This window comes from Neofelis nebulosa, chromosome 5, assembly GCF_028018385.1.
Source record: "Neofelis nebulosa isolate mNeoNeb1 chromosome 5, mNeoNeb1.pri, whole genome shotgun sequence".
NCBI lineage: Eukaryota > Metazoa > Chordata > Mammalia > Carnivora > Felidae > Neofelis > Neofelis nebulosa.
The window spans coordinates 10439869-10583511 of record NC_080786.1 but is presented as its reverse complement, the minus strand read 5'-3'; the positions used below and the strand labels follow the sequence as shown (position 1 = coordinate 10583511).

Below are 143643 nucleotides of genomic sequence, written 5' to 3'. Positions count from 1 at the left end.
CCAGATCGTCTTTTTATTTTTTTTAACATTCATTTTTGAGAGAGAGAGAGAGAGCATGAAAAGGGGAGGGGCAGAGAGAGAGAGAGGGAGACACAGAATCCAAAGTAGGCTCCAGGCTCCAGCTGTCAGCACAGAGCCCGGATGCAGGGCTCCAACCCACGAACCATGAGATCATGACCTGGGCTGAAGTCAGATGCTTAATCAACTGGGCCACCCAGTTGACCCTCTTCTCATTCTTAAGACGAGTCAGGAATACAGATTTTGTGTATGTGTAAAATTTCCCAAATTTAAAAATAATGTGACCAATTCCCCATACAAAAAGCACACCATACAGAATCACATGCAGGTGGCCAGAATTTTCCTCCCATCTGGTGATGCAAGGAACCAGGATCCCTTTATCTTATGATGCTGCCAACTCAGTGTATGGTTTCCAAGGCCCCCACTGCAGGGGAAGGAGGAGATGAAGGTGCACACCAGCTCTTAGGTGCCTTGGCCAGGAAGTAACATACAGCATTTCATTTCGCAGGCCATTGATGAGGTGGGGTTGCTTGATTCCAAAGAAGGCAGGGAAATGAAAAGGAGAAGTCGGATATTTGATGACTACTAACTGCTCCTATCGTAGCAATTAGTTTAAAACAAACAAGCAGACAAACCAGCCAGATCTCTGGGCAGATCAAACAAAATATAAGACAGTCTAGATTCAATCTGGGAGCTGACATACTAGAGTCATTTTACACCTAGAAACAACTAGGGCTCAAAGAGGTAGAGGGTCTTGTCCAAGCTGTATGGCTAATGAATAGCAAAACTCATATTATTTTCCACACCATTCTACTACTGGGTATTTTTTTTTTATTGATTTTCTAGTATAGATGGGTATCCATGCTTCCTAAATATCCCTTAAAATTAGCCTATGTCTGATATTAAGTAAAATTTCACAATTAATGAGAACTTTATGAACTCTGGTTAATATTTGATTTATAGACTTTGGTGTAGTCCAGTGTCTCAAACCTGAGTGAGCATGAGAATCAGCTAGAGAGCATGCGTGTTCAGACACAGATCACGGAGCCCTTCCTCAGAGTTTCTGATTCAGTGGGTAGGAGTGAGGGGTAGATAAGAATTTACATTTCTAACTAGTTTTCATGTGATGTTGTCCTGCCCGTTTGGGGGAAGCACTTTAAGAACCACTGGACTGGAATTGGGTTCTAAGTTCTAGAATCAGCCCAGACAGCAAATTAATCACCTTGAGAGGATCACTTGGCTACTGAGTTTCCACTGTGTCATCAGTACTATAAGCATTTTGGATCAGTTCTGCCATTTTATGAGTCCATGGTTAGGAAATATCTTAAAAACAAACAAACCAACAAACAGTGAAATGTCTGGGGTTGGTTGAGGGAGTGCATATTGATTAGGAAGGAGCAAGAGGAAGATCCTGGGAATGTTCTAGTTCTTGATCTAGATGGTAGTTATGTGTGTGTACCTAGGTAAAAATTCATTAAGCTGTAAATTTAAGTTTAATGTACATTATACATACATATGCATGTTAACCTCATCAAAAAGATCAAGAATATTCTTGCCAAAAATAAAAAATTTAAAATATTTTTACACTGATTCTGATTTCTTGTATGAATTATTATTTTTATTTTTTTTTAATTAACTTATTTAAATTCAAGTTAACATACAGTGTAGTATTGGTTTCAGGAGTAGAACCCAGTGATTCATCACTTACATACAACACCCAGTGCTCATCCCAACAGTGCCCTCCTTATTGCCCATCTCCCACCTAGCCCATCCCCCACCACCACCACCCCCACCACCACCACCCCCACCACCACCACCCCCCCCCCGCCTCCAGCAACCCTCAGTTTGTTCTCTGTATATAAGAGTCTCTTATGGTTTGCCTCCCTCTCTGTTTTTATCTCATTTTTCCTTCCCTTCCCCTGTGTTCATCCGTTTCGTTTCTTAAATTCCACATATGAGTGAAATATGATATTTCTCTTTCTCTAACTAACTTATTTCGCTTAGCATAATACATTCTAGTTCCATCCACGTTGTTGTAAATAGCAAGCTTTCATTCTTTTTGATTGATAAGTAATATTCCAGTGTGTGTATGTGTGTGTGTATGCGTGTGTGTGTGTGTGTGTGTGTGTGTGTGTGTGTGTGTGTATACACCACATTTTCTTTATCCATTCATCCGTTGATGGACATTTGGGCTCTTTCCATAATTTGGCTATTGTTGACAGCAGTGCTATAAACATTGGGGATGCAATTGCTATCAAAATAACCTCAGTATTTTTCACAGGGCTAGAACAAATAATTCTAAAATTTGTATGGAGCCAGAAAAGACCCAAATAGCCAAAGCAATCCTGAAAAAGAAAACCAAAGCAGGAGGCATCACAATCCCAGAATTCAAGCTATACTACAAAGCTGTAATCATCAAGACAGTATGGTACTGGCACAAAAACAGACATTCACATCAATGGAACAGAATAGAGAACCCAGAAATGGACCCACAAATGTATGGCCAACTAATCTTTGACAAAGCAGGAAAGAATATTCAATGAAAAAAGACTGTCTTTTCAGCACATAGTGCTGGGAAAACTGGACAGCGACATGCAAAAGAATGAAACTGGACCACTTTCTTACACCACACACAAAAATAAACTCAAATAGATAAAAGACTTAAATTTAAGACAGGAAACCATCAAAGTCATATAGGAGAAAACAGGCAGCAACCTCTTTGACATTGGCTGCAACAGCTTCTTACTAGACATGTCTCTGGAGGCAAGGGAAACAGAGGCAAAAATGAACTATTGGGACCTCATCAAGATAAAAAGCTTCTGCCCAGCAAAGGAAACAACAAAACTAAAAGGCAACTGACAAAATGGGAGAAGGTATTTGCAAATGACATATTGGATAAAGGGTTAGTATCCAAAATCTATAATTCTGTTTTTTCTTTTTAGTGTGATACAGCTAACATTTCTTTATATATTGCCTTGCATAAATAATATCCACCAACATAGTAAAAATGATGGAAAATAAAGTTTTACCATCCACACATTTTGCAGGTTGGGGATATTAAAATTGCTGCCAGCATGAACCTGACTCCTCATTCTGTTTACCTGCAGGGACAAAGGTAATAAGGAATCTGGGAGTATGGCAGAGGCTGAGGTCGAGACAGGCAAGCATGTTCTTCTGTGTTTCTTAAGTTCAGCCTGGCCATCAGGGAACCTTTGGTCCCCAAGTGACCTGGGTGAATAGCATCCAAGTGGTCAACTTTGAGCATGAAAGTGTAAAGGATTTTGCCTGTTCCCAACTGAGGGAGAGAAAGATCAGAAGTACATTTCACTTGCATCTACTTGAATAAATGAATTTGGCCAAAAAACAAAGCACAAAAAAGAACAAAGATATTAAATAATGTAGCCAACTGTGCCTGATGATCTGGACAGGGAGCAGATGCCCTGGAATGAGAGAGAAGTGACTGATCTCCCAGTCAGTCTTGGTCCTTGTCTCTCAGAGTGCTGGAGCAAATGTGTGCACCTCTTCCCAACTCTGTGTTCGGTGACGATCACGTTGGTGGCCTGAAATTGGCTGTGCATCTGCACCATGGATATAAGCAAGTGCTACAAATGGGGATGCTCTGTTGCAGACAGTTGGTTTACCTGCCTAACCTGCCTCCTGTAGTGGGGACACCTGGACACACTGAAGGTGCTTCTGGCATCTAAAGGTATGGATTTTTTTTTTAATCTAATGTGAAGTCTTATGATAAGTCTGCTTCCTCCTCTGGTGCTCGGTTGAAGAAACAGCTGGATGTTTCTATACTGCAAGAGAAGTTGGCAGTTTCAGGATTACATAGGAAACTGTTTATTTATTATTTATATATTTTTTTAATGTTTATTTTTGAGAGAGTGAGAGACTGAGACCTAGGGCGAGCAGGGGAGGGGCAGAGAGAGAGAGAGAGAGAGAGAGAGAGAGAGAGAGAGAGAGAGAATCCGAAGCAGGCTCCAGGCTCCAAGCTGTCAGCACAGATGCTGGGCTCGAACTCATGAACTGTGAGATCATGACTTGAGCCAACATTGGACACTTAACCAACTGAGCCACCCAAGCACGCCTAAGAAACTGGTTTTGTGTCTACAGCTCTGTAGAGTAATATTTATGTCTAAAGCTATGTGGTGATTGATTTTAGACATTTTTCAAATATAAATTCAAGGTAGTTCAAATGTACTGACTTAAGACCATAGCTGCTGTGGCTTCTAAGTGGACTAATTCCCTTGCTAATACGTGTGTCCCAGAACAGCCAGTGATTCATTTTGGTGTTAAACGGTACAAGTCTGGGCCAGATTTAGCTAGCAACCAGAGTTGCATCTTGATATACTAAACCAAGGATACTTCTTTATTTTGGTCAAAACATTGCTGTGGTAACATGATCTCCTCAGAATTTACTGAGAATCATGGGGATATTTCTGGAGGAGAATTTGCTCTCCTGGAGGTAAGCAGTTTGGGGATATAGTCTAAGACCTGTATCTAACCCTAAGATCTTGGATAAATTATTTCATTTCTCTGGATCTTCATCTGAGGGACGAGTTGTATAATAGCAGGTAATCTCATGCTCCTTCCAGCTCCTTTCTTCCGAAAGGAAAAACTAAGCCAGCTTGCAGCCAGTGTATATAGGATACAGTGTATGTAAATATGCAAAGTCTATATGGCGTGATTAAAGAGGACGCTATCTGCCACTTGCCCAGTATATCCCCTCCACATATCCTCTGGCCCCATTAAGTGAATCCCTGCATAGGATTAGGGGAGTGTGGCACTGTGGCAAGGAGCCTGATGAAATAACTGCTACTTCCTAGCTGTGTGTCTTGGGCACATTACTTAACCTCTCTGAATCTTAGTTTCCTTGTATATAAATGGGTGGATCAAATACCTTCTTACAAAGCTATTGAAGATTAAATAAGACTGAGTATGTGAAAAGGCTTTGTAAGGTATAAAGCATAAAACAAATATCACTGTAGTTTGGAATTTAAGGTATCGAAATTGGGTGGCTTAGTCAGTTGAGCGTCTGACTCTCCATTTCGGCTCAGGTCATGATCCCAGGGTCATGGGATCAAGCCACATGTCACGCTCCACACTGAGCGCGGAGACTGCTTAATATTCTCTCTCTTTCCTCTTTCTGCCTCTGCCCCTCTCCCCCACTCACTCTCTCTCTCTTTTAAAAAAAGATTAGAACAATAGTTCTGTGTAGAACATTGACATATACACAAAAACCAGTTAACTCTTTATAACCTAGAAAACAGTTTATATATACATCGATTCTTAGAGGTTATTGAATAGTGGATTTTTCCGTCTGGAATTATTTAGGCCTTTTCTTTCTCTTTTTTCTCACCAAAAGTACATAGTAATGTTAGAAGAAAGTGAAAGGCAAGAGAGAGGGGTGCTGTCTGGAGAGGGATCCGCTGGCCACCCGGTGGTCCTCCTCAACCGTCACCCTTACTCCCCTGTGCCAACACACAGTCACCAGATCGTTTCTCAGGGACAAAGTCACATTGTCAGAGTTCAGAGAGACTGGTGTAGAAAGCAGAATCTCCTTTTATTCGTTTACAAGAAGAGATTTAACCGTTGAGGGGCTGAACGCTTGCCTTTTTTTTTTTTTTCTTTCGGTTTTTGGTCAGTAAGTTCTAGACACTTAAACGAGAACAGCAACCTACGACACAAAATCCCAAAGTACAGTGGCTTAACCCAGACAGAGTTTCTCTTTTCCATAGAAGAAGTCTGTACATGTTCAACTCCAGGCTGATACAGTAATTTCAGTGTATCATCTGGATATAAGCTTTTACCTTTTTTTTTTTTTTTTTTTAAATATTTATTTATTTTTGAGGCAGAGAGAGACAGAGCATGAACGGAGGAGGGGCAGAGAGAGAGGGAGACACAGAATCGGAAACAGGCTCCAGGCTCCGAGCCATCGGCCCAGAGCCTGACGCGGGGCTCGAACTCACGGACCGCGAGATCGTGACCTGGCTGAAGTCGGACGCTCGACCGACTGCGCCACCCAGGCGCCCCAGCTTTTACCTTTTTATTCTGCCATCCTCAGCCTGTGACTTCCATGCTCCAGGCCACTTCATGTTCCAAGATGACTGAGGAAGGCCAGTCATGATGTTCATGTGCCAGCAGCAGTTAGGAGGAAAGAAGAAAGAATGATACGCCACCTGTTTTGGGGGCTTTTCATTAGGCCCATCAACATTTCCACTTACATGCCATTGAAAATCTGGTCTCATAGCCTCCTCCAGCTGCAAGGGCAGTTGGATACTGTGGTCTTTTGGGAAGGCACACTGCTTCCCCAAATAAAATTGGGGTTCTGTTATTAAAGATGCAAGGAAAAGGATGTTGCGATAGGCATTTCCATTGCAGTAGCCAAATTATAATCATAAGGTGGCTGAATGAGCAGGGAAAGCTAGATTTATGATTTGTCATTTAAGGTGCTAACACTTAAAAAAATTTTTTTTAAATGTTCGTTTATTTTTGAGGGAGAGAGAGAGAGCGAGCAAGCCGGGAGGGGCAGAGAGAGAGACACACACACGCACAGAATCCAAACCAGGCCTCAGGCTGTGTGCTGACAGCTCAGAGTCTGATGCGGGGCTCAAACTCGAGAACTGCAAGATCATGACCTGAGTTGAAGTTGGACACAAGCAACTGAGCCACCCAGGTGCCTCAAGGTGCTAACATTTAAAGCTGGGCTTCTCAGATTTCACTGTGAACTTGGATCACCAGAGATCCTGCTAAAAATGCAGTTTCTTATTGAAAATATCAGAGGTCAGGGTGGAAATTCTGCACTTCTAATAAGCTCCCAGATGATGCTGGTCTATAGACCACACTTGGAGTAGAAAAACCCTAAAGCATCGCTCCTAAAATTATTGGCATTTTTCTCTAACAATTGGAGGACAACAGCTGATGCAACCAGCTTATCACACAGGGATCTGTGGGCTGGGGGTGACTTTGGTGTCTGGATTTGGAGTGAGTAGGAACCGGCTAAAGCTGAATGCACAGTTTGCTTTAACTAAACCTACTACAGCCACTTTCCGTTTAGAGCATCTGCCCTGCAAGCAGACAGACCGAAATTCCCTGTAGGAAAGAGCTGAGGAAGATGGAGGGGTGAGAGCTGTTGGGGGAAGGTGTCATAGTCTTGACTCACAACTCAGCTTATCGTTTATTGCCTGCCTGAGAGGACAGACCATGGCTAGACCGAAGCAGGAATTTAATTTTGCACTGCCATGGGAAGTGTTTATGGAAGTTCCTTGGATAGGGTCAAGGCCATCAAAATGGATATCCACCTTTCACCACCCATTGGAGAGACCAAAACTACAACATCAAACATCTCTTGCTCTTCCTTTCTCCTACTTAGCCCAACAGGCTTCTCCGGATCACATAGGGTAGTTCTTTCTGTTGTATGTGGGACCCCATATTTCCATCAACTGCCCATTATTACTAGTTAAGCCAGTGTAACAGAAATTACTAGTTAAGCCAATGCTCCCAGAAAATGGGAGACACTAGGGATAGTCCTATATTTTAAACTCCTGGAAACATTTTTTGTGTGCGAAGAAAAGTCAGAATTGTAAAAAAATTTACTCTTTATCTGAAATGTTTGTTTTTAGTTATTTTTATTTTTTAAATTTACATCCAAATTAGTTAGCATATAGTGCAACAATGATTTCAGGAGTAAATTCCTTAGTGCCCCTTACCCATTTAGCCTATCCCCCCCCCCCACAATCCCTCCTGTAACCCTCTGTTCTCCATATTTAAGAGTCTCTTATGTTTTGTCCCCCTCCCTAGTTTTATATTATTTTTGTTTCCCTTCCCTTATGTTCATCTGTTTTGTCTCTTAAAGTCCTCATATGAGTGAAGTCCTATGATTTTTGTCTTTCTCTAACAAATTTCACTTAGCATGATAACCCTCTAGTTCCATCCACATAGTTGCAAATGGCAAGATTTCATTCTTTTTGATTGTCGAGTCATACTCCATTGTATATATACACCACATCTTCTTTACCCATTCATCCGTCGATGGACATTTGGGCTCTTTCCATACTTTGGCTATTGTTGACAGTGCTGCTATAAACATTGGGGTGCATGTGTCCCTTCAAAACAGCACACCTGTATCCCTTGGATAAATACCTAGTAGTGCAATTGCAGGGTCGTAGGGTAGTTATATTTTTAATTTTTTGAGGAACTTCCATACGTTTTCCAGAGTGGCCGCACCAGTTTGCATTCCCACCAGCAATGCAAAAGAGATCCTCTTTCTCCACATCCTCACCAACATCTGTTGTTGCCTGAGTTGTTCATGTTAGCCATTCTGACAGGTGTGAGGTGGTATCTCATTGTGGTTTTGATTTGTATTTCCCTGATGATGAGTGATGTTGAGCATTTTTTCATGTGTCGGTTGGCCATCTGGATGTCTTTGAAGAAGTGTCCATTCATGTCTTTTGCCCATTTCTTCACTGGATTATTTGTTTTTTGTGTGTTGGGTTTTTGATAGGTTCTTTATAGATTTTGGATACTAGCCCTTTATCTGATATGTCATTTGCAAATATCTTCTCCTATTCTGTCGGTTGCCTTTTAGTTTTGCTGATTGTTTCCTTTGCTGTGCAGAAGCTTTTTATTTTGATGAGGTCCCAGTAGTTCATTTTTGCTTTTGTTTCCCTTGCCTCCAGAGACGTGTTGAGTAAGAAGTTGCCGAGGCCAAGATCAAAGAGGTTTTTGCCTGCTTTCTCCTTGAGGATTTTGATGGCTTCCTGTCTTACATTTAGGCCTTTCGTCCATCTTGAGTTTATTTTTGTATATGGTGTAAGAAAGTGGTCCAGGTTCATTCTTCTATATGTCGCTGTCCAGTTTTCCGAGCACCACTTGCTGAAGAGACTGTCTTTATTCCACTGGATATTCTTTCCTGCTTTGTCAAAGATGAGTTGGCCATACGTTTGTGGGTCCATTTCTGGGTTCTCTATTCTGTTCCATTGATGTGAGTGTCTGTTTTTGTGCCAGTACCATACTGTCTTGATGATTACAGCTTTGTAGTACAGCTTGAAGTCCATAATTATTATTTTAATGATAGAAAGGGGGAGACGCCTTTGGCATGTGGATTTTGCCCTTCTTGAACCCTGATGTGCTGCCTGGAGATGCAATAGCCATTTTGCCGTCAAGAGTATGGAAGTCAAATGCCAAGGATGGAAGGGAAGAGAGATGCAAGAGAGATGGGTTCTTAATGACATTGTGGATTTGTCATATTAGGCTTGAACTACCTGCCTTTGGACTTCCTGATATATGAGAAAAATAGTTCCTTACTTGGGACTTCTCTTTGAGGTCCACTTTTGCTTTGCCATTTTTTTACTCTTTCCCCCTCCACCTTCCAAATACTGTTATACTTCAAGATATGTCCTGATGCAAATGTATGACGAAGGCAGACATGACTGAGGAATGAGTAACCAGTAGGCCAGAGAGGAAGAGCCATGGATTCTAACAGTGGTGATAAGTCTTAGGCTGACGTCACTTATAAGAGTGGCTTGATGAGTAAACTCCAGATGCTTTGGGCAAGCAACCTTTTCAAACTTTAATATACAAACAAATCACCAAGGGATCTGGTTAAAATGCAGTGTTTGATTCAGTAGGTTGTTGGGAGAAGTCAAGTGCCAGGGGCCCCGAGTGACCCTGCATGTTCTTGCTGGCTATGCTAAGAATGCAAGGCCCTTGACTCCTTGTTACCTGGGCCATTTCTTAGGGTTGTTTTTGCTGTGAGTAACTTTGAGGGATGAGGCAAAATCCCTCTGCACCATGCCCACCCTCCCCGCCCCCTGCCCAAAAGTAAAAAGCATGCTTGCTTACTGCTCACTCTGAAAGCAGTGAGCTCCCTAAGCTAAGTGTTCCTCAGCTGTGATGCAATTAGTGTCACAGTCAGTGTCCTGGGCCTCTTCCCTGTGGAACTTGAAGGGGCAGGTGGACCCAGTGCAGACCAGCAGCATTGGCTGCTCATGCTGCTTGCTCTACTATGAGTAATAAAATCCTTTGTCTCGAACTTAGGAGTCCTGTGTCCTCTGTCAGTATCCATGAGAGTAACAGACTCATTTATTAGCTTGACAGTGGGGGTAAAGCTCCAGTCCTTCACAGAAGTTGATATGAGCTTTGGGTGGGACCTGAGATTCTGCGTATCTATAAGCTATCATGTACTTCTGTTGCCACTAGTGTGCTGACCACACTTGGAATAGTAATAATCTTGAGATTTCAAGTCAGCAAGCTACTTTATAGTTCTGACTGAGCTTCCTCACCTACAAAGTAAGAGGAGTGTGAAGGTCTCTTCCCATTTTAACACAGTGATTCCAGGCCGCAATTACCAGCAGCAAGTAGGGCCTCCTCCCATCCATTCATTCCTTCAACCAATGTCTTTATTTATCCATCATTTGTAAAGTACCACGGATAAGAAGGATGAGCAATTTCTGGATGTGCTCACAGATTTGGGCAATGAGCAGAAGTTACCCCAGAAATACATATATGGAAGGTACCAAATAAGTCATTTGCCTCTTTGAGCTGTCATTCTTAGGTTAAGTGTCCATATAATTTATTCCAGACCCGGGTACTTTTCAGAGTGAAAGGGGATGCTGTTAATAGTTACAATGGGGTGACAGACGTAAATCTGCTCAGTCCTGGGTCAACATATGCTCAGTGCCTTAGGAAGCTGTAGTTGTATCCAGACTTTCTTTTTCAATTCAAATGAACATTTATCAAGCCTGTATTAAATAGGGCATGGTTAAGAAGTGCCCCTTCCCCATCTGTGTACAATCCCCTCCATCCTGCTATTTCTCCTTAGTTGAGTCAATCCTATGTCCACTAGTTTTCTGCACGTATGCAACCTATAGTTACGCAGTGCTATACTGTAATGGCAGACTTATTCAGAAGTTCAGAATCTTTTTAGAAAGTGATGGATAGCAGAATGACGGTCACAGCTAATGGTGATGTGTTTCATTTTAAACAAGTTCTGAGAAGGACTTCCTGTGCAGGTGCTGCTCCGGTCTGGTGCTCCACAGTCACAATAAATAGCAGTGACATCTGGGGCATAATTGTCACTCAAAAAACTCATAGTATGAATTGAATTGGAATCAACTGTGGCTTCTGGCTTCTTCCACAAAGCTGATAGTGTTTGACTCCTTATCAGTAGACAACTCAAAAGCCTGTGTGTCCTCCAAATACCGTCCGTGGTGAACTCCAGGTCAGTGGTCAAGACTAGGGCAGCGGTCAATTCCAGATGTAGTGTGGGGAAACTCCCAGCTAGGAAGAACCAGGCAGAGAGGATCAGGGCCTTGTGGAGCATGGTGACAGTGGAGAGTGCAAGAGGCTCACCAAAGTGAGCAGGGAGGTATGCAGGCCCTTACTGTGATCCAGAATTTCTAATCCTCTCATCCCTCTTTACCCCTTCCCTTCCCTCCTTGCATAGATCCTCAAACATCCTGTTGCATTACCTTGAAAGCCCATCACAGAAGAGTGATTTGTTTTGCCCAGTTGGAGATAGCACCATGTCATTGCATAATCTGTCCCAACACTCAGAGCTCCTGAGCAGCTGCTCTGGAGGTGGATGGAAGTAACCTGCCATTTCAGTTTTTATAACCCATGCAGGAGTGAGAATGTTATTTTTAGGGTGCAGTAATTTAAAAGCTCTTGCTGGCCTCGGGAGAAATGTCTTCAGTGCTGTAGGGAAACGAAGTGGGTTCTGTCTTTTCTTTTGCAGTCAGTGTCCAGAATGAGTTCGTCTGCCTTTGTAGTAACAGGAAACAGTTCACTGCTTACTGGCACCTAGGGTTTTAACTGGTGCTAAACATAGCCAACTTAGAGACTTTCAAACTGTAGGAATTTAGGGCACCTTCCTGCTTTGTGGCCTATGCAGTAGATGGACATAATATCCTTAATTCCACCAAAAAAGAGGATGTCTTTTTTTTCCAAATGGCCCGGAGCATTGTCAGGTACACAAAATGTGAGTTTTCCTTAGTTTGGATTCTCCCAAAAGCAGACCCCAAGGCAAGGATTTTGATGCAAGTAGTTTATTCAGGATCATAGTGAGGAAATGGATAAGGGAAGAGGGAAGGGTGGAGAGCCAATAAGGCAGATATTAAACAGCAGATTTCTGTTGTCAGCAATTAGGGCTTAATCCACCCAGGCCTCTCTGAGAGTGTGCTGGGTGGGATGTGCCTCCAAACTGTCCCGCTGAGGGGGAGTTGCGATATTTATACACCAATTCTTATCCCTCAGTGTCTCAGGGTTGTTCCAGGGAATTAGCACTCTTACACTTCTGGCCTGTCCAAGAGTGGACCAACAACACCCACTTCTAAGGTCAGAGGGTGTCCTCCAACAGGGAGACATGGGCAGTCCTCCAGGGAGGCAAAGGACATAGGGGTGGGGTACTGACAGCCACTGCTACAAAAGTCAAAGTCAGATCCATAAATGAGCTGTGTGTTTCATATTTAAAATATGCAGTGTGGTCTTTTGAAAGACACATTTTTGCCTTGCAGAATCTGTTTGCCTTTAAGGAAAAGTAGCAGAAAATGTAGCTGTAGCTGTAGGCCGTGGCGCGTAAGCAAATTGGAATTGAAGCCTTCACCATTTGCAATTCCCAACCCCCTTCTATAACTGTACCCAGAATAAATGAGGTCACCCTCTCCCTGTAGAGTCAGCACAAGTCTGGGCAGAAGATGATGCCGTTGACACTCAACTGAAAACTGAGACAGCAGCATTTGCAAGACACAGGAAAGAACAGGGTATCAGACTCCATCATCTGTATGTAGACAATGCAGGTAGCAATGTTAACTACCCACGATGACCATGACAATTAAGTCCAGTGAGTTAAAGACGCCCAGCAGAGTGCCACTGCCCATATTAGAGCTCTTGCAGACAAATAAGAAGGCTCAAGTATGTTCTAATTCTTCTGAAAAGAGAAAATGCCTTTCTTTTCTTTTTGTTCATAAAAGTAATACGTACTTCTGGTAATTGTAAAAAACTTAGAAAATACAGGAAAATGTAAAGAGATCAACTGTAAGTCCACGTTCCAATCTTTTACAAGTATGTAAACAAAATAGATAAACCTATATAAATACAATCCCTATCTTTTATAATATAATCATATATTGGAACCAGTGGGATCCTTCTACATATATGATTTGGTGTCTGTTTTTCATATAGTGTATCATGTGCTGTGTGATTCTGTATGTCACTGACAGTTCTTCAAAATGTTTCTGTTACCTGAATTATATTCCATCACCTGGATATGCCATAAACCATTTGGCCATTCTTCTATGACTTTGTGGTAAGCCCGTCCGTGCTGACCACGTGACCTCTGGGTATTTCATTGGAATGTACTCTCAGGTGTGGGATTACAGAGTTAAAAGGGAATGAGACCAGAAGTCTGGGGACAGGGTTAAGGGGAAGCCTCCTACCGGCAGTCCCTGGTGGAAATCTGTGATATACGAAGATGACTGTCTTTAGCTGCCAACATACAGATCAGAGTCCCTGAACTTGCAGGAACCCTCAAGATAACCTCCTCCCACACCCTCTTTGTTGTTTTTCAGATAAGGAAACTGAGTTGCAAAGATTTGCCCGATTTGGCGAGGCCATCAGGCTCCAGACTTGGGTTGTTTTTAGAAATTAAATTACATCATGACACAGAAAATGGAATGGCTAGACGTCTGGTTGCCCAGCCAGGAGGGAGGCTATGTTCTTCTGCTGCTTTGGAGCTTGAAAGAGCACCTCCTTCCCCATCAGCTGACTACACATAATAGGATAAAATATCTCTTCCTACATTTGGAAGAGCCACAAGGTTTGGTGAAGTGCCTAGGAATAAAAATAAACCAGAAGGAACACAGTCCATTGAATCAGAGCAAGTCAATGAAACTCACACTAGGAAAGGCAAAGCACTTTCGAGAGGGCAGGTAGTTCTTTCCCTGTTTTTTGAATGGAGACTGGGGTTCCAGGTATAATGTATTTTGCAGACATTGTCAGAGTCCTGCTCATATTCCCTCAGCACGCACCATTCCCAGATATGTCAACCACTTCCTACTGCAAGCACCTGAGAAGTTTTGCCTGAGGGCTGGAGCCTTGCCCAGGCCCATCTGGACAGATGGGCCAGCAACCCTCAACCAATGACCAATGGGAGTCAGTGTTTAAATAACCCTGTTCCCCGGGCACTTGGGTGGCTCAATCGGTTAAGCATCCAACTTCAGCTCAGGTTATGATCTCGCAGTTCTTGGGTTTGAGCCCCACATCAGGCTTTGTGCTGTCAGCTCGGAGCCTGGAGCCTACTTCAGATTCTGTGTCTCCCTGTCTCTTGGCCCCTCGCCCACTCACATTCTGTCTCTCTCTCTCTCTCTCTCTCTCTCTCTCAAAAATAAATAAACATTAAAAAAAAATTAGGGGCGCCTGGGTGGCTCAGTCGGTTGAGTGTCCAACTTAGGCTCAGGTCATGATCTCACAGTCTGTGAGTTCGAGCCCCGTGTCAGGCTCTGTGCTGACAGCTCAGAGCCTGGGGCCTGCTTCGGATTCTGTGTCTCCCTCTGTCTCTGCCCATCATCTGCTCATGCTCTGTCTCTCTCTGTCAAAAATAAATAAACATTAAAAAAATTAAATATCCCTGTTCCCTTGCCCCTGGAGAGGACATTTTTGTTCTATACCATCTCACCAGTGCGAGTGGGTCCCAAATGCCCATGACAATAACCTGCTCTTATCACACCCTGTACTTCCCCTCCCTGTCTTACTTTCCTACTCCCCTCCTTGTTCTGGCATCACCCCCAACTCAAATCCTTATATCAGTGTCTGTTTCTAGGGGAGCCCAACCTAAGACATAATAGGGCCCTTTCAGAATTAATTGTAGGAAATCCCAAAAAGGGAAACCTCAGTTAGTGGAGTAGATACAAACTGATACAGATGTTAGAATTATCAGACAAGGATGTTAAAACCATTACTATAACTTTTTGAAAATTATTATTTCAGAAAGATAGGGGAAAGATTGAACCTATTAAGGTGATACGTGGAAGATACTTTAAAGCCCAATGGACCTTCTAAAAATAGAAAGAAGCAGCCCCAGATACACATGGCTGATGGATGCAGTGGAGGAAGATCCCAGGCTGACAGGCAGAAACCAAATTATTATAGTTAGGATTAGGTTCAGTACATAAAGCAGGGTGTGTGTGTGTGTGGAGGGGGGCATAAGTAATTAGCAGTACCTTAAACAAGAGAGAAGCTGATTCTTCTCTCATGTAAAAATCTGTGGAGGTAGGCAGTGCATAGCTGAAAGGGCAGCTCCACTGTGTCATCAGAGATTCAGTCTCCTCTTCAGCCCTACTACCCTTTGTGCATAACTTTCATCCTCAAAGTCATCTCATAGTCCAAAGTGGCAGCTCCAGCTCCAGCCATTACTTCCACATTCCAGGCAGCACAAAGAAGGAAGAATAGAAGAGCAAAAAGAGACTCTGCCTAGCAGATTAATTCCATTTAAGTAGACTGGAAATCCTACAGAACTCTTCCACTTTAGATCCTTTTTCATGTGGCAGCCCCTGGCTGCAAGGTTTAGAAATATACTGTCTTAGCTGGATGCATTGCTAAGATCAGAGTTGTGTTACTAAGTAGGGAGGAAAGAATGGCTGTTGGGTCAGGTGGCCAGCAATCTCTGACTTACCAAGGCTTATAAGATGTTTGGTGTGAGGGCTAGAATGAGAAGGATAGAAAACGTGTTAGTTGAATTTATGTTTTCAAAATAACTGAACCAATTAAATCTTCACTTAGCATCTATCTCACACATGTAGAACACAGGCAATCCAGACAAAAATAAAAACAAAATTTTAAAAGCTCTGTATCAGCCATCATGGCTGCATAACAAACCACTACAGAGTTTAGTGGCTGAAAATTTAAAAACAAATAATTATTTCTCACAATTTTATGGGTTGGCCAGGCTCTTGCCTAGAGTCATGTATGCAGCTGTAGTCATTTGGCAGCTCTGTTAGGTCTGGGGAGTCTGAGGTGGCCAGGGCCTTAGTTATGGCTGTCGTCTGAGTGCCTCTCCACATGGTGTCTCATCATTCAGTTATCCAGCTCAGGCCTTCTCACATTATGGCGGGAACATTCTAACACCAGGAAGGTGGAAGCTGCAAGGCCTCTTGAGACCAAGGCTCCAGAACTTGCATAATGTTACTTCTATTGCATCTCATTAGCCAAAGCAAGTCACAGGCCAGACCAGATTTAAGAGATGAGGAATAGACTTCAACTTGTGATGAGGATGCTGCAAAGCCATTGTTAAAGGGGCAGGGACAGAGGGAGATGTGATTCATTGGGAACCATACTGTTAACAATCTACCACAGACTCTCTAAAGAAAGTTTACTACCTAGAGGGCTCTAGGAATGAAGCCTTCCCCATTCTGGGATCTTTGGATCTTATAACCTCAAACCTACTCCCTTCTTGTTCATTCTAAAGCAACGTCTGCTAAGAAATAAGCCCTGGCCACCCAAACAGAACTCTCAGCTGAGGGAGAGACCAAAAGAAAGAGACAAAAACATACACTAGCAGAGGAAATCGGTATCAACTATCTTAAAAAAATCCAGCCCTTATTCTTAGGTATGTACAGTTAACAAATGACTATAACAAATATTTAAAAATTTTGAATAATGGAAAAGAAAGACAAAGTCAAAGGAACAATAATCCCAGAGGAAAGGGAGATAAATCAGAGAACAGAAAGAAGCATGATCAAATAAACAAACAAAAAACCTTAAATGACTTCAAAGAGATTTGAGAAGCTATTACGTTTATAAAACAAGAACCTGTGTGTGGGGGGGCGGGGGGCATGGGAACAGTTAGGAGCACAAGAAAAATCTTTGGAAGCATAATGGCAGTTATAAAAAAATCAATAGAGAACTTAGGGGGAAAAAGGAAATCACCTAGGAAATGGAACAAAATCAAAGAAATGGAAAATAGGAGAGATAATAAACATAGAAAACTACTCTATGAGGTTTAATCTCTAAATAATAGGAGGTCAGTGAAGAGAGAATTTGGAAACCACTGGAAGGAATTTGTTAAGGAAATATGGACAACGTTTTCTACAAAGATATAAGTCCTTGGTTTGAAAGAGACTTCTGAGTTCTTGCTATAACGTGTTTTAAAAAGAAGCAAGTCTAGAGGTACCAAAGTGAAACTTAGAACATCATGGAGGTTAAGAAATAGCAGGTCATCAATAAAGGAACAAGATTAAGTCATCAAACTTATTATCTGACATGAAATGCTTAGAAATTTCACCCCTCATGTATCCTTTCTGCAGAAAGAAGATGTGATATATATGACACAGTGGAATCCCCCAGGCATGCTGTAAAAAGAAACTAGCATATCAACTGCTCAACCAACCTAAACACAATCAGTTCACATTAGATCAAAAACTCAGTGGGCTTTCACAACAATGTTTTTAAGAAGCATGGAAAAATTTCAAACAATAGAAAAAAGGAATAAGAAGGTCAATAATAATAGTCACGTAGTGAAGAAAACATATGTTTCTTCTTTCAGTAACAAAAAAAGAACCAATTAGAAACACTAGAAAATAAATATACTAGTGAAGCAAAGGAAAACGTGGTATAATTTTGAGGCATTGATAATATAAGTGTAGCAGACTTAGTGACTTCATTAATGGCCCAGTTAAGGGCTGTCCTGTATCCATACTTTCTGTAGCCTCCCTACCAACACCCCAGCTCTGGGTCATAGGACTTGATTTAGCTAAGAGCACAGTAGCAAATGATCCAAGAAGGAAACGTGAAAAGGTACTTTCATGTTTCAGCTCTCTCTCTTGAAGCCCTGCCACCACCATGAGTACAAACACGGGTTCACCTGTTAGAAGGATATGAGAAACACTAAGTCATCAAAGCCAAGGCAATTCTAGACCAATCTGTCCTAGCCTAATCCAGCAGCCAAACACAACCATGGGAGTGAGTCCATGGGAGATCATCCAAGCCCAGTCAGATGAGCAGAACCACTCAGCTGACCTATAGTCTCATAAGAAATAATAGATCATTTTTGTTTTTAAAGGGTTAAGTTTAAGGGTGATTTATTATGCAGCAGTAGCTAACTGATACAGAAATAAAAGAGAATTGATTTGACTTAGATGCTAAGAATATTCTTTTTCAAATTATCAAGAGGGCATGGCATTGGCCCTGTTGTCAAGGACATGTCTTTCTGTCCATCCCACTTGACTCAACCAGGAATGATATGTACATCATCACAATAATGTAAACTTTGTTTCTTGGATTTCAACATTTAGGAATAACTTAAAACCCAGAAGACTTCATTATGGTTACAGACAGAACATAACTCTTATTGCTCTAAGGAATGTAAAGGACAGCTGAAAACAAGTGGGATGAGAAAGAGGCACTAAAGAAGAAGGGAGAGTAAGCATAGTAGCCCTAATATGTTCATTTTACTTGGTAGAAGCAAGAGCCATTGGCAGAAGTTGATGGAACAGAAACCAGAGATTAAAGTTGCAAAGGAAACCAGTGATGAGGAAGAGGTAGAAAAGCTGAACTAAATGAACACTACTTGTTTCTGTTCTTCTAGCAAAAGAAGTTGAATTTTTTTTAATTGAAATATAAAATACAGTGGTGTGTATGAAGTGCACTAATCTTAAGTGAACAGTTGGTGAATTTTTATATGTGTGTTGCAGTCATTACCCAGATTGAGATAGAGAACATTGCCAGCACCCCCAGGAAGTTCCCTCATGCTTCTTTCCAATCTACTCCCCAGAAATAGCCTCTCTTCTGATTTCTGTCACCATTCATCTGTTTTTCCTATCCTTGAACCTCAAATACATGAAAACATAGAGTATGTACTCTTGTGTTTGTTCTCTATTCAATATGAGATTCATTTATGTTGCTACATGCATCAGTTTATTCTTTTTATTGCAGTGTGGTATTCCATTGTATGATTATACCAGAGTATATCCTGTTTAGTTTCTAGTTTGGCCATTGGGAAAAAGTTGCTGTGAAAATTCTTCTATTTGTCTTTTGGTGTGGATCTCATTCCTTTTTTTTGTTTTGTTTTGTTTTTGTTTTTGAAGTATACTTCAAATAGTGTTATATTAGTTTCAGGTATACAATATAATTCAATAATTCTATACATTACTCAATGCTCATCACAGTAAATTTACTCTTAATCCCCTTGACCTATTTATTTTATTGTTTTTTAATGCTTATTTTATTTTTGAGAGAGAGAGAAAGAGAGGGAATGAGCAGGAGAGGGGCAGAGAGAGAGAGGGAGACAGAGGATCCAAAGTGGGCTCCATGCTGACCGCAGAGAGCCCAATTTGGGGCTTGAACTCATGAACTGGAAGATCATGACCTGAGCCAAAGTCGGACGCTTAACCGACTGAGCCACCCAGGCACCCCCCCCCTTCACCTATTTAAGCAATCCCCTCCACCCTACCTTCCCCTCTGGCAACCATCAGTTTTTTCTCTGTAGTTAATAGTGGTTTCTTTTGGTCTCTTTTTTCTTTGTTTGTTTGTTTTGTTTCTTAAGTTCCACATATGACTGAAATCATTCTGGCATTTGTCTTTTTCTGACTGATTTATTTCACTTAGCATTATACTCTCTAGCTCCATCCGTGTCATTGCAAATGGCAAGGTTTCATTCCTTTTTTATGGCTGAGTACTATTCCATTACTATTAATGGAATACACACACACACACACACACACACACACACACACACCACATCTTCTTTATCCATTCATCAGTGGATGGACACTTAGGCTCTTTTCATAGTTTGGCTATTGTAGATAATGCAGCTGTAAACATAGGGGTGCATGTACCAATCGAATTAGTATTTTTGTTTTCTTTGGGTAAATACCCAGTAGTGGAATTACTGGATCATATGTTAATTCTATTTTTAATTTTTTGAGGAAATGCCATACTGTTTTACACAGTGGCTGCCCCAGTTTGCATTCTCTCCAGTATTGCATGAGGATTCTTTTTCTCATCTTTACCAACACTTGTTATTTCTTGTCTTTTTGATTCTAACCAATAGCTCTCATTATTTTTATTTATTTATTTTTTTAAAGTAAGCTCTATGCCCAACGTGGGGCTTGAACTCATGACTGCAAGATCAGGAGGGGCTTGAACTTATGACCACAAGATCAGGAGTTGCATGTGCCACTGACTGAGCCAGCCAGGTGCCCGCAGTGACTTTCATTCTTAACTCAGGTCTTTTTTTACTTGCTGTTTCCTCTACATGTACTGTTTTGCCTCCTGACCTTTGCAAGGCTGGTTCTTTCACCATTCAAGACTCAGCTGTCAGATAAAGGTGAAGGGGGATAGGCGAGGGGCTGGAACACTTGGGAGCTGGCTGGGCATCTCTCTCTTCTTATAGTTTCAGGGTCTCTCCGTGTGGTTTTGTTTTGTGGGCTAGTTTGAGCTTCCTCACAGCATGTTACTTTCAGGGTAGCTGGATTCTTTCTATGGCAACTGAAAGTTTCAAGAGTATTCCAGCAAACTGAGGAAACTTTATCACTTTTTATGACCTAGACTTGGAAATCACACAGCACTGCTTTTACTATTTTCTACTGATTACAAGCAAGTCACTAATCCAGCCAAATTTGAAGGTAAGGAAAATATATACTACTTCTTGATAAGTGAGCGTTAAGTCTAGATGAGCATGTGGGGTGGAAAACATTGTTGTGGCCAGTTTTTGGAAAATATACTCAACCATTCTGCCTTATGTGGTTTTCTCCATAGTACTTTTTTTTTTTTTTAATTTTTTTAATGTTTATTTTTGACAGAGAGAGAGAGACAGAGCATGAGTGGGGGAGGGGCAGAGAGAGAGGGAGACACAGAATCTGAAACAGGCTCCAGGCTCTGAGCTGTCAGCACAGAGCCCGACGTGGGGCTTCGAACTCACGGACCGTGAGATCATGACCTGAGCCGAAGTCGGACGCTCAACCGACTAAGCCACCCAGGCGCCCCTCCATAGTACTTTTTATTACTGGATATTATTTCTTTGCTTTTGATCAGCCATCTCCCTTTACTAGAATATGTGCCAGAAAAGGACAGGAACCCTCTCTTTATTATTCTCTTCCTTGTCACTGGTACTTGAATGGTGCCAGCACATAGTAGGTGTTTAACATATTTGTTGAATGAAATAGTAAGCCTTTTGCAGCAGGGAACCAATGGATGCCTCAGGTTAATAAACCAAGTAACAGAAGTATAGGCACATTATTTAAGGATGTGGACCTAACCACTCAAAGTACTAAAAATAGTTAAAGGGGTTGCCTTTGGGGTACAAGATAGGGAGAGGAAATGGGGGATGGATGGTTAGTGCTTTTCTGAGCACTTGTTGGGGAGATTTTTTAAACCCATGTACTTTTTTTAATCTCTGACATGAAAATTTTGAAAAAAGTAAGAACTATCATTGTAGACAATATTGAAGAGCTGGAAGAGAGCAAAAAACTAACTTATCAAGGCTCTTTTTGTGGTATCATCACCCAGACAAAGCTGCTGTGAACATTTTGGTCTATTACCTTCTCGTTGCAAATAGACAGTTCTGAATCTTGCCTTTTTATTTTCCTTGCATTAACTATTGTGAGAATTGCTCTGGGCAGAAACGCTGCCTGGCAAAGGTATGTGACCTAAAGATTCTGTTACTTCTTGTTTCCCTTACTTAGAGGTCTGCATAATTATCCCCTTTGTCTTTTTTTCCTCTCCAGCCCAGACAACTGCATTTTACCTGCTCTTTCCCTGCCCATTTTTCTGTGTTGTTCAAGGACTTCATGCGTTCATCTCTGTCTCTGTCTCCTCGACCACAGGACAGAGTTGTGTCTTGATTAGCTATTGCTACATAACAAGCTAATCAAAAACTTAGTGACTTAAAATAACCATTTTTATCATTTTGCACAATTCTGTTGGTCAGGAATTTGGACAAGGCAAAGCCCTGTCATCTCTGCTCCACATGACGTCTGCTGAGGCGTAATGTCCATCATGTCTGATGCCTCAGCTGGGATCCCCGGCAAGGCAGGTGGGCATTGATGGGAATGGTTTAATTGTGATTGTATGCCTGGGGCTTCAGCTTAACTCGGCCGCTGGGGGCCTGGCTTCTCCATGTGGTCTCAGAGCTTTTCCCTCCCCACATGGTCTCGCCAGGGGCGTAGCCATCCTTCTTGCAAGGCAGCTCTGGGCTCCCAGGAACTTGGGCCTAAAACTCTACCTGCATTCTGTTGCCTAAAGCAAGCCACAGGCCCAGTCCACATTCCTCCGTGGGTCCAGATGCCTCCACCAGGAGGCATGGGTCACGGGGGCCACCAATGTAACAGATTACCACTGAGTCAGATGGAATTCAAATCCTGGCTCCTTGAGGGGCGCCTGGGTGGCTCAGTCGGTTAAGCGTCTGACTTCGGCTCAGGTCACGATCTCGCAGTCCGTGAGTTCGAGCCCCGCGTCAGGCTCTGGGCTGATGGCTCGGAGCCTGGAGCCTACTTCCGATTCTGTGTCTCCCTCTCTCTCTGCCCCTCCCCCGTTCATGCTCTGTCTCTCTCTGTCTCAAAAATAAATAAATGTTAAAAAAAAAAAAATTCAAATCCTGGCTCCTTGACTTCCTAACTGTATTTCCTTGGCCTGATTTCTTTCTTTCTTTCTTTCTTTCTTTCTTTCTTTCTTTCTTTCTTTCTTTCTTTCTTTCTTTCTTTCTTTCTTTCTTTCTTTCTTTTTAAAAAAATTTTTTTAAGGTTTATTTATTTTTGAGAGAGAGAGAGAGAACAAGAGGCAGAGGGGCAGAGAGAGAAGGAGACACAGAATCTGAAGCAGGCTCCAGGCTCTGAGCTGTCAGCACAGAGCCCGACATGGGGCTCGAACTCACAGAGTGCAAGATCATGACCTGAGCTGAAGTCAGAGGCTTAACTGACTAAGCCATCCAGATGCCCCCTCTTTCTTTCTTTTTTTTTTATTTTGGAGTGGAAAACATTTATTAAATGTAAACATTAAGTGTAAAGGCAAATGAGCATTACTCTTTAATATTATAAATTATAAAATAAACCAAGTCCAGGGGCGCCTGGGTGGCGCAGTCGGTTAAGCGTCCGACTTCAGCCAGGTCACGATCTCGCGGTCCGTGAGTTCGAGCCCCGCATCAGGCTCTGGGCTGATGGCTCGGAGCCTGGAGCCTGCTTCCGATTCTGTGTCTCCCTCTCTCTCTGCCCCTCCCCCGTTCATGCTCTGTCTCTCTCTGTCCCAAAAATAAAAAAATAAAAAATAAAAAAAAAAAAGTTGGAAAAAAAAAAAATAAACCAAGTCCAGTTACTTCAAGTTGACATAGAAGACAAGCTTCCCCTCCTCCCCTCTCCTAGGACTCATCACATTAATATACATACAGAAATAAAACCAACATCATCATTATGCATTTTTTTCTATTTTACCACTATGCTTTTTTTAGCATTAGCACCTCTCTTTGATTTTGAAATATAGAGGCATTGTAACAAATACCAAATGATGTACACACAAACACACTCACACGTGATAGTAGGTATGAAAACATTTCCATGGTTAAAGGGCTCTTGATATTTACCACTCAATAATTTCTAAGGCTACCTTTAGAAAAGCTTTTAGGTTAACTATTGTAAACCCAAGCAGTGCAGGCCTGTACCATCCATCTTCAGAATCCAGGAAACAGATCAATATTTGATCTATAGGCAGTCGAATCTATAAGCAGGTCTTCCAAAGGAGCTTACTATGAGCAAGTACAATTCTCAAAATTAACCACATAACATTTTGTTTATTATATACTTATTTTTTTGAAGTATAGTTAAAACACATTAGTATAGTAGTTTCAGGTATCCAGTATAGTGGTTTGAGAACTCTATATGTTATACTATGCTCACACAAGTGTAGCTACCATACCACACTATACCACAATAAAGAATATTACACAATATAGAATATACCACAGTATAGAATATTACAATATTCTATAAAATATACGCTATACAATATACTATACAATACACAACATACACAATACTTACAATATACTATATTCCCTATTTCATCCTCTTGACTTAATCTTTAAAAAAAAATTTTTTTAATGTTTATTTGTTTTGAGAAAGAGAGACAGAGTGCGAGCAGGGAAGGAGCAGAGAGAGAGGGAGACACGGAATCTGAAGCAGGCTCCAGGCTCTAAGCTGTCAGCACAGCAGAACTCATACCCCACAGGAGGTCACTTTAACTGTGAGGCCCCCCACTACAAGTACGGTTTGAGGTTCCCTTGAACTGAGGAGATTTGTGGGCAAATGACCTTTAACCCAGTGAGACTCTCCTCCTGCAAGCTCCACTAATCTTCTTAGGTGTTAATATTTAGCATCACCTTGTATTACCCAGGTGCCGAATGCAGCTGCCCACAGCCTTACCTGCAGAATCTGTTGAAATGCTTCCCTGCTTCTTTTCCCTGCTTGTTTCACGGAGATTTCTGTTCTGGCAAGGGGTCAGTAGAAGTGACATCCCCCCCCCCCCCCCCCCCCCCCCCCCCCCCCCGCTTTTCAGTAGAAGGAACACACTTTAAAAGTCAAAGGTTTGATGAAGGGCACAGAAACTGTTTCTCAGGGTTCCTCTCTGCCACAGAATCATTAGTCTGTTATTAAAGTGCCAGCGAGGAAGGCGATCAGTCCTCCAACTTTAGAGGGTGGATTCGGCTTTAGTAGGTCTGGAGTGGCACCCGAGTTTCTGCATATCTAGGATGCTTCCAGAAGATACTGAGGCTGGTATGCTGATCTGGGGACCACACTTAGCAAGGAAATGCTACTAAGTAACGAGGAAGGGAGGGACTGGCTATGGAAATCTTCGGGCAGCCTATTCCTGGTTTTTCCAGATATTTCCTTATAGCAAAGATCCTGGACTTTTGGAACAGACAAGGCTCTGTTGTAATCTTTGCTTTCCACCTACTGTGGTCACGGGCAAGTCAGTTACCTCAAAACCCAGTTTCCTCTTTTGTGAAACAGAGAGTGGAGGTAATATCTGCCTTCTGAGTGGTCCCAGAGATTTTGTGACACAGTATGTATGATGGCCTAGCAGAATGTCTGGCACATTTAGGCCCTCCGTAAATGGTGCTGTTTCTCACTGTTGCAAGGATGAAACCAAGAGATTGTGAGTAAGAGCCTGTTGTCTTCAGCTTTTCTATATTCAGGGTGAGGACTTGGCTTTGTTTTCGTGTGCCCAGAGTTAATAAACAGGAGTGTTAGTGGGTGTGCTCCCCATGTTCAGACAGTTTCTCCGCTTTGATGGGTACAGTGGAATCACCCTAGGGCAGAATGAGGTAATGCTTTGGAATCATGATGACAAGGCCTCTTTCTTATTAGCCGTCACACCCTCAGATATTGAGGTGTCTTTCATAAACTTTTCTATTCTTAAGTTCATGTGACACCTTTGTCACAGGTCTTTCTCAAATAGCAGAAAGGGAAAACATTTCCTAGTTCCTATGGGTTCAAGTCCATTTTCTTGTCCTGTACACACAAAAGCATTTTCTTTGGGTCCATATGCTCTATTCCTAAGCCTCTGGCTTGCCCAGACTTCCTGATTAAGTAGCAATACCTACAAATCCTTTAAAGGCTTATTCTGTTTGCTTGAAGTTTTAAATTACTTCAAAATAACTATAGACTGGGTCTGCTGACAAGCAGGAGATAGAACTCAACGTTTTCCCTCTGTGTGTTTCTGCCTGTTTTGACTGTTGCTGTTGACACGCACGTGTTGTCTGACTGTTACTGATGATTCAGCAGAAGCCACTGCAAACAAAACCAGTTTTGCACCAGAGAACACCCTCTTGCTGGCCTGATTCTCTGGCAACGATGATGACATCAACCTGATTTGTGGAGATGAAATTTCTGGTTTTCTCTCTCAACAGCATGTATGGTTAACCTGTTAACTTATATTCCCAAATTTACTCTTCCTTAAAGACCTAGTTCATTTTCTTTATTCTCTATTTATTTTTAAATTTTTTTAAATGTCTGTTGATTTTTGAGAGAGAGAGAGAGAGAGAGACAGAGTGTGAGAAGGGGACAGACAGAGAGAGAGAGGGACAGGACTAGTTCATTTTAGCAGAGTATAAAAGACGGTATCTTGAGCACAGTCATTTTCTCATCATTTAGGGAAAATTATTTTTTTTTTAATTTTTTAACATTTTTATTTATTTTTGAGAGACAGAGAGAGACAGAGCACACATGGGGGAGGGGCAGAGAGAGAATGAGACACAGAATCCGAAGCAGGTTCCAGGCTCTGAGCTGTCAGCACAGAGCCCGACGCGGGGCTCAAACTCACAAACTGTGAGACCATGACCCGAGCCGAAGTCAGATGCTTGACCAACTGAGCCACCCAGGTGCCCCTAGGGAAAATTGTTAACCTGCAGTTGCTACAATTTCTAACTTCGGAGATCAAAAATGAGTAGTGGGAGGTGTAGAATATAGAGTTAACAAAGAAAGAAAAGAAATGGAGTAAGTTTGAATAGCGACTTCAGAAAGTCAGAGATGGTGCCCGAATGGTTTACTTCAGCAACAGTGAGTACACATTCACCAACCTGAGAGTGATTTCAGAGACCTCCTAAATTCAGGTTAAGATTTTTTTTTTTTTTTAACGTTTATTTTTTGAGACAGAGAGAGACAGAACATGAATGGGGGAGGAGCAGAGAGAGAGGGAGACACAGAATCGGAAGCAGGCTCCAGGCTCTGGGCCATCAGCCCAGAGCCCGACGCGGGGCTGGAACTCACGGACCGTGAGATCGTGACCAGAGCCACCCAGGCGCCCCTAAGATTTTTAACCTTAGGGGCGCCTGGGTGGCTCAGTCGGTTGAGTGTCCGACTTCAGCTCTGGTCACGATCTCGTGGTTTGTGGGTTCAGGCCCCATGTTGGACTTTGCACTGACAGCACAGAGCCTGCTTGGGATTGTCTCTCTCCCTCTTTCTTTGCCTCTCTCTCTCAAAAATAAATAAACATTAAAAAAAAACTTTTAAAAAAAGATTTTTTTTTTTTTTTTAATTTTTTTTTTTTCAACGTTCTTTATTTATTTTTGGGACAGAGAGAGACAGAGCATGAACGGGGAAGGGGCAGAGAGAGAGGGAGACACAGAATCGGAAACAGGCTCCAGGCTCCGAGCCATCAACCCAGAGCCTGACGCGGGGCTCGAACTCACGGACCACGAGATCGTGACCTGGTTGAAGTCGGACGCTTAACCGACTGCGCCACCCAGGCGCCCCTAAAAAAAGATTTTTAACCTTAAAGCTTTTTAACACCAATTAGTATATTAACTATGTCACATTTAGGAAACAAAGCTAGGCCGTGAGATAGGCTAATTAGTTGAAGGAAACTCTGATGAAGAAAAAGTATGAACACAAGCAGGAGGCATTTAAATTTGTTTTTCCACCAGAGATCACACATACTCGAGTGATGTTGATGAAATTTTTCCATTTTCAAGCCTGTATATTTACATATATATAAAGTGCTCTTCTTCCTACAGAAACAATAACACGATAAATAAACAGAGAGCTGTTTACTGAGGCAGCAAATATTTATTAGGATACTGCCTAATCCATGCTGGCATCATGCTAAGTGCTGGAGGCTGCAAGCAAGACCAGTAAGTAGTGCTCATTCCAGATGTTATTATAGGATATTAGTTAAGAGTTTTCTGGTTACAGGAGACAGAAAGCTATTCTAGAAAATGTAAGCAAAAATGGTAATTTATTGGAAAGCTACTAATGGGAGAGTTCAACATTCAGGCCCTGGATAGGGCAAGCCCAGGTGTTCGTGAACCTTCCCCTTAGGGTGATGATGCCATTACAATGACTCAGCCCCAACAAATACCAGCCCTCTGTCCCTCAATTCAAGTATCAAGTTTCTGCGGAGAGAACCTGGTTGGCCCAGTTTGGGTGAGGTGTCTATCCCTGGTCCAATCAATCGTGGCCAGAATGGTAGGCTCATGTGGCTCAAACATGGCTAGGAGGACCTCCCCTATGTATTAAGTCTTCCTGAAAACTGGGAGATTTTATGAATGGAAGAGACCTTCTAGTTAGTTTTTCTATTATATAGCCTTTACACTTAAATAGGCCTAGGGTTGGTGTTCAAAATATTTAACAACTGCCATGGCCCAGGCAATGACTATGCAGAGCAAATTCTGGTCATAGCCCAGGAACAGGTTCCATGAGGACCCCTGCTAGATCAAGCATTAACCCTGTAGTTACTAGATCATGGGAAGATGTGGGGCATCCTATGGGAGGGGCCAGGGTAGCCTTGAAGAGGGGGAGATTTGGAGAATTGTCCTAGAAGGTTAGGTGCCCTAGAGTAGGCTCTGAGATGCATATTCATGTGGAAGTGATTTATTAAGGAAATGTTTCTAGGAAAAGCCACTTAGAAAGTGAATGAAGCAGGACGGGGAAGGAGAGGAAGCCAAGCAAGGATGCTGTATTAGTCAGGGTTCTCTAGAGACACAGAATCAATAGGAGATATATATATATACATATGTATATATATGTATATCTGAAGTTAGAAATTTATTATAAGGAATTGGTTCCCATGATTTTGGAGGCTGAAAAGTACCGTGATGTGCTGTCTGCAAGCTGGAGACCCAGAAAAGCCAGTGGTGTAGTTCCAGTCTAAGTCTGAAGACCTGAGTGAGACCCAGGAGAACTAGCTGGGTAACAGTAGAAACTGAGTCACCTAAGGCATAAGTTTCCTTAACTATAAAATAAAAGGTTTGAGGTAGATGATTTTACCTCCACTCTTCCATAGATACTTTCTCCCCTAATAACTAACAGTTATCTTTGTTGCGTCTAGACCATACCTAGATTTTGAGATTCAGTGGTAAATAATACATGTAGTGGACACTTGGCTTTCTTTCTTTGTTTCTAGAATTGAATCTTAATTTCCTATTCACTGATCACTCTTTGAGGAAATCCCCACAGGTGTGGTCTTGGTGAAAATAGTGGCAGCTTCCCAAAGGACCCAGGCCCCCTTGATTGGCCCCAACACAGGCAGAGGGCCTGAACATTCTGGATCACCTGGGTACTCTCTCCCAGTTTGGAATTTGGAGTGAGTGACACCTGGAGGTGGAGATAGTTTGGAGGTCATTCCTTGCAGGCAGCAGTGGCTTACTGAATACACTCTTCCGGATGTGATCTCTACCTGGGTTCCTGATGCCCAGCCCCCTGGAGCCCCTGAGGCACACCTTTCCCACACCTGGTCATGCTGACATGATTCCCCTGATATCCTTCTCCCATGTTCCTTTTCTGTTAAGTTACTTTCCACTGTTTGTAGCCGAGAACCTTGAGAAAGTACAACAGGCTCACACTAGAAATAATATATTTCATAACTTTGAAAGGCCTTAGGTAGCAGGCCACTGTAATGGCACAGACAGTAGGTCCTACTATTTTCACTCCTATATCATTGAGGTCAAGAGTTGTTGACATGTGTCTTTCCCTCTCTAGAAGGCACCTTGAAGGCTGGGACTGTGGACTCTTCCACTGGAGTAGACTCATGTCTAGCAGAAACCCTTGCACAAATTAGGACTTTAGTCATGAAAAAATGAGTAAAAAGTAAGATATTACAGTACAGTCAAAAAGAAAATGGAAAATTAGTATGCATTTTTCCCTAAAACTCTATTCTGAGATTTTATACACAACTACCTGAACAGACAGCTGTGTTCCTGGAAGGATTATTTTCTCCCAAATATTAATGAAAGCACTCTTCTATGTGCCTGTTTCTTTGTCTAGCTCTTTATCCAATAGCCATTTGTTTACCTATGTGCAGGGACACTGTTTCTAGGCATAAAGCTGAGTTTCCCATGACTGTTGTTTTAGGTGATGTTTATGTGCAATTTTTTCTTTGCTTCCTGTGGATAAAACATGTTACTGACCATAAGATCAGAATCTGAAGCAGCTAGAAATCAGTATCTTGAATGGTCTTCCATTCAGCCCTGCTCTCACCAGGATCCAACAAAAACATCCCAAACAGATGAAAATGTTTGCTTTGAAGACACACAACAAAGAAACTGTAGAGGAAAAAAACCAAAAAACAAACAGTGAAACATGTGTGCCAAGAAAGAGAGAGGTTTCTGCTTATACTTTTAAAAAATCATTAAAGATAAATTTATTATCCCAAGATTTCTTGAATTAGAAATTCAAGTACCCAATTATTCTATGAGATCAAAATGACAGCATCCTTCGAGAGGCAGTTGCCTGGTAACTCAGACCAGAGGGGTGTCTTTATATTCTTCTGGAATCATGTGTATCTATTTTGGTTTTTCTGTTGAGCTCATTTCCTTCCCTATAATCCAAAAACTGAACAATTCAGGGGGAAAATTCCACTCATAAGAAAAACTCTTTTCTTCCAGAAGATATTTTTATTAGGGAGTACAGCTGTCTTCATGCCTTTGAATTGTTCTATTTTCAGGATTGTTGTATGAACATATAAGAAAAGAAATGGAGGACAGGGGCACCTGGGTGGCTCAGTCAGTTAAGCGTCTGACTTCAGGTCATGATCTCACAGTTGGTGAGTTGGAACCCCGCTTCAGGCTCTATGCTGTCAGCTCAGAGCCTGGAGCCTGCTTTGGATTCTGTGTCTCCCTCTCTCTCTGCCCCACACCTGCTTACTCTCTGTTTCTCTCTCTCTCCATCTCCTTCTCTCAAAAGTAAATAAAAACATTGAAAAAAAAAAAAGAAATGGAGAGGTGCCTGGGTGGCTCAGTTGGTTGAGCTTCCTAGTTCAGCTCAGGTCATGATCTCACAGTTCTTTTTAAAAAAAAAAATTTTTTTTTAACGTTTTTACTTATTTTTGAGACAGAGAGAGACAGAGCATGAATGGGGGAGGGTCAGAGAGAGGGAGACACAGAATCTGAAACAGGCTCCGGGCTCTGAGCTGTCAGCACAGGGGCCCGATGCGGGGCTCGAACTCACGGACCGCGAGATCGTGACCTGAGCCGAAGTCGGCGCTCAACCGACTGAGCCACCCAGGCGCCCCTCATGGTTCTTGAGTTAAGGCCCTGCATCGGGCTCACTGCTGTCAGCATGAAGCTCGTTTCAGATCCTCTGTGCACCCCCCCGCCCCTCCCCCACTGGCACACTCTCTCAAAAATAAACAAACATTAAAAAAAGAAAAAAGAAAGGCATCAACATATGAGAAAAGGAAAAATGTCAACTGAGGGGAGGTTTCAGATTGAGGTGTATGTATATTTGGATGCTGAAAGCCAGACAGTAACTTTCTCAAAGAGAGTAATTCAGCATCTCACATGGGATCAAAGTATAATTTACCCAGTTGAGAAATGCTCTGTTTACTCCTGCATCTTCACTGAAGCCAGGAGACCTGTCCAGGTAGGCTGTTACTCACCAAGCTCAAGAGCCCTGTGTGTCTACCCTCTTCTGAATTAGTGGTCCTGTCCCAGATCTGTTTTCACCTTGCACTTAGGCAAAAGACCTTAGATAATCATGTTACTTACGATTCTTTTGGTGACAGTCTTTACACAAAAGGGAAATTACTGGAATGATTTGGAGTACTCACAAAAGGCTAACCAAATAGGTTGAAAATGGGCAGGAATGAAGGTTTTGGAAGCTAAAAGGCACAGAAAGACTGTGAAGGAGAAACAGGCTCGCAGAAGTCTGTAATGGAATAAATGAACCTCAAAGAGCCATTCTATCTTTGTATTACTCACTCAAGATTCATAATCCCAGGAGAGAACATCAAATTGGCTGAACTTAGATCACATGCCTGGGCCTGTTGTACCAAAGCAGTGAGAGGGAGGGTCTAATGGAAGGAACATCCACAAGCCCCCGCAGCTTCCACGATGGCAGAGCATGTACCTAGATTCATTCCTGTCAAGACTGCTCACAGTGGGGTGGGGGGCGGGGAGATCATCTCCCAAAAGGGAGCTCTGGTGCTATCAGGAAGGGAGAATTCATGCTAGGAAGCCCAAAAGTGTTCACCACCATCTTAGATTGGGTTTCCAGAAGGAGAGACTGAGGCAGGGTTCTTATTCAAGACACCCATTGAAGTTGTGCTTTCAGGGGAAACTTGGAAGAAGGCGAGGGAAGCAAATAGAGTGGGGGAAGTGGCTAAACAAAGATGAGGTTTCAGCTGAAGTCTGACTCACGCCTGATCTCATGGGGAGTTTTGGAGTGTGAATGATACCAGAGTTGTCCTCTTTGAGACAAGGGGGCTCAGCTTTTGTATCCCCGTATCAGTTAATCATTGGCTGCATGATGCCCGGAGGGAAGATATAGCCTCCCGGGAGTCTCCTCGTAAGGCGGCTCCCATTGGCCAAGAACAGTTCTGTTCTCCAGGGAAAGGCATATGTTTGAGCCATTAGCAGCAACACTTACAGTAGCTGAGGTTGGGGCAGCAGCACAATACAGGGGTTCAGGGCAGGGCACCAGCAGTGTCTACTACTACCACAGTAATACGGGCAAGACACTCGGACTTGATTTACTAAGTCCAGGGTTTCCCATCTGTAGACTGGCACAAGCATCCTGAGACTACCACTAATTCTGGGACAGGGACAGGTCAGATGAAAGAGAGTGATTATTTACTGTATGGCTGTCTCATTAGGGACAGTAGTATAATTAACAGATACCAACAGACAGAGTAAGAAGAGGTAAAGTTTCTCTAAAAGGACAATATATGGAAACTGAGGGATCTATTCAAAGGATATACCTAAGGGAAAGAGGATCACAGGAAGGAGATCACTGAAAAGAAAAAGAGAAATGGATAGACTCTCTAATGCATTTGAAGAAAGGTACCAAACAAAATATTAAGGGAGCCTTATAGACCTAAGGGGGAGTTTGTGACTAATTCATGATACATGCATAGAAAACTAAGCACACTGGGGCGCCTGGGTGGCGCAGTCGGTTAAGCGTCCGACTTCAGCCAGGTCACGATCTCGCGGTCCGTGAGTTCGAGCCCCGCGTCAGGCTCTGGGCTGATGGCTCGGAGCCTGGAGCCTGTTTCCGATTCTGTGTCTCCCTCTCTCTCTGCCCCTCCCCCGTTCATGCTCTGTCTCTCTCTGTCCCAAAAATAAATAAAAAACGTTGAAAAAAAAAAAATTAAAAAAAAAAAGAAAACTAAGCACACAAAAAAGAGACTATTTTAACTCTAGGTATCCTAAGAAAAACAAAAAACTGTAAAAAATGAAAGCATAACTGATTAATAAGATTTATAACATGAATAAACATTATCCACTACATTATGATTAACAATAATGAGTAAACAATATTTCTACATTCTTTTTTTTTTTTTAACGTTTATTTATTTTTGAGACAGAGAGAGACAGAGCATGAATGGGGGAGGGTCAGAGAGAGGGAGACACAGAATTGAAACAGGCTCCGGGCTCTGAGCTGTCAGCACAGGGGCCCGATGCGGGGCTCGAACTCACGGACCGCGAGATCGTGACCTGAGCCGAAGTCGGCGCTCAACCGACTGAGCCACCCAGGCGCCCCAATATTTCTACATGCTTAATGATCTAAATATAATATAAACTTAAATAAAAATTGTTAGAGATAGATATATCTCCACCCAGTTTGTGACAACAAACTGCCCTTCTCTCCCTCTCCCTCGTGTGCTTTCTTTCTCTCTCTTCCTCTCTCTCTCTCTCTCTCTCTCTCTCTCTATATATATATATATATATATATATATATATATATACAGAGAGGACGGTATTGAGGGAAGTGAGAGAGTATATAAGCATATACTCATATATATGTGTATGTACACATATATGTGTATATATATAAGTATATGTTAGTATTATATGGAGTACATACTTACATACTCTCCATATATATATGGAGAGAGACAGAGGAGGAGGGTAGCGAGGAAGTGACCATCAGAGCTTGATCACCATCTTCCATGATAGAAAGGTGTGCTGGGAATATGCCTATTTGCTCTCTAATTCATACTCTTTTGGGCTTCTATTGCAAAGGCTATTCCTGTGAGCTATGCTTCCCAGACCTTAATGACTGGCTTCCGGCTAAGTTCAACCCATGGAAGTGCCAGGAGATTGGAGGGCTCCCAGGGAGAAGCCAGGATATTTCTCTTTCCCATTCTCTCTGCTTTGGGCAACATCTCTGGTAGTAGCTGCTTCTCTTCTATGTCCTTATTTTCCTCTGAACATTCCCTGATACTGCCAGGCCATCCTACCCGGTTTGTTACTTCCTGTGATGGCTTTAGTTAGCACTGCCTTCTCCCACTGACCCACTGGCTCTGGCAGTGGTAGTGGCTTTCTGCGGTTGCTAATCTTAGTGTTGTCCCCCTCCCCCTGGCTCTTTACAGGTCTTCTAATCTACAGTTGCTTCTCAACCTTAACACTATTGATATTTTGGGCTGGATGATTCTTTGTTGCAGGGGCTGTCCTGCAACATCCATGATTAGCAGCATCCATAGACTCTATCCATTAGATACCAGTAACCTCTACCTACTTGTGACAACAGCATATCTCCAGACATCATCAGAACATTCCAAATGTTCCTTGGCGGGGGAGGGCAAAATCACCCCCCCCCCAAGAATTGAGGATGACAATTCCAACCCCTTTATAGCCATATCACATTTTCTATACTAAATAATCTGATGAGGGCTTTATTTTTCTAACTTGAAACTGCTTTATTCATAAAGCAATAAACAGTGTCTAAATATGATCAATCATGGGGTGCCTGGGTGGCTCAGTCAGTCAGTTAAGTGGCCAACTTCAGCTCAGGTCATGATCTCACGGTTTGTGAGTTCGAGCCCTGTGTGGGGCTCTGTGCTGACATCTCAGAGGCCGGAGCCTGCTTTGGATTCTGTGTGTCTCTCTCTCTATGCCCCTCCCTGGCTCATGCTCTCTCTCTCTCTCTCTCAAAAATGAATAAATGTTAAAAACATTTAAATATGATAAATCAAATATTAATGTAATAAACATATTGTTTAGAAATAGGCAACCAATAAAAAAATAAACAAAGGTATTGAAAGCAGTTGGCTCTAGAGAGTAGGACTGAGGGCAAGGAGGGATGATTTTGAACTTTTTTTTTTTTTTTTTAACGTTTATTTACTTTTGAGACAGAGAGAGACAGAGCATGAACGGGGGAGGCTCAGAGAGAGAGAGAGGGAGACACAGAATCCGAAACAGGCTCCAGGCTCTGAGCTGTCAGCACAGAGCCCGACACGGGGCTCAAACTCACGAACTGTGAGATCATGACCTGAGCCGAAGTCAGACGCTCAACCGACTGAGCCACCCAGGCGCCCCTGATTTTGAACTTTTTAATATTATTTTTAAAATTTATGTGTATTTGGCTGATTAAAAACAATACTAGGAAAAGAGAACACAAGAGACTCAGTCATTCTATTACTAGATAGTAAGTTTCAGAGAGAGGCTTAAATTCTTATTTTTCAAAAAAGATTAAAGAAGTGCTTATTCTGGTCTTTTGTTTCTAATCCCATCTAAACCATTTACTCTTATATTTTACCCAGCAGGTAAGTGTGGCAATCATGTAGCTTAAATCATGTATCTGTTTCTGTTTCAAGGTAACTCCAGGCTGCCTCCTCTGTGATGGTTCTGGGTAGAGAACTGGCTTACCTGGTTTTAATTATGTAGTAGTCAGCGAAGATGGGGAAAAACACTAAGCAAAGGTTATATGAACATTGAAATAACATTAGTCTTTAGGTCCTGAGGTTGTTTCCCTCCAAAAAACAGGAGGAGGGTGTGTTTCAGATCTTGCTTTGCTGATGTGTGTCAGTGCTCCTTATTTCACTAGTCTTTCCCCAGTCTCCATCCACCCTCCCACAGACTGTAATCTCATCCCCACCGCTCTAACTCGTCCTCATCTCTCCCCACCATAGCAACGGAACCAGAGTGCTGGGATTGAATTCTTGATTTACTTGATTGACTAGTTGTGATTGCATTCCAGTTGCTTTGGAAATGCATCAATCTGATACATGACCATGTAAAAGAAGACAATTTTCAACCCTCCAAGACATAAAAAGATGGACATGTATGTATGTGTATGTCCATATGTATATACATAGATATACACACACAAATGTGACATATATATTTTTATATCAATAATTATGTATTAAATTCATATACATATGTTTTAGCATATACATTAGTATCACTGTATATTTATTTACATGTAAATAGCTTTTTTCTCACATAAAATAATAAATGCTAATAAGGAAAAACCAGATAATATAAAAAATATTTTAAAAAAGTAAAAGCAGATAATATTCTTACAATCCAATGATAAGTACTCTAGGAGTCAGAATTAACTTCAGCCGCAATTATCAGGAGTAAGAATATTAAAAATAATAGTAACTGAAACAAAGTTATCTAAGTTACATATATATCTGGAAACAGGCTGGTGGCCTGTATCTGGTGGCTCTAAAATCATCATGCCACAGCTATTTATAGCTGTCCACTTCACCATTCTTAGGGTGTGGCCCTCATTCTCATGGTCCAAGATAGCTGCCAGGGCTCCAGCTTTATTTCATATTTCAGGTAGCAGATTGGAGAAAGGGAACAAGAAGGGAGCAAAGGGCACATGACAGCTGTCTTTCGAGTTGGTTTCCTCAGAAGCACGCACATTACTTTTTATAACTCAATGGCCAAAACTTAGTCACACAGTCACAATAGTTACAAGGAAAGATAGGGAATACAGAACTTTTAGCTAGGCACTAGAGTGACATCAGTGGGAATGGCAAAATAAAGATCTCTAAAAATCCATTTCTCCATAAAAGTAATGAGAACACAGGCAAAAATTGTCAAAATGTTTTTCAGAATGCTGGATATAAATCAAAGACTTGGAATAATCCAAGAAGCATTTATCCAAGACAAGTTGCTGAATCAAGGTAAGAACAATGAACTTTGGGGCATTTTATTTTACCCTATTTACATCTCCCTCTGAAATGCCCAGAGTCTAAGAGACCCCCAAAAATGAACCACCAGAGTCCAGAGTCAAAGCTAAGCAGCAAGGGTCATTTATTGCAGGTTCGAACCTGGACCTCTGTGCCCTCGTTGCCGGTGACGCCGAGAGGTCCTGAGAGAGGTTTTTACACCCCTTTTATAGACAGGTACAAACAAGTCATGGGGAAATCAGGAATTTTCCACAGTTACAGAGCTGCGATTGGTTGGTGTTTAAAGTTGGACACTTAACAGTATTCGATTGGTTCCTGCCTTTAGGTCAGACCACAACCGGGGGTACAGGTATCACAATGATTGATCAGCAATACACGGATGTGCCAGGCAACAATGATTGATCAGGAGTACACGGATGTGCCAAGTAACAATGGTTGATCAGGAATATACGGATGTGCCAGGCAACAATGATTGATCAGGAATACATGGGCGCGCCAAGCAATTGTACAGAAGCGGAACAAGCTGGTTAAGCTTGGTTAGGTTTCAGTTTCCCATAACTTAAGCTTTTAAGTTTTAATTTTCTCAGGCCTCTCACCTCTTCCTACATGAAGAAACAAAGATCCCACTGGCAAAGGTAACAACACATAGGTAAATATAAAAGACTGTATAAATGTAACTTTTGTTTGAAGCCCTTTTCTTCTGCCATCTAATTTAAAAGACAACTGCATAAAGCAATACTTATAAATACAGGTCATTGGGCATATAATGTAAAACAAGGTATTTGTATGTCAATAATAGCACAGGGGAGGTGGGAGAGAATGAACTTATATAGGAGAAACGTTTCTGTATACTATTGAAATTAAGTTGCTATTAGTACAAACTAGATTATTATGTTTAGATGTTACTTTTAGTCTTCAAGGCAACCACTGATAAAATGACTAAATGACTTCTTTGTTACTAGTAATTTTAATAAAATTAAATGTAAATGATTTAAATACTCCAATCAAAGGCAGAGATTGGCAGAATGGATTTTAAAAAAAGGATCTAACTATGTTGGATTGTATCTACAAGAGACACTTTAGATTCAAAGACTCAAATGGGTTGAAAGCAAAAGGATGGGAAAAAGATATACCATGCAAGGAGTAACCAAAAGAGAGCTGCAAAGGCTATACTAATATCAGAAAAAATTGACTTTAAGATAAAAATTGTTACTAGAAATGAGGAAGACCATTTTCTAATGATCAAAGAGTCAGTCCCTAAGAAGACCTAGTGATTATAAATATATATTCACCTTACAACATAGTCAAAAAGTAAATGAACCATGGCACAAAAACAGACACATAGACCAATGGAATAGAATAGAAACCCCAGAACTAGACCCACAAACGTATGGCCAACTCATCTTTGACAAAGCAGGAAAGAACATCCAATGGAAAAAAGACAGTCTCTTTAACAAATGGTGCTAGGAGAACTGGACAGCAACATGCAGAAGGTTGAAACTAGACCACTTTCTCACACCATTCACAAAAATAAACTCAAAATGGATAAAGGACCTGAATGTGAGACAGGAAACCATCAAAACCTTAGAGGAGAAAGCAGGAAAAGACCTCTCTGACCTCAGCCGTAGCAATCTCTTACTCGACACATCCCCAAGGGCAAGGGAATTAAAAGCAAAAGTGAATTACTGGGACCTTATGAAGATAAAAAGCTTCTGCACAACAAAGGAAACAACCAACAAAACTAAAAGGCAACCAACGGAATGGGAAAAGATATTTGCAAATGACATATCGGACAAAGGGCTAGTATCCAAAATCTATAAAGAGCTCACCAAACTCCACACCCGAAAAACAAATAACCCAGTGAAGAAATGGGCAGAAAACATGAATAGACACTTCTCTAAAGAAGACATCTGGATGGCCAACAGGCACATGAAAAGATGTTCAATGTCGCTCCTTATCAGGGAAATACAAATCAAAACCACACTGAGATATCACCTCACGCCAGTCAGAGTGGCCAAAATGAAGAAATCAGGAGACTATAGATGCTGGAGAGGATGTGGAGAAACGGGAACCCTCTTGCACTGTTGGTGGGAATGCAAATTGGTGCAGTCGCTCTGGAAAGCAGTGTGGAGGTTCCTCAGAAAATTAAAAATAGACCTACCCTATGACCCAGCAATAGCACTGCTAGGAATTTATCCAAGGGATACAGGAATACTGATGCATAGGGGCACTTGTACCCCAATGTTTATAGCAGCACTCTCAACAATAGCCAAATGATGGAAAGAGCCTAAATGTCCATCAACTGATGAATGGATAAAGAAATTGTGGTTTATATACACAATGGAATACTACATGGCAATGAGAAAAAATGAAATATGGCCTTTGGTAGCAACGTGGATGGAACTGGAGAGTGTGATGCTAAGTGAAATAAGCCATACAGAGAAAGACAGATACCATATGTTTTCACTCTTATGTGGATCCTGAGAAACTTAACAGAAGACCATGGGGGAGGGGAAGGAAAAAAAAAAAAAAAGAGGTTAGAGTGGGAGAGAGCAAAGCATATGGGACTCTTAAAAACTGAGAACAAACTGAGGGTTGATGGGGGGTGGGAGGGAGGGCAGGGTGGGTGATGGGTATTGAGGAGGGCACCTTTTGGGATGAGCACTGGGTGTTGTATGGAAACCAACTTGACAGTAAATTTCATATATTAAATAAATAAATAAATAAATAAATAAATAAATAAATAAATAAAGTAAATGAACCAAAAACTGGCAGAATTGAAGGGGAAAAATAAACAATAATAGTCAACAATAATAGTTGGAGACTTCGACACCTTACTTTCAATAATGGATAAAACAACTAGACAGAAGATCAATAAGAAAATAGAAGACTTAAGGTCGAAAAGAAAGGTAAAAGACTTAAGCAACACTATAAACCAACTAGGCCTAATAGACAACTATAGAACACTCCATCCAACAACAACAGGATAGAAATTCTTCTCTAGTGCACATGGACCATTCCCCAGGATAGAACATATGGTAGGCCATAAAACACATCTCAAAAAATTTTAAAGGATTGACCTCTTACAATGTATCTTCTCCAACTGCAATGGAATGAAATTAAATTCAACAGAAGAACTTTTGTGGAATTCACAAATATGTGGAAATTAACATGAGTAAAGAGTCAAAGAAATTGACTCACTAATTTCTAGTGAAATTGGAAAAGACTTTGAGATGAATGTAAATGAAAGCACAATATTCTAAAACATATGATTCAGATAAAGCAGTGCTTATAGTTGGAAACTTATAGCTGTAAGTTTTTATAGCCTACATTTTTAAACTTATAGCCTACATTTTTAAAACAGAAAAGTATCAAATCTATTTTCTATCCTTCTACCTTATGAAACTAGAAAAAGAAGAGCAAATTAAACCCAAAGCAAGCAGGGAGGGAAATAATAAGGATTAAAGCAGAAATACGTATAATACAGGATAGAAAAATAACACATAAAATCACCCAAACTAAAAGTTGGTTTTTTGAAAAGACAGACAAAATCAACAATTCTTCAGCTAGACTAAAAAAAGAAGACTCAGATTACTAAAATCAGGAATAAAAGAGAGGACATTACTACAGACCTAACATAAACAAAAAGTATTGGAAATTCTATGGACTATTGTATTGAACAAATTAGATAACCAAGATGAAATGGAAAAATTCCTAGAAAGACACAAACTATTGAAACTAGCTCTAGAAGAAATAGAAAATCTGAATAGAACTCTAATGATATAGTTCTGTTGGGGTTCAATTAGTAATTTGGACACCAATGTGCCAAGTTAAATATCAAAGTACCTATTACTAAGGAAGAAGAAGAAAAGAAAGATTGTAGGGGGCTCCTATGAATCTATGCCACAGCCACTGTTAACACTTGGGTGCCCTTCTCAGAATGAGATATATGTAATTTATCACATGGACAATTTGGTAGCTTAGGCAATTAGATTTATTGGAAATTAAAAATGTAAGAACATTTCAAAGAACATATGAGTCACTCACTAAGTTTACTACCTTGCCACATTGGTGAATTGTGTATCTAGAGACAATTGGATTTTTTTTTCTTCGCCTTTTTCAACAGGGCCATGTGAAGGCTTTCTCTGAAAAAGCTCGTCTAATCCCACAGCTCCAGTTACCAAATCTGTGCTGATTTTTCTAGAACTTAGTCTCCAGCCTAAGTCTTTCTCTGAAGCTCCAGTGCCTTATACCCAATGGCCTCCTGAACAACTCCCCTAGGATATTCTGCAGGTACAGTACTTCCAACCCAATGTGTCTAAAACTAAACTCACTAAGTGTGGACTTTCTGATTAAATGGTTGAATGCCTTCCTTAAGTATGACTAAGGCGAAGGTTCCACAGGTTGTAGATCAATGCTAATGCACGTAGTTGTTAGGTCTAACCATATGAAATGGCCAAATTTGTAGGGCAAAAATGTGAACATCTGCAGTTTTTCATGGTTCAACCTGATACATCACACCTTAGGTCACAGCATGTTAAAGTAATTTATAGACATCCTGACAGAATGTCTTAGGTAATATAGAATGCCATTATACTCATGCAATTTTACGTTTATACAAGATGTCATATTTATGAAGTTGTACTTATGAAACTTCATTCTGGGGTTCAGTTTGTCATTAAACTTATAGAATCACAGAGATTTTACTGATAATGTGGCCAGCAGTCAGTAATCCCCTTACCAAGAATTCTTTCCCCTCCTACTTTCCCTGGATTGTGTCCATAGTGATTCTAATCTCTCACAGAGACCTAGGAAGAACTGAAGTGGCATGAGGAGAAAAGACAATCAAGTTTATGAAATCAAAGAGTTTTTGACAATTCAGGCTAATAGGTTGTAGTCAGATACTGGCTCTAACGTTTCAGGATAAAATATGCAATATGTGATTTGTAATGGATATTTCCCTTTTTAAAAATATATATTGAGGGAAAATTTCCATTATATAAAATTAACTATTTTAAAGTGAAAAATTCAGTGGCATTTAGTACACTCATGATATTGCACAACCACTACCTCTGTCTACTGGTAATAAATTTCCTTCACTCTAAAGTAAAACCCTTTGTCCACCAAGTACTCTCCCCGGTCTCCTCTCCCCCCTGCCCTATCCCCAGTTCCTGGAAACCACCAATCTGCATTCTGTCTCTGTGAATTTATCTATTCTTGATATTTCCAAAAAAATAGAATCATATAATATATGACCATTTGTGTCTGGCTTCTTTCACTTAGTATAGTGTGTTGATGGTCATCCGTCCATGTTGTAGCATGTATCGGCACTCCATTTCTTTTTATGGCTGAGTGATATTTCATTGTATGTATACACTAAAATTTGTTTATCTGTTCATCTGTTGATGGGCATCTGGGCTGTTTCCACTTATTGGCTATCATGAATAGTGCTGTTATGAGTAGGTACATGTTTCATGTACCTGTTTTAGTGCCTGTTTTCAATTCTTTTGGGTCTATACCTAGGAGTAAAATTTCTGTATTTAACTTTTTTGAGGAACGGACAGTTTTCCACTAGGTCTGAGCTATTTTGCATTCCTACCACACAGTACAAGTACAAAGTTCCAACTTCTCTATATCCTTGCCAACACTTGTTATTTTCTGTTTATTTTTTGTTTGTTTGCTGTTGTTGTTGTTTCGTTAATAGCTATCCTAGTGGGTACGAAGTGGTACTTAATTGTGGTTTTGATTTGCATTTCCCTAATGGCTAATGATGTTGAACATCATTTTGCATGCTTGTTGATTGTTTGTACATATTCTTTGGAGAAATGTCTAGGTCCTTTGCCCATTTTAAGATTGGGTTGTCTCTAATTTTGGATCATAAGAGTTCTTTATATATTCTGGATACTAGCCCCTTATCACACAATATTTCCTCCCATTCTCTAGGTTGTCTTTTTATTTCTTGATAACATCCTTTGAGGCACAGAAGTTTTTGATTTTGGTAAAGTCCAAATTATCTAATTTGTTGTTGTTGCTGGTGCTTTTGGTGTCATATTTAAGAATCCATTGCGGGCGCCTGGGTGGCGCAGTCGGTTAAGCGTCCAACTTCAGCCAGGTCACGATCTCGCGGTCCGTGAGTTCGAGCCCCGCGTCAGGCTCTGGGCCGATGGCTCGGAGCCTGGAGCCTGTTTCCGATTCTGTGTCTCCCTCTCTCTCTGCCCCTCCCCCGTTCATGCTCTGTCTCTCTCTGTCCCAAAAATAAATAAAAAATGTTGAAAAAAAAAAAAATTAAAAAAAAAAAAAAAAAAAAAAGAATCCATTGCCAAATCCCAGGGTCCCAAAGATTTATCCCTTTTTCTCTTTTAAGGGTTTGTGGTTTTAGCTCTCGCATTTAGATCATAGATCCATTTGTAGTTAATTTTTTTTTAAGATTTAAAAACAAATTTTTTTAATGTTTATTTATTTTTGAGAGAGAGAGAGAGAGAGCAAGTAGGGGAAGGACAGAGAGAGAGACACACACAGAATTCAAATCAGGCTCTAGGCTCTGAGCTGTCAGTACAGAGCCCAACGTGGGGATTGAACTCATGAACTGAGAGATCATGACCTGAGCCGAAGTCAGATGCTTAACTGACGGAGCCACCCAGGTGCCCCTGGAGTCAATTTTTATATATGGTGTGAGATAGGGATCCATATTCATTCTTTTGCTTGTGGATATCCAGTCTGCAGAGGCTATCCTTTCCCCCATTGAATGGTCTTGACACCTTTGTTGAAAATCATTTGGCCACAAATATTTAGGTTTATTCATGGTCTGTTGTCTATCCTTATGCCAATACAACACTATTTTGATTACTGTAGCATTGTAATATGTTTTTAAATCAGGAAGTTTGAATTCTCCAACTTTGTACTTTTTCAAGATTGTTTAAGCTGTTTGGTATAGATGTATCCCTTTTGCTTCAAAGCCAGTTTCTGCTTTCATCCAGGTTTGTGACAGTTTCTAGACCATCATGGATGCCTGGACCTTTGGAAAATCACATTTATTTTATGAGGAAAAAAATGAGGTCAAACAAGATTTTTGTTTTTCTTTTCATATTATATAAGTGAAAACAATACATTTATGGACTGAAATATTTGTCTAGCTAAAAGACATAGAAATCTATTTTCTATAGATCTGATACAACTTTAGACACTATGGGATCCAGGCTCCATTAAGTCTATACACATTAAGTCTATCCACATCAAGTCTAATGTGATAGACACAAGTCAAGGTTTGAATAATATTCTTGCTGTGTGAGGGTCGTAAGGCGGGTCCATTTGAACAAAAACCTTTTTTCCCCACCCCTTCCATATCCCATCTTGCCTTTTCTTCCCAACTTCCTTCCTGGTCCTATTTTCAAATGTCCCCCTCTGAACATCTTTCTATCCTCCCTCTCATTTCCTGACCTCCTCTTGCCCTGCCTTCTTTTCCGTGCCCTTCAAAATTACCTTTCCCTCACTGAACCCCATCTCAATTTTAGGAAAATAGATTGTTAAACTGATCCTCAAAAAGTGGTGTAGGGGCGCCTGGGTGGCTCAGTTGGTTAAGCGTCTGACTTTGGCTCAGGTCATGATCTCACAGTTCATGGGTCCGAGCCCCGTGTCAGGATCTGTGCTGACAGCTCGGGGCCTGGAGCCTGTTTCGTATTCTGTGTCTCCCTCTCTCTCTGCTCCTCCCCCACTTGCACTCTGTCTCCCTCTGTCTCCAAAATAAATAAACATTAAAAAAAAAAAAAAAGAAAGTGGTGTCAACAACGAAATCACTACCAAAACACTTAGCCCTGAGTATTTGTTGGCCCAAGAAGTATCCAGCAGGTGGAAGAATTGCAGATTGTCTAAAAAAGGCATTTGAGTCCCTCTGGGTCTTCCATTAAAGTCTCCAGTGAGCCTGTGGTACATATATTTGAGACCACCTAGGATCCTGTCTCCAGTTTTTCTTTTTCTTTAGAGCAGAATCTGGTCCATCACACGTGGCAGGGAATATTTTAGAGGAGATCGATGGCTGGTTCCTTCTGGTCCCACCTTAGTCAAGTGCTGAGCCTTTCCTTTTACTTCATCAGTGGATCCTTGGGAACGTTCAAGGTTTCACTTTTTGCTCTGGGCTTTTGTGCTGCATGTCATCCGTCCAGAGTCATTCTTCCTGAATGATCAACCTGTTTCGTGTTGCCTGCTGCCAGTGATGGGCCCTTACTGACTCCCATAAGAAGGATCCAGAGAAGATTCCTTTTCCTGTGGCTCCCTAGCCATGAGAAGAACTTACTGCTGGAGGTTCTATTCATGCAACTTCCTTCCAAAAGCACTGGTGGTTCATAGCCAGCTGCCAGGCTGGTATGCAGCCACCACTCCTTTTCATTTCTCTGGGACAGGAAACTTCACCCACAGCTTATTGGATTCCTTTTTGTTTTTTCAGTTCACATATATTTCTAGTAGGTATATTGGATCTTGTGTTTCATTCAACATAACTCTTTCCAATTTTGAAACAGATAATTATCTGACCTCACCTTCTAAACATTGCTTAACTCCAATAAAAAAGTCTGTAGCTTGCCAGGAGGAGAATTTGACTGTAGAAGAAAAAACAACCCATGATTGTAATAAATATTGCAATAGCACAGCAGCAGGATTTAGGATTTAAAATTTTTTTTTAGGTTCTTTTGTGTTTGGCTATTTTACTTAGCATAAGGTCCTATATCCCTGCTGTAGGAGGTGTCAGAATTTCCTTCCTTCTTAAGGCAGAATAATATTCCATGGTATGTATATACTATATTTTTTGTTTATCCATTCATTAATCAGTGCACATTTGGGTTGTTTTTACTTTTTGGCTATTGTGAATAATGCTGCCATGAACATGGGTGTACAAATATTTACTCAATTCTTTTGGTTATATGCAGAGTGAAATTGTTAAATCATGTGATAATTCTATGGTTAACTTTTTGAGGAACCACCATCCTGTTTTCCACAGCAGCTGTACCATTTTACATTCTCACCAGCAATGTGCAGGGGTTACAATTTCTCTACATCCTCACCACTTGTTACTTTCTGTTTTTTAAAAATTTTGGATAATTGCCATCCTAATGGCTATGAAGTGTATGACATTGTAGTTTTGATTTGCATTTTCCTAATGATTAGTGCTATTGAGCGTTTTTTCATGTGCTTACTGGTCATATACCTTCTTTAGAGAAATGTCTATTTGAGTCCTTTGCCCATTTTTTTAAGTTTATTTATTTATTTTGAGGGAGAGAGAGAGCACACATGCATGTGCATGGTTGGGAGAGAGGCAGAGAGAGGGAAAGAGAGAATCCCAAGCAGGCTCTGTGCTGTCAGCGCAGGCCCCGATATGGGGCTCAAACTCAGGAACTGTGAGATCATGACCTGAGCTGATATCAAGACTCAGATGCTTAGCCAACTAAGCCACCCAGGCGCCCCCTTTGCCCATTTTTAAATCAGGATTTCATGTTGTTTAGTTTTAGGGGTTCATTATATATTCTGGGTATTAATCCTCTATCAGATATGATTTGCAAATATTTTCTCCCATTCATTGGGTTGCCTTTTCACTCTGCTGACAGTGTCCTTTGATGCATGAATATTGTCATTTTGATGAAGTCCAACTTATCTATTTCTTCCTTTTGTTGCTTGTGCTTTTGGTGTTATATCCAGTTGTCATGAAGCTTTTCCACTATATGTTTTTCTAAGAGTTTCATAGTTTTAACTCTTACATTTAGATCTTTCATCCATTTTGACTTAATTAAGGTAAGGACCACACTTCATTCTTTTGCTTGTGGATATCCAGTTTTCCCCTTCTACCTTTTTGTTTTAAAATTCTTAAATTTTATATATTTTTAATTTTTTTTAACGTTTATTTATTTTTGAGACAGAGAGAGATAGAGCATGAACGGGGGAGGGGCAGAGAGAGAGGGAGACACAGAATCGGAAGCAGGCTCCGGGCTCTGAGCCATCAGCCCAGAGCCCGACGTGGGGCTCCAACTCACGGACCGCGAGATCGTGACCTGAGCTGAAGTCGGACGTTTAACCGACTGAGCCACCCAGGCGCCCCTTAATTTTTAAAAATATTTATTTATTTTTGAGAGTGAGAGAGACAGAGCATGAGTGGGGGAGGGGCAGAGACGGAGAGAGGGAGACACAGAATCCACAGCAGGCTCCAGGCTCTGTGCTGACAGCATAGAGCTCAACATGGGGCTTGAAATCACAAACTGCAAGATCATGACCTGAGCCGAAGTCAGACGCTCAACTGACTGAGCCACCCAGGCGCCCCTTAATTTTATTTTTTTAATTAACCAATCAATTAATTTTTTAGAGAAAGAGAGAGAGAGAGAGAGAGAGAGAATCTCAAGCAGACTTCACACTCAGCATGGAGCCCAACATGGGCCTCGACCCCACGACCCTAGGATAATGACCTAAGCTGAAGTAAAGAGTTGGTCACTCAACCAACTGAGCCACCCAGGCACTCCATTGTTTTTCTTTAACTCTGGCTTGCTTGGAAATGATTTTAAGTTTAATACTGATTAAAGTCTAAGCTAATTTTATTTTCAAGTTGCTAATCCATTTTCCAAAGCAATATCCTTCCTTTTCCCAATTACTATTTTGCAATACCTTTATGGACATATAATTCACTTACCATACAAATCACATACTTCAAGTTTACAACTGATTGGTTTTTAGTACATTCACAGAGTTGTGCAACCATTACCACAATTTTAGACCATTTTCATTACCCACAAAGCAAACCCTGTTTCTTTAGAAGCCACTCCCCGCCCCCCCCCCTTTATTTCTCAACCACCCCAGACTTAGGCAACCACTAATCTACTTTCTATTTCTATAAATTTTTGTATTCTGGACATTTCATATAAGAGTCACATAATAAGTGGCTTTTGGTAACTGGCTTCTTTAACCAGCATAATGTTTTCAAGGTTCATCCAGGAAGTAGCATGTATTAGTACTTTATTTACTTTATTTCTTTTTATCACCAAAGAATACTCCATTGTGTAGATATGGTGCATTTTATTTATCTATTTATTAGTTGATATTTGGGTTGTTTTTACTTTTGCATTATTATGAATAATGCTGCTATGAACATTTGTGTACAAGTTTTTGTGTGGACATACGTTCTCATTTCTTTTGAGGATATACCCAGGAGTGGAATTGCTGGGTCAAGCAGTTATATTTTATCTTTTGAAGAACTACCAAACTGTTTTCTAAACAGGCTGCACCGTTTACATTCCCACCAACAGTGTTATGATTTCTCCACATCCTTGCCGATACTCATTATTTCCTTTTTTATTACAGACTTCCTAGTGGGTGTGGAGTGGTATCTCATTGTGGTTTTGATTTTCCTGATGGCCAGTGATGGTGAGCATCTTTGCGTGTACTTATTGGTTATTTGTATATCTTCTATTACACAGTTAATTGTATGTCTTTTTTGTAAACGTTTGTTTATTTTTGAGGTGGGAGGGAGGGGAGGGACCCAGAGAGAGGGAGACAGAACATCCAAAGCAGGCTCCACACTGATAGCAGAGCCCAATGCGAGGCTGGAACTCACAAAAGGTGAGATCATGACCTGAGCCAAAGTCGAGACGCTTAACAGACTGAGCCACCCAGGCGCCCTGATTGTATGTTTTTGTTTGTTTGTCTTTTTTTTAATCAGTATCCCTACCTATCCCATTCCACTTGGCTGTCTGTTCTTTCATCAGAACCACACGTTTCTCTCTTTATTTTTCATGTTTTAATATCTGATAGGACTACTCTCTGAACTCTGCCCTCCCTTCATTTCCTTTACTTCTTCTGAATGATCTTGGATATCCTCTCTTATCAATTTACTGGGAAGACCTTTCCACGTTGGCACATTGCCGACATGCTAACAAAATAGAGGCACCTTGTTTACAACCATTGGTTATCTCTTTCCTGTACTATTCTGATGCAGTTCATACGCATTCTAAACATCCAGTGGTGATTTATCCGGGAAATGGTACACATGTAATTTGTGATTTTAATGAAATATTTTTGCAGTACCTTTAGAAAAGCAGTTGACACACATGAAAGCATTAACTTGAGTCATTTGATGCCAGGGGATAATACTTCATTTGTGGGAAGAGGTTTTATCTAAATATTTCTCCTACCCTGGAGCATAGGTAATTGCTTACTAAGCTAGCCTCTGCATACATTTCAAATTCCCAGCATTTAATTAATCTTGACAATTGGGATTCTCCATGGAAACAGTGGAGCAAGATGCCATACCTTCCAAAACAAATATAAAAAGAATGCTGTTATTTGTTGCCTGGCAACAGTTCTCTTTGTTTTTATTCATAGGAAAATGTATTTTTTGCTGATTGGTACAACTTTGACAGGGAAAGACAAAGGAGAAAATACTTCTCTCTACATTCAGAAACTGATAGGGCAGTTTAATCTTTTTCTTTGTTAAAGACCCAAGTGCATAACTCTAAAGAGCATTAGAAGCATAGATAGAAGAGCATAGAGCATGTAAAACATAAAGGCAGAGTGAGTATGATCAGAGACGACTCTCATTATGGATCTCCAATGACAAAAGGTCTTTGATTAAGGAACATACTAGACAAAACTGTTGTGATTCTCAAGCAGTGTGGGTTCAAACTGCATTTATAAGGCTCAAGAGTAGGGACGTTTAGATGGCTCAGTTGGTTGAGGGTCCGACTTCAGCTCAGGTCATGATCTCATGGTCAGCGAGTTTGAGCCCTGCATTGGGCTCTCTGCTGTCAGCCTGGTTGGATCCTTTGTCCCCCACCTCTCTGCACCTACTCCGCTTACACTCTCTCTCAAAAATAAACGTTAAGGGGCGCCTGGGTGGCGCAGTCGGTTAAGCGTCCGACTTCAGCCAGGTCACGATCTCGCGTTCCGTGAGTTCGAGCCCCGCGTCAGGCTCTGGGCTGATGGCTCGGAGCCTGGAGCCTGTTTCTGATTCTGTGTCTCCCTCTCTCTCTGCCCCTCCCCCGTTCATGCTCTGTCTCTCTCTGTCCCAAAAATAAATAAAAAACGTTGAAAAAAAAATTAAAAAAAAAAAAATAATAAAAAAAATAAACGTTAAAAAAAAGTAAGGTTCAAGGTATGTCTTAATCTAAATTTCATTCCATCATGGTTAGTTCCTGTGACAGGTGGTATTTTTTTGTTCACAATTCTTTGTTCCTTTTCCACCTTTGCCATGGTATACTATAGATAAAGTACAGTTCTCTATGTCACTCACTTTGGACTCGGTCTATAGAGTGTGTGTGGATGTAACGTATGCCATATCTCACCAGAGGCTGTATGTGAATTTATGAAATTTGGCTTAACCTTGTGCATTTCTGCCAGGTAGCCATTGCGCCATCAGCCGGGCTCCTGGAAGGGAATCAAGTGGAGCAGACCAGAATCTAAGACCAACGCAAGCCTGGCCAACCCACGTGCAGCACACAGACCAGTGAGAGAAAAAAAAGTATCTGTCACTGTAAATCACTGATGGTTGAGGCTTGTTTGTTATAGAACATTTTTGCAGCAAAACCTGACCAATAGAATCATTGAGAAACTAACTGTTCCTATTCATGCCTACCATGAGCAATCATACAGACTTGACAATTTGCACTCTAGGTGCCAGGTAGGTGGGCCCCATCTTTCCAGTCACCAATCAGATGGAGCAAAGTCTGTTTAAGAGAACAACTAGTTAAGGGTCACCTGGGTGGCTCAGTTAGTTAAGTGTCTGACTCTTTACCTCTGCTCAGGTCTTGATCTCAAGGTCATGAGTTCAAGCCCTGTGTCATTGGGCTTGTTGCTGGGTGTGAAGCCTACTTAAAGAGAGAGAGAGAGAGAAAGAGACCAATTAGCTTATCTTGAGGTTGCTAAGGATGTTCTGGAAGGTGAGATATGTATTTTTAAAAATCTGTATTTATAAACTAGGGACAGATATTCTAGGAATACTATTAGTGGAAAAAACAGTTTACAGAACAACTTGGATGTTCTCCTTTAGGAAAATTTCAAACAAATTTTGAACTGTGGCAGCTCCAGAATTTTCATATAGAATTTCTACCTACGTGAGTGAGCTGAATAACAGTCTGATTGGAAGGGAGTTGGGGTGAACAAACAGGCTTAACGCTGCATTTGCATGGCACTTTAATATGATTGAAGAAACTCCCAATTGGCTGCATCATAGAATTGGTTGGAGGGAAACTGATGAAGGATTAAAGCCCCACTGATGAATGCGAAAGCCCCACACTCCCAGGCCTTCCTTGGCCCATCCAGTGCCTATGTTAAGTAGATCTATAAATACACAGGGAGAGGGCTGGAAGGATACCTACCAAAATGTAAATGGAAGTTATAAATGAAAGTGGAATTTGGGGGAATCTTTTTCCTCTTCTGTGTATTTGTCTGTATTGTTTGAATCTTTTGCACTGAACATATATTTTTCCCCCCAGATACAATGAGGTCATCTTTCACAAAGAAAAGAAGAAGAATCCAATGACCTCTACTTGTTCCCACACCTCATTTTAATCATCTCAGCAGTGCCCCCAAGTCTCCAAATTTCAGTTCTCCCAGTATGGCTTACATGTTTTTAGCTCCAGTCCTTCTCCAAACACAACCAAATGTAAAAGAAACAACACAAGGTATAAAAAAAAAGCGTCCTGGCCTGAGAGTAGGGATTCCAGTACCAAGCCTCGACTTCTCCCTAGGACTTCAGCCTCCACATCTGAAAAGGGAAGGATTGAACTAGTCAGAGGCTACAAACTCAGATGCCTGGAGGAACTAAGGGGAGACAGAGGAGAGAAGCAGGTGGGCTGGGGGGGTGGGGTGGGGTCTGCGCCCGACTGGCAGATAACCGCCCAGCCTGAAGGAGACACCACCACAGGCCTGGACTTTCCAGATCTTCCAATTTACTGAGAGGCCGGGAATCAGTTTTTTATAGGAAATCTGATTTTTGAATATTGGCAAACACATTTTGAAACATTCTGTGAATTCCTGAGAGGACACATTAACCTTCCGTGTGAATTCATGTGACAGCTAGTGCACCGCTTGCTGCTGGGTCAGATGCTCTGGAAGCGTCCTTGTTCCGCTGTCCTGGAGCCACTCAGGTGCCACCTAGTGACGGGGACTGTCATAGTCCCCAAGAAGGCCTTTGTGGAAAAGCAGTTTTTATTTTTTTTTAATTTTGTTATTTATTTATTTTTTAACGTTAATTTATTTTTGAGACAGGGAGAGACAGAGCATGAACAGGGGAGGGAGACACAGAATCTGAAACAGGCTCCAGGCTCCGAGCTGTCAGCACAGAGCCCGACGCAGGGCTCGAACTCACGGACCGCGAGATCATGACCTGAGCCAAAGTCGGCCGCTTAACCAACTGAGCCACCCAGGCACCCTGGAAAAGCACAGTTTTTAAAAATTAAGCAGATCGACTAAGAGGTCATTTATTTGTATGCCAAAATTTTATCTTACTAAATGTCCTCTCCAGTGTAACTAAAATACACCAAAACATGATTTACTCACCGCTCATTGGGAATACAGGATTACGAGGAGTAAAGAACTTTTATTAGTGACCACATCCAGGCACTGTTCTGTTTTAAAGTATTATTTTATTTAATCCTCATTATAATCCTATGGATGAAGTATGATTACTAACTTTTTTATCAATGGGGAAACTGAAGCCCAGAGAGATTGTGTAACTGACACAAAATGACACAGCTAATTCATGGGGGAGCTGGGACTCCAGCCCTGCCAACCTTAATCAAGAAGGTATGCTTTCACATTTTTTAAAATGTTTATTTATTTTTGAGAGACAGAGAGTGAGCGGGGAAGGGGCAGAGAGAGAGGGAGACATAGAATCTGAAGAAGCAGGCTTCAGGTTCTGAGCTGTCAGCACAGAGCCCGACGTGGGGCTGGAACTCACGGACAAAGAGATTATGGCCTGAGCCAAAGTCGGATGCTTAACCCCAGGTGTCCCAAGAAGGTTTGCTTTTAAAATAATTACTTTAAACTGAAATTAGTCTTTCCCCATAAATCCTCAGAAAAATGCAGAACTGGTCTTAATTTTGAAGCAAGGACTCATGGTTAGAGTTTTATAGGATTTGGCTTTTTGCCAAAAAAAAAAAAAAAAAAAAATCCCCCCAAACCCAATCTGGCTATCTGTACAAACTTGAAATTTGAAATACATAAGATTTCCTGGATTCTGACTTAGAATATCAAGGATATCTAAAATTTGTGGAGTTTCCCTAAGTATTTCATCTTTACTGTAATATAAGTTCATACAATGCCTTCAGGGCAGGGAGGGATAGAGCCCAGGTGCCCAATGGATGTGCTGTTATTTCTCCCATCTTGAAAATCCCTCTCAGGGACTCTTCCCCTTCACTGTTGTCCCAACTCACTGCTCCACTTTACAGAAGGGCATGGTATCAGTTCCTTTCCCCTCATTCTCTCTTAAACCCTCTTTAGATAAATTCTTGTTCCAATCACTGTCCAGAAATTGCCTTTGTCAAGGTCAACAATGATCTCCACATTGTCAGTCCAATGGCTATTGGACTCTATCTTTCTTGAACTATTGGCAAAATAGGACTTGCTCCTACCTCCTGGAAACACTTGTTTCACTTGGCTTCTGTGACTCCACAGTGCCCGGATTTGCCTCCTGTGTCCAGGGGTTCTCTCCCCGGTCCTTTTAGCTTGTAAATAATAGAGGCCTCCAGGGCCTGGACCTTGACCTGCTCCTCTTTTCTACACTCACTCTCTCATGGCAATCTCATCCACTCTCATAGCTTTCAATACCACTGCATGCTAATAACTCTCCAAGTATCTCTAGCTGAGACCTCTTCCCTGAGCTCCAGAACTTTGTGCCCAACCACCCACAGGACATCTGTATTTAAAACTGATATACATTTCAGTCTTATCAAATTCAAACTTAGCTCCTTACCTTCTATTCCAAACCTACCCAGCCTTCCATCTTTCACCTCTTAGTCTTTGGTTTGGCATCTTCCTTGACCCTTGTCTTTCTCTCATACAGCCTCCACCCCTATCCATTCTGTCACCAAATCCTGCTGGCTCTGCATTCAGAGTATGTTCAAGTACAACCATTTCTTACCACTTATGCTATCATCCTGACCTAAACCCCCATAAACTCTCACATGGATTATTTAATTAGGCTCTTTTCCAGTCTCACTACTTTCATTCTTGCCTCTTAAGGTCAGTTCTCATCATGGCAGCCAGAGGGATCATGTTAGAGTCATGTTAAAGTCCAATTCCTCCAATGACTTCCCATTTCTCTGAATGAAAGCTAATGGTGCCCAAGAGGCTTTGTATCATCTGGGCCCCCCTGTACTTCTTTACTTCATCTCCTAATACTCTCCCTTGCACACATGTCTCTCTAGACATTTGTCTTTGCTATTCCTAAAACATGCCAGTGTGGTTACATGTTAGGGCCTTTGCACCATCTGTGCCCTCTACCTGAAGTGATTTCCCCCCAGATATCCGTATGGCTCAGTCCTTTTCTTCTTCAAGATTTCACCCAACTGTCACCTTCCCAAGGAGGCCTAACCTGCCCACCCCATTAAAATTATAGTTCCATCCCACCCTCCCCCAAATATTTTTATCTCACTCTACGTTTTTGCTCATGGAAACTTTTCACCTCTACCGTACCGTGGAATTAGCTGTTTATTATATTTATTGTTTATTGTCTATCTCCTCCCACCTAGAAGGCAAGCTCTATGAGGGCAGAGATTTTTGTCTGTTCTGTTCTCTAATGTGTCTCTAATGTGCCCAGAATAGTACCTTCATCATTGGAAAAACCTACGTTAGGACTTGTTACATTATCTATAGTGAATTGCACCGTTACATTGTTTGGGATTATTTTGTGTTAGAATTATTAAATTGGTTAAGTGCAAAAACATAAAATACATTATAAAACATATCGTACAATATTTGTTACCCTGTTTGAGCATTTAAAAAATATATATGTGGGGGCGCCTGGGTGGCTTGGTCGGTTAAGTGTCCGACTTCGGCTCAGGTCATGATCTCACGGTCTGTGAGTTCGAGCCCCGCGTCGGGCTCTGTGCTGACAGCTCAGAGCCTGGAGCCTGTTTCAGATTCTGTGTCTCCCTCTCTCTCTGCTCCTCCCCTGTTCATGCTCTGTCTCTGTCTCAAAAATAAATAAACGTTAAAAAAAATTTAAAAAAAAAAAATAAAAAATATATATGTGTATATCTCCTCAAAAAAATGGTAGCCTGGGGGCGCCTGGGTGGCGCAGTCGGTTAGGCGTCCGACTTCAGCCAGGTCACGATCTCGCGGTCCGTGAGTTCGAGCCCCGCGTCAGGCTCTGGGCTGATGGCTCGGAGCCTGGAGCCTGTTTCTGATTCTGTGTCTCCCTCTCTCTCTGCCCCTCCCCCGTTCATGCTCTGTCTCTCTCTGTCCCAAAAATAAATAAAAAATGTTGAAAAAAAAAATTTAAAAAAAAAAAAAAAAAAAAAAAATGGTAGCCTGGGCCTTTCTTAATCTCTAAAGGACTCTTAAGAATTCTTGTGAGAAAGCGTTATTTTCTTGTGAGCCAAGTTTATGCCCATTGTAGTACTTGTAGTTTCCTAGACTTTACCTCAACCAGAATGGTTGTTATTGCTAGAGAACCCAGGATACTTTTAAAGTTATTTAACGCCCTTTTGACCATTTGAATTGGGTACCATGTGTCTGAATTATCTGATCAAAAAATAAATAGTAATTGTAAAAGTTTTACTTCCCCCTTTGAATTCTTAGTAATCTTCAAAGTCAACAAAGTAAGCATAGTTAATGCCAATAAATATTTGTCACTTGATCCCTGGTAGACTTATTAACAGTCCTGATGGCTTCTTTGGAAAAAAAAAAACACAACAGTCTTAGTGTAGAAATTAAATCTAGATATATTAGAGAAACCTCATGTCATAACCATGACTTAAAAAAATCTTTTAATCCAAAGTATAACAGACATAGGAGGGCATGTATTATAAGTGTAGAGTCTAGTGAATTTTTATAAACTAAACTCACCCACATAAACAACAACCAGATCAATAACCAAGATTTCCAGCACCCCAGAAAACCTTCCTCACATTCCCTTCCAGTCACTAACTCCCCCATGTGTACCCAGAACCAAGATTTCCAGCACCCCAGAAAACCTTCCTCACATTCCCTTCCAGTCACTGACTCCCCCATGTGTACCCATTCTCCTAACTTCTCACTGAATAGTTTTGCCTGGTTTTGTGTTTTATACAAATAGAATCATACAGTATATACTGTTTGTCTTTCATTTATTTTCCTCAGCATAATTCTTGTGAAATTCACCCATTTTGTTGTCTGTAGTTGTAGGCTGTGAATTTTCATTACTTTATGGTATTCCACTGCATGAATTTACCATGATTTATTTACTTGTTTGACTATTGATGAACAGTTGAATAGTTTTTAGTTCTACACTTTTACAAATAATACTTCTATGAATATTCTAGCTCACATATATTATGGATTGAATTGTGTCCTCCAAAAAGATATGTGAAATACTAACCCCATTCACGTTCCTGTGAATGTGACCCTATTTGGAAATAAAGTCTTTGTAGATGTAATCTGCAAAGTTAAGATGAGGCCATACTTGATTAGGGTGTAAGAAGAGTAGGAAAGATGCAGAGATGGAGAACACAGGGAGAAGATGGCCATGTGAAGACAAAGGCAGAGATTGGAGTAATGCATCTGCAAGTCAAGGAAAGCTAAGGATTGCAGGCCATGCCCAGCAACTAGGAGAAAGACAGGGGACAGATTCTCCCTCACAGCCCTGAGAAGGAACCAACCTGCCTGTACCTTGATTTCAGACTTCTAGCTTCCAGAACTGTGAGAGAATGGGTTTCTGTTCTTTTTAAAAAAATTTTTTTAATGTTTGTTTATTTTTGAGACAGAGAGACAGAACACAAGCAGGGGAGTGGCAGAGAGAGGGGGAAACACAGAATCTGAAGTAGGCTCCAGGCTCCGAACTGTCAGCACAGAGCCTGACACAGGGCTCAAACTCACAAGCGGTGAGATCATGACCTGAGCTGAAGTCCGACGCTTAACCGACTGAGCCACCCAGGCGCCCTGAGTGTTTTCTTATTATTAAGTTTTGAAAGTTCTTTATGTATTGGCTACAAGTCCTTTATCAAATAAGTGTTTTGCAAATATTTTCTTCTAGGCTATTGCTTGTGTTTTCTTTCTCTCAGTAGTGTCTTTCAAAGAGAGAAAAGTTTTAATTTTGAGATACTCTCACTTACCTATTTCTTGTTATGGATTAAGCTTTGTGGTTTGTATGTAAGAAATCTTTGCCTAGCCCAAAGATTTCTCCCCACTCTGTTTTCCCTGTGAACTTTTTCACTCTCAGTTTCTCAAAATCTTTTCCAATTATGTCAGAATGAAAACACATTTTTGACTGTATAATATTCTTCTACCCCAGGTTCAAAGAGAACAAAAGAATCCCAACTAAATGAACCACAGATTCAATTAATTGATACAACTAAGAATAAATTATGTTGACTGGAATTATTATCATTTGAATCTTAGCAATATATGAAATTAACTTCCAGATAGCAACTATATTAGGGCATCATGGTTGTACTAGACATTTCAGTTGCAATTGACAAAAACCCAAGCAAAAACAAAAATAGGAGATTTCTGGCTTTAAAAATATCTGGAGCTCAAACTGTGGCATCTCTCCCTGTCTCCAATCTCAGTTGGGCTTTCTTCTGGCTTATCCGTAGTCTCAAGAAGGCTCGGCCAAGTCATGACAAATATGGCATCTTTAGGCACCACACAGCAGTGGAGAAAGAGTGGTCTTAGAAAAACTGGCTTGCATTTTGGAGAGAAATAAAACCGGATCCCTACAGGGGCACCTGGGTGGCTCAGTCAGTTAAGCGGACTACTCTTGATTTCAGCTCAGATCAGTAACCTCAGGGTTCGTGCGTTCCAGCCCCACATCAGGCTCTGTGCAGACAGTGCAGAGCCTGCTTGGGTTTCTCTCTCTCTCCCTCCCTCTGCTTGTGTTAGCGCGCTTTCTCTCTCAATCTAAAGATGAATAAATGAACTTGAGAAAAAAAAGACTGGATCCCTACATAATACTGAGAAAGGGAAAGTGAAGGAACTCCATGAAGAAAAAAAAAGCTGTTTTTTTCTTTGCTCCTTTTCCTGCCTCTATTCCTGCTAGGACCTGCCTTACATATGTCTTCATGTATGTCCTCCTTGTAAAGGTCAAGGAGTTAATGATTTCTTTGGATCCTTCCAGAGCAATAGATACAGGACTGGGTGGAGTCCTCATGAACGTTGTCCGAGACCTCTGACTGCAAACACCTTGAACACCAAGACCCCCGGGCTCTAGGCATAAGTGACTTATGGAGGACACCTGAGCACTGGTCCTTGTTCGACCAGTTCCTGGATGCCAGAGAGGATACGTACACCAGACCACCATCTTCAGGGAACACTCTAGACCCCCAAGCAAAGATGAGACTCTCCTGCATTTGCTTTCTGAGTCTCTCAGATGCTCTGTCTGTATCTGCCCTCTCTGTGTCATCAATAAACTCTCACTTCCTGCTGGCTCGCATTTGATTTCCATCCTCAGGGATCTTCTTGGCTGGTTCTGGAGGATCCCCTCTGGGTCCTCGGACCTGGCCTGCCACATCAATGCCACATACACATGTGAGCTCCAGATGGATTAAAGACCTTAACATGAAAATGATATATAAAGTTAAAATAAATGTAGGAAACAGTCTGTATCATGAAGGACTTCAATGAAACTCGGAAGTACAAGCCATAGGAAAAAAAATGGATGAAACTAGGGGCGCCTGGGTGGCTCAGTCAGTTGGGCATCTGACTCTTGATTTCAGCTCGGGTCATAATCTCACCATTTGTGAGTTCAAGCCCCAAGTCAGGCTCTGTGCTGACAGCTCAGAACCTGCTTGGGATTCTTTGTCTCTCTCTCTCTCTGCTCCTCCCCTGCTCATGCAGGCTCTCTCTCTGTCTCTCTCCCTCTTAAAAATAAATAAATAGGGGCATCTGGGTGGCTCAGTCAGTTAAGTGTCCGACTCTTGATTTCAGCTCAGATCATGATCTCATAGTTTGTGAGTTTGAGCCCCACTCTGCATTGATGGAACAAAGCCTTCTGGGATTCTCTCTCTCCCTCTGTCTCTACCTGCCACCCACCACTTGTGTACTCTCTCTCTCTCTCTCAAAAGTAAATAGATAAACATTTTAAATAAATAAATAAACTTAAAAAACTGATTATGTTCAATGAAGAACAGTATGGAAAAAATTAACAGAAAAATAAAATGGGAAAATATAGTTGTAGTGTCTAAAACTGATAGTTGAATAATATCTAAAATGTACAATAGACTCTTTCAAATCAACAAGAAAAAGAGGAACCCCAGCAGGAAAATAAACAATTTCTAAGAGACAAAACCAAGCAGGCTAACAGACATATGCTGGGATGCTCAAATTCAGTAGGAATTAGAGAAATATAAAGTAAAACAGCACTGAGATTTCACTCTACACCTTTTAGGCAAAAATTAGAAAGATGCATAATGCCAAGTGTTGGTGGGAATTGGGGTATAGGATCTTACAGGCCCCGCTGGCAGGAGTGATACAGAAATTCTGGAGAGTGATCAGGCATTTCTTAGTAAAACTAAGAATATGCATACCCTGTACCACAACATTTATCCCTGGTTATGTGTCCCAAAGGAATCTTCCTTACTGGCCCATATGGGAACGTGGATGAGAGTGTTGATTATCATCTGATTTGTGTTGCCGGGTAACTAGAGACGGTCTGAGTGTGCACGCTGTGGGAGTGTGCAGGAGAAATGGCGGAGGACCAGGCACCTGCCCTGGGGCAGAAAGCGAGAGGGACCCGGTGGTAGTGTCAGGTTACACTTAACTGACAGCAGGTTTCTGCAGCAACTGCCCGGAAGAAAAGAGAGGACATGGGGCGGAAGAGCTGGACGGCCACTGCCTATGGTCGTCAGATTTAGCAAATTGTGGTGAATTTGTTTTCATCTGTGAGAATGTACTCAGAGCTGTGAACTTAAAAAAAAAAAGCACCAGGAGCTTGTTCTCCCGCTGCTTGCACAAGCCTTCACAGAAAGAGCAGCGATGGGTGATGCCTGCACAGAGGCTACAGCTTCCTCAAGCTCCATAAGCAGCCAGTGAATTCCCAGGATGCCAAGACCCTGTAGGAAGTTCCTGCTTCCATAAACCAAGACAGAAGTGCCTGCTGACTGTCGCCAAACAATGAAATTTCGAGTAAATTAAAAAAAAATTTTTAATGTTTATTTTTGAGACAGAGAATGAGAGAGAGAGAGAGAGAGAGAGAGAGAGAGAGCTCGAGTGGGGGAGGGGCAGAGAGAGAGGGAGACATAGAGTCTGAAGCAGGCTCCAGGCTCTGAGCTGTCAGCACAGAGCCTGACGAGGGGCTCAAACCCATAAACTGTGAGATCATGACCTGAGCAGAAGTCAGATGCTTAACAGACTGAACTGCCCAGGCGTCCCTCCACTGAGTACATTTTAAAGATCTAATAGGCTTTATTCAGTGATTCATGCATCAGGCGGCATCCCATCTAGAGAACAGGAGCTCCAAGGAGCTGAACGAAATGAAAAACTTTCATAGGCAGAAGGGGGTGAGACGAGGAAGTTACTAGTGAAGAGTGGATTGTTTGCTGCAAGGTCACCTTCCCTTGGGGGATCCTTGGGGGTGCATCAGGCTGATTGCCTCTCTAGTGCCGACCAGGTAATTCCAGATTGTCCGATTTAAGATTCTACTCCTGGAAGAGGCTGAAACTGTAACTAATTTGGGTAATAGGTCTCAATTTGGTGACATGGGCTTAGCACAAATGATGCCATATGGGGCCTGTTGTCTCTCTTTTTTTTTTTTTTAACACCATCTATGATGCTCTAACTAGTGATGTTGGGGTCTACCCTCCTTGTATTTCTGGATATTAAAAGCCAACCTGTTGATGAAAAGGGCGAACTTGCCTGAGTTTGAATCCACTCCACCTCTTACCAGCTGTGGCCTCTCTGTGCCTGAGACATCTCATCTGTAAAACAAAGATTAGAACACAACTGCATCAGAAGGCTTTTAGTGGAGAGTCACGAGTTAATTGTGTAAAGTATTTAACCCATGTCTGGCACTTAATAAGGGATAGAAAAAATACCGGCCACTATTATCAAGGCCACTTGGGATTTCTCCCTCTTGGTCCAGGTGAACCCAGATCTATTTTATATCTACTAACACCACCTACCTTTGGTAAGAGTCCCGTTTCATGCGTGCACATGGAGTCAAGTCCGGCTGCCATCCTTGGATGGGAGGAAAAACGAGTCCACTTCTAGCTCTTGAGGATTTAACAAAGCTAGAAGCTGTTGTCTTTCAAAAATTCCCCCAGGGCAACATATAAAAATGCTGTAATTAATATTGCTTTCAACAGCAACAACAATAACAACAACAAATGGAGAAGCTGAAGCACCAGAGTGATATAAATAATGAAACTGACACCACTGGCTCCTGGGAGGTGAGATTTATTTCATTTTTTCTTTTATTATTATTATTTATAAATGCTTATTCATTTTTGAGAGAGAGAGAGAGAAAGACAGAGAGAGAGAGAGGGACAGGGGATCCCAAGAGGACTCTGTACTGACAGCGGAAAGCCCGATGTGGGGCTCCTGACTCACCAACCAAGAGAGAATGACCTGAGCTGAAATCTCAAGACCTGACGTTCAACCGACTGAGCCACCCAGGCACCCCAAGGTAGGTGAGACTTCAACCCAGGCATTTTGGTGCCACTGTTTCTAGAACTGACGTTCTGCTGCCTGTGCCTCTGTCCTTCCCAGGGCCCTGCTGTCTAAGGCAGGGCAGGAGGGTGAACGTATCCTCAGGCTTTTGCCTTTTAATTGGCAACATGTGGAGCTATGAAGGCCTCCAAAGCCCAAAGGAATGAAGCTATATGGATATAAATAGTGGGCAGTGGTATTAAGATTTTAGGCTTAAGCACTCAACCTGGCAACATCTTCCTCCTAAAAACATTGTCCCAACAAGCATCCCCCTCCCTCCCAGTTAAGACTACTCAATAATAATGATAATAAGACCAAACATGACAGAGTGCTTACGAGATGCCAATCCTGTACTAAGTGCTTCACATGTGTTATCTCATTTAATCGGCTAAACAATCAGCAGGGTCCTGTTATTACCCACACTCCCATTTTTCAGATGAGGAAAATAAGGCTTGGAGAACAGACGTTAAGGTGGCTAGGAAGCTGCTGAGAGATCAGAGGAGCCGCATCACTAGCTCCTGTAACATTTTATTTTCCAGAATGCCTCCTGAGGCACTAGCTTCACCATAAATCTGCACCCAACTATCGCCAAGACCATAATAGTAGGAAGTCAAATGATGGCCTTAATAAAGACATCGAACACATAATTTTATGTTTCCAAAGCTGTATTTGCTCTAATCTGCACCAGAGTGGGAAGGAAGAAATAGTGTTAACCTTCATTAGTCAGTCCTCCCCCACCAGCCTGATTCAGCCCCACAAACAATAGATATAATTACACTGAACAATCGTGTGTTTATTTCCACGTCTAGACACAGAGCTCACATTTGAAAACAAAAGAGAACCGAAAAGAGAAAGCATCCTGCTGCTTTTTAATTCTCTGTGTCAAACTTTTTCTCAGCCTGGATGCTTCTCTTGTGATCAGGAGATATATATAGTTAGAGAATCAGGACTTTCCGAGAAAGTCTTTTTGGAGAGGAATTGGTGTTAGGAGTCAGACAATAATATATTTAAACAGCCTCTAGTCTGAGTAGAAACAAATCATTTTAAAGACCGTGAATGGATGCTAAAACTAGTGAGTGAAAGTTTGATGAAGAATAGGGTATTTACATAGTATCAGAGTTCTCCTCACAAATTATATAGTGATTATAAATGGAGAAGAGCAAAGTGACCATGGCAAAGCGTGGCAGACACTAACTCTATCAAGTGACCCAAGTTAACGTAACCAGTGTCGGGACAAACCAACATCGGGAAAACACATCAGGTGCCTCCCTGAGACAGAGACACCATTTCCTCCCAAATGCATAATCTGAATCTAATCCTGAAGAAACTTCACATAAACTCAGATTGAGGGACATTTTACAAAATAACTGGCCCGTATTCTTGAAAAGTGTCACTGTCATGAAAGACAAAGACTGAAGAACTGTTTTCAGACTAAAGACGTATGAACTACAACCGAGTGGTTTTTACTATATTCACAGAGGGTGCAACCATCACCACTCTCTGATTTCAGAACATCATTACCACCCTAGAAAGAAACTCCCAAACCCCTTGGCAATCACTCCGCATCTCCCCTCCCTCCCTCCCTGCCAGTGCCTGGCAACCACTGATCTACTTTCTGTATCTGTGGATTTGCTATTCTGGACATTTATGAACAGAATTCTACAACATGTGGTCTTTTATGCCTGGCTTCTTTCACTTCGCCTGTGCCCAAGGCTCATCCATGGTGTCACAATTATCAGGACTTTCTTCCTTTTTATGATCAAATGACGTTATGTTGTGTGGAGAAGCCATATTTGGTTCATCCGCTCATCACTTGACAGACGTTTATGTTGTTTCCATTTTTTGGCCGTTATGAATAATGCTGCTATGAACATTTATGTATAAGTATTTGCCGGAACATAGGTTTTCAGTTCTGTTGAGTATATATCTAGGAATGCAACTGTTAGGTCCTATAGTAACTCAGGTTTTGAGGAACTGCCAGGCTGCTTTTGAAAGTGGCTACACCATTTTACATTTCCTCCCCAAATGTACATTCCAGTTTCCCCACATTCTCACCAACATTTGCCTTGTCTGTCTTTTTATCACAGCCATCCTAGTGGGTGAGAAGCCGTATCTCTTTATGGTTTTGATTCGCCTCTCTCTAATGACTCATGTGCTTATTGGAGATTTGGATATCTTTGGAGAAGTTTCTGTTCATATCCTCTGTCCATTTAAAAATTTTTTAATGTTTATTCATTTTTGAGAGACAGAGCCCGAGCGCAGGAGGGGCAGAGAGAGAGGGAGACACAGAATCTGAAACAGGCTCCAGGCTCTGAGCTGTCAGCACAGAGCCTGACGCAGGGCCCGAACCCACAAACTGCGAGATTGTGGCCTGAAGTCAGACGATCAACTCGACTGAGCCATTCAGGCTCCCCTCCTCTGTCCATTTTTAAATTGTCTTTTTATTGTTCTTTTATTGTTGAATTGTAATAGTTCTTTTTATATTCTGAATACTAGACCTTTCCCAGATAAATGATTGCAAATATTTTCTCCCATTCTGTGCGTGGTCTTTTCGTTTTCTTGATAGTGTCTTTCCATGTACAACAGTTTTTAGTTTTGATGAAGTCACATTTATCATTCCCCCCCCCTTTTGCTGCTGTGCTTTAAGCGTCATATCTAAGAAATCATTGCCTAATCCAAGGCCCAGAAGATGTGTGTCTACGGTTTCTCTTAAGAGTTTTATAGTTTTATCTTCTTTGGATTTTGAAGGCAAAACTATACCATATCTGAGTGTGCTACTCCAACCCACTGGCTGTAAAGAAGTCAGTTTTGAGTGGGCTCTCCCAGCAATAAAACACTATGCAGCAAACCCAGGCTGTGGTATAAGCCATCCTGCCACTTGGTCCTTTTGTCATAACACTTGAATATTCTTTGCTAAGTAAAAGTACCAGACGGAGCCTCCAAGGTGGCCACAGTAGGAACATCATAGCATGGATGGTTACGGTTTTGGAGCAAAGCCATGCCCTCTTATGCTCTTAATTGTTCTTCTTTCCAGGAAAGGTTTCTCATTTGCTACTAAGCCCTGATAGAAGCTGAATGTTTGACTATGGGAAATCAAGTAAGCCTACGAACTGGATGCTCTGATCAGCCAAGGCATGAGGTCAGTCACATGCAGCATCAGTCCGTGGTCAGAGGGTGGTGGTCTACGTGAGGTCAGACTGAAGCGGGTCTAGAAGGCATAAACAAGATGTGTAAGCAGGTGGCTCACACCTGGTCGACACCTGTTCCTCCTTCGACACCTGCTCCTGCTGCATTGCTGCCCCTGGGTCAGTCCACACCCATTGCCTCATGGAGAGTTTCCTAGGAGCAGCTTTGGAGCAAGAAAAAGCTCATTCTTGGTTTACAGATTGGTCTGCACAAAATGTTGACTAACAGCTGCTGTACTGGACATTGCAAATATATCTGTCATTGCAGAAAGTGTATTAGTGCTGGCTAGATCTGGCTGATTGCATTCTTCATGGTGTATTTAACATTTTCCTTTGCCAACTCCTATAGTTGGGTCTAGAGGTTCAATTTGCTTTGTGTTTGGTTTTGTTTGTTTGGCCAGACTACTTCATGAATCGTATTGTCTTCTTCAACTAGCAGGCTCGTAATGACTGGTTGCCCCTCTTGTCATCAGCTGCTGTTAATCAATAATAGATCCATTATTCCATTACGCTCTGAAAATCAGTGATATTCTAAATTTGTCATTTCTTCTTGATGTATTGGCTGGAATACCTCTATACAGAACACTTCCTCTCATATACCTCACTTCCCCAAGTAGAGGTACTGGAAAGACAACATACATAGCTGATTCTTTACTTTTATTTTCAAGGTTTCCAAATGAATTTGTTTCCTAACGCTTTGCAACAGTCACCAAATAATATTTTGAGTGCCACTGTGGACTTGGGCATTTAATTTATTTTATGTGTTTTGATCCGTTGAATTTTTAGAGGCTCAGATTGTCTTTTGTTTGACCCGTGCCTCCTCTTTACTTTGGCTCCTGAACACTTTTGACATCAATCTCTTTGATAACTTCCTTACTAGCTCATCTGACAAGATGTTCCAGGCTTATTTTATACCTTGTATTTTTTATCCCAGAGTTGGAAGCAGCCATTTCCTTCAAAGAGCCTTTATTTCCCAGTGGGAAATGGTCTTTGAAAGCCACGCTCTGGGTCTAGGGGGTGCTCATTTGTTTCTAGACCCTTTGAATGGGCAGACCTAGGAAATACAGAATAGAAATACCAACAACCTCAGAAAAATGCACTAGAACTTTGGGAAGATGGTTGACAAGAGAAGGAAATGCAGGTGTCTTGTAAGCATATGAAAAGAGGCTCAATCTCATTTGTAATAATAGATTATTAAACTGATCCTGACATACAATTTCTCATCTCCCATATTAACAAAATTCAAAGGTTTGACAACACACTCTTGGCAAGGCTGTGCTGAAACAGGCACTCAGATCTTGCTCATGGAAATGCAAACTGGTAAAGTCCATATGGAGGGAAATTTGTTCAGTAAAATTACATAGGAGTTTACTTTGTGCCCCAGTAATCCAACTTGTGCGACTCTCAGAATACTCTGGCAAAAATATGAGCAGACATAGGCATGAAGCCACTCACTGCACACAAAAGATGAGAAACCACCCAATGTCTGTAAGAGAAGGCAGGATACATCTATATGATGGAGTGCTATGTGGCTATAAAAAGGAATGAGAAAGATTTCTGTAGGCGCTATGAAATGATATCTAAAACATATGATTCCACACAAAAAAGAGAAGGAAAGAAATGTGTAGAGTATGCAACATCATATCTATGTGGAGGGAGAGCCTCAAATATACATGTACAAAAATATACATATGTGTGACACACACAAAAATATTTGGTCTCTGCCTTCGGGTCCTGACACAGAGCTCTCTTAAAACTCCTGTAATTTTCTGAGTGATGGGGGTGACTGGAGTGTCTTTTACAGAGCTCCTAAATATCCTGGCATTTCCTGGTAGGAGAGCCTTTTGTTTTAATGAGGCAACTCTTGGTGGGCTCCCAGTCAGCTTTAGGATGGGGGCTGGTCAGACCAAGCCATGCCAGATCAAGACCAAGCCATGATCGGAAGCTTGGAACTTTCAGCCCCACCCCCTCCTATCCCCTCTGGAGGGTAGAGGGGCTGGAGACTGAGTTAATCGGGCCTCAGTGATGAGGCCTCCATAAAAATCCCTGAACTATGGGGTTTGAGAGCTTCTGGATTGCCGAATACATTCACCTGGGAGGAGGGTGGTATATCCCAAACTCCATGAGGACAGAAGTTCCTGCACTCAGGACCCTTCCAGATCTCATCCTTTGTATGTCTTCTTCTGGCTGTTCACCTATATACTTTGTAATATCTCTTACAATGAGCTGGTAAACGTACAAAATGTTTCCTTGTGTTTTGTGACCCATTGCAGCAAATTACCTAACCCGAGGGGTTGGGATCTGTAAACCCCTGACTTTGTAACCAAGTCAGACAGAAGGTGAATAGCCTGGGAACCCATTACTTGTGACCAATATTTGAAGAGAGTCTAACACTCTGGGTAGTAAGTGATAGGATAGAATGAAATTCTAAAACACCATGTTGGAGTCTGGAGACTTGGAAAATTTGTTGGCGTGGGGGGAAAACACTCACACATTTAGCGTCAGAAATGTAGCCGGTAGAGACACATTTTTTAAAATTTAAATTATTTTTTTAAATGTTTATTTTTGAGAGAGAGTGTGCGTGGGGGAGGGGCAAAGAGAGAAGGGGACAGAGGATCTGAAGTGATCTGCATCCACAGCATCGAGTCCCATGCGTAGTGCTGAAGTCGAACTCTTAACCTGAGCTGAAGTCGGAGTCCTAACGACTGAGCCTCCCAGGGGCCCCCAGTGTTTGTTTGTTTATTAATATGTCAGTACATACTCAAATACGTATGTCAGTATATAGTCAAATCTAGAAAAAACACAAGGCTCCCTCATTTCTGACTGCTGAAATTACTGAGAAATAGCGCCTCTCTGCTGGGGATACCTTGCTGATAGCAAAGAAACGTGAAGTAGATGTGGTCCATTTGGAGACAGTGGAGGAACAGACCGTATAGGAATGAAGCCATTTGGGAAGAAAAAGCGATCAAACGGAGAGATCATAACCCACATCTTCTGGAAAACTAAATCTGGTCAGTTCAACCTCTACACCTTTCTCGATCAAGTGAACCAATATCCCACAGCAAAATAAAGGTAAGTGTGACACAACAAACCACGCACGAATTCCCCTATGCAGGTAAAGGTGGAGGAGTGTGGACTGGCTTTGGCAGGACCTGCGTGGGGGGGCGGCTGGGGTGGCCTCCAGTAAGAGACACCTGGGAGCCTGGCTGACCAGTCAGCCTGGGAACCTATTCTGCAGTCAGTCCAAATGAGGACTGCCGGTCGCCAAGTTCAAGCTGCCGTCTCAGGAAAAGTTTCCCGACGTGGGCTTCGTCTTCCATGGCCGGGACATGCTGGGGGTTCTGGACCCACCGGAGCTCCGACGGCCGGAGGGGACTGGCTGTCCTTGGCAGGCTGAAGGGATGCCTACTGACTATGTGCCAGCCCCAGGGTTCAGGGGGGCCGGGGACCTGGAACAAGGCAAGGGTCTGGAAAGACCAGGTCACAGGGGGTCGTTGGGCGTACAGGGCACCCGTGTGATGCAGAGTGCCACTCGACACCAATGGGCACGGCCCCGCCCAGGGCAGAGGTGGAGAAATCTGAACTCTGGACTTCCCTGGCAGGGTGGGGCCACACACAATGATATTGGGGTTCCCTGGGATGCGAGACGCCCCGGAGGGCCTTGAGGGCTGGAGGAAACCTGGAGGCAATCGAGCAGCTAGTCCAAATGGGGACTGAAAGTCCCCAAAGGTCTGGAATATAAGCCCTGAGGTGTGTGGGCTCTGGATGCCCCGAGGCCATTTAGGCGTTTGGGGTCCTGCAAGTTCCACAGGGTGTCTGGGTTGGCCTTCCCTGAGACACGGGGAGCCTTGATGGCTGGGGGGAGCCCGGGACCCCATGAGGCAGACACTTGCTGGCTTGAGCTCCCTGCACCCTGAGACCACACGAAACAGGCGGTGGGTCAGTCCAGGAGTTTCCTGGGCCTGGGGCTCCCCCACCTTCCCCCGGGTAGCCCAAGGCCGGTCCCAAGGGCTGGTGAGTGGACTGCGCACGCGCCGCTGGCAGCCTGGGTCGCGTGAGCCCCGGGACCTGCAACAGGGCTGATGGAGGCAGAGGCAGGGGCACAGGAGACGGCTATCTGGATACCCGGTGTCTGCCTGGTGCCCTGCCTCCTTTGACAGCAAAGCCCACATTCGCCCCTGAAGGCAAGGCCGGAGGAAAGTGGGTCGCCTTGCCGGGGAGGGGGCCTGGACCACTGGCCAGGACTTCCAGCAATGGGAGACACCTGGAGCCTTGGTTGCTGAGAAGCCAGGCCCTATCACGTAGCTAGCCCGAGTGGAGCCTGAGTGTGGCCGGTTGAAGGCTGCCCGTGGCAGAAGGAACTTTAGAGTTGAGGTTTCTTCGCTGGGAGGCCATGTAGGTGTTTTGGGGCTCGCCCCAGCTCCGTGGGCCTGCAGGACCCAGGTTGCCCTGGTGGGGTCCTGGGGCCTTTACTGCGCAGGCGCAAGCGGCCTGCTTAAAGGGCATTGCGAGCGAGACCTGGGTCAGGGCAAGGGTGTGGAGAGGCCTTGGCCCATTTGGGGGGCTGTCCGGGCCTCAGCGCATTTGCCTACTTCCGCGTCCTCCATTACGCATGCGCCTCCCCCCTACACAGAGAGCTGGAGGAGGGTGCGTGCGTGGGTAGCCTTTGGCAGGACCTGCCTGAAGGGCCGCTTGGCTGGCCTCCGTCCAGAGACGACACCTGGGCCCTGGGCGACTGGTCAGCGTGGGACCCGGTCAGACAGCCTAGGAGGATGGGGTGTGCCCGCGGCCCATGTGAAGCTGCCACCCCCGCAAGACTTGGGGGCAGGGAGGCTGCCACGTCTCTGAGGGCGATGAGGCCGGTTGTGGACCCAGCCGAGCTCCGGTGGCCCGGACGTTCCCCGCTGGCCCGAGCAGGCTGATGGGGTGAGTGCTGCCTACCGACGGACGGGCCCGCGGGCACGGTTCAGGGGAGCCAGAGACCTGGAGCCAGAGGGCAGGAATGCGGGCAGACCCGGTCACGGGAGCGGGCTGTTGCTGGAACCAGTCACGTGCCTGAGTCCAAGCGCGACAGTTCAGCGGGGCCCACGTCGTCCCCGTCCCCAACGCCCCCCGCCCCCAACTCGCGCCCAGGGCGGAGCCGGGAGAGCCCGGGCTCCCTTCCCGCTGGCGGCTGGGGGCGGGGCGGAAGGGGCCCTGGAATGGCACACACCTGGGACCCCAGCGGTCGGCCAAGCCAAATGGAAACTGCCTGTTGTCCATGTCATCGTGCCGCCTCGGCCGCGCAAAGCGTTGGCCGCCGTGGGCTCCCTGCACCCCGAGTCCAAGCGAGCTGGTTGGAGCCCTGCGCCCCCTGCCGCGCCACACGCGTCCTGTCTGGCCCCTTGTTGGGAGGCCTGGCGCGCCCCCTGCCGCCCGAGGCCGGCGCGCCAGGTGTGGCCGGGGCACTGCCCTGGCGCTCGGAGGCACGTCAGGGGGGCCAGGGAGCCCTGGACCCGGAACAGGGCCGCCGTAGGGCGAGGCCAGGGTGCCAGGAGCCAGGCCTCCGCGGGGAAGCGGGATTCTGCCCGGCTCCAAACCGTGTTTGACCCCAGGGCGCCTGTACTGCCCCTGAAGGCCAGGCTGGAGGAAAGACGACTACCTTGGGAGAGCCGGGGTTGCGGGGGGAGGGGGGGCCTGGGCGAGTGGCCCGGGCTTCCCGCAGCAGGAGCCCCCGGGGGCCTCGGTTGCTCTGGGCGCCAGGGCCCCTATGGGGGAGGGAGCCAGTTCCCATGGAGGCCGACCGGGGCCCGCTGAGAGCTGTGGCCATGGCGGTGGCAAGAACTTGAGGGGCAGCTTTTGTCTGGCAAGAGGCTATGCAGGTGCTCTGGGAGCTGCCCCGGTTGTCCAGGTGCCCGAAGGGGGCTGCCGCGGTGCGGTGCGTGCAGCACTTGCTCAGGCCAGGCAGGTTCAGGGGAGTCGGGGACCCGGACCCTGGCGGGTGTGTGGAGAAGCCCTGGGGTGGCATCTGCCCTGGGTGGGTGGCAAAAGACACCTGCCGGCTTCCAAGGGCTGAGGGGCACAGCCGCCCTTCCCCCTCTAGGTAGAGCTGGAGTTAGTGTGGACTGCCCACGGCCCTACCTTCTCGGAGGGCTGCCAGGGTAGCCTCCAGAAAGAGCCTGGCTGACCAGTCAGCCTGGGAACCTATTCTGCAGTCAGTCCAAATGAGGACTGCCGGTCGCCAAGTTCAAGCTGCCGTCTCAGGAAGTTTCCCGACGTGGGCTTCGTCTTCCATGGCCGGGACATGCTGGGGGTTCTGGACCCACCGGAGCTCCGACGGCGGGAGGGGACTGGCTGTCCTCGGCAGGCTGAAGGGATGCCTACTGACTATGTGCCAGCCCCAGGGTTCAGGGGGGCCGGGGACCTGGAACAAGGCAAGGGTCTGGAAAGACCGGGTCACAGGGGGTCGTTGGGGGTACAGGGCACCCGTGTGATTCAGAGTGCCACTCGACACCAATGGGCACGGCCCCGCCCAGGGCAGAGGTGGAGAAATCTGAGCTCTGGACTGCCCCTGGCAGGATGGGGCCGCACACGATGATGTTGGGTTCTCTGGGATGAGAGACACCCTGGAAGGCCTTGAGGGCTGAAGGAAACCCGGACACCATCAGGCCAAATGCGGACTGAAAGTCTGTGTCCTTGTTACCTGATTCGCAGTTAATGTTAGGGATTAATGTGTTTGAGGAGCAATATTGGTATACCTTGTGAACGGCCCTAAACCAGATTTATCGGCTTCCTTTGTTATATTCTTAACGGGATTGAAGGTGCAATTTGGACACCTGTTAGTGGGTTTGGGACTCTGGATTTCATTTATGAACTTCACTCCTGAAGGACTCATCCAGAGGAGCAGGTGTTCCTATGAGGGAAGTATGAGCCCTAAGCCTCATCTCAGACTGCTCTGGGAAATCCCAATAATTAGTAAAATTCCATAGTTTTTGTATGTCTTCAGTAATACCACAAAAAAAGTTAGGCTGCGATGGTGTTGTTAGTGGGGGCAGAGGAAAGAAGACTAGAAAACTATCTCTATCAGCTGTTTTCCTACGTAGGAACAATGAGCTGGAGTGTTTATGGTGAATAACAGCAGAGGAAATGATTTCATCCACTCGAGGGGCTTTTGAATGGACAATAGGATTGAAGAAATAGAACAGCAGAGCTAGTGCAGAGTAAAATGGTTCCAGGACAGACGTGAGGACCCCTATTCGTCCCATGGGTGCCGCTGGGACAGAAGTGCCAGGTCAGCAAATGGCACCCGGGTGTGTTTGTATTTGTCATCTGGTGCTGGTGGCATCTCCTCCCGAGCCGCTGGTGCAGGTGCCATTTTTGCTCTGGAGTGGTGCATCCAAGGCACGACCTCTTCTAGTTTTAGAGAAGAAAGTGTGGTTGTTAGTACCAAGCGGAGCCCTGTCCATACTGGGTGTCGTTGGTCCTGTGGTGACCCACTCTTCCAAGTGTTGAGGTACACCCAATCCCCAGGTTGCTAGGAGAGAGGTTAATTTTAGTAGGTAGAGGGAGGCAAAAGTTTCCCTACGCGTTGAGCACCTCCACCATGCATTGGGGATTAGTTACATGTTTCATGGCCAGAGAAACCTGGGGGTCTGATGGTGAGGAAGAGACGGAGCTCTCAGGAAAGGGCCTCCCATAAGTCATCTCGAACAGGCTATGTTTTACTTTACCCTTTCGGGTGGCTCTTATCCTGGTGAGAGCTATCGGTAATGATTTTAACCATTTTTCCTGTTTCTTGGCATAACTTTGCCAGGGTCTTTTTTTGAGGGTTCTGTTAGCCCGTTCTGTGTTTCTAGAGGACTGAAGTCTCTAGGTGGAGTGTAAACTTCATTGAACGTGCATATCTTTTGCTGCCTTAGAAGTGAGTTTAGAACCCCAACCTGGGTAACGCAAGTCAGGAAATTCTCTTTTCAAAAGGCCTTGGTGATTTATTTGTCCTCTCTGTCTTGCAGGGAAAAGTTTCAACCCATCCAGTGAAGGTATCTACAAATACCAAGATGTATTTGAAACCCCAGGGACCGGGGACATGACAGCAAAAGGTATTTGCCAGTCTTCCCCAGGTAGTGTCCCACAAATCTGAGCTGCCCTGACTAGAGGGGCCTTGTTTGTCCTGCAGTAGATGCACTGGTTGCTATTTTCTCAGTAGTCTCTTTTATCCCTGGAGTGTTTATAACCTTTGCCAACCATGAGCATAAAGCTTCTTTGCCATAACAAATTGAGTCACTTGCACTCTGAAGAAACCCGTAAGCAGTTTGCTTAGGTATCCAGATTTGTCATTTACCATCCGTCCTCTGATTATTAGGGACTGCTGATAGCTCTTTATCTCCCTGCAAGAACGTATGGGAGTGAATTTATATAAAGGCACAGAGTGGGTGGTGCCTGCATCGACTGATTTATTTCCCTTTATTCCCTCTGAATTTCCTTTCCTGTGGCCCCTAAAGTGAATTCCTGCCACCTTTTTTTGGCTTGTGCACTGCTTCTAGTGGGGTGTGGTTTCTTTGCTGTGTTTGATTTCTTTCTTTCCACTGTGCAATAATCCTTCCTTTCCATATGGCTCCATGGGCCCAGATTGTGGAGAAGGCATAGTAGAATCAGTGTAGATAGTTAGCGTTGGTCTTCACCCAACTCCAAGGCTCTGGTTAGTGCAATCCTGCCTTTTGGGCCGAGGTGCCTGGGAGCAGGCTCTTTGCCTCTACGAAGGTGTTCAGGGACACCATTGCATAACCTGTCTTTCTTTGCCTGTTCTCTATAAAAGTATTGCCATCTATAAACCAGACTTCTGCACTGGACAGGTGTTCACTTTGGAGATCTTTGCAACTAGAGTAAACTTGGTCAGTTGCTTCTGGGCAACTATGGGTAGCTGGTTGATCAAGGTCAGGAAGTAGGGTGGGCTGGTGTCAAAGTATGACCCGGCTTCGGCTGCATCTGAGGGGTATCTATCAGCATGGCTTGATATTGCAATATTCTGTGTTGGGACAGCCACCGATGCCCCTTGGTTACCAGTAAACCAGAGATCTGATATGAGGTCCAAACTGTCATAGGCTGAGCCATGGTTAGCTTTTTCACCTTTCATCAGGAGGCATGTGGCTGTTATGGCTCTCAGGCAGGGAGGCCAACCCTTTGCCACTGTGTCCATCTGTTAAGAGAAAGAAACTATCATTCTTTTTGAGGGCCCAGCTTTGGGTTAACACCCCTGTAGCTATTCCTTGTCTTTCATGCACATTCAAATCAAACAGCCTGTCATAGTCTGGTAATGCTACGGCCGGGGCTTTCGTAAGTATGGCTTTCACTGTATCGAAGGCTTGATCACATGATTTATCCCACTCAGATCGTCTCAGCTTCCTGGAGTTTATCATCAAGGGATTTTGCAGTTAGCCCCAAATTAGGAATCCAGATACAGCAAAATCCAGCCATTCCCCAAAACCCATGCAGTTGTTGGAGGGTTTTTGGTGGGGCTAGCTAGCATATTGCCACTTTTCTTTCTTGGGGAAGGCCTCCTTGTCCCTTAGAAATGATAAACCCCAGGTCGTTTACAGCTTAGAAATGTGGGCCTTTTCTTTTGATACCTTCTATCCCTTTCTGGCCGAGAACTTTAACATAAACACAGTATTTTTGTCAGGAATGTGAGTGGGGCTGGCTGTTAAGATGTCATCCACATACACTAGCATGCTCTTTTCCAGAGTTAACTCTTTTGGATCTTGTCCTAAAGAGAGTGGGGAGATTTTGAATTCCTGGGGTAAAACAGTTCAGCAGTGTTGTCGTTTATGATGGGAGCCAGGGTCTTCCCACTCAAAGGCAAATAATTCCTGAGATGCAGATTTCATGGCATCCGGAAAAAGACATCTTTTAAGTCCAGCATAGTGTAATATTTATTGTTAATTGGCAAATTGGCCAATAGGATATACACATTGGGTACTATAGGATGTATGTCTTGAACACCCTCATTAACAGCTCAGAGGTCTTGAACAAATCTGTATTCCTCACTCCCTGGCTTTTTAACAGGCAAAATTGGGGTGTTGCATGGAGACCTACATGGCCTGACCAACCCTTGCCCTAAGGTCCTATTTATTACCAGGAGGATGCCTTTTATCGCTTCTGGTTTTAGGGGGTATTGCTTTCCCTGGGGCCAACGATCTATCTGCTTTAATTCTACCTTCACAAGCAAAGTGCTGATGGCCCCTCCCACTCATCCTGGCACCCAGTCCTCTAGATTAACTTGGCTTAAAATATTTTGTGGAATCTCATTTCCATTAGATGTTGACAGATCTTGTCGTGGAGCCATGAGGTCAGTTCCCCGATACCTGGGGACTTGGGTTTCTATAGTGTCCTGTTCCCAACTGATTGAGGTCCCTAATTTGGATAAAATGTCTCATCCTAAAAGAGGAACAGGGTACTCTAGTACCTAAAGAAAAGAGAGCTTTAGTAACTTTGACCCTCTTCCACAGGTCAAGGGCTCCAGAAATCTTTTGGTCTCTCCTTTTCCTGAGACTCCTTTTATGTTACATTATCCGTAGAAAGACTACCCTTTTGAGTGTTCAACACAGAGAAAGTGCCTCCAGGATCAAGCAAAAATTCAAACTGATTTCCTCCCACTGCTAAGGTTACCCAAGGCTCCACGTGGGAGATGAGGATCTGATTGTCCAAGACAAGTGAGGAGCCCCATGGCCCCGTCACATCTCATCTTAAGTGAGGGGCAACTGGAATGACTTGCTTGTGTTAGCCCCTTCCCCTTTGGGGGACAATTTGGACAACCCCGTTTCCAATGCCCCACTAGCTTACAGTATGCACATTGATTAGACCCTAACCTCGTTGACAGTCTCTTGGTACCATGGGGTGGGGGGGGGGTGGGCAGGGGCACTCATGGTGCCTTCTTTTCCTCCCCTGGGCTACCTCATGTGGATTGGAAAGCTATCACATCCCTGTTACTGAACACGCTGAAGGCCACCTCTGTAAGCTGAGTGGAGTTATTGTCAGGACCTATGGCCAATTTTTGAAGTTTCAGACGGATAGCTGGAGCACTTTGAGATAGGAGTTAGGTGTTGAGGACCACTTGCCTACCTTGGGCCTTGGGATCCCAACTTGTGTTCCATTTCAGGCAATCCTACAGCCTTTCTGAGGAAGCTGATAGGTTTTTATCTATCCTCTGCTAAATCTCCCTTAGTTTGGACCAGTTTATAGGATGTCTGTTTACTTCTTGCATAGCTTTCAAAAGAAGGCTCTGGAAATGCCCTTAGTTCTCCTTCCCTTCTACACAGTTAGGATCCCATTCAGGGTCAGCCCCTGGTACTGTCTCCTCACTTGGTTTTCTGGAACCCGGCCTGGGCTGATACTCCTAATCAGCCTCTTCTCTGGCTTTTGTTAACATGGCAGACTTTTCTTCTATCATTAGGAGGGTGGTTAGCAAAGCCTGGATGTCTGCCCAAGTTGGATCATGCGTAGAAAAGGTGTTCTGCTTTAGAGTCACAACCTCAACTGGGTCAGAACACAGCCCTTCGGTGTGTGTCTTCCAAGTGTATGAGTCTGAGGTTGTAAACTGGACATGCACATTAATGAAATGTCCATCACCATCAGTACTTGCCTTAATGGAAACATTCCAGTCCTAGGCTTAAAACTAGTCCCTAATCTAGTGGTGCTATCTGGAGGATATACCAGATGCTATCTGGAGGTGCTATAAGGAGGATAATAGGATACAGGAAAAATCAGAGGCTATCAAGGGTGGTGTTAATAAAGGATTAGGAGCTAGTGCAGATGGGGCCAGAGGAGTTGGGTCTGGATATCGGGGGAGTAAGGCAGGGGCCCCTGAGGACTTGTGGCTGATTTAGAGGTGGGGAAAGGGGTTTAGGCTTTTTTCTAGCTTAAAGAAGTTTTCTTCATCAGATGGACCCTTTAATGGGGGAAGCATTTTGGGGGTTTTGGGTTCAACCTTCATTTTATATATGTTACACTTCTGCAGTTGACCCTTATTCTGATATAGTGTCATAAAGCACTGAACATAAGAGATCACTTCCCATTTCCTTGCTCTTTTACAAAACAAGTCCAATTGCAATATGGTATTAAAATTTAAAGTTTCGTTCTCCAGCCATTTCTCTTTATCTTCTAAGGTATACCATGGCCAGGCTACATTGCAAAAGATTCTCTGCTTTCAAGTTAAGGGGAAAAGCCTTCCGGTTATGAAGGATACAGCCCAACAGGGTCTCCTTTGGTATGGAACTTGTCCTTACCCCCATATTCTGGATTCTTCCTTAAGATCTCCTTCCAACTGCCCCTCAACCCACCCCAAAGAGGTTTGCAGAAGTTCATTCTGTTCACTTCCAAAGCCAGGTTTGATTCCCAGTCAGGGAACAAGGCAGCTAGAATGGGGATTCAGACGGAGCAAAAATTCACACAGTCTAATGAACAAAAACATAGCACACAGTTAGATCAACTGGGTCGATGTCTTGCAATCTCCTAGGCCGTAACTACCAGATGCCAGAACTCGTGTCTGGCATCTCTGACAAATAGAACAATTCATCCTCTGATCAGTCTCAGATGGATGGCTCCCGTTTTGCTGGGCTAGAACATCCAAGCCCCTGAATGGCCAGGCATGCAATCTTTTGCTGCCTCCTTCACCCCGGGATTTCTTTGTTGCCTTGCCCACTTTGTGAGACAACTGTAATTAACCTCTACAGGCTGTACCTCAGACCTGGTGCTACTCACCTCAGCGGAGATCCTCACTTCCAAGAAAAACTCAGAGTGTAGCCACTGGATTCTGAGGTGAGGTCGGGACGCCAGGCAGGAGGTCTCAAGCACCAAGAAGGGAGAGTTCCCTGAGGAATCCGTCCCAACCCTAGTAGCCTGAACAGGTAGCCTGGGATGGCTTACTACTGCCCACTGCTCTGTGCTTTGGAAACCAGGTAACCAGAGGATGGAACCTCGGAAGGACTAGTGTCCCATCCTGTGACCGAATTAATGATGTACATTTGCTTCTTGGTAAGTTGCAGATATGGACTACACCAGATGGAGTTGTCACACAAAGGAAACTTTATTTGCAGCAACTAAGGAGATCAAGGGGAATAACTTCCAAAGCCATGACTCTCCAAGAAGGGTTGAACCAATTCTTTTAACTTGGGGGTTTGAGATGAATATTCAGAGGGGGAGTTTCATCACTGCGTATAAAAGGCGAACATAGGTTTGTGCATGTGCACTTAGAAAACATACCTGTATACGCACCATAGGTTATGTTAATGAAGCTTATGTTCCTGCCCCAGGGCAGAGATCCTAACGTTACAATGAAGTTGAGGTAACTGTCCAGCACTTTATGGCTCAGCTGTGCAGGCGTCCCCCTGGTGGTCGAGCTCGAATTTGTCTAGGCCAGTTGGAGTTTTATTTCTTTTCCTGTTCCAGAAATTTGTTAGTTTCAAAAAGATGAAATCGATAGTTCGGCCTAAGTGCAGGGGATCTTACCAGTGACATTATCTGCCTCAATTTAAGCCCTAAATTATAGAAATGTGCTTATTCTCTTCAAAGACAGGGCTGGTGGAGGCTGACCTGCTTTGCCTGGGCAGGGCTGGGTGGGTTGGCTGGTGTATAATCCAGTAAGAGAAACCTGGGAGTCCTGGTAACTGGTGAAGCCCAGGACCCCTTGAGCCAGCAAGTCTAAATGGGGATGAGATTGGCCAATTTTCAGCTGCCGCCTCAAGGTGGTTTTTAGGGGTGGACCCCCTCCACACCGTAGCCTATGCAGGAATTGGTGCCCGGCTCCGGTGCCAGCCCCCTGGACCGCCCGGCCCGCCTCCGGTCAGGTGAAGGGCATGAAGTGTATATGCACGTGTAGAGAAGCTCAGGGATCCAGGGACCTAGAGCAGGGCTGTCGTCCTTCGGAGGCTGGGTCTGAGAGGCTCTCAGGGATGTCAACCTTAAGAATAAAATGGCCAGTTATTTTACCAGCAGAATAAGTTTATTTGAGAATTGCAGAGAAATTGCAATATGGGAAAAACTATGGCAAACCACTGGCAAGTCTGAAAAGACAAAGGGGAGGTCAGCTTTTATTAGGTTTCAGGAAGAAATTAAGGAGGGTAATTTTGATTAGAAGTTCACTGCAGAAGAACAAGGGCTCCAGGTTTCGATGGTCTCTCAATGGCTGCAAGTGGCGATTAGCATGTTGCTGCTGGGGCCGGGAGAGATCTTCTTTTTCTTTTTCTTTTTTCTTTTTCCTTTTTTAATGTTTATTTATTTTGAGACAGAGAGACAGAGTGTGGGCAGGGGAGGGGCAGAGAGAGAGGGAGACACAGAATCTGAAGCAGGATCCAGGCTCTGAGCTGTCAGCACAGAGCCCGACACGGGGCTCAAACTCAGGAACCGTGAGATCATGACCTGAGCCAAAGTCAGACGCTTAACTGAGCCACCAGGCGCCCCTCTGTCTTTGTCTTAAAGGCAGGAGGTGGGGGAACCTTGGTATCAGGTCAGGCCATGACCTCAGGGTTTCAGGAGTTCAAGCTTAGATAGGTGGGCTCTGTGCTGACAGTGTAGAGACTGCTTGGGATTCTCTCTCCCTTTCTCCCTGCCCCTCACCCACTGTGCTGTCTCTATCTCTCTCTAAATAAATATATAAACTTAAAGAAGTTTTTTTCAAGGCAGGAGGTAAAATTCCTATGGGAAAAGGGTCCTTCCTTGTTCTTCCTGTAGGACATGCAGGCTGTAGTGAGGGCTACGTGCACCAGAGCTCCCCCCCACCTTCAGGGCTTCCCGACTTCATTTCTATGAGTGTTCCTTTACCCATTTTCACACTTCCCCCACTTGATCAAGAGCTTTCCTCAGAAGCATCTCTGATTAACAGTAAGGTTTTCTGCCTTTAGTGGTGTTGTCCCCCGGTGCCAGGAAGGACCCTTCCTGATTGTCATGTCCCGCAGTGGAAGGGAAGTGCTCTGACTGGAAACCACCGAGACCACATTGAGTAATGAGGAAGGGAAGGAAGGAGAACTCTCTCCGGCACCTTCCACCTAAAGCCTGTGTCTTACGGAGGTCATAAGTGGTGGAGATCATCTCGGAGCACTGAGCGAGCATCACCCTATTTGGTGCATCAGCTACACAGAGATTTGACAGGCAGCAGGTACAAAGGTTAAACTTGATTGAACAAAATAAGACAAAAAGCAGAATGATGACCCAGTTTGCGTAGTAGCCCTAAACCGAGAGCTCACACCTGAAGGTAGCCAGCTAAATAGATCTAAGGCTCATAGGTCATTAGGCAGAATTCTTTGCAGCCAAAGTGCTTATTCTCTGGTTTATGCAGGTAGGTATTTACTTCCCCAGAGGAATTTATCCACGTGTAGCAGGTGGTATTCACTCTTGTCCAGACTCCTCCTTGTTCAGCCAGTAGATAATCAAGGGCTGTGCCATTATCCATAATTACTGTAGCCAAAGAGTCCAGTGATCATTGTTGGGCTGTTAGTGCTTTGGTTGTGGGGCCAGCTAGCTCTCCTAATGTTTGGGAAAGATTCCCGATCTTGCATTGGTTGGCATTTCCTCCAATGTATGGGAGAAAGTCTCTGCCCAGGGAGGAAAACCAGAGTCATATATGTGTCCTGGAAGTTCCCATGTAGCAGCCATGGAGGCTCAATGGAGTGGACAGGACGGGAGGCTTCTCATTTGGTATGCATATTAACAGGGACAGTGAAATGTTCCAGTGAGCATTGACCTCCAAGTGGCCAGCTGCCAACTTTCATATGCCCTTGAGAAATGCTGTCCAGAACAAACACAAATGGAACCAGGTGGAGCCTCGGGGATGCCAGCTCAGGTCTGGTTATTGATAGATTCACTAGCCGAATGTCCTGACTGACCCTTTCAAGTTATAGCTCAGAAAGTTTGAGGTGACATTCTGTGAGAGATTATTCCCTCCTAAAGGGATTTTTTTTTCTAAAAACCTCACAGAGGAGTCTAGACCTGGTTTTTTCCCCCTGGGTGCAGGGAAACAGATTGTATTTAGGTAAGGAAAAGATGCGGGGAATGAGGGAAGGGGGGCTGACAGAGGCTGAGGTGTTTAGCTGAGCTGGCCCGGTTACAACTGGGGAAAGGCTGAAACAAGCATGGGAACACCTGGCCGTAACAACCTAACCCGACAGGTAACCTCCATGGGCTTATAGGTAAGTTAGCAGTGGGTCTGGGGGCTGAAGAGAAAATAATTACGGGTAAGGCCAAGGGGCCTCTGACATCATAAACAGATTGGAATTTCTGGCAACCGATCCAACATTCAGAGGTTTCTGCCTTTTGCACTAGACAGAGAAATGTGGAGAAGAGCATTGTGTTTTCAAGAGTAAGGGGGGTGGGGGGGGGAAATAACAAAGTAAGAAGCAGTGGGGAGAAAAAGGTATACTGGCTTGGCCTGGCCATCTTGGGAAAGCTGTCTCCTTCAGCTGTCATTGGCTTCAATTCCTAGAAATCTTTACGTTCAGGTCACCAGTTGGGGTACAGGTCCAGCCAGGGTTTGGTGCTGTCTTTAGATGTGACACATGAATCCAAGAGTCTGAAGTTTGGTGGCACAAGCATTGGTTGACAGTAGCTGCTATGGGTCTTCCCAGGGGAGTTGAAGAGTGTCTTTGCAGAGATGTCTTTTCCAGTAGATGAAGTCCCCAGGTTGCAAGGTGCGATGTTTAAGGTCCCCATCTCCTGGGAGCAGCAGTGTGATGACGACCAAAGTGCTGTCCTTTTAGTAGAAGCAATTAGGCCTTTCCAGTGTCGAAGTGTATCTCCTTTTATCGACTGCAGGTCAAAGAGCAGGGGCCTGGCAGGGGTGGGAGCTCTGTTACAAGGAGAAAAGATTCTTACTAAGTCTCTGCAAATACACGCATGGTCGTGAAACATGAGAACACTGGAGAAGAGTTTCAGAATCCGGAGGGATTGGGTAGGAAGAAAAAGATCCATGTTTCAACCTTTGTTGTAAAGGTACACTTTACCAAATTACCCTACGTTATAGAGAGCTTTAAAGGAGAGGAGAAAAGGGGACCTTTAGCTCTGGAAAGCAGAATATGAAAGCAGTCAGTTTTCCATGACAGTTTTAGAAATTCTTATCAGTGCAATGCTGTGATCTTCAGTTGATCAAAACCTGTGTTCCAGAGCATTTGTCAAAGTCTTCGTCATGAGTCGCTTTCAGGACGAAGCTCTTGAAACAATCATCTGTAGCTGACAAAACACGTACAAATAGCAATGGTTAGAGATCTGAGGAGAGTTCGTTAGATCACTGACAAAGCAATTTGGTTATTTCCGTGACAAACATCTCAAGAGAACCAGAATTATGATTGATAACATTGTAGCAAGACATTAGAAATTTCAGGATTTTATAGAATTTCTAGAACACTTACAATGTATGCATATACAAATACCACAAAAAGGAGGCTTAGTATTCTTATTTCACATTGCTGCCCATGTAATATAACATAACAAATAATGCTAATTAGCGTAACATCTCTCCTTTTATATTCTCCAAGTCACTTTTAGGTCAAAAGAACTTAATTTTAGAATTTGATTTGGGGAAGTTTGTCAAAAAGCATCAAAAGGTTTTGGACACTTGACCGGGTAGGATCACAGACCATTTTGAAACAATATTTACTTGCGTATTGGATCAAAGTGACAAATAAAGATTTCAGAGGCAAATACAATGGGTTGTTACATCATTGTTGCTAAAACTTAGCTCTCTTAATATCCAGAAGACTTAGTTTACTTGAGTAATCAAACACCTGATGGTAAAGATTAACATGAAGTACAAGAAATTATTTTGATAAAACACAAAATCTTTGCTTTCTAATTAGATTTCTTTAAAAGGTAAAACCTTTCACAATATTTTATCAAAAGCAGACCAATAGTCCAAGAAAACTTTGTCCTTTTAACAGATAAGAGATCATTTTTGTTTTACATAACTATGTTATTGGTAGTAAGGCTTAATTTTAAAACCCTTATAATAACAATTTAACTTTTAGCCAACTTGACCAGATATAAAAGTCCTTTCTCAAGATTCTTTTTCCACAAACCTTCTACACCTTTTTTCTTTTTCTTTTTCATTTTCTTTCTTTTTTTTTTTTTGAGACTGAGAAAGAGAGCATGAGTGCACATGAGCAGAGGAGAAGGGCAGAGGGGAGACAGAGACCTGAGCTGAAATCAAGAGTCAGACGCTCAACTGACTGGGGCACCCAGGTGCCCCTACAACTTTCTATATCTATTTAGATCTGTCCTATCTTTTTTCTCATTCTGGAACAATGTATTTACTTGAGGAAAAAATTACTTATTTTTCTACCCCCACTCCCACCCCAAAATGCACACACACAAGGATGTCCTTCATACCATTCCTTATCTAAAAAAAAAAAAAAAAAAATCCTGTTTTCTTTTTCATATATGCCCAGTTTCTTTCATGCTTATTATTTCTAGTGGTTTTGTTTAAAAACTTTTTTTTTTGGGGGCGCCTGGGTGGCGCAGTCGGTTAAGCGTCCGACTTCAGCCAGGTCACGATCTCGCGGTCTGTGAGTTCGAGCCCCGCGTCAGGCTCTGGGCTGATGGCTCGGAGCCTGGAGCCTGTTTCCGATTCTGTGTCTCTCTCTCTCTCTGCCCCTCCCCCGTTCATGCTCTGTCTCTCTCTGTCCCAAAAATAAATAAAAAAACGTTGAAAAAAAAAAAAAAAAACCTTTTTTTTTTTTGCTGACAATTTCAACTTTATTAGCTTCCAAATTTCAAAAACTTATATAGCTTATCTAGATATGATGTGCGATGGTTGTTACAGATTTACTCTCAGAGGATAGCTTAATTGCTTATGCATTACCCGAGGTTAATAGAAATTTCTATATAGTTTAAAAAACACACACCAAAACACACACAGGCTTTTCTTTGGAAATGGTAGTATGAGATTCATTGGCATCTGTGGGCTCATGCTGACAGTGCTCCGTTAGAGTGGGAGTGATAGGACAGGCCAGGGCAACAGGATCCCCACGTTACTGTGGAAGAGGCTTCTCTTAAGTCACGTGGGCAGAGTAAAGATTTGAAAAATGGAACCACTTCTAAACTGGTGACGGAGCTATAAGTAGCCGGGAAGCTATCAACAGAATTCCCGGCTCTGCAAACTGCTGTAAGAAAGGGGGGAAGTAAGGTCCTTTAAACAAAGATTGCTGCCTGGCTGCCAATCTGAAAAGACCAGGCAATAAAGTCTGAGCCTATCCCAGAGCGATGACAGCCTGGCCGTGAGGAGTTCCCACCGTGGGCGGACAGGACAGGTGGGTGGTGGTGTTCACTCTGGCCTCTTCAGCTGGCGCTCAGACACTTTTGTTCCTCAGCCAACTGTGATATAAGAGTGGGGGCTTTCAAACATATTGGATCATTCCAAAGTAAGAAATTAGTCTACTTTATGGTCCAGCATGTACCTGTATATAGAAAACCATCTAAATAACTGAAATAGAAGTTTAATAAACTGATGTGTATTTCCTATATTCAGTATATGCCATGAATATACTGTTCTGCATTTTATGAAATTATTTTTAATTTATAGATACATTAAAACCTTGGGTTGCGAGTAACTTGTTCTGTGAGTGTTCTGCAAGACAAGCAAACATTTCTAATAAATTTTAATTTGATAAACAAGCAATGTCTTTCCATACGAGTAGTATGTGATGCTGAATGTCACATGATCACAACTGAGCCAATGGATCTTCTCTCTCTCACTCTCTCTTTCTCTTTGCAGGATTGCGGGTGATCATCTCCCATGCTTGGATCCTTGGTCTCAGGCCACAGTGTTTGGCAGAAATCAGTAATTTTTCAGAACATTGGAAGGTGCCCACCACTGGCACTAGTGTATTTTTGTCACTTCAAAGCACCTGTGGGCAGTCCTTTGCTTTCCTTAGGGTCTGCTTTTCCACAGACGCTTTCCTCTGCTGCTTTATTGCCACTTACATTAAATACAGTATATGACAATAGTTTATTAATGCTGTACTGTAGTCAACATCTGTGTGAGCGTATACAATGGCCCCCATGCAGAAAAAGGTTGAAAAGAAAGGCAGTAAGAAGGAGATGATTACGGTGCAAGTTAAGAAGGAAATCATGGAGAAGTACGAACGAGGTATGCGCGTGGCCGAAATTGCGGGATTTTATAAGTCTACGTCTGCATTTCGTCTGCAGAGGGAGAGGAGAAAAAGATGGAGGAACCCCTCACTTCAGAGGAGATTAGGGAGATGTGTAAAATGTGGGGAACAGTGCAAAATTTTGTAGAAAGGCACCACCGCATAAGGCTGTCGCAGTGCGAGCGATGAATCTGTTTAATGCCAATGTCACATTTCCGCGAACTCCTCCAAAGGAGGCAAAAGCAGGCGTCGTTGGATAGGTTCCTTGTTAAAGCTGCATCAAGGGGCGCCTGGGTGGCGCAGTCGGTTAAGCGTCTGACTTCAGCCAGGTCACGATCTCGCGGTCCGTGAGTTCGAGCCCCGCGTCAGGCTCTGGGCCGATGGCTCGGAGCCTGGAGCCTGTTTCCGATTCTGTGTCTCCCTCTCTCTCTGCCCCTCCCCCGTTCATGCTCTGTCTCTCTCTGTCCCAAAAATAAATAAAAAACGTTGAAAAAAAAAAAATTTAAAAAAAAATAAAAAAAAAAAAGCTGCATCAAGAAAAGAGCTGAAATCAAGAAAAGAAAAGGATTCCACTGAGCCAACAGAGAGCAGCGATTCTCTTAGTGACAGTGAAAGTCCTGCACAACAACCCTCCTCTCTCTTGTCTCCCTCACACCAGCCACGAAGGTTTTCAAAGGCACGTTCAGGTTAATTTATTTTTCTTTATATTTTTTATTTTCTTTATTATTTTGTATTATATTACGGTATAGTAACCATTTTTATATGAGTATTTTTGGGTTGTGGAAGGAGTCATCTGAGTTTTGATTATTTTTTATGGGGAAATTTGCTTTGATATACAAGTTCTTTGGATTACAAGCATGTTTCTGGAATGAATTATGCTTGCAAATCAAGGTTTTACTGTAATCTACAATATTTATAAAGTGTAGGTAAAACCGAAAGTATATTATCCATTATTTATGTGGATATACATAATACAGGTATTTTCTACATAGCTGTTAATCATAATTCATCAATGCTCTGTTTGAAAAACAGGAAGTTGTAGTCGACCCTTCCAGAGGAGGAGAAAGGTCTCATGGGAGCACGTGGTTTCTCATCTTCCAAGGGACGCCTGCTGCATTGCCTGAATTCAGCAGTAAATGTGCAGTTTGTGCAGAGTTTATAATTTATGGTAATTATTCTGTGTTCTTTTTCTCGTTGTTCATTATGTGTTCTCAGCTCTTCTTCCAGTATTTTACAGTATTTGTAATCTTGGGGGTTTTTCAGTGAAAACTAGGAAGCAGGCAATCATATGCCATCATAAGTTAGCACCCTGCAGTAGGATTAGCAAACTTGTAAATGTATTTCAGTCTTTTCAAGGTTAAACATGTTTATTGATAGATCCAAATATTTTTTGTGTCTCTGTGAAAATTAAAAAGCCAAGAGTATAGGCACTTATGTTTAGCATTTAATGTTTATGTTATTTGGAAATGGTTTGGGTATTCAATAAATATCCATCATTTAGTTTAACCTAGTATAAAATTTGGTCTTATTAACATTTATTAACATTATTTGCTTTCAGCAAATATACTCGGGATTAGGCACTAAACAGCTAACCATCATCTTACTTCTCCTGTTGACTAATTTTGTATTACAAAGATAGTATGGATTTATTTGATTAGTAACCCAGGTAGAAAAAGCTGTTTCTCTGCATTATATTTAATGTTGAACTCTAAAGACAGGCCTATTTTTCTTAAACCAACAAGTTTAAATTAGTGTTTATCAGAGATTCAGATCCTATGAACTGAAAAAACCATTTAGGTTCACTGCTATTTTTTTGGGACTATATTTGACTTATATAAACACTTAATTTTCTTTAAGACCATTAAATAGAGGTCCTGACAACTTAATTTTGGCAATACCAATTCCAAGGTCGACTAGAAAGTAGTGAGCTAGCCCAGTGGGCTCTGTGGGTACCCACGCCTGTTTGCTCACAGGCCTTTGAGTTGCTGGGGATCTTCTCTGGATCCGCTTCTCCGACATCATTTAATATAAACCTTAAAGATACAACAGGCAATTATTTTACTAGCAAAATGAATTTATTTGGGAATAACAGAGGCACTATAATTCGGGACAGGCAAATTATGGCAAGCCATAGGCAAGTCTGAAGAGGCAAAGGGAAGGTCAGATTTCATTAGGTTTTTATATTATTATTATTTTTTAATTTTTTTCTTTTTAAACGTTTATTTATTTTTGAGACAGGGAGAGACACAGCATGAACAGGGGAGGGTCAGAGAGAGGGAGACACAGAATCCGAAGCAGGCTCCAGGCTCTGAGCTGTCAGCACAGAGCCTGATGCAGGGCTCGAACTCATGGACCGCGAGATCATGACCTGAGCTGAGGTCGGCCACTTAACCGACTGAGCCACCCAGTCACCCCGTTTTTATATTATTTTTAATGTTTATTTTATTTTTGAGAGAGAGAGACAGAGTGTGAGGGGGCAGGGGCAGAGAGAGGAGACAGAATCGTAGGCAGGCTCCAGGCTCTGAGCTGTCAGCACAAAGCCTCATGTGTGGCTCCGCTTCACGAACCATGAGATCATGACCTGAGCTGAAATCAAGAGTTAGACGATTAACCGACTGAGCCACCCAGGCGCCCCAGGCTTGATTAGGTTTTAGGAGGAAACTGGGGAGGATTGCTTGAACACAAGTTCACTGAAGAAGCTTAGATCGCGACAGTTTTTCATTGGCTGCAAATGGTGGATAGTGCATTATTGCCGGGGCTCTGAGAGATTTTCCTTTTTCTTAAAATCCTATGATAAAAGTGCCCTCCCTTTTCAAGAATTGGCTGCCTGGGTGGCTAGGTCAGTTGAGCATCTGACTCTTGATTTTGCCTCAGGTCATGATCTCACGGTTGGTGAGCTCCAGTTCAGGGTTGTCCCCTCCACACTAAACCTGTGGTCGTCCCCGGTTACCTCAGGCTGGCTCAAGTGTTTTGAACTGGACATGCCTCGGCAGCACAGTTTAGGGTAGCCAGGAAATGAAATAAGCAAGAGTTGGGAAAGGCTAGGTCTCAGAAGCAGAATAATGGGGGTCCATAGCATTTGCCTAATTCCAACACTTAACCTACACAAATGTGTTTATTCCCTCTGAAGGCAAAGCTGGAGGAATCTGCATTTTGTTGCCTGGGACTGGGCTGGGTAGGCCGACTGACCAGGGTATATTCCAACAAAAGATACCTGGGAGCTTTAATTACTGGTAAGTCTGGGACCCCAGCAGGCAGCCAGTCTAAATGGAGACCGACTGTGGCCAGTTGAAAGCTGACCCCTCAGAAAGATATTCAGGGTGGACTTTCTACCCCCTGGAGATATTAATGGTGGTTGGGAATGGCCTGAGTTTCACAGACCTGCAGGGTCCTCGTAGCCAAGGGCTGGCTGAAAAATTGCAGTCTGTACATGGGTGAATCCACAGGTTAGGGTAGCCAGAGACCTGGAACAGGGCAAGTGTCAGGACAGGCTGGGTCATGGGTGGGACTACTGTAGGTCCAAAGGTATCTGCCTACTCCCAAGCCCAAATCTCCGCAAATGAACATGGAGGGGCCAAGGGTAGGTGACTGTAAATGGACCACATTGGCAAGTTGAGTGTTTTGAATTAAAAGTACTTAAGAAACAGCCCAGGCAAGACAACTCCCTGACCTGCCTTCTTTGTCTCCAGAAAGCAGGAAATAAATCTCCCATGTGAAATGCACCCTCCCTGTACCAAGAAGTAAGGAGTCATCCTTGTCACCAGAGATAACAGAATTCAGAGCCAAGAAAGCTATAGAAACCCATCTTGTTACTTTTACTAATTTACTTCCCCAGCCCAAATTCTGTTAGATTTCCTTACTAACTGAAGCTCCCAAACATTCATTTTCTTTGTTATGTCTATGTTATGTTAATTCCTCACAGATTGTTCCTTTGTCTAAAAAGTGGAAAAGCTGGGGCACCTGGGTGGTTTAGTCAATTGGGCGATTGGGCCTCTGACTTTGGCTCAGGTCATGAGCTCCCAGTCGGTGAGTTCGAGCCCCACGTTGGGCTCTGTGCTGACAGCTCAGAGCCTGGAGCCTGCTTCAGATTCTGGATCTCCCTCTGTCTCTGCCCCTCCACCCACCCCTCTTTCTCTTTCTTTCTCAAAAATAAACATAAAAACATTTTTTAATAAAAAATAATAATGATAAGTGAAAAAGCTGCTTGCCTTTTGTTCTCAAACTTAGCATTCGGCCTCCATTCACACATAGTTAAATTTTGTGGTTTTGTCTTCTATTAATCTGTTTCATATCACTTAAATTCTCAAACCAGCTAAGGGAACCTTGTTAAGTAGAGGTAAATTTTTTCTCCCCAGCAGTTGGAATAGACAATAGGACAAACTTTACTCGCTGGATGCTGCTACACCTGAGAAATCTTACAATCTCAGACAAAAGCTGGCAGAAGGTAATAATCCCCACCCTGTTAGCACCCCGTCTACTCCCAGCTCTCTACCTGTAGGTCTAATAGAAGCAAGAATGGTGAGAGGTGTTTTCACACTAAATTTATACTAGTAAAAGAAAATAACTGTGGAGCCAGTTCCTTGGGCTTAGCGACACTGGTAAATTCCATAGAGTACTCTTGGCTTGACTGATCCTGTTCTACCTAGAGATGGTCACATTTTCTTTGCCATTGTCTTCAGTGTCATTTCTCATGAAAAGGAATTAACCACACGGGAAGAACGCAGGCATAGGCCCTATTGACCTGAATATGGAGCTCGCCTCACAAACTGGTAAGTTCACAGTTCACATCAGGCTGGACTCCATATAGCATTTTACCACATGTCCTTTTTGTGAGGTTTTTCCTTTTATCTATTTACATGTCCTGTGAGCTTGGCTTTGCAAACAATAAAATCTTCTCTCTGGGGTCTACCATCTGGAGAATACACTGGCTCGAGTGCACCCTGGTGGCCAGGAAAGTACACGGACTATGGGTCAAGTACATGTAGTTGCAAGCAACACACTCTATCCAGCCGTGCCAGCTCTTAGGGATTTGTCATAAAAGATCCTAGACCAAAAGATAAATAATCTCTTAACCGTGATTATTAGTGCTGGAAAAGTCTTATCTCATGAGCTGGTATTGGTGTTGCAGGAGTCACAGATTAAAACTGGATGCACCTCACACTTTCTTGGGAGAACACAGACACTGTTCTCTAGAAGCCAACCTGACCACATGTTCACTGAAGACTGAAAAGGCTAAACTTTTCATACTACTTTGGTAAGAAATTTTGGAAACTGAGGGCTACAAAGCATACCTCCAAGATGCCATCTTCCGATCATTGTCTAGGCCAAAAAATGGCCGGGGTGGAAGCATGAAGTCTACCATGGGGACGCCCCATCTGCCTAGTCGGTCACTATGACTGAATCATACCCTGAGGAGTGGCCAAGGGTCCCAGATGTTGTCTCCTATTGGAGGCTAGTCCCACCAGGCATCCAGGCTATCCTGGCAAGGCAATCCACACTAGTGCCCCTCTGCCTAGCTGCTGAGGGAAGGGCGGCTGTGCCCCTCAGCCCTTGGAAGCCGGCAGGTGTCTTTTGCCACCCACCCAGGGCAGATGCCACCCCAGGGCTTCTCCACACACCCGCCAGGGTCCGGGTCCCCGGCTCCCCTGAACCTGCCTGGCCTGAGCAAGTGCTGCACGCACCGCACCGCGGCAGCCCCCTTCGGGCACCTGGACAACCGGGGCAGCTCCCAGAGCACCTGCATAGCCTCTTGCCAGACAAAAGCTGCCCCTCAAGTTCTTGCCACCGCCATGGCCACAGCTCTCAGCGGGCCCCGGTCGGCCTCCATGGGAACTGGCTCCCTCCCCCATAGGGGCCCTGGCGCCCAGAGCAACCGAGGCCCCCGGGGGCTCCTGCTGCGGGAAGCCCGGGCCACTCGCCCAGGCCCCCCCTCCCCCCGCAACCCCGGCTCTCCCAAGGTAGTCGTCTTTCCTCCAGCCTGGCCTTCAGGGGCAGTACAGGCGCCCTGGGGTCAAACACGGTTTGGAGCCGGGCAGAATCCCGCTTCCCCGCGGAGGCCTGGCTCCTGGCACCCTGGCCTCGCCCTACGGCGGCCCTGTTCCGGGTCCAGGGCTCCCTGGCCCCCCTGACGTGCCTCCGAGCGCCAGGGCAGTGCCCCGGCCACACCTGGCGCGCCGGCCTCGGGCGGCAGGGGGCGCGCCAGGCCTCCCAACAAGGGGCCAGACAGGACGCGTGTGGCGCGGCAGGGGGCGCAGGGCTCCAACCAGCTCGCTTGGACTCGGGGTGCAGGGAGCCCACGGCGGCCAACGCTTTGCGCGGCCGAGGCGGCACGATGACATGGACAACAGGCAGTTTCCATTTGGCTTGGCCGACCGCTGGGGTCCCAGGTGTGTGCCATTCCAGGGCCCCTTCCGCCCCGCCCCCAGCCGCCAGCGGGAAGGGAGCCCGGGCTCTCCCGGCTCCGCCCTGGGCGCGAGTTGGGGGCGGGGGGCGTTGGGGACGGGGACGACGTGGGCCCCGCTGAACTGTCGCGCTTGGACTCAGGCACGTGACTGGTTCCAGCAACAGCCCGCTCCCGTGACCGGGTCTGCCCGCATTCCTGCCCTCTGGCTCCAGGTCTCTGGCTCCCCTGAACCGTGCCCGCGGGCCCGTCCGTCGGTAGGCAGCACTCACCCCATCAGCCTGCTCGGGCCAGCGGGGAACGTCCGGGCCACCGGAGCTCGGCTGGGTCCACAACCGGCCTCATCGCCCTCAGAGACGTGGCAGCCTCCCTGCCCCCAAGTCTTGCGGGGGTGGCAGCTTCACATGGGCCGCGGGCACACCCCATCCTCCTAGGCTGTCTGACCGGGTCCCACGCTGACCAGTCGCCCAGGGCCCAGGTGTCGTCTCTGGACGGAGGCTTGTCCTGCCATCCACCCAAGCCTCCTGCCATCCACCCATTTTTATCTTGGCAAGGCATTCCATACTCCTCCATCTGTCGACTGCAGGATGAAAGGGTGTTTGTGTGGTATTTGTAATTAGTAAGTTGTTTAATTTCCTGGTTGTTTTCTGGTTAGTTATCCTCTCCAAACTTTGGTAGGTTGTCTCATGGCTTTGGTGTCCTTATATTTCAAGCTCATCCTTGGCAATAAATGCATTCCTTTTCTTTAGGGTTCTTTGATTCTGGGTTAACTTGTGACGTTAATGTAAAAGGCATATGTGAGGTCGAGTGAAGTTCATACCTGGCAATATACCTCCTTCCTGATATTTTGAGTTGCTTTATTTTATTTTATTTTATTTTATTTTATTTTATTTATTTATTTATTTATTAATGTTTACTTTTGAGAGAGAAGAGACAAGTAGGGGAGGGGTAGAGAGTGAGGGAGACAGAATCTGAAGCAGGCTCCAGGCTCTGAGCTGTCAGCACAGAGTCCAACGAGGGACTTGAACTCACGAACCATGAGACACGACCTGAGCTGAAGTCCCACACTAAACTGAGCCACCCAGGCGCCCCTTGAGTTGCTTTATATTGATCACAGCCAGTATGGTGTGAGGAAGCCCATGCCCATGTACATGTCATTTCTGTAAGCCCTGGTTCAGTGCCCGTTTAATAGCCGACATCAATCATCAGACTCGAAGTACCCAGTTCAACTGTTTTCTAAACCTGGACTTCTTGTTACCCTCAGTTTTCAAGACTTCCCATCTCAGGTGCTAGATATCATGAAGAGAGAAGCTGTTTTTGGTTTGTTGTTTCTGGTTTTCTGACACACTGATCCATGGTCATAGGAAAATGAACATTTTTTATGTCACTATGTTTGAGGTGGGTCATAAAGCAATGTAGCAGTTGGAGGCAATATTGACTGGCTGATTTGCTCATTTGATGCCTACTTGACCCTGGCGTTGCTCAGATTGTTTTTGTGGCCTGGTCCCTCTTTAGACAGCTATTTTGACACCTGTATGAACAGGAATTTTCCTCAGGGGAGGAAATTCCTCTCTTATTCCCCCTGCTCCTAGACTTTGATAAAGCATATTTAATTTTAGTTTTTGAGTCTAATAAGCTTCTACTTATACTGTAGATTAATAATCCATTCCTCTGGTTGAGAAATGACCAAAGCACACAGGAAACCAGGAATGGCAATGAAAGAAAAGGTAGCAACGTCATATTTATATTAAGTCTTGCAAACAAACTGGCACCTGGACATCTTCCCTGACATTTGTACATATCTCGGGACTGATACCTAGAGAGTGGTTATGCTCCTACTTCACTGAGTCACAATTTGTCAGAGAATCTGCGTCATGTTGGATTCTCCCAAACAGACCCCGAGACTAGGATTTGGGTATAAATAGTTTATTTGGAAAGCGATCCTAAAAAAAAGCATTGCAAGAGAGTCCAAGAAAGGAGGAAAGCCTACAGAGAATATGATGATGATCGGATTTGCAGGGGGTACTGGTGCTGTGCACAACGGAGGTCTGTCTTGCTGGGGACCCACCTCAGAAGTGTCCCATCAAGAGTCTGGGAAGCTCAGATATTTATGCACTAACTCCTTCTCCTTAGTAGTTGAAGTTTGCCTGGGGTCACGGACTCCCTGGAACTTCTGGCCTGCCCCCAACACAGGCCCACACACAGTCTAGCAATCAGAGAATGCCCGGGCAGCAAGTCCCAGGTGCTGTGGTGGGACTCTCTCAGTTTATCTTTGACTTTCCATTCTGTCAAGTCCAGTTGCAGCCCATTGCATTACTATTTTGTATCTAACTGTTCCATTTTTAGCCCGCGGGAGACCCTCAAGTTGACCTCTGGGTGTGTTTGATGAGATTCCATTAACATTTGCTATCTTCCTCCTCTTCTAGCAAATCTACCAGTCTCAGGGTCATCTGGTACCCTTTCTGCCTCGGGTGTGGAATCAGCCATTTGTCAAGAAGCCCTGATACCTTTGAGTGGGAAATGGCATTTAGAGACTAAAATTCAGACACGAAGGCCACTGCTACTAGACCTTTTCAGCAAATAGAGCTTGAAAAAACCGCTTTTTAGAAAGAAACAAAAGAAATAATGAGTTACTGACATTTCCTATTTAAATGTAAGATTACGGGGCTGCCTGGGTGGCTCAGTTGCTTGCGCGTAGGACTCTTGATTTTGGCTTAACTCATGATCCCAGGGTCATGGCTTGGAACCCTGCATCAAGCAAGCCCCACGTCACTGGGCTCCCCGATGAGAAGTGACCCTGCGTAAGATCCTCTCTCTCCTGTTCTCTCTCTGCCCCTCCCCCACTCACACAAGTGCACATGCATGTGCTCCCTCTAAAAAAAAATTGTTTAAATGTAAGATTATAGGGTTTTTCCATTATTTCTTTGATTTTATCTCCTTCTCATGCCCTCCTAGTTTTGTCTGCCCCCACCCTAATTTTGGTCGTATACACCCAAGGCCTAAACCCCTTGTAGGTTCCGATCTCTTCTTTACCTCCCTCATCTTACTTTCCCATCCAAGCACCTTCCAGCTCTGAAATGAGGAGTCTGATATTTCCCCCATTTGAACTAACAGTGGAAATGAGATGGACTTGTGGGGACATGGTGAAAAGCTTCCACCTAAGAACAGCTCAAGGTCATGTGAGCCATTAGATTCCTTAACACCAACCGTTTCCGGGCAAACACTCCCCCGTCTTCTTAGGAAGTTACTCCTGACAGAAATACCTCCCCAAGGAAATCACAAAGTAATTAAATGAATACAGTAGTTAAGAGCATATCACCAGAGATTCCATCTCCAGATAGTCTCCTGAGACAAAGCTGAGTGTTTTTCCGTTCTTTCTTTTTTTAAAAACAAATCGGATCCAGATTAAATTATGTTCTGTGGCAACTTGCGTCAATAGAGTTGCCATGGTTACAGGTGAACTTGAAAGTGGGCTGTGACAGCCTGGGCTCTGAGTTCCCTGAGATGCATGTCGTAAAGGTGCATCCATTTGTCTTCTTGTCTTGGCGAGAAACACAAGGAGAATTGATGAAATTTCCTGGCAAGGTGTAGCCTATGGACAGATGCAGGTCAAGGAAAGGTGGAGCCATGGGCCTCTTCAAATAAATGTTTCCCTCCATCAGCCAGAGTAGTGTCCCCGGACACATCACACCATTTCCCCATGATGCCTTCATCTGCCTATGAATGAGGGATGAGGAATCGGGGAGAATCACCATGCGCTTACAGCTCTCCAAATGGAGAAACCAAGAGCTACTCCCAGGAATGCTCCTTAGAAGAAAGGTAAGAAATAACATCTCCCTTCATTGGCAGTGCTGCCCAACAGAAATAGAACGCAAGCCACCAATGGGAGCCATGCATGTAATTTTACATTTTCTAGCAGCTGCATTTTAAAGGGATGAAAGGAAAAAAGAACGAAACATAAAAGGTTAAAAGCAACAGGTGAACTTAATTTTAGTGATTTATATCTAAACACAGTATATCATCCAACATACCATTTCAACATGTAACTAATGTAAGTATTAATGAGACATGGGGCACCTGGGTGGCTCGGTCGGTTGAGCGTCTGACTTCGGCTCAGGTCACGATCTCATGGTCCGTGAGTTCGAGCCCCGCGTCGGGCCCTGTGCTGACGGCTCAGAGCCCGGAGCCTGTTTCGGATTCTGTGTCTCCCTCTCTCTCTGCCCCTCCCCCGTTCATGCTCTGTCTCTCTCTGTCTCAAAAATAAATAAATGTTAAAAAAAAATTTAATGAGACATTTTACATTCTTTTTCATGCTGAATCTTTGAATTCTGGTGTGTACTTTGTACTTCAAGCCCTTCAAATTCAGATGCTACATGCTTATCGGACATACTTGATCTGTATTGAGAGGTCATAAAATTTACAGTTGAGATTGTTGAGTCACATGCTCAAGTGAATCCAAACACGCTTAAAAGTTTTTCAATAACAAATTGGGTATGTTTAGATCTTAAATTTAAGTGAAGTAAAATTAAATAATATAAAAAATCTGGCTCCTCAGACTCACTAGACACGTTTCACATGCTCAGTAGCCACATGTGGCTGGTGACTGCAGGGACCTAAGACTGCAACTCAAAGTGTGCCCCTCAGACCACAGCATCATATCATGTGGGAGTTTGTTAGGAACGTAGGTTCTTGGGCTCTGCTCACAGAGCCGCTGATTCAAAATCTGCATACTAAGAAGATCCCAGGTGATTCCTGCTAGAGGAATGAAGCCTGAAACTCTTTGTTTTAAATGTTTATTTATTATTTTTAGAGGGAGAAAGAGAGAGAGCAGGAAAGGGGCAGAGAGAGAGGAAGACAGAGGCTCTGAAGCAGGCTCTGTGCCGTCAGTGCGGAACCGGACGTGGGCCTCGGACTCACGAACTGTGAGATCATGGCCTGAGCTGAAGTTGGATGCTTAACTGACTGAACCACCCAGGCTCCCCTTGTTTATTTTTTTTTTGAATGTTTATTTATTTATTTTTGTGGGGGAGGGGCAGAAAGAGATGGAAAGAGAGAATCCCAAGCAGGCTCCATGCTGTCAGCATAGAGACGGACACGGGGCTCGATTTCATAAGCCATGAGATCATGACCTGAGCCGAAATCAAGAGTTGGACACCACTGACTGAGCCACCCAGGTGCCCCTCTTTGTTTGGTTTTTAAGGCTCTTTAAGAGCTGACCCCTGCTGCCCCAGACCTCAGGGATCCCATTCTGTCATCAGTTCCCATGACCAGAGTTTCCACTGGGGTTGTATGGCTTCCTGCAAAGGGAAGGTGACAGCTGGGGTGTCCTTTAATTGGATGTTCACATCAGGGGTGCTTATCTTGTCACAATGTCACAACGCCCTCAGATCTTTGTGGTTATACCATTCCCACAAGACGAAAGCATTTGAAAAATGTGCTAACCATGTCTGGGGTCTTAAGATGTGTCATCTTCCAGGCCTTAATAGCCAAATCCAATTCCATCTAGCTTGAACCTCAATTTTCTGACCCATAAAATAAGGGGGTTAGACTACATCACTGCTAAACTTTCTTTAACCTCTATAAAATAAACAATTTCTCTATGACCTGAGAATGACCAATGGGCTCCCTTTACTGGCATAATTAGAGTCACCCCAGTGGAATCCAATACATTAAGTAAAAACATGTACCCATGGAAACAAAGAAAATCACGGGCTTATTAAAAATAGAACATTTCAATTTAAAACTGTCTGCATTCATCTTTAAGGCACTTAAAGGAAAATGGTTTGGGCCAAGGCTCATGAGCCAGCAACCTCAGTGATTCCTGTGGGAATTGCTGTCATTTCCCGAAGACTCTTCTTACCAAGACACTCGTGACGCTGTTGGCGAGTGAAAAGGCGGTTACAAAACAGTGTGTACAGCGTGACTTCACTTTGCACGCTGGTGTACCCACACCGGGAAAGCAGTTTGGAAAGTGATACAGCAAAAGGCCAACGCTGGTGCCCTCTGGCTGGTGAAATTAAGGGTAATTTAAGTTGCGTTGTTGTAGCTTATAGTGGTTTTCAGTCTGCCCGCGGTGAACATGTCATTGCTTCAGTAAATATGAAAAGTTTCTCAAAGAAACTTTTATTTCCAGACTTGCACATCCCAAGGAGTATAAGCCGTGTGGACAGATGGTGTCACAGGCACCACTTGTCACAGTAGAGCTCCAGCGTGTCCAAGGTATTGTCCAAGGTATTGTTGACCGCCCACCCCTCCACCAACTGCATCCGAAGTCATCAGTTTGAAGCCTTTCTTTTTTTTTTAAATCTAGGCCTTTAGTGCTATAAATTTCCCTCTGAGTATTACGGTAGTGGCATCTACGAAATTTGGTATATTGAGATTTTGTTTTCATTCGGTTAATATTTTCTGTTTTCCTTTGTGATCCTTGGAGTTATTTGGAAGCATGTTAGTTTCCAAAAATTTGGGGACTTTCTAAGTATGTTTCCATCACTGATTTCTGGTTTAATTCCAGCGTGGTCAGAGAACCCACTTTTAATTCGAATCCTCTTAAGTTTACTGAGTCTTGTGTTATGGACCAGAACATTGTCTGTCTTGGTAAATGTTCCATGTGCACTTGGGAAAGTGAATATGCTGCTATAGTTGGGTAGTATATTCGATAAATATCAATTAGGTCAGGTTGGTAGGGTTATTCAAGTCTTCTGTATCTTTACTGATTTTCTGTCCGCTTGTCTTATTAATTATTCAGACAGAGGTTTTAGATCTCTCAGCCCTGTGTGAGCTCTGGGCACTCTCCCCTCAATCCTCTCAGGTGGTTCTTCCTTTGGCCTTTGAGAGATTCCTCATACACAGATCAATACTCAACTGAAAACTCCAGGGGGCCCCTAGGCAGAGCTCTAGAACCCTCTCTCTGTGTGTTTGAGATCCTTCCTTTCTGGTACTCTGTCCTTGGAACTCTAGATGCTCTGGCTTCCCAAGACTCCTGGCCCTGTCTTCCTGACTCTACTCTCTGCCCGATTTCCCTCTTCTTGCACCATGGGCTAGAAACTCTTCTCTCTGCAGTAAGCTGGGATCATTGTAAACTCTGTGGCTTTTGTTGACTCTCTCTCAGGGATCACTATGCTTTAATGACTTATGTTCAATGTCTTAAAAACCCTTATTCTGTATGCTCTGGCTGATTGTATTTCAGGCTGGAGAATAAACCAGGTTCCCGTTACTCTATTTTGGCTGGAGCAGAAGTGCCACCATCAACCCTTCTTCTACTCTTTCCCACTCTGACCCATTATCTGCCTAACAGCTATCTTTTCTTCTTAAAAAAAATCTATCTTTTAAAACTTTTAATTATATCACTTCCTAGCATAACAATCTTCAATGGCTTCCATTGCTCTTAGAAACCAAAACCTTGAGCACAGCTTACACAGAACTGCACACCGCTTCATGCTTACCTCTTTAATCCTATTTAGCCCCAAATCACCCTCTTGCTCTCTGATCTCCAAGTGCACGACTAAGGTCCCTGGTGTCCCAGGGCATTTGCACACGCTATTTCTTCTGTCTGAAATCCTCTTCCCATATCTTCCCCACCCCTACTTAGGTAACTTTCACATCTACCTCAAAGAAAGCCCTCCATGATTCCTCAAACTAGAATATGTTTTCCTGCCATCATCTCCCAGAGCTCTCAGTTCTTTTTCTTCACCTCACCTGTTCAACGATTTTTATTATATACTGGCATGCTTCTTTAATTAACATTGGACTTCTCTGCTAGATTTTAAGCTCCAGAAGCTCACAAATAGTATCTGTTATTCTCTATTGAAGTTACAGTATCTGGCACAGGGCTCCACACAGAGTGATGGACTGATGGTGGATAAAGGAGGGAAAATACAGCAGATGCTGTGATGCCTAACCACGTCCCCCTAGCCTTCCCTAATTCCTTTGTACAATGAAGGCTTCCTAGGGAAAGTACCTGAGATTCTCCATCTGAGAGCTTGCCCACATGTGTGGGGCAGAAGATGAGACTCTTAGAAACAGCTCCTGCCAAAATGGATAAGAGCTGGAGGGTGAAATCCTCCCTTCCTCCCCAACTTGTGGAAGATAACTCTGCTGAGTGTTCTATATAGTCCCCAGAGTTCTCCAGTGGGACTGAGCCACTGTTTCCCAGTTCACCCTATATTGGCTTCCTTCCCTTCCCTGTTTTACTTTTCCACTCCTTGGTGGGAGCTTCCTGGGACCACCTCTGAAATAATCTGTTTGCTCTCACATTCTTGTTTTGGGGAAACCCAATTTAAGAGAATGATACAATAAATGGAAGTCACAGATGGGTGAGAGGTCCCTGTAGGTGTGGATAATCTGAACAGTGTTTATGCGCCATCTAGTGTGTTAATCAGGCTTTGGAGGCCTGGAATCGGGGAAGGAATGTGGAGGAAGCTCTACGTGCAAACCTTCATAGGGCAGATGTGGAAAATGAGCAGCCTGTATTGGACTTCCTTCCCTGCCCTGGGGAAGGAATGACTTTTCTGCTCTAACAAGCTATTTTTGGTTTAAGAATCTCCTCCTTCAGAGAGAGAGAGAGAGAGAGAGAGAGAGAGGGAGAGAGAGAGAGAGAATAAGAGTTTTAATGATAAAGAACAAACTGAGGGTTGATGGAGGGAGGTGGGTGGGGGATGGGCTCGATGGGGGATGGGTATTAGGAGGGCACTTGTTGTGATGAGCACTACATGTTGTATGGAAGTGATGAATCACTGCATTCTACTCCAGAAACCAATATTGCACTGTATGTTAACTAACTAGAAATTAAATAAAAATAATTGGAAAAAGAAACTTCTCCCTCGTCTTCAGGAATAATCTTCCTCTTCTGAACTGGTGAATCTTAATGTGCCAGTGACATCATCTGCTCTTTAGGTCACATCGCCCAAATCAGCCTTATTACTGTTTCTGCTTTTACAAAATATCTCTTTCACAAGTCAGGATCAAAGAACCAAATATAGGCCACAGCAAGTTCCAGAGCATAGCTTCCTCCCACACCCCTCAAAGTCAGGCCAAGGGCTGGCAATTTTTCCTGTGAATTAGGGAAGGGGTGATGACAATATGATGAGAGCAGGACAAACAGGGGATGTCTCTTTCCTCTAGAATCATCTAGAATGTCTGTCAGATGATGGCCTCCATCCAGCTTGGCTATGAACCAGGTAGATTCAATCAGACAGGAAGAGCTTTTCCAAAATAAAGGAAGCAAAGCCAGCAGGCTTTCAGTCTTGTCTTTGATGATGTAATTTGGCCCAAATGCCTTCTCTGAGGTTATGTAGTCTGAAAATATACGTTGAAGATCTCCCAAGATACTGACAAATACCTGCAATGATATACTGCACAGTGTCTGCTGATGCAAGGAAGCTATTGAAAAGCAGCGTCTCCCGTGTGAAGTGGAAGCCCAGAGCTTCCCCTTGACTTGAGTGGGGAGATTTCTAGCAGTGGGCACTGCTGTTCTACACAGCATCTGGGGGAAAGTCAACGGGCCCACAGCCGGGCCTCTGCAAACTAATGCCCCAACCATCAGTTTTTTCTCTTGCTAGACTTCCCATGTGGTACACAGCAGATTGTTCAGGCTGTTAGAAAAAACAGAGTCTCATTGGGCAACTAGACAACTAGGCATTCACTAGTATCTTCCAAGCTCATCCAGGCATCGTGCAAGGCAGGGGCATCACCCATCTCGCTGACTCTCAGAGGGCCACCTGGATGTGGGGCATTCTCCAGCCGTGCCACCTCTGGCCAAGAGACTAAACATTGGTGAAGGCTCATGGAGATACGCAGCAGAAACCAAGTCAGGGATGACAGACAACCCTGGAGTCCTGTGAAGGGCTGGCTTGTTCAGAGGTTTCAACAGGTATAGCTGTACTAAGTGAAGACACTCTGGGAGGAGTGGGATGGACCACAGGGGGAAAATAAATGTAAAGGTCAACACTTTCATTAATGGATTCTACCCCTGTCCCGCCTTTTCACCTGCTCTCCTTAAGTGCCTTGAGTTGCAACTTCTCCCTAATCTTGAGGGGTCAACTGGAAGGTGGCGCCTTACTGGTTAGTAGTTAACATGTATTAAACACTTACTCCATGACACATATTGTGCTGATAGCTTCACAGCCTTATTCTGCTTCATTTTCATACTGCCATGTAATAGGATAGGAAAAACGGTCTTAAAAATCTGGCAGTAGAATTCCTCTCATGAAAGGGACTGTCTTTTGAAAAACAACTACGAGAGGTGCTTGGGGGAGGGGGTGGCAGATACCAAAGACCGCACTCGCCAACATCTCATTCAGTATCACTCTAACCCCTTCCTCCTATGTTGTCCGCAGGAGATGGAGAACTACAAACTCCATATCCCACACTCTTTGCAGCTAGGGATCCACGTGGGACCTGGGCTCCATCAAGCAGGTACACCCTACAGACCTTGCAAGAAGGAAGAGAACTCCATCAGGTAGTACCCCTGCATGGGGCAATGGTGGCAGAGGAGTGGTTCTCTATGGCTGGCAGGGGCAGTGGTAGCTTCTGTGTCACGGCGGGGCAGCATGGTCCTGGAGGTGGGGAGGCAGCAGTCCCCCTGGCAGTTCAGTTCTCAGACACCGTGGTGTGGGCATTGTTCCTAGGATCCCAGTTCAGAGTCTGCTCTTTCATCATCCGGGTGAATCTGTGAGTCACCTAATATCCCTTAATAAATCCCATTCTGCCTAAGCCAACCGGAGGGATTTCATAGTCTGCAACTAAGAATCTTTCTTTCTTAAGGTTTTTATTTTAATTTCAGTTAACATACAGTGTTATATTAGCTTCAGGTGTACAGACAGTGATTCGACAATTCCATACATCACCTGGTGCTCATCACAAGTGCCTTCCTTAATCCCTGACCTATTTCACCCATATTCTGTTCAAGGCATTGTTCCTGCATTCTGTTGGAGTCTTTCTAAATGTTCCCAGCCTTTCTCGGCAGAACTTTCCAGGTCGTGACTCTGCTAGGGACAAGCCGGGACTCGCTGGCCATACCTACTCAGTCCTGCCTCATTTTTATCCCCCGTGCTCAGCACAGTGTCTGGCACAGATACAGCATTTGGACAGTGTCTGTGGTACGAACGTGCTAGGGAAGTGGAGAGGGCAGCAAGTTCTTTTGCATAGATGGAGTGGACCCAGAACAACCTCATAGTGTTGTCCCGAGACCGCCAGGGGAAAGGCCCCCAGATTCCAGTCTGACAGAACCATCTGTGTTGGAATTTCACTCGGCTCTGCTTCTTTCAAGTTGTTGAAATTCCTCACCATAACACATGCCAAAAGATTTCCAAAGCATCCCTGCTTCCACCCTCAGCTGAAAAAGACCCCAGAGCCAGGATCTAGGAAAGGTGGGGAGAGAAGTCAGAGCGGGTTCTGTTTGAGAGTCAGATAGAAAGGAAAGGTGGAAAGATGTCTCAGGTGATGGTTCCCTCCCCCTACCTGCTGAGGCCTTCTGTGTTTTCACGGGGGGGAGAGGAGGGCGAGGGAGGCGCCAATCATTTTCAGTATATATGTTCCCTGCCACTAATGCATAGCACAGTATAAACGTAATCTTCACCAGGATGACTCTCAAATGAAAGTCTCCATCCTAAAGTGGCTATTCGAACAGGCAGGGCTACAAAAATGACCATTCCTGTCCTTCTGTCCTTCCTTGCCACTTTATAATATCACACTTTGAACCCCTCTTATCCAAATGCCTTATTAATTTAGAGAAGATACAAAGCTGTAGTTAGATGATAACTCAGGCCATCTTCCTCCTTATAGATGGAGCCGTTCCCATACAGATCTCCAACAATCCTTTCCAGGGGTCTCTTCAGGTTTTCACTTAGAAGGAGTCTTTGGTAAATGGAGCCACCAGGGAAGCCCTTTGCTTTGAGCTATTAGTTCTGTGACTTTATAGTAGGGCAGGGGCCCTTCAAGACTCAGCCCAAGTTTCTGGAGGGCTGGGCAGCCCCCATTCATGAAATGCCAATTTACTGCCACTGGCTGCCCTTCTGAATCAGGAGCATGACACTAAGGGACCTCAAAGTGTCTGAGAATCTATCATAAAGCAGACAATTCCCAATTCCCAACAGGCAGACCCAGAAAACTTCCATCACTGCTGCCCCTACACCTCTCTGGGTCTCAGCTTTTTCCTCTGAAGATGAAGAGTGGATTCGGCTGTCTTTCAAAGTCTTGGGTGTTAACAGCCATATGCTGAGCCTTGCCTCCCCTGCAACCTCTACCTGGGAAAGTACAAAAGGAACATAGTTATTTAGAGACTGAAGCAACCCTCTTTGGTCTCAGAGATGATCTGTCTACCTCTCACTCTATTGAGTGGTTATTTTGGGGCACTGCAGGGAAACACCTTTTCTCCCTATGCTTTTCTCCCTACTTTTGTTCTCTGGCTTTAAAGACCCCACCCACACCCACCTACTCCTTGGGAATCTGATGGGTCACAGTCTGACATTGACTGAGACACTGCACTCAGACACTGCATTTCCATGAATTCTCTCCTGCTGCAAGTAACAGCTTGTAGTGTGTAAGCATATGCACGGATGTGAGAACACATCTCCAGGGTTAATTCCTAGCAGGGGGATTTCTGAGTCAAGAGGTAAATTGCATTTAAATTGTTAAACTTTGAGGGGCACCTGAGTGGCTCAGTTGGTTAAGCATCTGACTCTTCATCTTGATCTCATGGTTGTAAGATCTTGTGCTCAGGTCTTGATCTCATGGTTGTGAGTTCGAGCCCTGGTTTGGGCTGCATGCTGGGTGTGAAGCCTACTTAAAAAAAAAAAAACAACAACAACAGTTTAAATTTTGATAGCTATATCTGAATTGTCCTTCAAAAAGGCTGCACTTCATGGCAGAGGGTGACAGTAATGTACCCAATATTCAGGATTCCCTTCCTCCCTTAATAATAAAAAAGCTTCATTTCTGCAACTGCCTTGCAGATAGGGATGGCCAATAAGATGCAAGCAGAAGTTTTGAAATTTCCTTTTCCTCCACTTCCTACATGGGTCTCTGTTGTGTGGCAAGAGCTGTGGCAGCCTTCTTGTGATCTTGAGGATGAAAGCCATGCACTAAAGATAGGGGGAAGCAAGAAGGCCAGCTAAGTCTGGGTCCTTGAAAGCCCTCTTAGAGGGCTCTGGGCTATTTCTCAGACACAAGCACACAAAGTCCTAACTGATCTAAGCTGCCTCAGGCAGCCCTCTGACGCCAACAGCTCCACACAGTTCTTTTTTTTTTTTTTTTTTTTTTTTTTAAGCGTTTATTTATTTTTGAGACAGAGAGAGACAGAGCATGAACAGGGGAGGGGCAGAGAGAGAGGGAGACACAGAATCTGAAACAGGCTCCAGGCTCTGAGCTGTCAGCACAGAGCCTGACGTGGGGCTCGAACTCACGGACCGCGAGATCATGACCTGAGCCGAAGTCGGACGCTTAACCGACTGAGCCATCCAGGCGCCCCTCCACACAGTTCTTGATTCACACTGGTTCACATTCTCACCTATGGTGTATGACGCACCTTTTCCCTCATATCCTCAAAAGCATTAGGTGTTATGATGTACCCTATGTTTTTTAGCAATTATTTTTCACTGAGGTATAATTGACATACAGCATTTCATGGGTACAACATGATTTGTATGTGTTTCATGTACCAGTGATACAAACATGATTTGATATTTGTATATATTGTGAAATAATCACCACAATAATTCTAGTTAATGCCCATCACTATGCATAGCTACAGAATTTTTTTCCTGTGATGAGAACTTTTAAGATCTGCTCTCTTAGCAACTTCCAATATGTGACACAGTATTATTAACTGTAGCTGTCATGCTGTACATTACATCCCCGTGACTTATTTATTTTATAACTGGAAGTTTGCACCTTTTGACTCCCTTTACCCATTTTGCCCACTCCCTACTTCCAGCCTCTGGCAACCACCAATCCATTCTCTTTATTTATGATTTTTTTTTTAAGATTCCACATATATGTAAGCTCATTCAGTATTTGTCTTTCTCTGGCTTATTTTACTTAGCCAATGTATTCTATTTTTGACCATCAAAGTTTCCAGTGAAATTATCCTCCAAGAAATTCAAGATGTGAGGCTGGAGAGAGTAACTTACTGAGTTGAGGGATTTAGAAGCGGCTGTATTCAAGGGGTGGCTGCATCTGTTTGAGCAAGTGAACCACCAGAGAGAGACAGGAAACTGACTCAGGACAGCCCTGTAGGGTGTGGGGAGGCCAGTTAATGGCGTCTTCAGTCATGTATTTCCCAGGTATGTAGACTAAATGGGCTATTTTTTCAATATAACTTGAGCATTTGCCACTAAGGCAAAAAGGATGTGTCTTGCTTTCTTCTCACATTTAGAATAAAATCTTCTTCCACAAACCTGCGCAGGCAGGACAAGTCAAATAGCAGTCACTTGCAGGAGCAAATGGAATAGAAGAGTGTTGGGGAAGAGGGAAAAGAGTATGGAGGTTCCTCAAAAAACGAAAAATAGAAGTACCCTCTGACCCAGCAATTGCACTACTAGGTATTTATCCAAGGGATATGTGTGTGCTGTTTCGAAGGGGCACATGCACCCCCATGTTTATAGCAGCACTATCCACAATAGCCAAAGTATGGAAAGATCCCAAGTGTCCATCGATGGATGAATGGATAAAGAAGGTGTGGTATATACACACAACGTATTACTCCATTACGGCAATCAAAAAGAATGAAATCTTGCCATTTGCAACTACGTGGATGGAACTGGAGGGTATTATGCTAAGTGAAATTAGTCAGTCAGAGAAAGACAAAAACCATATGACTTCACTCATATGAGGACTTGCAGAGACAAAACAGATGAACACAAGGGAAGGGAAGCAAAAATAATGCAAAAACAGGGAGGGGACAAAACATAAGAGACTCTTAAATATGGAGGACAAACTGAGGGCTACTGGAGGGGTTGTGGGAGGGGGGGTGGGCTAAATGGGTCAGGGGCACTAAGAAACCTACTCCTGGAATCACTGTTGCACTATATGCTAACTAATTTGGATGTAAATTTTAAAAAATAAAAAATAAAATTTAAAAAAATGTAAAATAGTAAATGATAAAAATGTAAAATAGTAAAAAAAATATTTTTTAAGAAATTTTAAAAAAGAAAGAACAGTGTTGGGGAAGAGGAGATCAGGAATGGGGTGATTTTGAATGACGCACATTTTACACCCTTCCTCCACAACTTAAAGTTTGTTAAAGGCAATGCGATTATTTCAGCTTTAGTTTCAGGAAATGAATGTGTCTTTTATAATTATGCTCTTCCCTAGGTAGCACTTAATTATCTATACAAGCCAATGTACAGCAGGGAGCCTTCGGAAAGCCCTATTTACACCTCCTGCTCAAGCTGGCTGGGAGTGCTCACCATGGGAGGCGAGCGGACTTGGTAAGCTCGAATGCTAGCATAACTGCCCATCATGCCAACAGTGAGATGGGCATATATAACCTAGAATTAAAAACATATAATAAATCTTACAGAAATTAAGTTTTTTTAAAGTAATTATTAAACTTTAGAAAGCATACTTTAAAGCCCTTCAAAACCTCTTTCTATTGGCCTATCCAGAGAAAGCAGCCCTGGATTAATGGTTGGCTGGAAGGACTTTTGTTCTCTGCCTCTTCTCTCAATTCAGCTCTCCCGGGTCCTGCCTCATTTTCTGGTCTGGCCACAGATTCCATTGAGATGATCTGGCTTCCTTTTTCTCCATTTGCTTTGAGTGTAAAGACTCCTTTTAAAGATGCTAACAGACGCATAGCTTTCAAACGGAGTAGAATTATAACACGTTTCTGGAGGACCACCCGGAATGAGGACAGCAGAAGCAAGGTTAGAAGAGGGTAGGGGGAGAGGGGATAAACATTGCAGGAATTTGTACAACTTGATGGTGAGGAAGAAGAGGGAGCAGAAGGGGTGAAAGTGGCCTGGGAGAGAATGGAGAGGCTGGGATGGAGTCACCTCAAGCTAGGTCTCATCTCCCTCCTCCATTTGCTACCTACATGGCCTTGGGCAAGATATTTAAGGACCCTTAGCCTCAATTTTCTCATCTATAAACTAGGGACAAACATAACCTACCGTATAAGGCTGTAGTGAGGATGAAGTGAGATCATTCCCATCTAAAGCCAAGCACATAATAGGTACTGAATAGACGACACATCATTATTGCGGTGGGTAGCCGGCCTCCAAGAAGATCTTCCAAGAGCCTTGTCTGTTCGTATTCACACCCTTGCACGGTCCCCTCCCGCACGGATTCAGTTCTGACCTATGTGAACAACAGACTACTTCAGAAGACACAGTGTGTGAGGCTTCTGCAGCCAGGTCACAAAAGGCATTCTTCTGCATTGGTCTCTCAGATCACTTGCTCTGGGGGGAGTAACCACTCCACCATGAGGCTGCTCAAGAGGTTACATAGAGAAGCCCACAGGTAGAGAAACTAACTTTCCAGCCATGTGAGCTAGCCCCCTGGGAGGCAGATCCTCCTGTCTCAGTCAGCTTTCAGCAACTTTATGAGACCCCGAGGCAGAACCAAACAGCTAAGTCACTTCAAAATTCTGGACCCAAAGAAACTGTGAGATACAATACACAATTACTGTTGTTTTAAACCGTGGGGCAGTTTGTTAGGCAGCAGTAGATAACTATTATAAAAAGTTATTAATTGGGGCGCCTGGGTGGCTCAGTTGGTTGAGCGTCCAACTTCGGCTCAGGTCATGATCTCACGGTTTGTGAGTTCGAGCCCCGCATCAGGCTCTGTGCTGACAGCTCAGAGCCTGGAGCCTGCTTCAGATTCTGTGTCTCCCTCTCTCTCTGCCCCTGCCCCACTCACGCTCTGTCTCCCTCTGTCTCAAAAATAAATAAACATTAAAAATTTTTTTAAAAAGTTATTAATTATCTGATGCTACTATATAACCACATTCTAGAACTTAGTGGCTTAAAAATAACAAAAATCATTTATTACTTATTGTGGTTTCCGTAGGTCAAAAATTTAAATGAGGGTATTATGCTAAGTGAAATAAGTCAGGAAGAGAAAGACAGATACCATGTGTTTTCACTCACATGTGGATCCTGAGGGGAAGGGGAAAAAGAAGTTATGATATGTGAAAGCGGGAGATGACTAACGGACCCATTACGGTGGAGTGAATAAATTGTGATACAGTCATACAACTGAATACTCTACAGAAATGAAAATAGACCCTTAGCAACATGAGGGAATCTCACAAAATATTGTTGAGTGACAGAAGCAAGTAAAAACAAAATACACAAGACTATGGTTCCATTACATGCAGTTCAAAAATCAACAGTATGTCATTAGAGACGCATATATAGGTTGTAAAACTATAAAACAAAGCAAGAGAACATTGATAAAAGTAAATATGGAGGTTACGTCTGGGGAGAGGGAAAAGGATATTTTCAGGCAAAAAGCACTAGGAGCCTCCAAGTATTGACAAAAGTGTTTTTTTTGTAACCTGAATAGTAGATACTCAATGTTTACTTTATTGTTTTTCTTTGAATTTTGTGTATACATTTTATACACTCTTATGTATACGTATTTAGCAATTAGTAAAAAAACATACTTTAAAATTTTTTTTAATAAAAAAACATACTTTAAAAAAATTTAAATGAGACACAGAAGGAACAGCTTATCTCTGCTTTATGGCCGCATGAGGACGCGGTGAGAAGGTGGCCACTGCAAGCCAAGGAGAGAGGCCTCAGAGAGACACGAAGCCTGCCATTACTTTGATCTTGGACTTGCAGTCCCTAGAACTGTGAGAGAATTAATTTCTGTTGTTCAGGCCACTCAGTCTGTAACATTTTATTATGGTGGCTCTAGAAAACTAATATTATGCCCATGCATATCCTTTCCATGTGGCCTGGGCTTCCTCACAACATTCACAACATAGTGGCTATGTTCCAAAGGCAGCTACACATGCACGAGCACACACACACACACACACACGGGGTCGGGGGAGAGATGTAGAAGCTGCATATTTATGACCTAATTTCAGAAGTCACAGAACATCACTTCTCATACATTCTATGTATTAGAAAGGAGTCGTCAAGTTATGCCACTGAGTTACTAAGTTTTCAAAGGAAGGGAAATCCAATTCCATCTTTTGAAAGGACAGTAAAATGATTTTCAGATATATTTAAAATCATTACCATCATCATGATGTTCATCACACAGATTTTAAGATAAGCTCCAGCCAGGTAGAGCTATGCCTGGAATGTGGGTCTGGAACTCAGGGCTACAGATATGGATCTGGGAGTCATCTAGAGCAAAAGAAAGGGACTGTGACCCCCAGAAAACGGGAGAGGTTTCAGCCTTGGGGGCAAACCCAGCTTAGTGCTGCATAAATGCTTGATTTATTGGAAGTATTGGGCCGGACCTCAAAAAGCCAGCTACCCGGTTCACCTTGAGAGTTTACTGCAAAGGAAAGTACTTTTTTTCCAGTCTATTAAAGCTTCGTATCAGCAAATAAAACACTATCTAACGCTCCACAGCCAGAATAGTTTTTAAAACCAGGATGGGCTCATAAAATGAGACACTGAACACCGGTTCCTAGGGGACCCGTAGGCCATGTCCTTTGGGATCCTAACCGTAAGACTCTGCTTTGACCAGAACCCCCCCGCCCCCTTCCCCTGTCTAGTAAACGGGTTGCTCTCGGGCTACTTGGTGCTTCTCTCCATCAGCTGACCATCGCTAGCTCTCTTGTAGAAAACACATTATAACAACTTAAATTAAAAATCGCAAAACAAGACATGTTCATTGCAGGGAAGAAGTATATCCCCAGGGGATAGGAGGTGGCAGAGAGGCCGGGCCCCCAGGGTGCACCGGGGCAGGCCAGTGGGGTCGTGGCCGCAGGGTACTCACGTGACGCGGACAGGTGCCTCCAACCTGGGGGATGTCACGCCCCTGCCGGTGGCTGCATAAGCCCTGGAGGCGGCGGGCGGAAATTCACCGCAGGTGCCGCAGGCCGTTGCAGGCCCCGCCGCAGGCCGTTGCAGGCCCCACCGCAGGCGGAAGGCGGAAGGTGTGCGGTACGCACCCTCCTCAGCGGGGGCAGAGCCCCCCTCAGACCCGAGAAGGAGCGCTTCCGAGACCCAGCAGAGGTTCCAGGCACGGGGCAAGGCGGGTTCTGTCAGTATGGGCCTTCCTTGTTTAAGGAGTTGGCCCTTATACCTCAAATCTGACAGCCCTCGGACACGAACGAGGTGACGGAGGCCAGCAGGGCACAGGGCGCGCATGCGCCCTCCACCAGCGGCCCACTTGAGCGGAAGTTCGTGGTACTTGAGTTTCTGGGAGCTCCCGGGGCTTCCCCCTGCTGGGTCTGCCTCGGTGTGTTCTCACCACACCGTAGGTTCCTGCTGCTCCCCATGCGGCCCATCGTGGACGTGCCGCAGTACACGCAGAATGATCTGGACGCGGCCGTGGAAGCCACACTAAGGGAGAACCTGTTGCTGGGGAGCAGGTTTGAGGCGCTTCACGTGAAACACCTGGAGATGGGGAAGATCATGGTCAGGTTTGAGGGGATCGTGTAGCATGCGATGGAGGAGGCTCAGAAACAGAAGGAACTTGGCCACGCCGAGATCCAGAAGGTTCTGAAAGAAAAAGACTGCAAACCAGAACACCACCTCGTCAAGCAGTTTTGATGTGGGAAACAAAGGCAAATGAAAAATTAAATTTCCGTACTGTCTGCAGCCCATTGACAAGTCCTTGAGACAGGCAGAGTGACATTCCTTTAGGAGCTCAGCTGCCCGGATGATGACACTTTGCTAAGGGCAAAAGGCAACCTTAGCCCGATCCCCCAGGATACTGTAAGTCTACTTTAATTTTTCTGTTTCAACATTACTTTGGCTATTAGGGGTCTTTTGTGGTTCCATATAAATTTTAGGATTGTTTCACAATAGACTCTTAAATACAGAGAACAAACTGGTGTGGCCAGAGAGGAGGGGGGGGGCAGGCAAAATAAAGGGGATTAAGAGGTTCAAACTTCCAGTTATAAACTAAGTCATGGGGATGAAACGTGTAGCATAGGGAATATAGTAACAACATTGTACGGTGACGGATACTGACTATACTTATGGTGAAAATAAAAATCACCTGTAATCTTACCATTCTCTGTGCTGATATCTTTTCTATGCACAAATACACTCTTTTAAAAAAGAGATTATAGGGGCGCCTGGGTGGCTCAGTCGGTTAAGCGTCCGACTTCGGCTCAGGTCATGATCTCGCGGTCTGTGAGTTCGAGCCCGCGTCAGGCTCTGGGCTGACAGCTCAGAGCCTGGAGCCTGTTTCAGATTCTGTGTCTCCCTCTCTCTGACCCTCCCCGGTTCATGCTCTGTCTCTCTCTGTCTCAAAAATAAATAAACGTTAAAAAAAAATTTTTTTTAAAAAGAGATTATATTGAATGCTTTGGTACTTTTTTCATTAAATATGATACAGTGTGAAATAGCTTTCACAGCATTAAGTAAATATTTTACAACATCCTTTTAACGGCTTTTTAGATGGTTCATGGCTTTATTTAAGCCATCCTGTATGGCTGAGGAATTAAGCAATTTCCATGCTTTTGTTTCTTCTTTTGAACATTTTTATTTTGAAATAATTATAGATTCACAAGAAGTTGCGAAGATAGTACAGAGAGTTTCTTTCCATGGAACGTCTCCATCCAGTTTCCCCTTATGGTACATCTTGTATGATTATAGCACAATAGCAAAACCCGGTATTTGACATTGGTGTAAAGTTGTACGTAGTTCTATGTCATTTTAACACATGTAGGTTCACGTAACCACCACCACCAAGAGATACAGAACTATTCCATCCTCTCAAAGACCTTCCTCTTGCTGTCCCTGTACAGTCATAGGCCACTTTCCCCTCTACCCCATCCCTAACTCCTGATAGTTGCTAATCTGTTCTCCATCTCCATAGTTTTGTCATTTCAAGAATGTTATATAACTGGAATTATAGCATAGAATCTTTTGTGACTTTTTTCATTTCTCAGAATGCCTTTGATATCCACACAAGTTGTTGAATGTATCATTCCTTTTTATTGCTGAATAGTATTCTATGGTATGGATACACTATTCATTCATTTATCTCGTTTAACCATTTATCTATTGAGTTTAACCATTTACCTATCTTTCAAGTTTTGGGGTATTACAAACACAACATCTGCGAACCATTGATACAAGGGTTTGTGTGGACGCGAGTTTTCATTTCTCTGGAATAAATGCCCAGGAGTGCAATTGAGTCATATGGCAAGCGCATGTTTAGTTTTTGAGAAACTACCGAACTATGTCCACCAGCAGTGTGGAACTGAGACCCAGTTCTTTGTATGCTCACCATGGTATTGCCACTATGTTTTAATTTAGCTGTTCTTCTCATAGGAGTGTAGTGATATCTCATTAAGTTGCACTTCCCTAATGGCTAGTGATGTTGAACGTCTCTTCATATGGTTATTTGCTATATGTATATGTTTTCAGTAAAATCTTTGTTTATGTGTTTTGCTAATTTTTAAATTTATGGCCTGGGATACCGTTTATTTTAACATATGTGCTGTGGGTGCTTAAAAAGAATGTGTGTTTTGTTGTTGTTTAGTGGAGTGTTATGTAAACGTCCATTAGTTTCCTTCTGGTTTTGGTGGGGTTGAGCTTTTTTCTATATCCTTGCTGACTTTCTGTCTTATTGTTCTGTCAGTTGTTGAGAGAGGGATGCTGAGGTCTCCGCCTATCATTGCAGACTTGTCTGTTTCTACTTTTCGTTCCATCAGTATTTGATTCATTTACTCTAAGGATCGGTTGCTAGGTGCATTCACATTTAGGGTTATCATGTCTTGTTGGTGAGTTGATTCTTTTGTCATTACACAGTATCCCTTTTTATTCCTAGTAACTTTCCTTGTTCTTGATGCTACTTTATCTGAAATTAATATAGCCAGCCCAGCTGTTTATTACTATTACACACAACACTGTTTTTAGCTTTTGTACTCATCCACAATCATGAGAATTTCTTGGTTGAAAGTCCGCATGTTTTTAAAGGATTTTGACTCTAGTGTCAAATTGCCCTGCATAAATCTATTAACTTTTACTGCCTCAGCACTTAAGCATTATCACTTAAAATAATTATCAATGACAGGGTTTAACCAGTTTGGTAGAAATGCTGTCTCATAAACTATAAATCACTGATGAAAGAAATTGATGATGATGCAAAGAAATGGAAAAGCATTCCACGCTCATGGAATAGAAGAACAAATATTGTTAAAATGTTGATACTACCCAAAGCAATCTACACAGTTCATGCAATCCCTATCAAAATACTACCTGCATTTTTCATAGAGCCAGAACCCTAAAATTTGTATGGAACCACAAAAGACCCCAAATAGGCAAAGCAATCTTGAAAATGAAAAGCGGAGCTGGAAGTATCACAATTGCAGACTTCAAGCTGTATTGCAAAGCTGTAGTGATCTCTTAAGACAGTATGATACTGTCACAAAAACAGACACATAGATCAATGGGAATAGAAAACCCAGAAATGAACCCACAACTCTGTGGTCAGTTCATCTTTGGGGTGCCTGGGTGGCTCAGTTAAGTGTCTGACTCTTGGTTTTGGCTCAGGTCATGATCTCACGGTTCGTGAGTTCAAGCCCCGCATCAGGCTCTGCACTGGCAGTGCAGGGCCTGCTTGGGATTCTTTCTCTCTCCCTCTCTCTCTGCCTCTCCCATTCACGTTCTCTCTCTCTCTCTCTCTCTCTTAAAATAAAGAAATAAACGTAAAAAGAATTAATCTTTGACAAAGCAGGAAAGGATAGCCAATGGTAAAAAGACAGTCTTTTCAACAAATGGTGTTGGGAAAACTGGACAGCAACATGTAAAAGAATGAAACTGGACCACTTTCATTAAAAAAAAATTTTTTTAGGGGCGCCTGGGTGGCTCAGTCGGCTAGGCGGCCGACTTTGGCTCAGGTCATGATCTCACGGTCCATGAGTTCGAGCCCCGCGTCAGGCTCTGTGCTGACAGCTTAGAGCCCGGAGCCTGTTTCAGATTCTGTGTCTCCCTCTCTCTCTCTGACCCTCCCCCGTTCATCCTCTGTCTCTCTCTGTCTCAAAAATAAATAAACGTTAAAAAAAAAATTAAAAAAAATTTTTTTTTAATGTTTATTCATTTTTTTTTTTGAGAAAGAGAGACACAGAGCGTGAGTGGGGGAGGGGCAGAGAGAAAGGGAGAGACAGAATCTGAAGCAGGCTCCAGGCTCTGAGCTGTCCACACAGAGCCCAGGGAGGGTCTCAAACTCAGGAACTGCAAGATCATGACCTGAGCCCAAGTCCGACGTTCGACTGACTGAGCCACCCAGGTGCCGCAAACTGGACCCCTTTCTTACAACATACACAAAAATAAATTCAAAATGGATGAAAGACCTAACTGTGAGATAGGAAACCATCAAAATCCTAGAGGAGAACACAGATGGTAAGCTCTTCATTGGGTGTAGCAACTTCTTACTAGACATGTCTTCTTAGACAAGGGAAACAAAAGCAAAAATAAACTATTGGGATTTCATTGAGATGAAAAAAGCTTCTGCACAGTGAAGGAAACAATCAACAAACTTAAAAGGCAACCTATGGAAAGGGAAAAGATATTTTCAAATGACTTATCTGATAAAGGGCTAGTATCCAAAATATATAAAGAACTTATAAAATGCAATATCCAAAAAACAAATAATCCAGTTAAAAAATGGGCAGGAGACATGAATAGACATTTTTCCAAAGAAGGCATCCAGATGGCTAACAGACACATGAAAAGATGCTCAACATCACACATCCTCAGCAAAATACAAGTCAAAACCACACTGAGATATCACCTCATACCTATCAGAATGGCTAACATTAACAACACAGGAAACAACAGATGTTGGCGAGGATGCAGAGAAAGGGGAACCCTCTTACGTTATTGGTGGGAATGGAAACTGGTGCAGCTATTCTGGAAGACAGTGTGGAGGTTCCTCAAAAAGTTAAAAAATAAAACTACCAGGATCCAGCAAATTCACTATTAGGTATTTACCCAAAGTATACAAAAATACTGATTCGAAGGCATACATGCACCCTGATGTTTATTTAGAGCAGCATTTTGAACAATAGGAAAATTATGGAAAGAGCCCAAATGTCCATCAACTGATGAATGGATAAAGAAGATGTGATATATATACGCAATGGAATATTACTCAGCCATAGCAAAAAATGAAATCTTGCCATTTGCAGTGATGTGAATGGAACTAGAAAGTATTCTGCTAAGTGAAATAGGTCAGTTGGAGAAAGACAAATATATGATGTCATTCATATGTGGAATTTAAGAAATAATTGAACATGGGGGAAAAAGGCAAACCAAGAAACAGACTTAACTATAAAGAGCAAACTGATAGTTACCAGGGGGGAGGTGGATGGAGGAATGGGTTAAATAGGTGATGGGTATCAAAAAGTACATTTGTGATGAGCACGGGGTGTTGTATGTAGGTGATGAATCACTGAATTCTACTCTTGAGACTAATATTGCACTGTATGTTAACTAACTGGAATTTAAATAAAAATGTGGAGAAAGAAAAAAAGAAATGTCTCATAACTCAGTGAAGGTAGTCATCGTTGGTGCACATATTTAAATGAATGAAATTCTCATCTATCCTAGTAAAAAGCCAAGAGATCTAAAATTAATAAATCAAGAAATAGGGCATATGTATATTTCGAGAGTGGGCAGTAAATGCCGGATGCAGCAGCCATGAGTTGGGAATGTTTGCCCTTGAGGAAGGTCCAATGGAATGGGCGTGGGGAATTGGAGTGGCGCCCCAGAGGAATAGTGCTTTTGTATTTATTTGTACTTGTAGTAATAGATATATTTTAAAATATGCGGAAGTTTTGATTACTTTGATTTTATATGTGACATCTAATTGTTGGTTTAACTTGCATTTACATTTATTACCAGGACTTCCATAATCGTACAAATCTAACACGAAGTAAAACTGCGCCTCTCCGGGGAGAAACTACAACTTCCAGGGTTCCGCGGATTGAAGGCTTGGGCTGTTCTTGGAGGCAAACTACAATTCCCAGAATTCCGTTAACCAAGGGGTGGTTCTGGCCTAGGGTCCGAGCAGCTGAGCTCGCGAGCCTGCGCACGTGCACTGGCTGCCGCGCCGGGCTCGCCAGCCAAGCAGGCGCAAGGCGGGCACCCGCGAGCCCCGGCGGCGGCGGCGGCGGCGGCGGGGTGGGTGCCGCGGGACCTGCCCTCCATGCCTGGTCGTCCCGGGCTCGGGGCGGGGTCAGGAGGCGGCAGCGGCGGCTGATTCAGCCAAAGCCGACTACGCGGAGGGCCCACCGGGACGCTTCAACGCCACGGAGCCTCGCCTGCGGGCTGCAGGTGAGACGCGCGCTCTGGGGGCTGGAGAGGGCTTCGCGATCCGGCTGGGCTTGGAGTTGAGGGATCGGCCCCGGACTTCCCTCGGGAGAGATCGACGAGAGCGTCGGGCCCTGGGGTGAAGGGAAGCCCGGAGAAGTTTGCAGAACCGAGTAGTGAGCGTGATGCGCACTGAAGGAGGCGCGCGATGGGGGCGGAGGTGAGGGGCGATGGACCCTTGGGGTCCAGACGCCGCCCGGCCCGGGGCGGCGCCCCCAGGCACGCCGGTTGAAGCCCTTAGCTCGCAGCTGGCGCTGGCAGCGGGTCCTCACGCCCCTTTGCTTGCGCGACGGTGAGGCGCGTTTGGCGGGGAGCCAGCGAGGTGCGCGGAGGGGACCTGGGCCTCCTGGGCTCCTTTGGAAGGCAGTACCTGGGCAGGCCTGCAGCTGATCCCCGGGCTCTTTGGGGCTTGGTAGGGTATCTTTTGTGTGCCTGGTGGTAAGAGCCCACCACGGCCTGCTTCACAGTACCCGGGTAGCTTATGGAGGGACCCAGTGAATTTCTGACCCATTCCATGTGTGTAGGACCCTGTCTCCTGGGCACTGACGAAAACCTGCTGAGATCTAGGGGTCCTTAGGCCAGAGCCTTGCACTTGGTATTGGGAGGCTAGGGTCTGCTTACTTTATGCCAACCAACTCTCAGAGCCTACTCTTGGAGGAAGCAAGGCCTGGAATGGGAAAGGTTATGGAGTGAGTTTGATAGGACTTAGAGGCTTGGAGCACCAATGTTCACTCACCAAATGTTTACTGTTACATGCGCTGGGCATTCAAATCCTGGCTCTCATTTACTAACTGTGTGCCCTTGAGCAAGTCATTTATCCTCTCTGAGCCTCTGTTTCTCTGCAAAGTGGAGATAAAAGTACCTTCGTCACAGTGTTGCTGGGGAAGGTTAAATGAGATGATGCCGTGCAAGTCTTCAGTCAGGATTGGTACACAGTGAATGTGCAGCAAATCTTAGCACTTGTGGTTGCTAAGATAAAACATGGTAGAGGTGAGATTGGAACCCAGTTCATCCTTTCCCATTACAGATGAGGAATCGGGAGTCCCAGTTAGTGGCAGAGCCAGAAAAGAATACAGGTCCCATTTTCCCCAGGGATGGCCAGCACATCAATTCCTGAGCCTTGGGCCTCAGGAGGGCGGGGAGAAGCAAAGAGTGGAGATCCTCAGCCAAGGGGCGGATGGGGTGCTGGTTACTGAGTTCCCCCACATGACACCGTGGCCATGTGAGCGTCCTGGTGGCCTTGATGTGTCAGAGTGCTAGAGCAGCTACACCAGGTTTTGAACTTTCCTTCTGATTGGTAAGTTCTCGCTCTGGGCCTGGCTTTAGAAAATATTTAGCAATGAAGAGAGGCTTCTAGTGAATATTGAGCTAACTGGAAAATTAAATTACCAAATGCACCATTCCCCAAGGGTCCGCGTCACTCTCGGGTTGGTTGTCAGTGGATACTCTCCCCCAGGACCTGCCTAACACCTGACGGGTTTTTTAAATTGGATAAAATAATGAACATGAAAGGCATAAGCAACAAATGTCATCATAGACTTTGGAGTTAGACTTGGGTTTGAATCCCAGCCCCACCACTTAATGGCTGTGTGCCACTGGGCAGTTCACTTAACAACTCTGCGCATACTTCTTCAAACGTGGGATGAAATCAATAGCACCTATTTTATATTTGTAGGAGGGAATAAATGAGATCGTTCCTCTAAAGCACTTAGCACTGTTTCGGGCATATGTCAGAGCCACTGAATGGGAGGTAAAGCATTATTGTGATAATAATAATACTATAAAAATAACTGTCAGGCATTGTGTTTTGCCCCTGTTGTCTCTTTGAATTCGCAAAACCACTTTGTGAAGTAGGTGTAATTATGTCCGTTTTTCAGACCAGGACACGAAGGCTTAAGAATTGGCCCAGGCAGACGCAGAAGGACAAATACTACATGATACCACATGTAGGTTGAATCTAAAATAGACTCACAGAAGCAGAGAGTGGAATGATGGTTGCCAGGGGTTGGGATGAGGGGTTACGGGGAGGCATTAGTCAAAGAGTATCAAGTTTCAGGTATACAAGATGACCAAGTCCTAGAGCTCTACTGTACAGCTTAATGCCTATAGTTAACAATATACTTTAAAATTTGCCAAGGAGGTAGATCTTATATTAAGTGTGTCTGTCACAAGAGGGTGGGAGGAAACTTTTGGAGGTGATGTATGGGTTTATGGCATAGATTATGGTGATGGTTTCACAAGTACATACCTATCTCTAAATATCAACTGATATATGTTAATTATGCACAACTTTTTGTCTGTTAAAAAAAAACAAAACGGAAGAATTGGTCTAGCATCATGCAGCTGCTAAATGACAGGACAGGAGCTCACTGTGGCATCTCAGCTCCAGAACTCGTGCCATTTACTTCTACTCTGCTGCCCGTGGTTCTTGCGGTTCTTGCGGTTCTTGAAGCCCCGTTGTGACCCAGGGCACAGCAGGGGTCTTCTCCGACCACGTGGAGAGGTGGTGGGACCCCACAGCCTGGCTGCTTGTGCTTTCTCTCCATGTGTGATGTTGGATGAGGCTGGAGGAGGCATCCACTGGGTGAGCCTGGGGGATGAGGAAGAGGCAGCCCCGTGGCCCCTAGTGGCTCTCATCCCCGGACCACACGGCTGGGGAAGGGTGCAATCAGGGTGAGGCCTCGAGAGCTTGATGAGGAGAAGAAGTGATCCTGTTTAGGGGCTGGGAAGAGTTCCAGAGCTCAACCTCTTCTCTGGGCCTGATCTCTGCTTTTGGGAGGAGGGCCACCCGAGAGCCCTGGGTTGCGAGGAGAGGAGCTCTGGACTGAGAACAACCGCCATTTTAATCTTGGCTGCCTGTGAGAGCTCACGCCGCCTCTCTTGACCTCTTTTATAAAGAGTTAGAGCAAATCATTTCTAAGGGCTCTTTTAGCTCTAAAATGCGGTGGTTTTGTAATTTTAAATTGGTGGATTAACCTTCTCAGCACAGCACCAGGGCAGGTGGGATAATTGTCACCGCCATGTGCAACACAGACTTTCATTGGGGCAAGAGAATGACCACAGCTCCCTTGAGCCACCTGCCGCTGCTGGGTGTCTCTGTTGGTGGGCACGGGGTGGGGGGTTGGAGGGGGGGGAGGAGAGTAATCTTACAAGGAGAGCCTTGGGTTGCTAAGCTACAGTTGAGGGCCTGTGGGTCTGCATTTCTGCAGCCATTCACACCTGCTCTGCCCTTGAGTGACAAAAACTCCTTGCTCTGACGTCTACCCTGCTTCTGTGTCACTGATTGTACCTCCGAGTCTGAAGCACTGTAAGACTTGGAGTCAGTCATTGGTTTGTATCCTGGTGCCCCTGCTTGAGCTGTTAAGACCTACAGCAAGCTTCTTAATGTCACTAAAGTTGGATTTTTTTCGTATTAAAAGAAAGTGGAGATAATAGTATCTGCATTAGAGGGCTTTGTGCAGCTTAAGGGAAAAGGTGTAGGAAAGGGGCTTAGGGACAGTGCCTGGCACATGGTAGGTACTCAGTAAAGCAAGGTGGTGGTAGAATTAACCTCCACCCTCTGCCCAGAAGCCAGCGTCCTCTTTTCCTGAGCTAGCCAGGACAGCGATTGATCCTTCCATTTTTTTTGGCTTCCCATGTCCTCATTGCTGCATACCCAGGCCCTGGCATCTGTCAGAGAATCAGACTTTTCACTCTGCCATTGGTAGACTATCATCGGTATAGTCTTAAGAGTTGTCTCTTTTCTCCATTTTGAAAGCATAACAGAGGCGCCCTTCCTGGCTGGATACCGGGTACTCAACCATGAACCAAGTTGGAGACTCTGATCTGCTAAGTTGCCCCTCTTTCTACTATTACCAGTACAGGCCGTGTCAGGCAAAAAAAAAAAAAAGGGGGGGGGGGCGAGAAATAAATGAGATTAAAAAAATGCCTAAGAAAGCACTTCAGAAACTGAGGCAGATAGAAGGATGCTTCAATTTGCCCCCCCAAAACTGCTTCACTCAGCTCCTAGAGCACAGACTTAGTGCACCCTCCTTTCCAGGATCCTCTCTGTTCCAAGAAGCACTGGAGGAAGGTGTCAAAGATGCCACCACGCCTGCAGACACAGAGCTGGGCAGCTGGGTGAGAGGCTGCCTGCCGTGGGGGCTCATCTTCTGGGCTGGTCACCCAGCATGGGTGCAGGCTTCACTTCTGGGGGGCTCTGGCCAGCTTCGGACATAGGCACAGAAAAGCCACTCACAGGGGCCTTGTGGTCTAGTAAGGAGTAAGAGTTCCGGTTATTCTAGGCCTGGGGCAAGAGGTGCAAACTCACATGCTCACTAGAGCCAGGGGCCAATGGGGAGGGTGAAGCCGGGGGGTGGGCCATGTGACCTGGAGACCTAATGCCCAGTTTAAAGGTCAAGCTGATGAAGTCGTGTCGGGAAAGTGGCCTGGTGGTACCTATGTGTATCAGCTTGGGCCCCCATAACGAAGTGCCACCGACTGGGTGATGAACAACAGAAATTTATTTCTCACGCTTCTGGAGGCTAGAAATCCAAGATCGAGGTGTTGGCGGCTTTGGTTTCTCCTGAGGCCCCTGTCCTTGGCTCGCAGACGCTTGCTTCCTCACTGTGCTCTGTCGCACTTCTCTTGGCTGAATCACTAAGTGCTTTGTGCCCCATACCAGTTGGGTCCCCAAATCTGGTGCCCGAGGTAGAAAAGGCAGAGAAGAGTTAAGTGTGATGACAGTTGCATCCCCTGGAAATCCATGCCCTGGAAGGCCGAGAAGATGAGGGCCAGATGGTACCTGGGCTGTTACTAACATACGTCATGTTGACAGGCTCCACGTTCAAATCCTCCTTGTATGGACTTCACTCCGTACAAGCTGAGGTGCTTGGGACACATTTACTTAGCTTTTCCTAGCCTCTGTGTCCTGATCTGCAGATGGGGAACATGTTAATAGTGCTATGCTAGCCCCTTATTGTTGGCTTGAGGATGAAATGAGGAAATGTACAACAGTTTCTAGTACGCTGCCGACATACGAGGTTGGAGGTGGTGATGGTTGAAATTGTTAATTTCATGCTGAGACCTGGCTGCTCGGGGGCCCTCTTCACAGGAGAAGGGAAACAAGTCATTAGGAAGACGGGGGGAGCCTGGGAGGGACTGTGAATGTGCCACCAAAGCCATTGGGGGTTCAGTCCCTTTAGGAGTGGTTTGGGGTTGTATGGCTGGTTTAGTACCTGTGTTTCATTCATTGTTAATTTGAGGAACCCTAATGAATTACAGTTCTGACAGCTAATGTGTTTTGAGGCCTATGTAGGTACTTTATGTGCATTAGCTCGTTTAGTTCTCCCAGCACCCTAAGGAGGTTATTATTCCCATTTTACAGTTGAGGAAGTTGAGGCTTGAGGCGTTAATCTGCCAAGATCATAAAACCAGCTCACACCTAGGATCTAAAGGAAGGTAAGTATGAGCTGTGTGGCCTGGGAAGAATTCGTGGCCACCACCGCTAGGGAGGGGGATTTAAATCTCCACTGCAGTCTTGTGTGTCCCGATGCCTGCACTGAGCCCAGATTGGATGCACTTACGTGATGTGGGAGATCTGCCAGGGTTTTGCACCTTCCTAAGCAGATTCTTTTGTTACCCACCTGACGGTGCTCTTCCTCTCGGGAGCCCTTTGGGCAAGACTGGTGAGCGGCAGGGATTTTTAAGCAAGGCTAGTTGACCGCTATCAGGATGACCCAGGGGGTGATCACAAGAGGAGTTGGGTCGGTCCCACCGAACCGGGAAAGCCTGTGGTGTGTACAGAACGCTTCCCTGACATTCCTGGGACAGGAGGACAGCATCCTGTGGTGATGGTCCCTCCTCTCCCCAGGCAGTGAAGGTGCCCCCTCCAGTAGTGTCCCAAAGCACACATTCCCTTCCTCTGTGACAGCTGCATCACGTCAGGTTTTAACAGCCTCTTGTCCCCTCTGCCACAGAGAGAACCTTAGGGATAGAGGTGTTTTTGTTTTTGTTTTTTCCATTTTTGTATCTCTTGCACATTCTTTACTCTCTTTTGGGTTGATGCAAAGCCTCACTCTCCCCTTCTCTTCATGTCGTCTTAAGTCTTTGGACTCAGGCTCATGAATAGATATTCATAAGGACTGAATAGATAAACATAGGTCATCTCCCACCCACCTTCCTGATACTTAGGTAGAGTCAGCCAGAAGCTAAGAAGGGCTTGCTGTGGCACCTGTACCAGGGAGGTGCCATGGTGGGCGTCCATTTTGCTTGGTCGGTGACTGTGCCATATTGGTCATTAAATAAGTTCCACGTCATGCCTGTCTATATCTAACCAAAGCCTTTTTTTTTTTTTTTTTTTTTTTGAGAGAGAGAGAGAGCGAGAGCACAGGCATGAGAGCCGGGGAGGGACAGAGGAAGAGGGAGAGAGAGAATCCTAAATAGGCTCCAATCCTGACTTGGGGCTCAGTCATAACAACCGTGAGATCATGACCTGAGCCAAAATCAAGAGTCAGACACTCAACCAACGGAGCCATCCAGGTGCCCCCAAAGCCTATTAAAAAAAATCTTTTTTTAAATGTTTATTTATTTTTGAGAGAGAGAGTGAGGGAGGGAAGAAGGGGCAGAGAGACAGGAAGACACAGAATCCGAAGCAGGCTCCAGGCTCTGAGCTGTCAGCACAGAGCTCGATGCAGGGCTCAAACCCACGAACTGTGAGATCATGACCTACCAGCCAGGTGCACCCCAAGCCTATTTTTAAGAGAATGAAGGGTCATTCTAAGACCCTTTGTCAGGAATGACTCCAGGGCACAGCTCTCCACCATGGGCCAGAGATCCAGGCCTCGGCAGATGTTTTCGGCAGGCGTTCCCTTCGGGGGTGTGTCCCCAGCTTGCCTCCTTGCTGGAAGATGGAAGCTGTGGGCGAGGGCTCTTTCCGTGTGCTGCAAGCCCCAAAGCCTTGTGCTGTGTGAGCATGTGTGTCCTTCCCTGCTTTCTGCTCCTGCCCCTCACCTCTGGGGTCCACGGCACCAGAACAGGCTTTGTCTGGGACAAAGTGATTGACAGGTAACTTGAGACTAGTGTGGTCTGGTCCATTCAAGTTAACAGACCCCTCCCCTCCTTGAGGCCTTCATGCCCTGAGCAGGCAGGCTGAAAACCTGATCCAAGCTGTTGGTGCAACACCTTAAGAGTCCAATCAGGACTGCGTTTTCCATGGAATGAGTTTATTTCCAAAGAACACAGGTTTGTAATCAGCCTTCCAGCCCCACAAGCAGAGAAGGTGCCACCGTGGGCATTCTTTTGAGGAGTAGAATCAAGGTTCGGGTCGGTCCTTTTGTTTGGCTTTCCCCCAGCCAGGACGGCTCTTAATCTGCCTCTGACAGGACTTCACTGGGGAAAGCAGCAGGGACTCGGCCCTCCTTTTCCGGCAACTCTGTGCCTCGTGTGGAACAGTTGTATCCCCTCAGTCGGCAGACAGGCCTTGGAGAATCTGGGGCAGAAATATTATAGATCTCCTCTTGTAGGAAGAAGGGTTTAAAGAGAAATTTGCTAAAGTTGAGTTACTTTTTAAATTCTGCAAAGTAAAAAGATGAGATGTGGTGCCCGTTTTGCACGGGCAGCGGATTTTTGTTTTGCGTGGACTTGATCATACGTTTCGAGGTCAGAGTGGGTTTATGTTTGATGGTTGGCAGTAATCTGGGGTTCGGTTTTAAGTGCAGGTTATATCCTCGGTAGTTAGTGTGTTGGGACAGGAAGTGCACCGTAGGGCATCTGGCGTGTGGTCCCGAAGTGATGGAGAAGCCGCGTTATCTTCACTTAGGGTGTGGGTGAGATGAGTAGTGGGGAGAGGTGGTTTTTCCAAGTTGTATTTTCTCCTCTTTCTAAAGGAAGAACAAGCAAACGAGGACCAAGGTCGTTGGGTGCCCTGTGAAGCCCGTCTCCTTTAAGAGTTGCAACACATCTCGTCACCCACCAGCATTCGTTCCCCTGGCCTCCTCCCTGCTGCGGCACCGAGGGCTCTCAGCTCCTCAGCCGTCATTGGTCCAGGAGGTGGCTGGGTGGGAGTTAACCATATCAGTTGGCTGAGTGGACAAGTTATTCCTTGGGGAGGGAGAACTTTCTGCCTGTAGCTGGATATAAACCAGGGAAGTGTGTTGCTTCATTTGAGGGTGGTGGCCATGTCATGACCGTGAGAGGAAGCTGCCCAAGGGGAGAAGCGGCATCCCGGGGAGGCAGAGCAGAGAGGGCGAGTGCTCTCTGACAGAGTCCTTTAGCCACCAACCCCACCCAGCCAGCCCAGGCTGGAGTGTGGCCTTTGAGCAGGGTGGGATGTGTGGGCCTTTAATTGGGCTCGCCCCTCCCTGATTTGAGTCCTTTGAATGCCGTGTTTCTTTTTCTTCTTCATCCCCTGCCCTACTTTAGTTCAAACCAGGTCTTCTGTGTCTCGATGGTTTTGAGCACGGTCTTTAGAGTCAGAGGACGCTAGGTTAATATCTAGACTTCACACTTGCGTGGCCTTGGGCAAGTCGTTGAACCTCATTGACCTCAGGTTCCTCACCAGAGAATTGGGAATAATGATGCTTCATAGGGTTGGGGGGAGCACCAAATGGGATGCTGTACGTAGAGGTTCTGGGAACCCCTGAAGGCAAGGCAGGCCTGGAGCAAGGGCCAGGCTGGAGGCCTCTGTTAGGGCGTCTGTCATAGCCTTGCCCAAGCAGGAAAAGGGTTTATTTTTCTTTTCTTATTCTCCGTGTGGAATGGCCCATGTCAGAGACCCTCCGGCCTCCCCAGATCCCATCCCATTGGAGGCTCTGCTCAGACGGGGGTGGTTTCCTTGGCCCTTCACAGGTCACCGGACCTTCATACCCACCCACAGATCCTAGATGGACAGGACATTTTTCAGGGGGCACTAGGAGGAGACAAAATATATTATCCTGGGTGACCCGTGCCTCTGAGGGCTACTGTCTTTCCTCTTCCTTGTCCAAGGAGCCTCATGACAAGACCCCTCTGGGGCAGCCCTCATCTCTGAGAGGTAGTCCAGGTGGAAATGTGTGGAGTCAAGTCCTGACCTGTGGACAGGTCCTGACCAGTGGCCCTGCCACCGAGACTGTTTCTGGAAAGAAAAAATGGGGACAGAGTGAACCATCATGCCGCATGGTGGTAAGGAAAGAATCAGTGGGGTCGTACATGCATGTAAGGGACGCTGTACGGCACTGGGACAGCGGGAACCAATAGGTGTGTGGTGCTTTCCACGTCTGACTGCAGACGAGGTGGAGGCTGCCCTCTGCTCAGAAGCGGGTTCACTCGGAGAGAGAGGATTAGAGACAGCAGGTGAAGGAGGGGTGAATTCCAGCTCTGTCTTTGAGCTGTGAGGTCTCAGGAGAGTAAGTACAAAGGAGGATGGACTGCTTCGGCGTGTGAGGGAGCGTCCTGTCACTGCAAGTACCTTGTGATGCTGGGATTCTGGCCCCTCCACCCATTTCAGCAGAGCCAGGTGACAGAGTCGGGCATGGAGGCCTTCGGTCTGAAGGAGTTCTCATCCCTGACCACCATCATTCTGAGTAGGCTCTTGGTGCACAGAGTGGCACTAAACAGTGGGTCAGACATCGGGACTGGACACAGTACGCCCTGTCCGCCCGTCTGGCGAGCCGCAGTCCTGCAGAAGGCAGCAGCTTGGCTGAGTGTCTTTATTAGTCCCCAGTGCCAAGGAGGGTGACCTGAGTTCTCCCTCACCGTCCCGGTCTCCCTACCACTGCTTTATTGTCACTGAGACGAGTGCCCTCTCCAGGAGCACTGAAAATTGGCCTGGAGAAAGGGGACACCACCGGCTCCGTTTTCTGGTAAGCAAACTTGGCCCAGTTATTCTCCACCATTTTGAATTTCCTCCTGGAGTTTTTTTCATCCAGAAACATTTTGAAATGGTGATGGAGAAAGGCCTCTTTTATGTTGTTTAGGGCTAGGGGTCTGATTGACGTGCTCTGAGCCTCCACTGTTATCTTTTGAAAACTTCTGAGCATTTTGCCCGATCCTTGAGTTCTCCTGGCTTATGTGGGCTGCTGCAGTGCATTTGGGGGATCCGGGGAAAGGGGACACAGAGGGAGTGTGGGAAACAGACTGAAAGATACTTTACAATAACCGTTGACTGGCCAAGTGCTTGTTGGTTTTTTCCTACTGCACTTTGGCTACTTCACAGCAGGTGAAAACGCAAGGGTGGCTTGTCATCTGTCTTCACAGTGGCAACATACAGTAATAACTGGGTTAGTTAATGTTCCTCCAGAAGCAGATCCTGAGACAAAGATTCAAGGAGCAGTAGATTATTTGAACTGCATCCCAATAAACATGAATAAGGGCGTGAAGAACTGAGACCGGGAAGAGAAAAGGGGCATGCCTCAGGCCGATTATGGTGTGGGCAACCGCCCAATCTGTCAGGGAACTCTGGTGCCAGTGTAGAACGTGCCTCCGAACTCTCCTACCTGGGGAGGATGGGGTTTTCTTTCTTTTTCTTTCTTTCTTTTCTTTCTTTCTTTCTTTTCTTTCTTTCTTTTTCTTTCTTTCTTTTCTTTCTTTCTTTCTTTCTTTCTTTCTTTCTTTCTTTCTTTCTTTCTTTCTTTCTTTCTCTTTCTTTTCTTTCTTTCTTTCTTTCTTTCTTTCTTTCTTTCTTTCTCTTTCTTTTCTTTCTTTCTTTCTCATTCATTCATTCATTCATTCATTCATATTTTAATTCCAGTATAGTTCACATACCGTGTTGTATTAGTTTCAGGTATACAATATAGTGATTCAACAGTTCCACAGGAGTGGGGTATTTATGCAACTCTTCTCATCAGATGTTGGTGCAGGCTGCCTGGCCTGAACATGGTCAAGTTAGAAACCCACGCAGTCTGGCCTCTGGGCCCCGTGCTTTAACCACCGCACAATTTCTAGCGAAATGCTCTGCCCATCCCCAGCAAACCTTCCTTCCCATTTTCCTCCTTGGAAGGCCACTTGCGAGCCTGAAGGGCCCTGTGGTCCAGTCTGTATTTGTCCTGTCTTCTGTCAGCATCCTTCTGGCCTGGCAGGGAAGGGGGTGGTCACTTAGCATCTACCTAGACATAGTCCTCTCTCCTCCCCAGGCTCAAAGGCTGGCCTCTGCCTGGTTGCCTCACCACGTCCTGAACCCCATGTTTCCAGTTCCCATAAGCTTGATCCCAGTTCTGAGCTTAGGGCCTCCCTGGGATTGGCTACTGCTCACACAGGTCCAGAGGAGAGCCCCGGCCTCCTTCCTCTTGTGACCCCACCTCACTCCCCACCTGCCTGCTGCCAAGCTCGCGTTTCGCCACAGGGAGGCCTAGCAGAGGGGCAGGTGGCACACACCCACCTAGAGAGGTGCCCGTGCAGGTTAGAGGTTGGTCTTTCCTCATGTCCCTGCAGCTCTTGCTCCCTGACGTTCCCTGGGTGTGTCCGCTGCAGCCTTAGCTGCTGTTGGACAAGTTCCCGTCTGTGATCAGAACAAAACCCGCATCAGCGCCTGCCCCGTGCATCTGCCTCCCATCTCTCCAGGGAGGGCTCTGTTTATCTTATATTTTCTAAATATTCACTTACTACTTATCCACTCCTTAGAATTCTGTCATTTGCAGCAGGGATTTATTTGATTCTTTATTGTTAACTTTTTGACTTTTTATTACGGAAAACGTCAGACACAAAAGAGGACCACAGAAAGGCCGTCATCACCATCTTTCACAGTTATCAATTTGCTACCGCCTTGGTCCATCTGCCTCCGTGCTTTTTTAGCTGGAGTATTTCAGAACAAACCACATACATGTCATTTTACCTATAAACACTAATGTTCTCTTGTTTCTTAAGTTTTCTAACTTTTTATGACTTTTTAAGTAATTTTAGACTTACAGAAAAGTTACAGAAAATGCTTCACTCAGCTTCCTCTGATGTTAAATCTTACATAACCACAGTGCAATGATCAAAACCAGGAAATTAACATAGTACCATTACCTAAACTACAGACCTTATTCAAATTCTGCCAGTTTTCCCACTAATGTCCTTTTTCTGGTGCAAGATCCTACCTTGTGTTTAATTGTCGTGTCGATGAGCACTGGGTGTTATGTGTAAGTGATGAGTCGCTAAATTCTATTCCTGAAATCATCATTATACTATATGTTAACTAACTTGGATTTAAATTTAAAAATAATAATTTTAAAACAATTGAAAAAATTGGCGTGTCTCCTTAGTCTCCTTCAATCTGGGACAGCTTCTCAGTCATTCCTGGTCTTTTGTGACCTTCACTCTTGACAAGTCCTGGTCAGGTATTTTGTAGAATGTCCTTCAATTTGGGTTTAATGTTTTCTCTATTAACTTCTCTATACGCTATATTCAGAGCTAACAGTGGAGCTAGACCAAATTTCCCTATTTAGAACTATAGATCGAGGTTGTGTGTTTGGGTAAGAAGATGACAGAAGTGAGGTGCCCTTCTCAGTGCATCATTGTCAAGGGGTACATGAGGTCAGTAAGTTATTACTGGTGATGGTAACGTCGATTATTTGTTTCAGGGGCTGTCTGCCAGGCTCCTGTGCCGTAAAAGTTCTATTTTTGCCTTCGTAATAGATATGTATCTCACAGGGAGACAGTTTGAGACTATGCAAATATCCTAGTTCTTGTCATATTTCCATGCACTAATTTTAGCAGTCCGGCAGTGGATCTTGCCTGGAACCATTATTACTGTGATGTTGGCCAAATGGTGATTTTCTGTTTCCGTCACTGCTTCTACGTTGACTAATTGGAATTCTACTGTAAGAAAGATCTGTTCCTTTGTCCTTATTTATTTACTCAATTGTGTATTCGTATCAGTATTGACTCTTGCACACTTATTGTGTTCTCTGGGCTCTAATCCATTCCTATTGCTTTAAAAAATTTTTTTTTAATATTTATTTTTGATATATGTAGAGAGACAGAGCATGAGTGGGGGAGGGGCAGAGAGAGAGGGCGACACAGAATCGGAAGCAGGCTCCAGGCTCTGAGCCGTCAGCACAGAGCCCGATGCGGGGCTCGAACTCACACACCGCGAGATCGTGACCTGAGCCGTAGTCGGACGCTTAACCGACTGAGCCACCCAGGTGCCACCCAGGCAATACCTATTGCTTTTTGTTACATGGTCCCAGATCTAGCCGCTGGGGCCTCCTTGTGCCTTTTTGATATGTCCTCATCATTTTTTGAGAACTTCCTTACATTCTGGCACTACGAGATATTCCAAGCTCATCTCGTACTTTCCCTGCCCCAGCCCTGGACGCAGTTATTTTTCACAGAGCCCTGGTTCCTTAGTAGAGGATGATACTAGGAATCAATACCTGAGTGCCACCTGAGTGCCAGCTGTGCCGTCACTGCTCCCAGGCTCTCCCGCTGGTCAGAACTAGGAGCTGCCTGTGTGTGAGTGCACTCCTGCCGCCCCACCCCCACCCCCAGCTGTTCTCCGGCTCACATCCCTCCTGTTGTGCCAGCTTGAGTCCCTCTCCAGTTCCCTGACCCAGATCTGAGCTGAGGCCCTCAGGGCCGCCTCTCCAGCTCCCCAGTGAGACACCCTGCTCATCGGCCTCTGCATTCCCTTCTTAAGCCCTTTTTTGTCCCTTCCTTTACTTTCTCAGTTCTTTCCCTCTCCTGACATTATGGATGAATTATCTCTCCCTCCTCCTGGCTCTTTCTGTGTCCTTTTTTTCTCTTCTTACCCCCTAGAGAGATGTCAGAACTCCTGCTATGGGCATGTGAGGACACAGGTTTTCTCTTCTGAGCAGCCTCGGAACTGTCCGTCCAGTGGTATGGACACTGTCCATGTGGTTAGGATACTTAGTTCCCACAGAAGAACCAGGGGACACTGGTCAGAATTGGTCAAGTACCAGCAACTTAATGTGATTCAGCCTAATAGCAAAGTAGTTCTTAGCTGGTGGGGCTGGGTAGGGAATTTCCAGGAGGGGGCACATGTTTTTGAAAAAGTATATGCAGCAGTATGATTTAAAAAAAAAAAAAAATTTTTTTTTAACGTTTTATTTTTGAGACAGAGAGAGACAGAGCATGAACGGGGGAGGGACAGAGAGAGAGGGAGACACAGAATCGGAAGCAGGCTCCAGGCTCTGAGCCATCAGCCCAGAGCCCGATGCGGGGCTCGAACTCACGGACTGCGAGATCGTGACCTGAGCTGAAGTCGGACGCCCAACCGACTGAGCCACCCAGGCGCCCCTGCAGCAGTATGATTTTACATATGCAGATGCAGATATAAAATACCAACTTCAGGAGGTAAAGGTTGATGAAACCCTTCAATCTTGGGGGTAGACACTGTAAAGAGAATCATTACGAATAGGGGATTCTTGGAAGAAGGGGATACTGGACTTTACAGTTGAGTATGGAGCATTAAAGAGTTTCTCTTCTTTATTGGCGGGTACTTAAGTGTGAAAAGACAGGGAAACATTGACGTTTAAGCAGATTTCTTGGCCGCAGGGTTCTGGGCTTGCAGAGATCCTCTCCTGGAGATTAGCAGGGCTGACCGGAGCACAGGCAAAACCCAGCTAAGAAGGCAGCGGCTTGTGTCCTCTCCGTCACTCTGGGGCTGGACCAGAAGTTCTCTGCCTTTGTTCCACAAAAGCCTTGAAGACCTGCATGAAGGACATGAAGTTTTTGGGCTCTCAGGATAGCTGTGACTTTGCCTTCTTCCTTACAGACCAAGAAGGCCCGATGGGATTGAATGAGTGGGAGCTTTGTTAAGGGAGTAGCTTTAAATCCACAGGGTTCAAATCCACAGGAATTTGCTTAAAGTTAGTCATCTGCAGACTTCGGGACTTGAACTGCCATAAGGAACACGCTCTTTGTACTCCGTTCATGCCAAGCTCCCCCTCCAGGCACCCCATTCTAACTCCTAGGCTTGCCTCTCCCACACTGAGTGGAGGGACACTGAGGCTGGGAACTTGTCATTGGGTTTTCTACCTCTGTTCTCCCCCCATCTCTGGGCTACTCTGCTCAAAGACTTAAAGTAGCTCCCCATTGCCTATAGGGTAGAGTTCAGATTTCTTGACCTAGCACCAAGGCCATTGACATTCTGGCCTTCGCTGATTTTTCTTTTTTAGAAAAAAGTTTTCAATGTTTACTCATTTTTGAGAGAGAGAGAGAGAGGGAGACACAGAATCCAAGGCACGTTCCAGGCTCTGAGCTGGCAGCACAGAGACTAACGTGGGGGCTCAGACTCACAAACTGCAGGACCATGACCTGAGCCAAAGTCAGATGTTTAACCGACTGAGCCACCCAGGTGCCCCATAGTTTCTAATTTCTAATACAAGAGTTTCTTGGAGGGCTTTGTTTACCCAAGTTAGAAGGGTCATGGGGAAACTGATACCAAATAGCCCCACTAGGTTAGAGCACAGCTCAGAAACAGAAGGCACAGGTCAGACCCCCATGTGTTTGCTCCACACAACGTGCACAACAACAAAGTTGAATTATTCTTAGTTTAGAGGAACCAAAACCCCAACCCAAACCAGCTTCCATAATGAGGAAAGTTCACAGCAGGAAGTCCAAGTTATAGGGCTCTGAGATGTCACTAGGGTCCTTCCTGTCTCTCCTCCATCATGCCATCCTTGTTCTCAGGCTGGTCAGCAGATGGCAGGCAGCGGCCATGGGACAGCACCTTCTTTTGTGTCCAGTGGGTGGGAACATGGGATGTGACTCCTTCCCTCCGTTCTACTCAGGTAGCATGCTATGCCGGGCCAGTAACTGGCCCCAGAGGCTTGTTCTCTGCTGACCCGCCCTCTGGAGGTGGGAGGTAGGTCTTGGCTTGCTCTGCACCTCCTGGGTATCAGGGGGAGGGGCGGCTTTCTGAACAAACCTGGGGTTTTAGTAGGAAGAGGAAAGGAGCATGGATCCTGGGTGGAAATAGTGCCCCCTCTGTCCTTTATTAATGCACTAGACTTGGAAGCCCAAGTAGAGAGTTGGTGACGGACTCTGGCCCAAGATGCCAACAGAGGACAGCATGTCCTATCTCAGTCCCCATCTGTGGGAGGAATCCTCTTAGATTTAAAATCCTTTGTTTCAAATGACTGTAATGAAAAGTGACAGTTCCCGCCTCAGCACTAATCATCTTTTGCTTCGAGTCAGATGAAGGCAGCCAAGTGTGTCCAAAATGTTTTAAAATGCCAAACTTCATTGTGCATCCCTGTGGCCCTTTATTAACCATCTGGTGCCTCAATTTTTTCCCTTTTCCCCTCTGCTAGACACTTATTAGGTTGACCCTAATTGCGTGAAATTGCTGTTTTTGTACGTGACAAGCAGTCAGCTATCAGTATTCATGAGGTTCAACGAATACACCATTTCTGACCTTCTCCACAACCCTGTGAGGTGGGTGCTGGGCTCTCGCTCTTGCTGACGGGGAACCTGACTTCAGAAAGGCAGTGCCATAAAGTCACGGAGCTGGGGTTTGACCCCGAGTCTGTCTGGCTTTTTAGCCTTAAACTTGCCTGGACAGCACACATCCTCCTCTGGGAGCCACTGACCACTGGTAATGCGGCAGGAACTCAGAGCCAGGTTGGTGTAGGGTGTGATGTGATAATTCCTGAGATCAGGGGTCTCCAACAGAGCAGACCAATTGGTCAGACTTCTTGGTGCGGTCGGTGCCCTGAGACCGAGGTGTGCTACCTGTCCCCCGCACCTTCCCTGCTGCCCTGTTGGGGAGGGTTAGCAGAAGGTGTGGCTGCTCTGGCAAGGTGAGAACTCCAGAGGACTTTCCTCAGGCAGGGGGAGGGAGGCTGCAAGGGATGGAACGGGCCTGTCCTCCCTAGCAGAGCCGTGCCCAAGGGGGTGAAGAGCGGCTCACCCACATCAGACCTGGCCTGGCCCTAGCGGGTGGCAGCTGGGTGGAGCAGTGGATGGACTGGGCTGTGCGGGGAGCCACCTGCCTTCGCTGGACGCTGAACTCAGAAGCTGCGTGGCCAGGCCTGCACGTGACCTGCCGCTCTCCCCAGCCTTCAGGAGGCAGCACTCGCCAGGAGTTTAGGACGCCTCCGTTTTTAATCCTGCCATGTCGCAGAGTTGCTGGATGATTCGGGGCACCTCTCTAAGGTGAGGAGGACTCGCTTAGTAGTTCACCTGAACGACGGTGGAATTCCTGGGGCACCTGGGTGGCTCAGTCGGTTCAGCGTCCACCTCTTGGTTTCAGCTCAGGGCATGATCTCACGGCTTTGTGGGCTCAAGCCCCTCATCAGGCTCTGTGCTGGCAGTGTGGAGCCTGCTTGGGATTCTGTCTCTGTCCCGTCTGCCCTCTCCGACTCACGCCTCTCTGTCTCTTCCAAAGTAAACTTAAAAAAATTAATAACAGTGGAATGCCTCCCTAAGAACAAAGAGCCCTGTTTTTATTATTTTTTTTAAGTGTATTTATTTATTTTGAGATAGAGAGCATGTGCATGAGTTGGAGAGGGGCAGAGAGAGAGAGAGGGAGACAGAGAATCCCAAGCAGGCTCCGTGTTGCCAGCGCAGAGCCCAACGCAGGGCTCGATCTCCTGGAACATGAGGTCATGACCTGAGCGGAGATCAAGAGTTGGACGTTAACGAATTGAGCCTCCCAGGCCCCCCAGAACTCCGTTTTTTAAATAAATTTTTGTGGTACTCGTATGAGTTTCCAAGTGCTGCTGTAACAAATTTACCAGAAACTTGGCTTACAATGACAGAAATTTATTCTCCCACAGTTCTGGAGGCCAACAGTCTAAAATGAAGGTATTGACAGGACCGTGTTCCCTCTGAAAGCTCGAGGAGGTAGGGGCACTTGGGTGACTCAGTCGATTGTCTAGCTATGGCTCAGGTCATGGTCTCCCAGTTTGTGGGTTCGAGCCCTGTGTGGGGCTCCGTGCTAAGCCCTCAGAGCCTGGGCCCTGCTTCAGATTCTGTGTCTCCTTCTCTCTCTGCTCCTCCCCTGCTCGCACTCTGTCTCTCTCTTTCTCAAAAATAAATAAACATTAAAAAAAAAAAAAAGCTCAAGGAGAGAACCCTTCCCCTTTTTGGCTTCTGGTGGCTCCTGGTAGTCCTGGGTGGTCTTTGGTTTATAGCTACATGATTCCAATCGCTTGTCTTTGTTTTTATGTGGCTGCCTGCTCCGTTCCTCTGTGTTTTCTGTCACTTTCTGTCACTAGGGACACTTTCATTAGATTTAGGGCCCACCCTAATCTGTTATGATCTCATCTCAAGATCCTTAAATAATTGTGTGTGTAAAGACCCATTTTCCAAATAACATCACATTCTGAGGTTCTGGGTAGACCTGAATTTAGACATTATGCAACCCACTAGAGTACCTCTAAATATATGAAATTAAAGGTGCTTGGTTTTGTGTGGAGGTAAGTGGGGGCCCACGACCCTGGCCTCATGTCCTTGTTGCCTACCACCACCCTCGGCCCCCAAGGATGAGGGTCTGCAAACCACTAGGTACTCAAGGCTCCAGGAAGCCCTAGTTCACCGTATCCCATGGTGATGAGACTTTGGACTTACAGTTTTGAACTGATGCTGGAATACATTAAGACTTTGGGGGCTCTTGGGATTCATGGCCTAGTTCTTTGGTTAAGAGCCACTTGATGTTTCTCAAATGTGGTTGTACCCCCCAGAATCACCTGGGAGCTTAGTAAAAAAGCAGATACCAGGGGCGCCTGGGTGGCGCAGTCGGTTAAGCGTCCGACTTCAGCCAGGTCACGATCTCGCAGTCCGTGAGTTCGAGCCCCGCGTCAGGCTCTGGGCTGACGGCTCGGAGCCTGGAGCCTGTTTCCGATTCTGTGTCTCCCTCTCTCTCTGCCCCTCCCCTGTTCGTGCTCTGTCTCTCTCTGTCCCAAAAATAAATTAAAAACGTTGAAAAAAAAAATTAAAAAAAAAAAAGCAGATACCAATGAGACTTTGGGTGCTGGTCAAAACAGAGTAGACACATTTATCCCTACCCATCCACTAATACAGCTAAAAATACAGGACATTGTGTATAAAACATCAGAAGACTGAAAGGTGGAGAGAAGAACACAGTACTGAGTTCCTTGGATTTTCTATTTGCCTCCTATGTATCCCAGACTGGGTGCCAAAGAAGCCCAGAACCCAGAAATGCCAGTGAACATCGACCAGAAAAAGCCCCAAGGAAAGCTCGCTCACTCTCTCATCAAAGGACTGGAAAAGGAACAGCCTAACAAAACCTTTTTGAGAGTAACACCCTATTCCTGCAAAACACCAAGGAAAATTGCTTCTCCCCTCCCTCCTGGTTCTAGTAAAGGCTGAATGGACAGCTTAGACATCCATTCTTGCTTTGTGGTAACCAACGAGGTACCCACCCCCACCTTCAGCACCCCAACCTACCCTCCCCCGATGGGTCTGGATGAGAACCTGGACCTTTACCACCACCCAGAGGTAACAAGATGTCCCTCCCACCACGACAGTCCCCTTGAGGTGTCACTGGAGCCTAGACTTCGACCCCCACCCAGTGATGATGAGGTACCCCCTGGGTGTCAGTAGAGGCCAGCTGAGGAGCTGAGATTTCCTACTCCATGCTGCTGTGTCTCTCACTCTCCCTGCCAGGGTGCTGTTGGTGGAGGCCACACGGGGAGCGTGGATTTCCTCTCATCCAACGGTAGAGACTCCGTGCTTTTCCTTCCCCCACTAGCATGGTTCTTGCAAAAACCTGCTAAAATAGAAGGTTTAATATAAGCTCCAGAGTATCATAACATTATACCCCAAATGCCCAGGCTAAGTCTCAGCAAAGAAAGGAAACATATAAAGAACAAAATGGAGATTTGAGAACCGAAGAGTGTAGTAACCAAAATGTAAAAAATCACTGGAATGGCTCAATAGAAGAATGGATATGACAGAAGAAAAAAAATCAGTGAACATGAAATTATCCAATTTAAACAACAGAGAGAAAATAGACTGGAAAAAAATTGAAGAGAGCCTTAGAGACCTAAAAAGACACACACACACACACACACACACACACACAATATTTATATATATAATAAATATTTACAATTATATATATATAATATTTAACATTCATGTACCTGGAGGCTGAAAAAGTATCAGAGAAACAATGGCTGAAAATTTCCCAAATTTGGTGAGAGATACAAACCTACAGATTCAAGAGTGAATGAAGCCCTAACAGGGTAAACCCAAAGAAACCCACACCAGGACACCTGATAATCATCAGGCTTCTGAAAACCAGACTCTTCAGAGCCACATGAGAGGAAGGATGCATTATGTCCAGGGGAATGGCAGTTTAGGTGCAGTGGATTTCTCATCAGAAATGTGGAGGCCAGAGTGCAGAGAGAACTGTCACCCCAGAGTTCTGTCCCAGTGAAAATATTCTTTAGGAATGAAGGTGAAATCAAGGCTTTGTTACTTGAGGGAAAACTAAGAATTTGTTCCCAGCAAACTTCCCTACAATGGTAATGAAGGGAGGTTCTCCAAAGAAAAGAAATAACCAAAGAAAACCTGGGACAAAGAAAGAATGGAAAGAATAAAAATATGTGTAAATGTAATAGGCTTTCCTTTCCCTCTCGAGAAAATGACATTTGACAGTTGAAACCAAATTTGTAATACTGTCTGATGTGGATTTTAATGTCTGTAGAGGAAATGTTGAAGATGATTGCAAGGGAGAAGGGTAAAAGAGCCCAACAGAGATAAGGTCTCTTTACTTAGTCGAGATGTAAAATGTCAATACTAGTAGACTGTGCGAAGTTGCATGTCAATAGTATGATGCCTAAAACAACCACTAGAGAATCTGTACCAAGAAATACACTCAAAAACAGTATAGATAGATAAAAATGTAATTCAAATAATCTGCAAGAAGACAGGGAAAAGAAAAGATGCCTGAGCCATACTCCAGACCTGTTACTGAATCAGAACCTCCAGGATCTGTGCCTGGGAATATACAGTTTTAGTGAGTGCCTCTGGGGATGTCGACAACCAGCCAGCTTTGAGAATTTGTGGTCTAGACCAGTATTTTTTAAACAGCAAATTGCCGACCCTGTTAGGTTGTAAAATCAATTAAGGTGAACACCCACACCCCCCCCCCCTTCCCCACCTTTTGAAACAGAATAGAATATCGGGCTGGAAAAGGAAACACTGGAGTACATTATGCTAGTCAGAGTAATTCTTTGTGAAATGTTTTGGTGGGGAATATAATTTGCATACGTACGAATGTGTGCGTGCTCAACCCTTAGATGAGGGTAGGCTGGAAGAGACAGTGTCCCCAGGAATGACCGTCAACTGATGCTGGGTAGGAGGTGGTAGACGAGTAGCCCGGCTTTCGCAGAGTAGCGACGGACGGGCTCATTGATGTGCCCTCTGTTGGCTTCACTCCTTGTCCCTCTTAATTCCCTACTCTCCTACACAGGTTTCTTGGGATAATTTCTCAAACTATTTTGACTCCAACCCTTATCTCTGATTGCAGTTCTGAGGGAACCCAGCCTAAGCCACTGTCTCTTTCTGAGCAGGACTGCACTTTGATCTTTGTGATCGCAGGGAGAGGGAAGTTGCAGGACACCCGAGAGTCCAAAGCTAGCCCCAAGGGAATCAAGGGGCAGCTCCGTCCCTCCCCAGCGCAGTGCCGTGTAGGCATCAGGTGTTATGCGTGCTCCTCCTGTGAGGCCTGAGCGTGAGATCCGTCAGTGTGAGCCGTCCTGGGCTTCACAGCAAGTGTCACCCTTCCCCGGAGCGCAGAAAAACAGAGCAGGTGGTGTAGCCCAGCCAGGCCTCTCTGTCGGGGTGTCAGTGGTGACGTGGAGACACAGTTCTGTTACTGGACCACGGAGAGGGCACAAACCTACCTGTCCTTTCATGGGACTCTGAAAGGCATGATTTCCAAATGGGAGCTTTAAACAAGAGCAGAGGGTCCCCCGTATCCCGCAGGCGCACCTGCTGTGTGTCCTAAGAAGGGGCATACTGGGGTCCTGGGGTACAGCCTGGCAGCGACACTCACAGGCCTTCAGTCCCACGTAAGGACAAGTCCAGTAATGCCAGGTCCCTACCCGGGATTTTCCCCGTGGCCTCTCATCACAGGTCCTCTGGTTAGCTGTGGCCACAGTGGTGCTTCATAATAACCAGCCGCAGGATTCCGTGATGGACAACAATAAGCACTTACCCAGCTCAGACGTCCCTGCGTTGACCGGTGGTTCTGATGATCTTGGCTGGGTTCACTCACAAACCTGGGGGTCAGGTGAGCTACACTGGGCTTGGCTGGAGCAGCGCTGCTCCACACGCGTGTCACTCCCGGGACCGGAGGTTAGGCTGAACACGTTCTCCTCACGGCAATGTCATAGGTATAAAGAGGGCAAGGCCAGCCACACACGCTCTTTTCAAGGCTCCGATTATGCTTTCTCTGCTAACACTTCATTGGCCAAAGCAAGTTAAGATGCGGGGATGTATACTCCCCTGTGGAGGCAGAGGGGAAGGGAGGCAGTGAATATTTGGAACAACCGTCTAGTCTACCACACCTTCGAACGTGCAAGATGGTTCAAGAATCCAGTGCCGGGGCGCCCGGGTGGCTCATTCGGTGCAGCGCCCGCCTCTTGACTTTGGCTCGGGTCATGACCTCAGGGTCGTGAGATCCAGCCCCGGGTGGGGCTCCACGCTGAACTTGGAGTCTGCTTAAGACTCTCTCTCTCTCTCCCCCTCTGCCCCTCCCCTGATCGGCGCCCGCATACACGCTCGCTCTCAAAACAAAAAGAGAATCCAGCGTTGTGGCAGGCACAGTGCCCGACACGCCGCAGGAGCCTAAGGTGACCGCAGACAGACCGTGCCGACACCTTTCCCTTTTCCTTGTCTCCCGCAGGCTTTTGCCGATCGTCCGTGTGCCCGCAGAGATGGGTCGAGCCCGCCAGGCCCGTGGCACTCCCCGGGGGCTGTCCTGTCACTAGGGCCCCGTGGTGGCATTAGGATGCACCTGTCGGCCGTGTTCAACGCCCTCCTGGTGTCCGTGCTGGCAGCGGTCCTGTGGAAGCACGTGCGGCTGCGTGAGCATGCGGCCGCTCTGGAGGAGGAGCTGGCCCTCGGCCGCCAGGCCCCAGAGCCGGGCCCCGCGCTGAGGATCGACTACCCCAGGGCGCTGCAGACCCTGATGGAGGGCGGCACACACATGGTGTGCACGGGCCGCACGCACACTGACCGCCTCTGCCGCTTCGAGTGGCTGTGTTACTCCAGCGAGGCCGAGGAGTTCATCTTCTTCCACGGCAACGCGTCCGTCATGCTGCCCAACCTGGGCTCCCGGCGCTTCCAGCCGGCCCTGCTCGACCTGTCCACCGTGGAGGACCACAACACCCAGTACTTCAACTTCGTGGAGCTGCCGGCCGCCGCCCTGCGCTTCATGCCGAAGCCCGTGTTCGTGCCCGACGTGGCGCTCCTCGCCAACCGGTTCAACCCCGACAACCTCATGCACGTCTTCCACGACGACCTGCTGCCTCTCTTCTACACCCTGAGGCAGTTCCCCGGCCTGGCCCACGAGGCCCGGCTCTTCTTCATGGAGGGCTGGAGCGAGGGCGCACACTTTGAGCTCTACAAGCTCCTCAGCCCGAAGCAGCCACTCCTGCGGGCACAGCTCAAGACCCTGGGCCGGCTGCTGTGCTTCTCCCATGCCTTCGTGGGTCTCTCCAAGGTCACCACGTGGTACCAGTATGGCTTCGTCCAGCCCCAGGGCCCGAAGGCTAACGTCCTGGTCTCGGGCAACGAGATCCGGCAGTTCGCACGGTTCATGATGGAAAAGCTGAACGTGAGCCGGGCAGGGGCTCCCCTGGGCGAAGACTACATTCTGGTCTTCAGCCGTACCCAGAACAGACTCATCCTGAACGAGGCAGAGCTGCTGCTGGCACTGGCCCAGGAGTTCCAGATGAAGACAGTGACGGTGTCCCTGGAGGACCACGCCTTTGCAGATGTCGTGCGGCTGGTCGGCAACGCCTCCATGCTGGTCAGCATGCACGGGGCCCAGCTGGTCACTGCCCTCTTCCTGCCCCGTGGGGCCACTGTAGTCGAGCTTTTCCCGTATGCTGTCAATCCCGACCACTATACGCCCTATAAGACGCTGGCCACGCTGCCTGGCATGGACCTCCAGTACGTAGCCTGGCGGAACATGATGCCAGAGAACACAGTCACGCACCCTGAACGGCCCTGGGACCAGGGGGGCATCGCTCACCTAGACCGGGCAGAGCAGGCCCGTATCCTGCAGAGCCGCGAGGTCCCGCGGCATCTCTGTTGCCGGAACCCTGAGTGGCTCTTCCGAATCTACCAGGACACCAAGGTGGACATCCCATCCCTCATCCAGACCATACGGCGCGTGGTAAAGGGCCGGCCGGGGCCGCGGAAGCAGAAGTGGACTGTCGGCCTCTACCCAGGCAAGGTCCGGGATGCACGGTGCCAGGCGTCGGTGCAGGGCGCCTCCGAGGCGCGCCTCACCGTGTCCTGGCAGATCCCGTGGAACCTCAAGTACCTGAAGGTGAGGGAGGTGAAGTACGAGGTGTGGCTCCAGGAGCAGGGCGAGAACACCTATGTGCCTTACATCCTGGCCCTGCAGAACCACACCTTCACCGAGAACATCAAGCCTTTCACTACCTACTTGGTGTGGGTCCGCTGCATCTTCAACAAGATCCTCCTGGGACCCTTTGCAGATGTGCTGGTGTGCAACACGTAGCGAGCGTGCCGTGGCCAGGCCTGGGTGGGGGTGTGGCTCCTCCAGCTCAGTGGCCCTGGGCCCACTAGCCCCGTGTGGCGGCTTCTGGGAATTGTTTATTTATTGAGCAGGCCTGCCCCAGGCTTGTGCCCCCATGTCATCTTACTGCATCTGGAGTGTGGGGTCCACAGTCCTCTTTGCCCTGGTACGATGGGACCCTCCCAGCCCCCTTCTCCCATCCTGAGCATCCAGACCGTGGAGAAGGTCCTTAGCGGGAGGAGGAGGAGGAGAAGGAAGAAGGAAAGTAAGAACCCTAAGGAGCCTCTGGCCGAGTAATCGTGCCGTTCCCTACTGAATCTTTCTGGTTGATCTCCAGGTGTTTGGAAACTGTGAGTAGTAGATCACGTGGTTGCTTGGGTGGGTGGTTCATCAGCTTCCGTCATCATGAAACTCGCCTGTAGCACAGTGAAGGTGTGTGTGGAACATTCATTAAATGATTATAAACATCTTGGTCCAGTCTTTTTTTTTTTTGGACAGCAGGAAGCGGGCTGTTAGTCGGTACCCACGTGCTCTTTAACCCCAGCTGTCACCCAAGGCGACGTGGTGATGGGAAAGCGCCGAGGACTGTGACGTGAGACAGGCTAGTTGGATTTCCTCTTGATCGCTGGACGGATATCGCATTTCCGGCTAAGTGGGGCAACGAGGCTGGAAGCGGGAGGGACGGGGCCGTGGTGAGCAAGAGCCGTGTCCACCAGGGGGTTTTCTTAGGCTGAAGAGGACTCACAAGACCACAACAGACCACACTTGGCATCGGGTCCCCTTAGAAGGACATAGGACAGGACGTTCAGCAGGAGAGCGTAGAGCACTTTTCTTCTGCAGGAGGAGCCCTCACACCAGCCCCGGGGCCATCCTCGCCCTGTTCCGCAAGTCCCTGCTCAAGGGTGACGGGGCAAGACCCATGTCAGTAGTTGGGGCCACTGGCTTAGAAGCCCCATAGGAGCCATTCTCTTTCAAACAACGGTCTTAGTTCCCAGGGCCCTCAAGGAACATCCCGGATTCTAAAGCCACTGCACTCAGGGGAGCCCCCAGCTCTGGCGTCCCACCAGATATTTTAGTTCATTCACAGCCCTTCCAGTGCAGATGTAGCTGATCTGTCAGACGTCAGTTTTACTGTGAGCAGTTTTGCCAAATAGCACACCTGACATTCCACCTTTGTCTGGCTTCCGTGGAAACAGCTAAGATCAACTGTGTCCTGAGAGAAGAGAACCTGTTGCAAGTCTGACTCCTGGGAGGGACAGAAAGGGGGTCCAGGAGGTAGAGTCCCAGGCTGTAGCTCAGTTCTCAGATTGTCGCACCAAGCCGATCAGGAGTTCTGGAGCCAAAGTTGTGAATTAGATGAGTAGCCTGGTCACTGGCTGAGGGCTGCTGTGGGAAGCATGGCCTCGGTGCCGGTTGGTGGTGGGTTCAGAGTAAGAGATCTAAAGTGGCACATTCTCACGGCCACCTGTGCCTCCCTGACATTCCTCTTACCCAGAGTATCTTTGTCCCTAACTGTAGCCTCCATCTGCCACATTCATCCACACAGAAAGATTCAGTTCATTTGGAAGTTTCAGACACCGCCGGTGTGGAGGTAAAATGACGCAATTAGTGGGTTTTCACTAAAGCTGAACACATCGTTACCCTGTGTCTTGGCAACTCCACTGCTAAGTATACCCAAGAGAAACGAGTACTTATGTCATCAAAAAGACATGTATAAAATCTTCACGGCTCTACACAGCCAGAAATTAAACCCAAAGTTTTATCAACAGGTAGATTCATGCCAAGGACACAGTAATTTAAAAAAAAAAAAAAAAGAAAGAAATCTGGGTATACGCAGCAGTGTAAATCTTACAGATACAATGTTGAGTGAAAGAATAAATGTACAATTCCATTTCCGTGAAGCGCCAGAAGAGGAAAACAAATCTATGGCAGTAGAAGTCAGAATCGCTACTGGGAAGGGTAAAGACAGATGGACACAAGGGAACTGGGGAGGTTGGGAATGTTGAGCTGGGTAGTAGTCACGCAGCGATTATCCGTGGAAGCAGTCATCAGCTTATACTTGAGATTCGTGCACTTTATATACTTTACGTACATTATACCTTAATTAAAAAGAAACAAAACCTTGGCTCAAGGGGCAACTCTTCTGGAAAATTCAGTGTGTGTCTCCTCC

General features: G+C 44.9%; 1 protein-coding gene and 5 long non-coding RNA genes across 36 annotated transcripts; 3 read left to right on the top strand and 3 right to left on the bottom strand.

Annotated features, from left to right (window-relative positions):
* The first annotated feature begins 2155 nt into the window (after window positions 1-2155).
* On the top strand, window positions 2156-50456 carry LOC131511681 (uncharacterized). Of its 4 annotated transcripts, none has more exons than XR_009261666.1 (6): window positions 2156-3724; window positions 36791-36861; window positions 40994-41160; window positions 45543-45644; window positions 48199-48261; window positions 50233-50456. It is a non-coding gene; the product is annotated as an uncharacterized LOC131511681 (long non-coding RNA). The 4 variants fall into 4 exon arrangements; XR_009261667.1 differs by lacking the exon at window positions 2156-3724 and adding an exon at window positions 27268-27634; XR_009261664.1 differs by lacking the exon at window positions 2156-3724 and having other exon boundaries at window positions 36607-36861.
* A 5302-nt stretch (window positions 50457-55758) lies between these two features.
* On the bottom strand, window positions 55759-60965 carry LOC131511683 (uncharacterized). Its single transcript, XR_009261669.1, has 3 exons — window positions 60861-60965; window positions 56031-58584; window positions 55759-55955 (listed from the first exon to the last, which is right to left on the bottom strand). It is a non-coding gene; the product is annotated as an uncharacterized LOC131511683 (long non-coding RNA).
* Window positions 60966-79847: 18882 nt separating this feature from the next.
* Window positions 79848-85254, top strand: LOC131511682 (uncharacterized). The gene is made up of 2 exons (XR_009261668.1): window positions 79848-81019; window positions 84595-85254. It is a non-coding gene; the product is annotated as an uncharacterized LOC131511682 (long non-coding RNA).
* Window positions 85255-91193: 5939 nt separating this feature from the next.
* On the top strand, window positions 91194-141940 carry POMGNT2 (protein O-linked mannose N-acetylglucosaminyltransferase 2 (beta 1,4-)). Of its 27 annotated transcripts, none has more exons than XM_058729611.1 (6): window positions 91236-91356; window positions 95033-95189; window positions 97504-97580; window positions 101705-101826; window positions 116360-116791; window positions 139608-141940. In XM_058729611.1, the coding sequence occupies exons 2-6, from the start codon at window positions 95101-95103 to the stop codon at window positions 141453-141455; spliced, it is 2568 nt and encodes an 855-aa protein (XP_058585594.1). In that variant the 5' UTR covers window positions 91236-91356; window positions 95033-95100; the 3' UTR covers window positions 141456-141940. The 27 variants fall into 27 exon arrangements, 18 of the variants coding, with proteins under 18 accessions (XP_058585599.1, XP_058585594.1, XP_058585597.1 ...); XM_058729614.1 differs by having other exon boundaries at window positions 91259-91356; window positions 95037-95189; XM_058729615.1 differs by lacking the exon at window positions 91236-91356 and adding an exon at window positions 91428-91623 and having other exon boundaries at window positions 95037-95189.
* On the bottom strand, window positions 102128-110381 carry LOC131511679 (uncharacterized). Its single transcript, XR_009261662.1, has 3 exons — window positions 110271-110381; window positions 107477-107663; window positions 102128-103612 (listed from the first exon to the last, which is right to left on the bottom strand). It is a non-coding gene; the product is annotated as an uncharacterized LOC131511679 (long non-coding RNA).
* Window positions 131178-139179, bottom strand: LOC131511678 (uncharacterized). 2 transcript variants are annotated; one of them, XR_009261661.1, is made up of 3 exons: window positions 138918-139179; window positions 136278-136463; window positions 131178-134118 (listed from the first exon to the last, which is right to left on the bottom strand). It is a non-coding gene; the product is annotated as an uncharacterized LOC131511678 (long non-coding RNA). The 2 variants fall into 2 exon arrangements; XR_009261660.1 differs by having other exon boundaries at window positions 136278-139179.
* Window positions 141941-143643: the final 1703 nt, after the last annotated feature.

What these genes read in the sequence shown, in the direction of transcription:
- POMGNT2 (XM_058729611.1), top strand. Translation starts at nt 95,101, where the DNA reads ATGAGGAATCGGGGAGAATCACCATGCGCTTACAGCTCTCCAAATGGA. An exon ending in GAATGCTCCTTAGAAGAAAG is followed by an intron (nt 95,190 to 97,503) that starts GTAAGAAATAAC and finishes TTTTATTTCCAG; the next exon opens with ACTTGCACATCCCAAGGAGT. An exon ending in AAGGAAGAGAACTCCATCAG is followed by an intron (nt 101,827 to 116,359) that starts GTAGTACCCCTG and finishes ATTTATTACCAG; the next exon opens with GACTTCCATAATCGTACAAA.